The sequence below is a fragment of the Oryctolagus cuniculus genome, chromosome 6 (assembly GCF_964237555.1).
Source record: "Oryctolagus cuniculus chromosome 6, mOryCun1.1, whole genome shotgun sequence".
NCBI lineage: Eukaryota > Metazoa > Chordata > Mammalia > Lagomorpha > Leporidae > Oryctolagus > Oryctolagus cuniculus.
The window spans coordinates 59,741,732-59,884,517 of record NC_091437.1 but is presented as its reverse complement, the minus strand read 5'-3'; the positions used below and the strand labels follow the sequence as shown (position 1 = coordinate 59,884,517).

Sequence of the window (142,786 nt, the reverse complement as noted above, 5' to 3'; positions counted from 1 at the left end):
TATAGATATGCTAAGAGCTTAGTGTATCATAAAAATAGAAACTAGGGAAGAAAAGATTGATTGATGATTTAACTGCATTGAAAAACATCTGTTTATAAAAAAAAAAAAAAGAAATGACCTTAAGCTACATTAGGAGAGGAAATTATTTACAATGGAAATGATGATAAATATTTACTGTTCTTAACATACAAAAAGCATTTGGGGAAAAACCACGTTCCAACAAGAAAATGAGTAAAAGTTAAACAGTTCATGAAAGAAGACCTACAAAGGGACAGAAAACATAAAAATATACATTCTCACCAACAATTGAGGAGACACAGCTAAAAGTCAAATATCTCTGCTTATCTAGCAAGTGTTTTAATTTTTAATCAGATTTGATAAGAGACCAGACAGGTAAACATCCCAGATACCATTCATAGGAGGATAAATTGGCAAAACATTTTTGGAGGACACTATTATAAAAAAATCATTAATGATTTTAAAAATATGCATAAACTTTGACATAGTAATTCCATTGCTAAGCATTCATCCCTAAGGAAAATCATCATGGCTAAGATACATCCATCTGGACGCCTAGCAAAGCATTGTTTATAAAAGCAAAAAGTTGGAAGTAGCCCCACTGTCTAAACAATGAAGGACCAGTTTAATATATGATGGCATAATACACAGGGAAGAACTACACAGCTATTAAAATGATGATGGAGGAAAACATGAAATAACATGGAAATTTCATGATATATTGCTAAGTGAAAAGTCTGGTTACAAATGGTATGTAAGTGAACATAATTCACTCTCATAAACAAAGATAGGTGTACACAACATTTAATGTTTATGTTTGGGCTTAGCCAAAGAGCCCAGAGGCACTCTGCATTTAATTGTTAAACATCTAATTATAAGTAATGTTTACTTTCTCCTTGATGATTTTCTGCCTTTTATAATTAAAATGTCTTATTTTTTTTAATAAAATAACACCCAGTTGCTAAAACACATCCAAGAATCATTTTCAAGTAATCAGTCAGGAAACAAACATTTTAAATCACCAAGTTAAGAACCAAAGACACATCAAATAAGAAAAAGTAGTATCAATTGCTCCAAATGACCCCTCCAGCTAATCTTATGTGACTTGCTCGTAAGACCGCAGAATCTGAGTCCACACAGATGAAGTCATCGCGTTGCAACACTTGTTGGACCAGGACAACATTCTAAAATGGTAACCTACTCTTACCCGCAAGAAGGAAGAAAATAAACTTGCTCCCTTCTTTTTGTAGCAGAAGAACATGGCCTCTTCAAATCTCAAGGTGGAAAGGCTGGAGCAGTCCTCCTCAGGGCACGGGGAGCAGGAGGCATGGGCTCCGCACGGTCAGCACTCAATGCCAGTGTGAAATTCAGGGGTTCGCAAAAGGAAAAGGAATAAGCTTAGTGAGCACGTGCCACTTGCAAACTGCAAAACAGGATGTGCGATGCTAAGAAAAATGATAAAATGGCAACGAGGGAGAACCAGGGCCCCTCACTGCCCTTGCAGCTCTCCTGGGGCTAGAAACCTACACACACACACTTGCCTGGCACGTTGTAGGTTCTCAGTAAACCCTAGCTGGATGAAAGCCCTGAAAGTCCAACCCCAGTGGGACCACACATCCGTCACCTAAATATTGTCCCTCTCGGTGGAGTCCAGCACAGAACAGTTAGGTCACAGATGAATGCCTGTAGGACAATGCGCTTCAAGGGAGGAGAATGTTGGACACACGTGCACAGGAGAGGCTGATGGATTTTGCCACAGCACCTCTCCTCCTCTCGGTCTTGAGAGAGAGCCTTCCGGGTCAGGAGCACCTCCATAAATATTGAAGAGCCATCAGCAGGTCCATCCATTACTCTTTGTCAGACTCATTCATGTCCTGGAAACAAGGTCTGCTTGCTTTGTTCATTCAAGTCCCTCAGGCAAGTCAGGAAAACAATGTTTGCACCATTGTGTGAATGTCTGTTGTAATCCAGTGAATGAATTACAAATGGATCTCCTGTTGCAGTCCTCCGCCTTTATCCAGGCAAAATGTTCTAAGATCCCTAGTGAGTCCTGGAAGCTACAGATATACCAAACTCTCTAGATATAAGTAGGTGATGTCGATGTAGACAGATGGATTGTTTTTTCTATACAAACATACTTAGGATAAAGTTTAATCTACAAATTAGGCACACTAAGTGACTAACACTAACTCACCATGGCTCTTTGCAACCTCAGCATGGGGATGTTTTTGCTTTCCTTACTAAGTCAAGAACTTTCACTTAAGGGAAGGATTTCAGGACTTCTTGGCATGTCTGAATTGCCAGCCTCACAGCTCTCACACTTTGGGGCCATTATCAAGGGTTCCTGGAACACAAGCTTTGATACCAGACCATCGTTCCGGTAACCAGGACAGCTACTAAGCAACTGATGGGCAAACAGCGCATACGGCATGGATACGTGGGACAAAGGGATAATTCACCCCTTGGGCAGGACAGAGTGAGACGTCCTACCTGCTCATTATGCTACTCAGGACAACACACAACTCAAAATTTACAGATTGGTTATTATTTCTGGCATTTCCTATTTAATATTTGTGGACCACTGTTGACCACAGATAAAGGAAGCCATGATGAGGGAGCACTGTAGCGTAGTCATGGATCCTTCTCAGGAGCCACGCGGTAGCCCTTCTGGACTGTTCACCTAATGTATGGGGAGGATTTCAGTCTAACATATCACACTGTAATAAAATATGGAATTCTGAAAGAACTCTATCTCCACTGGCCTTTATCCACCCGGGAGGTTTCCCCACCATCTGTACATTTCCTGTTGACCCAACCGACAGGCGGCGCTGACGGCTACTGCGCACCTTCCTCTTGTCACTTGGAAACAGTCAGCCACCAGACCTTGCCTAACCACCATCCCCTAGGAAGGGAGTGTTCTGGCTTTTTGAGTGGCCTGTAGCCCAAGAACTAAATAGAAAACTTCCTGAGGGCATGTTTCCATACACAGTGTAGGTTCCAGAAGGCCTCTGAAGGGGGGCTGGTAAAAAGTTGTCCAGTGCAAAGATGCTGACCCCGGTGACGATACTGACACTGTGAGTAACTGATGTTTGTTGAATGACTACACCAGTGTATTCAATTTTTTCATTTTCTGGGATGACATAAAGGAAAGGCACAGTTGTATGGCCACAAGAAGGGGGAGAAGACAGAATATAAGACGGACATAAGAGAGATGAAAGTTCGTCCATACCACAGTCCAAAACCTAGATATCCACATTAAATTACCAGACTGGTTTGGAAAGCAACAATCATTGAGTGTAATTTGTATAAAAATCACTTTAGAAAAGGAACAGGATTAGTTGTATAAATGTTCTTTGTCAAAACATGATGCTTGCTATGTTTGGCTGGAAATGTAGTTTATACTATTTATACAGAGATTTATGTAACTTTTAAATGGCTTTTGTATGTATTTGTGTGTCCTGGCTCACTTCCTTTTTGCATATGGTCAGCACTGACTATATGTTTGCTGAAGAAAAAGATAAATGAATGGCTGCCTCTGGAAAGCAAACATTTCCAAACATTTGGCCACAGAACTGGGGAAATGTGGGAGATGTGATAGGCTGTGAACCTGATTCACTCGCCCACAACCTGAAGGATCCCATCTGGAAACCTCCCCTCCAGAAGACAAGAAAGAGCTGTGAACCAAGGAGCGAAAGAAGGGGACCCACTGGGGAGTTTAAGATGCTGGGGATGATGTTCCGTGTCTTCTGGCTCAAATCCAGTAGGGTCAAGCCGTATCAAGCTCCTTCCCTGAACTTCTTCCACTCTGTGCTCCGTGGAAGCCAGAGCGGATGGATCAGCCCCTTTCTGGGCACAAGGCTATGGTCTGAATGTGGTTTGTCCACCACAGTTGCACGCGTGGGAGATTTGATCCTCAGTGTATCGACGTTGGGAGGTGAGCCTCATGGGAGATACTTAGATCATGGAATGTGTGCTGTCTTTGGGAGGGATTAGTGGGACCATGGTTAGTTTCTGAAAGACTGGCTTGTTATAAAGTTCCAGCCTGGGGCCGGGATTATGGTACAGTAGGTTAAGTCACCACCAGCAGCACAAATTGGAGCACCAGTTCAAGTCCAGGCTGCCCTGCCCCTAATCCAGCTCTCTGTTAACGCACCTAGGAAAGCAGCAGAATATGGCCCAAGGATTCAGACCCCTGCCACACATGGAAAACTCCAGTGGGTTCCTGGCTCCTGTTTTCGGCCTGACCCAGCCTTGACTGCTGCAGACATTTGGGGAATAAACCAGCAGATGGAATCTCTCTCTCTCTCTTTCTCTCTCTCTCTCTCTCTCAGTGTGTGTGTGTGTGTGTCTCCCTCTCCGTAACTCTGCTTTTCAAATAAATAAAATAAATGCTTCAGAAAAAAGGGGGGGCATTATGGCGCAGCAGATTAAAGCCCTGGCCTGAAGCACCAGCATCCCATATGGGCACTGGTTCTAATCCTGGCTGCTCTACTTCTGATCCAGCTCTCTGCTATGACCTGAGAAAGCAGCAGAAGATGGTCCAAGTCCTTGGGCCCCTGCATCCACGTGGGAGACCCAGAAGAAGCTCCTGGCTCCTGGCTTCGGATCGGCGCAGCTCCAGCCATTGTGGCCATCTGGGAAGTGAACCAGTAGATGGAAGACCTCTCTGTGTCTCTACATCTCTCTGTAACTCTTTCAAATAAATAAAATCTAAAAAAAAAGAAGAAGAAGAAAAAAAAAAAAGAAAAGCATGCAGGTCTGGCTCCTCCCATCTCTGGCTGCCTAGTTTAACCACGTGATCTCACCCCTCACACATGCTTCCTACATGCACACCCCCACCGTGACAACCTCTGGCATGATGTGTAACGGCCAGAGAAGCCATCACCAGAGCCTACACCATGCCATCAGGACTTGCAAACTCCAAAACCAAGAGCTGTATAAACTTCTTCATAAATCACTCATCCTTGGGTCTTTTGTTATAGCAACTGAGAACTGAGGGACACTAATGCACTCACCAGGTCCAGAACGGCAGCGATCCAGAGTCCAGGCTGCGGGAGACAACCATGATGCCTCCCTGCGCGGTTCTCACCAAGTCTCAGGCACAAGCCCCAGAGTTCTCAGAGGACATGACTGCCAGGGCATGTGGAATCCGCACCTTCCTGCAGAGCCAGGCTCCCCAAGACGAGGAGGCAGGTTTATTGCCGGGCATGTGCCAGGGCATTTTAGGATGGGCTTAACTGAGCACTTATTTTTAAATTATTTACAAATGTATTGACTTATTCATGTGTACTAGGAAAGTACCAATATACAAAACTAGGCTTCGTAGGACCACTTCCCAAGGAGACACCCCACCATATCCTTTTCAAAAATGAGTTTGAGCCGTAAATAAAATCCCGTGCTTTGCAACAATATGGGTACAGCTGGAGGAGCCTGTGTAAAATGAAAGAAGCCAGGCACAGAAAGACAAACACTGCGTGATCTCACTCATGTATGGGATCTCAAAAGGGGGATCTCCGAGAAGTTGAGAGTGCAATTGTGGTTGCCAGAGGCCGGGGGGGGGGGGGGGCAGGGGGGAAAGCTTCTTCCGCGGGTACTGAAGCTACAGTTAGGGAAGAGGAAGGGCTTCCGGTACCTATCGCACAGCAGGCTGGGGACCACAGGTATGATAGTGCACTGTGTGTTTTTAAAAGCTGGAGGAAGGGACTCGGACTGCTTCCACCACCAAGAAATGATACGTGTTGGAGGAGCTAGACATGCTTACCCTGATTTGAGCATTACACGAGGTCTACATGCACTGGAACTATTTTGGGGTCAACTTAAAAGAAATTTAGGGGCGGGCACTTGGCAGCAGTGGTTAAGTCACCACATAGGACACTGGCATCCCATATCAGAGTGCCTGGGTTTGAGCCACAGTTTCCTGCAAATGCACACCCTCGGAGGAAGCAGGTGATGGCCCGAGTACTGGGGGCTCTGCATGGTGGCCCTACATGGGACACTGTGCCCACTGTTGCAGGCATCTGGGGAGTGAACCAGTCACACTCTGTTCTCTCTCTCTCTCTCTCCCTTTCTCTCTGTCTGTTTCTCTGTGTGTGTACACCCTTCAAACCAATACTGAAAATAGATTTAAATATTTTTAATCATAAAATAAATTCAATTCACACTCAGCCTGAGTCCTCTTGTGTTTCACCTCTCCTTTACCTTTGATCACCAGGAAGCTCAGGGCCAAATTTATAATCCACCTTTAGAAACCATGGCTCAGGGTGGGCGCTGTGGTGCAGAGGGTTAAGCCACCACTTGGGATACCCACATCCCATACCAGAGTGCCTGGATTCAAGTCCAGCCTCTCCTTCCAATTCAGCTCCCTGCTAATGCACCCTGGGAGGCAGCAGGTGATGGCCCAAGGACTTGGGCTCCTGCCACCCACATGACTTGGATAGAGTTCCTTTGCTCCTGGCTTCACCTTGCCCGGCCCTGGCTGTTGCAGGCATTTGGGGAGTAAACCAGCTCTCTCTCTCTCTCCCTTCCCCTGTCTGTGTATGTGTGTGTGCATGCGTGTGTGTGTGTGTGTGTGTCACTCTGCCTTCAAACCCACATCATAAAAACAAAGAAGCTGTGGCTCGCCCTTGTTTCTAATCCCCCCTGACATCCTGATGTGTGCACACTGCCCTGCTGGGCTCCATGTGGTCACTCCAGTGCACCCTGAGTGCGGGGATGGACCCATGCATGTTCCAGCCCTTCCTGCACTGCGTGGAGACGGCAGAGCCAGGAAGAGCATCTGGCCCAGAGTATGAGAAAGACCAGACTGAGCATAGGAAAGCAAACATCCTGTTGCTTCTTTGCATTTTCACATGGCTTGCTTTTTATACTTTTGGTAGATCGTGGCTTTCTGAAAATATTTGGGTGTAAATCATTGACATGTGGTGTTTGTATAGCACTTGCCTATTTTAGTCTAAAAAAATAAACTTCCTGTGTGCTTATAGCTTGGGTGTACATGAACCCCACCCACCTCTCAAATAAGAACTTCAGGCCACTTACCTGAGAAGCTCAGAAACCAACCCCCACTGCTTCCCCACTCACAGCTGCTGGCAACATTTGGAACAAGTGGATGGCAAGTCACAGGCCGAGGCCAGCACCCCCCTGGCCTCCCATCACTGCCACCTCCAGCTAGTGCGTCTTGCTTTCAGTACTGTTCCATACTAGGGGTGATGAGAAACACTCTAGATTTCATCTTTTATTTTTTGAAAGGCATGGACAGACAGACAGAGAGAGAAGTTGGAAGAGGTCACTCATATGCTGGTTCATAACCCAAATGCCTTCAGTGATCAATGAACCAGGCCCAAGCCAGGAGCTGGGAGCTCAATCCTAGCCTTGTACACGGGCGACACGGACTCAAGCACTTGAGCCATCACTCGCTGCCTCCTAGGAGATTCATGAACAGGAATCAGGAATCAGGCATGGAGCTGGGACTCAGCCCCAGGAATTCTGATAAGGGATGCGGTGTCCCAAGGGGGATCTTAACCACTGGGCCACACAACTGCCTGAGATGTCTTTTATGAGAAACTAGCACTGAGCCAGTGCCGTGGCTCAATAGGCTAATCCTATTGTGGCGCTGGCACACCAGGTTCTAGTCCCGATCGGGGCGCCGGATTCTGTCCCGGTTGCCCCTCTTCCAGCCAGCTCTCTGCTGTGGCCCGGGAGTGCAGTGGAGGATGGCCCAAGTCCTTGAGCCCTGCACCCGCATGGGAGACCAGGAAAAGCACCTGGCTCCTGGCTTCAGATCAGTGTGATGCACCGGCCGTGGTGGCCATTGGAGGGTGAGCCAACGGCAAAAAGGAAGACCTTTCTCTCTGTCCCTCTCTCACTGTCCACTCTGCCTGTCAAAAATTTAAAAAAAAAAAAAAAGAAAGAAAGAAAGAAACTAGCACTGTCAGCCCTCCACAGTGGAGGGGCCACCTCCGTGGACTCAAGCAACCTCTGATGGAAACTGTCCAGAAAAGGGAAACCTCTGTGTCCTGAACGCATGGAGACGTCTTCCTCCCCATGTTCCAGCAAGCACAACCGGGTGTCGAGCACTTACACGGGGTCACACTGCGTCGGGTCTCATAAGGTCTGAAGATCAAAGCAAACCGTAGGATGTGCATAGAAGCATTCTACTCTAGAATGTTCTGCAGAATGGACTTGGGCGTCTGCAGGTTCTGGTGTCCCCAAGGGGTCCTGGAGCCCACCCTGCCACCCCCACCACCACAGGCCAGGGGTCAACCATTTCCTTCCAGACACCAAGTTTGCTTCTCCCACTCACAACCTCGTCTGATGCTGGGTAGAGAGAGTTCTCTCCGTTTTTCCAGCAAGACCGTCAAGACCCAGAGGGTGAAGATGCTTAAGTCTGCCTTTTGATCGCCCTCCAAGCCCTCAGTAAGGGACCGGAAAGCTGGGCCACGACAGTCAGAATTCAAGGCGCTCTGGAGAAGCAGGTTAAGATCTAGGAGATTAGATTGCGGGGTGTCTCTGCAACCCTCAGCCCCTTCCTTCTCCATGCAGCTCCCCTCTTTCATTCTGAAGACGTTCCTTCTACTCACCACATCCTTGCCTCCCCACAGAAACCGTCCCCCGGCCTAGTCACCCCAGACCGCCAAGCACTTCCTCTCTCCCATGCCCAGACCACTCCACCCTGCCCCTCCTGACTTCCCTCACTCTGCATCCTTTATATCTTTTGCTGCAAGCTACAGGGCCCATTTCAGGGACACAGGTGTGACCACTGGGGTCCACTGGAGCCAGAGGTGTGTGATCAACCAATTAAAGGGAAAGGGCCCATGACAGCCCTCCTCTTGGAGACCTGCATCGTTAAGACAGACCCCAGGCAAGCCCAGGCAGGTCGGCCCACGTGAGTAAGTCACTCACCCCGGAAAGGGCAGCAAGCAGGAGGTAGGGGACACTCCGTGGTCCCCCTTTCCGCCTGCCTTAAGCCCAACTCTATGTCCTCCACCACGTCCCCACCCATCTTTAAATATCACCCGGCCCAGGACAGGAGACAGAGCTGTCACTTACGGAGCATGAGCCAAGGATGGGTTTGGAGGTCACAGCTGCCTGGGGGCCAACCCCAGAGTAACTGTCCTCCCTGTGCCACCTGGGGCCAAGCTGGCCCAGACCCAACAGCCGACCAGTCCCGCTTCCAACGGGGAATTCGGCCACTGGCCTCACCCCCACCCAAGCCCAGAGGCTCCACCAGTTGTCTGAGCCTCCTGGTTTCCTTGCCTGGTCCCCAGCAGGCTAGCAGTCAAACTCCCCCACCCCCTAGTGGAGAGAGGGCGGCCATGCGCCTTGCAGCCCAGCTCCCAGCCTCCACCAGCTGCAAGCCATCCTCAGGAGGGACCTCCAAGCAGAAGAAGGGGGGGGGTCCCCAAGCCCTCCTGAGCGGGTTACACATCCTTCACTCCAAGTTTGGCCGGCCCACTTATCCACACCAAGTCTTAGATTGTGAGGGGTCAAACAGGCGAATGAAAATGGGAAAACAGGCCGGCGCCGCGGCTCACTAGGCTAATCCTCCGCCTAGCGGCGCCGGCACACCGGGTTCTAGTCCCGGTCGGGGCGCCAGATTCTGTCCCGGTTGCCCCTCTTCCAGGCCAGCCCTCTGCTGTGGCCAGGGAGGGCAGTGGAGGATGGCCCAGGTGCTTGGGCCCTGCACCCCATGGGAGACCAGGAAAAGCACCTGGCTCCTGGCTCCTGCCATCGGATCAGTGCAGTGCGCCGGCCGCAGCGCGCCGGCTGCGGCGGCCATTGGAGGGTGAACCAACGACAAAGGAAGACCTTTCTCTCTGTCTCTCTCTCTCACTGTCCACTCTGCCTGTCAAAAAAAAAAAAAAAATGGGAAAACCGTGTGTGTGTGTGTGTGTGTGTGTGCACTTGTTCTGCCACAGTGAGCATGGGCAGTGCAGGAGACCAGACACCAGTTTATGGATTATCTTCCATTACCACGCAGGTGTGTGGCCTGGACTGCCTTGGACAAGCCAGCCAGCCAACCCCAGCATCTCCCACTGGAGTGAAAGCACCTGCTCCAAAGGCTGCTGTCACTCTGTTCTGCGGATGGAACAGCCCAAGGGCCCTGAGGAAGCAGGTGTCACAGGCCCAGCAGGGAGTTGACCAGCCACCCCCCACCCCATCGCTAAAGCTTAGCCTTGAACATTGCTCAACACATAAGGATCTGTGTCTTTGCTTCTTTGCTTGGGGGCATAGCATTGTTTCCAGCTTATTAATTGCTTTTTTGGTTGATTAAAACTAATAGGAGAAAATCTGTTCCCATGAATCCCCTAGCTGGATGGACCTCTATGCCCAGTGATATGCTCTGAAGTTTGATTTCCAGGAAAGGTGTCTGGGAAGGACTGTCCCGAGACGCAGCTGGCCTCAGGTCAGGGTGACAGAGAACCATCAGACAGGAAAAGATCACACTGGGTATTATCCAGGTCACCTGGGCCTTCAGCACACATCAGTCTGTGTGTGAGAATGGAAAAGTAAGTACGTTCCCCAGGCCTGCCTGTCTAGAAACCTGCCCAGCAGTGAGGGGGGAGGAGGGAGGACAGCAGAGGGGCAGGTGCACGGCTCACAGTGCATGGGCTCCATGCCCTGCATCCGGCTCCTGACTCCAGCTTCCTGCTAATGCAAGGCCTCAGAAACAGCAGTGACAGCTCAAGGAGTTGGATCCCTGCCACCTATGTGGCAGACCTGGACTGAGTTCCCAGCTCCCGGTGCCACTGGCCCAGTCCCCACTGTGATAGGCATTTGTGGCATAAACCAGCAGATGGGAGTTTCTCTCTCTCTCTCTCTCTCTCTCTCTCTCTCTCTCTGCCTTTCTCTCTCCAACAAATAAACTATATTAAACTAAAATTTAAAACAATTTTGAAGTATAGTACAGGTTGAGCATCCTTAATGTAGAAATCCAAAAACTAAATTGTCCCCAAATCCCAAACTTTTTGAGCACTGATATGCTACAAGTGGAAAATTTCCACACCTGACCTCACATGATGAGTCACAGTCAAAATGCAGGTGCACTGAAAATACTGGGTAAAATGACCTTCAGGCTACATGAAGAAGGTGCCACTGACACATAAACAAATTGTGTGTTTAAGCTTAGGCCTCATCCTGAAGAGATATCATTATGTACGTGCAAATACTCCCAAATCTGACACATTTCAAGTCCCAATTCTTTTGAATAAGGGATATTTCAACCTGTACTACTATTTGCCCTGATAGAGGAATAAATTACATAGTGGAGCAGCTCAGAGGAGGTGGTATTTGACTTGAGTCTTAAGCAATGAGTAGGGGGAAAAAAAATCTTCTCCTGAGAGATTTTTCTAGAAACACCTCTATCCCGCTACAGTAGTGCATCATCTGTGTGCACCCAGAGCTCCAACCAAGCCAAGCCAAGCTGAAGCCTTGGCTCCCACTCAGCTCTGAGCTAGGGATCTGCAGAGGGGGCTGCTGGCTCCCATGCTACCAACGTGTAGTCTGCCTGGGTCAGGGAGAGTGATGGGGGCCAGTACTAGGTCCAGTAGCAAGAGCAGAGATGGCCTGCAGGAGATATACGCAGCTCATGTATTTCTTTGGACTTCTAGAATATGTTTGACAATTTTAATTAGTACCATCCATGAAACACTGGAATACTCCCCCATAAAAATCATTCCAAGAGTTTTCTCTTCTTTTAAAAAATTAGAAGTTCTGGTGTTAGTGAGCCCTGACATGGTAACTCCAGGTGGAGCCTAGGTGCGAGCTGCCGCCACCAGATGCAGCACGTACCGTTAGCTTTGGCTGTGCACAAAATCACCCCAGCACTTAAAGGCTTAGAACAACAATCGTTGGCGATGGCATTTTTTAATTTACTTTATAATCATAGGCTTACTGCTCCACTAAATCAAAAGTGCCACAATTTCAGTGAGAAAGAGCACTGTTGGCTGGCACCGCGGCTCAATAGGCTAATCCTCTGCCTGAGGCACCGGCACCCCGGGTTCTAGTCCTGGTTGGGGCACCGGATTCTGTCCCAGTTGCTCCTCTTCCAGTCCAGCTCTCTGCTTTGGCCCGGGAGTGCAGTGGAGGATGGCCCAAGTCCTTGGGCCCTGTACCCACATGGGAGACCAGGAGAAGCACCTGGCTCCTGGCTTCGGATCAGCGCAGTGCGCCGGCTGCAGCTCGCCGGCCGCAGCGGCCATTGTGGGGTGAACCAACGGAAAAGGAAGACCTTTCTCTCTGTCTCTCTCTCACTGTCCACTCTGCCTGTCAAAAAAAAAAAAAAAAAAAAAAAAAAAAAGAAAGAAAGAAAGAGCACTGTCCAACAGCAACATAGACAAGGGCTAGAAACAAGAATCAAACCCCAAGATGGCAATTCCATTCATTTATATATGAAGGGGGAGTGGTCTCTGCACTCTAAATATTAGCAACCACAAGTCAGAGGAAACATGTGACATTTGTCTTTTGGGATCTGGCTTATTTCACAAAGCATGACGGTCTCCAGTTGCATCCATTAAGCCTATGACTATAAAACTCTGTTATCACAAAAGTTTAAAAAGAAAAAGAAAGGAAAGAGGAGAAAGGGAAGGATGGGGAAGAGAGAGGGGGAGGGACGGAAGCATCATTACTTTCTTAAAATTGGATCTGTGAACTACTTGAAATCTGTTCTCTTTATATTAATGAAAGATTTTAAAAACAACGATCATTGATGAGCTACAATTCCGGGTGTGAGCAGGTTGCCTGTTTTCCACCTCTCTCACCTCAGCTCCCTCACACGGCTACTGGAAGAGAAACCTCAATTCTCCTCCAAGCAGGCCAGCTCAGGCTGCTTCACCCGGCGCCCTCCATCCGCGCCGGATGGGACAACTTCTACCAGAACTAACTGGCAGCACCTGTTACAAGAACAAACGATGCCCCTCCCCCTCCGCCCATGAGAACTGCTGGGTTTTTATTCCCCGGGGTGCAAGATTGTCTGAAGCCAATAAATATCTTCAAAAAGGATAGAATAATCCATACACTAAAATATACATGGCAGCCAAGTGCAAGTCATCCCCTATAAAGCACAGCAGGAAAGCAGGAAGGCTCAACTTAGGAAATTTCGACTTTATCGTGGTGCAAAAGCAATACACGCCAGATTTTGATGTTTTCCCAGGCTAGCAATAATGCAGCAAGATACACTCTCGCCATGCTGGGCAGCAACAGTGCCCGTTCCCATGCAATCCTGAGGGTGAACAGCCCACATGCCACATTGTGCCAGGTTGCTAAGCTATAATTTTTCAGTGGGTTATGTGTGCTAAGTGCTTTTTCAACTAAGGATATTTTCAGTTTATGAAGGGCTCATTGAAATTTTGAACTTATGATGACAACACCTTCGTTATATAGAACAGTGTCTTTATCCTCAATAAAAAAATTAATCTACTAAGCCTACTTAAGACTTAATTTCTGGGGGCTGGCGCTGTGGTGTAGCGGGTAAAGCCACCGCTTGCAGTGCCGGCATCCCATATGGGCGCTGGTTCAAGACCCGGCTGCTCTACTTCCTATCCAGCTCTCTGCTATGGCCTGGGAAAGCAGTAGAAGATGGCCCAAGTCCTTGGGCCCCTGCACCTAATGGGAGACCTGGAAGAGGCTCCTGGATCCTGGCTTTGGATCAGCACAGCTCTGACTGTTGCAGCCAATTAGGGAGTAATCCAGTGTATGGACGATCTCTCTCTCTCTCTCTCTCTCTGCCTCTCCTCTCTCTCTCTACCTCTCCTTCTCTCTGTGTGTTACTTTGACTTTCAAATAAAATAAACAAATCTTTAAAAAAATTTTTCAAAAATTAAAAAAAGACTTAACTTCTAAGTTACCGGAAAATGCTGCGGATAAGGGAACAGCTAAGGCAACACCAGAAAGGAAGAAACACTCAAATGTACATCTCAGTTGGCCCAAGTCCCTTATCATAGTCATTTTCTAAAAAGCAGTAGACAGTTAGACGGTTCTAGAATAAGAGAGACTAAAACAGTATATCAAGTAAATGCAATGCAAGAAACATTCTAATCCATACAAAAATTAAAATCTCAGACTTAAAAAAAAATATTTGGAGGCGGGCCAGCATTGTGGCACAGCAGGTTAAGCCACTGCCTGTGACGCTGGCACCACATGTGAGCAATTGTTCGAGTCCCAGCTGTTCTGCTTCCAATCCAGTTTCCTGCTAGGAAAGCAATGGATGCTGGTCCAAGTGCTGGGGCCCCTGCACCAACGTGGGAGACCCAGCTGAAGTTCCAGCTTAAACCTGGCCCAGCCCTGGCTGTTGCAGCCATTAGGGAGAGTGAACCAAAAGGTAGAAGCGCGCTCTCTCTCTCTCTCCCCTCTCAAATAAATAAATAAATCTGTTTTTTAAATATTTTGGAGGATAATTAGGGAAACTATTACATGGATTGAGTATTGGATGATGTTAGGAAATCACTGTTTCTTGGGCATGATGATGATATGGTGCAGATATAGAAGATTCTTAATTTAGGATTCACTTGCTGAAGTATTTACAGCTTGTGCCAGTTATTAGAACAATGTTGTCCTGCACACCCTGTCACCCCTGCACACAGTCAACCCTTCAAATTGCAGGTCCCAAGTCCACAGATTCAACCAAACTCAGATCCAACTAACTGCAGTGTGAAAACATTTTTTGAGTCTGTACTGAACACGGACAGACTTTTTTCCTGTTGTTATTCCATGAACAACAATTTACACCGCACTAACACTAACAGGTATCATAAAGTCAACTAGAGATGATTCAAAGTCTACGGGAGGATGTACACAGGTTTTATGCAAACTCCATGTCATTCTGTATAAGGGACTGAGCGGCCATGAACTGCAGGATCTGCAGAGTGTCCTAGGCAACCAATGCCCAGCCCGCACATGAGGACAACTGTACTACGCTAGGTCACTCTGCAAATCGGATGCTAGGCTCTGCCAAACATGGGAGCTTGCAGGAAACTGCAAGGCTGGAGGGTGGGAGGAGAGGAAGTGACACGCTTCTTCCTGTCTACTTCCGGTTGTTACCCGGAAGTGCTTCTTCACCCTGGCAACAGACGATCTCTCTTGGAGCAGCCCCTGAATCTAGCCCCTTTCGCAGGGGTCTGGATCCCTGCCCTTCAGCTCGGAGACCAGCACCAGCTGAGCATCCTCTGAGCTCCTGGGAGTGAGAGTTCAGCACCGTGGGGGTCCTCCTCTAAGTTTCTTTTTTTTTTTTTTTTAGATTGATTTATTTATTTGAAAGTCAGAATTACACAGAGAGAGGAGAGGCAGAGAGAGAGAGAGAGAGAGAGAGAGAGAGAGAGAGGTCTTCCATCCAATGGTTCACTCCCCACGTGGCCGCAACGGCCAGAGCTGCGCCAATCCAAAGCCAGGAGCCAGGAGCTTCCTCCAGGTCTTCCATGTAGGTGCAGGGGCCCAAGGACCTGGGCCATCTTCTACTGCTTTCCCAGGCCATAGCAGAGAGCTGGATTGGAAGTGGAGCAGCCAGGACTCAAACCGGCGCCCATATGGGATGCCTGTGCTTTAGGCCAGGGCGTTAATCTACTACGCCAGAGCGCTGCCCCCCACCCCCCAAGTTTCTAGTGTTGGTAATTCTAACCTCTCACTTATTTCTCCCAGCCCTAGGACGGTAACTTTTTCCTAAAAACTGCTTCTGCCATGAATCCTTAGAGTTGTTTTTTTCACTCCTTCAGCTACCAAGTTAATAACTATACACCTGACTAACACACCGTTACATCCGGATTCTCGGTTTTGCTTTCTGACTTCTCAGTTACCTGCAGTCAATCACAATCCAAAAATATTAACATTTGCCTGACTCTTTCAAGAGAGAGACCACATTCACATAACCTTTTTTAAAAAAGATTTATTTTATTTATTTGAAAGTTACAGAGAGAGGGATCTTCTATCTGCTGGTTCACTCCCCAGATGGCTGCAACAGCCGGAGCTGTGCTGATCCAAAGCCAGGAGCCAGGAGCTTCTTCCAGGTCTCCCACGTGGGTGCAGGGGCCCAAGGACTTGGGCATCTTCTACTGCTTTCCCAGGCCACAGCAGAGAGCTGGACTGGAAGAGGAGCAGTCAGGACTAGAACTGGTGCCCATATGGGATGCTGGAGCCTCAGGCCAGGGCTTTAACCTGCTGTGCCACAGTGCCAGCCCCATTCACATAACTTTTTTACAGTCTATTGTTGTAACTGTTCTATTTTATTATTATTTATTGCTGTTCATCTCTTGTTGTGCCTAAGAAGTTAAAGTTCATCATAAGTGTGAATAGATAGCTTCTTCTACTTCCCCCAGAGAGAAGACACATGGAGAGATGCTCGGCTTCACTTACAATCAGGACAATGACATTAAGACAACATGACATCATTTTTCACCCCCTTGGGCTATGTAAAACCTAAATGTTTGATAATGTGAAGCGTCTAGAAGCAGGAGTGTTCTCAGGTCCTGTTTGTTGGCATCCAAGTAGGTGGAACCATCGCAGAGAATAAATTGGCAATGTCAAGTAGAATGTCAAGTAGAATTGTCATTGTCATGTCTCTTCTGTCTTCTGTTCTTATGGACCATCCCTATGGAACACCTTATGATCAAGAAATTCTTTTCATCAGTCACTCTGGGGGAAGATATTCCTTGCACAAATGCACAGAGAACGTATACCAGGATGTTCATTGACGGTTGCTTGAAACAGGGACAAACTGGAAGCAATCTAAATGTCCATCAACTGGACAACAGATAAATAAAGGACTAGAAGCCATTCTGTGAAATTCCAGGAAGTAATTAAAAATAATATAGAAGGTATAAGAAACAAGATCCAGGAGCAATGAGCATGCAGTTTTGGTCTTTGATGTTGGACTTGGTCCCTCATAAAAGAAACCAGTGCTCCTTGGAGAGGGGCTGGTTTCAGGACTGAAGCAAGGTAGGTGTAAGATGAGTCTGAACTGGATAAAGAAATTATGCAATATGTACTCTATAGAATACTATACAGCAGTAAAAAAGAAATTAAATCCGGTCATTTGCAACAAAATGGAGGAATCTGGAAAACATCATGCTGAATGAAATAAGCCAGTCCCAAAGGGAGAAATATCATATGTTCTCCCTGATTGGTGACATCTAACTGAGCACCTAAAGGGAAACCTATAGAAGTGAAACTCACACGATGAGAAACAATGACTTAATCAGCCCTTGTCCTGACTGTTGAGGAACAACTTACTATTTTATTATTTTTAGTATTTTCTTTTTCTACTTAATACCATTGGTTGAACTCTTTAATTAATACACAATTATTCTTAGGTGTTTAAATTTAACTCCTCCCTAAAGGGAGGAGATGTACAGTTTGGCACATGCTCACTCAGACTTACCCCTAATGGTAGAGCTAGAAACATGCCATGGGATTCCAAATCCCATTAAGTTGGCATGTACCAATGCCATCTTACTAGTTAGAGTGATCAGTTTAAGTTCATAATTGATCATAAAGATAGGATTAAGAGTCAAAGGGATCACATAAACAAGACCAGTGTCTGCTAATAATAACTGATAGAATTAAAAAGGAGAGAACAATCCAACATGGGAAGCAGGATACACAGCAGACTCATAGAATGGCAGATGCCCTAGACAGCACTCTGGCCTCAGAATGAACCCTTCAGGCATTTGGATCCGGCTAAAAAGCCCATGAGTGTATTTCAGGCATGGAAAGCCAAGACAGTGTGGCAAAAAAAAAAAAAAAAAAAAAAAAAATACCTAAATGAAAGATCTCTGTGAGTGAGATCCCAGCGGAAAGAATGGGCCATCAAAGAAAGAGGTACCTTTCTCTGGAGGGAGGAGAGAACTTCCACTTTGACTATGGCTTTGTCTAAATAAGATCGGAGTTGGCGAACTCAAGAGGCTTCCAGAGCATTGGCAGCTCATGACAAGAGCCTCGGGTGATTACTGATGTCATAAATAAGAGTGTCAATTGTTAAATCAACAACGGGAGTCACTGTGCACTTATTTCCCATGTAGGATCTCTGTCCTTAATGTGTTGTACTATGTGAATTAACGGTAAAACTACTACTAAAAGAGTACTCTAAACTTTGTGTGGGTTCAGTCTGTTGAAATCTTTACTTACTATATACTAAGTTGATCTTCTGTATATAAAGATAATTAAAAATGAATCTTAATGAAGAATGGGATGCGAAAGGGAGTAGGAGATGGGATGATTTGCGGGTGGGAGGGTGGTTATGGGGGGGAACCACTATAATCCAAAAGTTGTACTTTCGAAATTTATATTTATTAAATAAAAATTTATAAAAAAAAAAAAAACAAGATGAGCCTGAAATGTTTTGTAACATGAGAAAGTAAAGTTCTAAACAAATGATGGAGCTATATATCACAAGGACATAAGAAGGAGCTCCCATTGGCCAAAGAGTGGGCAAGTAACAAAAAAAATTAATAATAATAATAATAAAAGATGATACAACAACTGGTCCTTAGTATCCATGAGTTCCACATCTGCAGATTCAACCAGCTATAGATTGGAAATAGTCCCAGAACTTGTACCTGAGCTGAATATGCAGCCTTTTTTTCTGTCATTATTTCCCAAGAAATACAGAATAACAACAGGGCTTTTTTTTCAGTATATATCTTGTTATTATTTATCAGTTATTTATCTTGTTAGGTATTGTAAGTCACCTAGACATGACTTAAAGTACGTGGGAGGATACATGTATGTTCTATGCAACTACAACACCATTTCAGACTCGAGCATCCATGGAATTTTGGTATCTACAGAGGTTCCCAAAATCAATCCCCTACCAGGATACAGGGGGATAGCTGTAATAGCTTACAGACCACTGAAAAATTGGAATGCGTGAGCCCATAATAACCACATAAATACAAGGAGACTTCATTAAATTCTAGGAAAATGGAATTAAAAAGATAATGAGGGGGTTGGCATTTTGGCATAATTGGGTTAAGCCATTGCCTGTGACGCCAACATTCCCTATGGATGCAGGCTCTTCAAGTCTCAGCTGCTCCACTTTCCATCCAGCTCGCTGCTAATGTGCCTGGAAAAGCATCAGAAGGTAGCCTACATATGAGACCCAGATAAATCTCCTGGCTCCTGGCTTCAGCCTTGGTCATCGTGGCCATTTGGAGAGTGAACCAGCAGATGGAAGATCTCTCTCTGTCTCTCTCCCTCTCTTTCTCTCTGTAACTCTGCCTTTCAAATAATAATAATAATAATAATAATAATAATAAAGATAATGTGCCCTAGAGATAGGGGAGAAGGAAGAACTCCAACTTATAGCTGAATGCCAATCCCATGGTATACCTGGAGGAATTGTGACAACTGGGAAATCCTCATTTTGTAACCATCATGGTTAAGGTTGGTTCAGGCAAGAACCATCAATGGAAGCTAATTCTGGGTACAGATGTTAGTAAGGAGCAAGCTATTTTCAAGGCTTTTGTTTTCTTTCAACAGACTGTGTATTAGTTGCGAGAATCAAAAATAGTAACTATGTAGGAGATAAGTCAGCAACACCTTGACCAGGGCATCAAAATTAGCATAGCCAATGAAGAGCCCAGGGACAGGATGAGTGTGGGAACATGGTACCTGAGCTGGACACATTACCTCTGGAATATTCTAGCTGAATCCAATTGCCAATCTAATCATGAGAGAACATCAGAAAACTGCAAATCAGAGAATGTCAGCTACATTAAAAGTGACTATATGCTTTGAAATGTCAATGTCATAAAATACAAAAACTAAAAAATGTCCCATAGGAACAGAAGACATAAGAGACATGACAATGAAATGTGATATCTAATCTCAGAATCCTGATGAGAGACAGAAACACTAGGAAGGACATTTTTCATTTCATTGACAAAAACAAAACCTAGATGATAGATTAAAATCAAAGCAGCATATCAACATTAGATTTAGCAATCCTGATAACAATGGTGGTTACTTAAATATCCTTACTTTATTCTTTAGTGAAGGATTTCGGGGCAGTGGGACATGGTGCATGTCACTGATTCTCAAATGATTCAGAAAAGAAAATTAAAATGCACAGAATACATATTATACACAGTCATACCCTATATGCGGGTACTTCAAAATGTTCCTGGAAAATGGAATAAAAAGATAAGTTTATTTTGCTGCAAAAAGTTTTGAAATTCATGCATACTTTTCTCATTATGGCTATTTTCCCCTGAAGTCTTTGAAGACCTCTCATATGCATTGATTTCAAACATGTTTTGCATCAAAATAAACTTATATCTTCATTCAATTTTCCAGAAACTTCTCAGAATACCTTCATACAGCAATAGGGCAAAATACAAAGTCTGGAGAAAGGGTACTTGAAGACTCTTTTAACCATTCTTCTTGTAGCTTTTCTGCTGCAAAAGAAATTGCTTCAAAATAAAAAGTTGGGAACAAAAAGGAGATGTAGCTAAATGTGCCAGCATGGAGAGAGCTCCCAAACACAACACTGAATGAAGGAAAACACCAGCAAGGCAATTCATTCCTTGCGATGGCTCCCACTTGCACATAAGCAGTACACAGAGAAAGGTCTGGAGAAACACACACCGAATTGTGCTTATGTGGTTCAGGAGACCTGCACAGTAACTATCTAAGATATCTTTTCGTGTTTACAAGAAGAATGTATGATGAGTTGCTCATTCAATTAGAAACCAGTGACAAGGAACACAGCTCAGGTTTGTTTGCTGAGTCAGCACGCATTTGCCTAGGAGAGCCCACTCTAGTACCCGGCAGTCTCAGAAACCGCCGAGGATTGGGGGTTTGGGAAAAGGCAGCAATGTGGAATGTTTGGAAGGACCCCGGCTCCAGAGTTAGGCACACCAGGTTTGAACTCCGAAGCCAGAGGCGAATCTCGCTGCACCTCAGTCTCCTTATCTACACAGAGAGAGAGCAGTGAGCATTAGGCCTGCCGCCGGTCATTTGTGAGCACCTTGAGCAGCACACACATAAACCAACTGCTTAGCCCACCTTGGGGCTGACGTCGGTATCTAGGTGGGATCTTTAAAGAGCCCCTTGAGGGGGCCAGCGCCATGGCTCACTAGGTTAATCCTCCGCCTGCGGCACTGGCATCCCATATGGATGCCAGGTTCTAGTCCCGGTTGCTCCTCTTCCACTCCAGTTCTCTGCTGTGGCCTGGAAAGGCAGTGAAGGATGGCCCAGGTGCTTGGGCCCTGCACCTGCATGGGAGACCAAGAGGAGGCACCTGGCTCCTGGCTTCAGATCAGTACAGCGCCAGCCATAGCAGCCATTTGGGGGATGAACCAACGGAAGGAAGACCTTTCTCTCTGTCTCTCTCTCTCTCACTATCTATAACTCTACCTGTCAAGTAAATTAAAAAAAAAAAAAAAAGAGCTCCTGGAAACTGCCTACTATGAAACATGTTATAAATGAATTTTGAAATATTTTTGCAGCAACATACTTCATTTTTCCACACATCCTTTAAGTACTTTCATACTTAATACTATTCATTCTACCTCTTTTTGTTGACTTGCTTACACTGCACTCATTCCCTATATGTCCATGGTTTGTTTTTTTTTTTTTTTTTTTTTCTGCAAGGCAGAGAAAAGAGAGGTAGAAGGGGGACAGCACTTCCACCCTGCCTGCAACAGCCAGAGATGAGCTGGGCCGAAGCCAGGAGATGGAAATTCCATCCAAGTCTCTTGCGTGGGTGGCAGAAACCCAACTGCCAAAGCAGTCACTGCCACCTCCCAGGGTCTGCACAAGCAGGAAGCTGGAATCAGGAGCCAGAGGCGGGAATTGAACCCAGCTACTCCAGTGCAGGAGACGAGCATCTTCATTGCTAGGCCAAACGCCCACTCTCCTCCCACAGGCTTTTAAGGAAGCACCCTGGCCGGCGCCGCGGCTCACTAGGCTAATCCTCCGCCTTGCGGCGCTGGCACACCGGGTTCTAGTCCCGGTCGGGGTGCCAGATTCTGTCCCGGTTGCCCCTCTTCCAGGCCAGCTCTCTGCTGGGGCCCGGGAGTGCAGTGGAGGATGGCCCAAGTGCTTGGGCCCTGCACCCCATGGGAGACCAGGAGAAGTACCTGGCTCCTGCGATCGGATCAGTGCGGTGCGCCGGCCACAGCGCGCCGGCCGCGGCAGCCATTGGAGGGTGAACCAACGGCAAAGGAAGACCTTTCTCTCTGTCTCTCTCTCTCACTGTCCACTCTGCCTGTCAAAAAAAAAAAAAAAAAAAAAAAGGAAGCACCCATCCTTTATTTACCTCTTTGCCTCCAACTGTGCCTCACAGAACACTTTATACACCAGTGCCCAGCACACATGGGCTAGCAGAATCGAGAAATCTAGTTACAGAAAATCTGGGGCAACCAAGGCATGTGCTGCGAGGCCCAGGTTCACTCTGGAATTATGAATGCAGCTAAGCACGGTCTCTGTTATCGTCATGTAGAAATCCACAAGAGCCAAGATGACCAAGAGGTGACCGTGGCACCACACGTCCAGTGGAGGCACAGGAGAACCGTGAGCCAGCGTTCCTCTCACCAGCTCCTCTCTCACCCAGGAACATGGAAGCCTGAGGAGAGCGCTGCAAAGCCAAGAAAGGCAGGGTCTGGTGTCCTTATCGGTAAGCGCCCGCAGTCGGTAACGCCACTACCAAGCTCCTCTGAGCTCCCTCCTTCACCAAACTCAGGCACTCAGCTTTTCTTCTGACCCCGTGTTTGCCCCCAGTTTGCTACCAACAAATACCCAGAGAGAGTTTCCATTGCTTGCAGCCCTAGAACCTTGCCTAACTAACTGAGCAGAACAGTCTCGGCCGATCCCTTACTGGATTTATCAGGGAATACAGGACTGAAAAGCTGCCCTAGCAGCCTAACCTCATCATTTTAGGGGATTAGCGGACAGTGAGGTTAAGGACCTGCTATTTTGAAAAATTAAGCAACACAACTGATGTCCCTCAGCTTACAAGTGGCAGTCATGTGTCCCATCTGCCTCTGTTGACTTAGCTGCCCCCAACAACTTCCAGTGTCCAGTTTCCAGGTAGAATACAGGCAAAGTGCTCTGGCCAGAAGATCTCAACTGTGGCTATTTTTTCCTCCCTTCCCGTTGCCCAGACTGGCCCTCCACTGCCACTAGCCAAAGCTGCCCAAGGGTGCACGCATACTTTCAGCATTCCAACGGGCGTCTGCATCCCCAAAAATGCTCACAGCCTGACACTCATCCCACTCCTCCAGCTCTGTGGTCCCAAGGCTTCGGGGAGCTCCAAGTATGGTGTGCAGCGGTTCCCACTCCAGGGATCTCATCAGTGACTCACCGCGGATTGCCACACCAGGCCACGGACGTCCTACTTGTGAGTGTGGCCCCAGTGTGTTTCGTTTCCTCCCCAGAGCATGAGTTTATTCTGGGGAGAGATGCTTGGGGCACCTTCGCAGTAGCTAGCGAGCAGTACTTCCTTATATGCAGAACACAAAATCATCACATAAAAATCTGACCCAACTGCCAGTGTGGGCTTTAAAATAAACAAACTCACCCCTTAAGATGGCTTCTCTGAGCTGGCCAAGCCTGCACCTCGGAGTCCCGGGCTGCACTGGTGGTACAGAGCATAGAAAAATCAGACTCCAGTGATTTTGGATTCTTTGGGGAACAGCTGGGGACCAAAGCACCCATTTTGCCCTACTGAGCCAAAGGCCTTCAGGTCACCCTCCACACATTCCAGATCTGTGCCCTTGAGAAGGCAGTGACAAAGTTCTAGTTCTTCCAGGCGGGGCTACCCAGGGTGCTCAGGGCAGGGGCAGGAGAGGAACCCAGCCTTGCCTGCTCTGTCCAAGGGCAGGCCCCCCCAGACCTGTCCTCACGCTCTTCCCCAGTGCTCTAGACATAGCTGGGTTCCCTGCTCATTTCAGGAGTTGTCCTCCAAACCCCGTCCACCTCTCCACTCACCAGCCTGAGCAAGGGAAGCTCATCCCCACCTTACCACACTCCTGGGGGCCGCAGGCCTCCCTCTGAGACCCACCAGTGCCTATTTCCAGTGCCTCTCCCCCACTAGCTGACGGTGGGCTCCTTGAGAGTTAGGCCTGGGCCTATTTACCTCTAAGACCCCTGAGGCCAGCCCAGCATCATGCCTTCAGCAGCCGATTAACAAAAAGAAGACAGCCAAGGCAAGAGGAGGGCCACAGGCGCGAGAGCCACAGCTCCTGCCCAGGAAGGAGCAGCTCCACCAAGATGTCATCCAGCTCTGCTCTTGCCAGAGTCACCAGGCCCAGGAAAGAGACGGCCTGACCTCACTCTCTGTGCCGCTCCCACAGCCAGCCCTTGCTACCGGGTGGGGACAAACAGTACCTTCATGAGGCTGTAGAATTAAAAATAGCTACCATACGATCCAGCCTTCTCACTACTGGGTACATATCCAAAGGAAATGAAATCAACATGTTCGAGAGACATCTGCACGCCCATGTTCACTGCAGAAGTATTCACAGCAGCCCAGATACGGGATCCACGGGGCCGTCCATCGACGAGTGGACAGACGGAGAAAATGGGAGATAGATCCACACCAGAATACCGTTCAGCCAAACAGAATGGAATAATCCTGGCATTTGTGGCAGTGTGGCTAAATCAGGAGGACATTGTGTTAAGTGAAATCAGCCAGGCACAGAAAGACAAACAGCGCATGATGTCTCTTACATGTGGAATCTAGAGAAGTTGATCTCATAGAAGTGGAGGGTGGAGTCGAGGTTATCAGAGACTGGGGAGGGGATGTGGGGAGAGGGGCAAACGGAGAGAAAGCTACGGTTAGGAGGAATCAATGCTGGGTTCTTGCACAGTAGGCTGACCAGAGTTAACAACAATGTATTGTGTGTTTCAAAATAACAAGAGGGAGGAATTTGGTTGTTCTCATCCCAAAGAAATGATAACTGCTTAAGTCAGTAGATATGGTCATTACCTTGATTTGATTATTACATAATGTACACTTCTATCAAAACATCACACTCTATCCCACAAATATATACTAGGATGTGTCTATCAAACTTTTTTTTTAACAAAAATTGACTTAGAGAATAGCATTTCAGATCAAGGCATCCACATGCAAGTTCAAATTCTGCCTCCATGACTCACTAACTGGATACACATGGGCAAGTTCACTTCTCAATGCCGGAATTTAAGAATCTGAGAAATGGGGTTAATTACAACACGACATCACAGAGTTGTTATTAAGAGAAATGAGTGAGATAATGTAAGTAAAATACGGCCTGTGGGCCATGTTAGCTCTTAACAAGATCAAAGGTCTACATGGTACAGAGACATAGCCTTAAATAATGTGGAATCGAGAAATTATTTTGTTCTCAGTTTTCTCTCAAACCCTCTCTTTTTTTTTTTTTCTTTTTTTTTTTTTTTTTTTTGACAGGTAGAGTTCTAGACAGTGAGAGAGAGAGACAGAGAGAAAGGTCTTCTTTCTGTTGATTCACTCCCCAAAAGGCCGCTACGGCCGGCACTGCACCAATCCGAAGCCAGGAGCCAGGTGCTTTCTCCTGGTCTCCCATGTGGGTGCAGGGGCCCAAACACTTGGGCCATCCTCCACTGCCTTCCCGGGCCACAGCAGAGAGCTGGACTGGAAGAGGGGCAACCGGGACTAGAACCCGGTGCCCATATGGGATGCTGGCACTGCAGGGGGAGGATTAACCAAGTGAGCCATGGCGCCAGCCCCCTCAAACCCTCTCTTTTATGTCATGGGAAAGTCACAGACGAATGCCCGAGGAGGTGACATCTCTATTACCTGCTGCTCTTCCTCCTTAGCAAAGAAAAGGATGCCTTGGGCTCACATCCTCAGCAGATGGAAGCTACATGCTGAAAGTAGTTTCGCCTTTGTTTTATTTACTGTTACGGTTTAATGGCAATTGACACTGGCCTTCTATTTATGATCATGATAGAAATTTTCCACTTCAGAGAAATCTGTTGGTGTTAAACGGTGAGTAGGTTCCAAGAAAAGCATGAAGTTACAGTGTAAGGACAGTCAGTCTTTTCTCTGTATCTGCAGGTTTCACATCCAGGGACTCAACCGGCCACAGATGGAAAATATTTGGAGGAAAAAAAATACAGCATCTGGGGGTGACGTTTGGCCTATTGGTTAAGATCCTGCTTGGGATGCCCGCATCCCATGTGGGAGTGCTTGCATTCAAGTCCCAGCTGCACTCCCAATTCCAGACTCCTGCTAATGCATACCTGGGGGCCACAGGTGGCAGCTCAAGTGGTCAAGTCCCTGCCTTCCACAAGAAAGGTCTGGATGGAGTTCCTGGCTCCTGGCCTCTGCCTGCCTCAGCCCTGGCCATTGCAGGCATTTGAGAAGCCAGCCAGCAGGTAAGAGATCTCTGTCTCTCTCCCTCCCTGTCTCTCTGCCTCTCAAATACACAAAATATTTTTTAAAAAAACAGCATTAGTACTGAATTCTTTTTTCTTGCTGTTATTCCCTAAACAATACAGTATAATGACTATTTACATAGCCTTCACATTGTGTTAGGTGTTACTGATTGTTTAAAAGTACACAGATGTGTGTAGGTTCTATAAAAATACTACACCGTTTTATTTAGGGGACTTACCCGTACATGGATTTTAGTATGCAGAGAGGTGTCCTAGGACCTATCCCTCATGGATACCAAGAGATAGGGGTGCTTGCAGATGTACTAAGGCAAAAGCATAAAGATCAGACCCAAAGGCCTCAACTGTGAAGAATACTGGTGCATGCTGTGGGCGGGGAGCACCCAGGGAGAGGGCCAAAGGCCAAGTCCTGCCTCCCAAGAGAGCCAAGAACTAAAAGTACTCCCCAAATGGAGCAAAGTGCAAAATGCCAGACACTGCCATCCCCTCAAGGTAGGTCCCCTACACACGGGCTTGGGCCAAGATCAGCATAGGGTAGAGCACTCAGAGACACTCAGAGGAAGAGGACAGAGAGGTGAGGAGGTGAGGCTCGTAGCAGACAGCCACCAGCATTCAGGACAACGCCCAGAGCCTCTGAGAAGGAAGACTTCACCTGTCACCAAGCCCCGACGCAGCTCCCAGGGAGCCGGTGGCACCTGCCCGCTTTGTAGCGGGGGACAAGTGCTGGAAGGAAAGTGTTTCGGGCAGAAGAGAGGACAGCGGGACCCTTCCAAGCGGTGCTGCAACACAGCTGGGTGGAGAGTGCACACTCAGGTGACGCCTTGGCCCTGTGATTTTCTTCTCCTTGTCAGACTTGGGTATTGGTGATACTCACTGGAGGGGACATCGGTAAACAGGTCAAGGTCACCTTCAAGCCAGTTGCCACTCACAGGCTGGGCACAGCCACAGACGTGGGCAGCCTGCTGTGGCCTGGGGCCAGCCATCCAAGCCACACTCTGGGCATGCGCATGGGAAGCCTTGTGCTGAGAACTCCAGCCATGCCTGCTCCCTCAACCAGCGGGAAGCTCCCCGGAGCTCATGCATACTTGGGCAAGAGGACTTTATGGACACAGATCACTGGAAAATAATGAGCACTACTGTTTTCTTCTGGCCTGAATGTCTGCAAACCCCCCCCCCCGCCACCTCCCACCTCACCCCCCGCCAAATTCACAGATGGAAACGCTCACCTCCAATGTGACTGTCCTAGGACAGGGTGAGAGGGGGCAGGGCACGTTTGGAAGGGGATTAGGTTCCGAGGACGGAGCTCCCAGGGACCAGGAAGACTGCCATCATAACACAGGTCCCAGAGCACTCTCACCCTCCCTCCACCATGCGAGGCAGGCCCAGAAGGCGGCCGCCTGCGCTCCAGGAAGAGCGCCCTCGCTGGACCCTGACCCAGTGGGCACTCACACGTGCAGCCCCCAGCACGTTGAGAAACACAGGTCTGCTGTTCAGAAGCCACCCAGGCTGTGCACCGTATTTTGTTGTGGGAACCCAAACACACTACGATCCGCTTCCCAGAGGGTCTTCACAAAGCTGGTGGGGAAAACGGAATTAAAAGATACATTTACCAGGGCTGGCTGGTGCTGTGGCCTCTGCCTGCGGAGCCGGCATCCCATATGGGCACTGGTTCGAGTTCCGGCTGTTCCACTTCCAATCCAGCTCTGCCAATGTGCCTGGGAAAGCACGGGAAGACAGCCCAAGTGCTTGCGCCCCTGCGCCGTTGTGAGAGACCCGGAAGCAGCTCCTGGCTTCTGATAGGCTCAGCTCCAGGAGTGAGCCAGCAGATGGAAGACCTTTCTCTGTCTCTCCCTCTCTAACTCTATACCTCTGCCTCTCAAAATGAATAAACCAATCTTTTTTATCTTTTAAAGAATTATTTATTTTATTTGAAAGAGTTACATAGAGAGAGAAGGAGAGCCAGAAGTCCTCCATCCGCTGGTTCACTCCCCAGTTGGCTGCAATGGCCGGAGCTGCTGATCCGAAGCCAGGAGCCAGGAGCTTCTTCTGAGTCTCCCACACAGGTGTAGGGGCCCAAGGACTTGGGCCATCTTCCACTGCTTTCCCAGGCCATAGCAGAGACTGGGTCAGAAATGGAGCAGCCGGGACTAGAACTGGAGCCCATAAGGGATGTCTGCACTGCAGGCGGTGGTGTTACACGCTAGGCCACAGTGCCAGCCCCCAATAAATCTTTTTTTTTTTTAAAGGGGGGGGCGGTGCCATGGCTCACTTGGTTAATCCTCCGCCTGCGGCACCAGCAACCCATATGGGAAAAGGTTCTAGTCCCGGCTGCTCCTCTTCCAGTCCAGCTCTCTGCTGTGGCCCGGGAAGGCAGTGGAGGATGGCCCAAGTGCTTGGGCCCTGCACCCGCGTGGGAGACCAGGAGGAAGCACCTGGCTCCTGGCTTCGGACCAACATAGCTCCGGCTATTGCAGCCATTTGGGGAGTGAACCAACAGAAGGAAGATCTTTCTGTTTCGCTCTCTCGCTGTCTAACTCTATCTGTCAAATAAATTTAAAAAAAAAAAAGGATATTTTATCTCTGTACAAAAAAATTTTTTGAAATTCATTGATTTTTCTAATATGCATTTTCATGAACTTTTTGAATGTCATTTATGCACATAGAGTTCAGTTTTATAATTTTATGTGGCAAAATAAGCACAGGTTGGTTTTCATTCCATTTCCCACCAACTTTTGGAAGCACCCCCTTATAAAAGATACATTATCTCACATCTACATGAGACACTCCCCACCTTCACAAATTTCACAGAGTTTACACATCTGCCTACCCATTCTACAGAGAGGCAAGGTAATAAACACTGGGGAGAGCCAGAGGCTGCCCTGTGAGCCCAGGTCTCCGTGTCCCAAAGCCCACGTCTGGAGCAGGCATTTGGCCTGGTGGGTTAGAGACCCATGTGTCATAGTGGAGTGTCTGGGACCAGGTGCCAGCTCCACTGCTGACTCCAGCTTCCTGCAGTGCACACCCCGGGGAGCCACAGGTGATGGCTCCAGTGGTTGGGTCCCTGCCACGCACCTGGGACACCTGGAGTGAGTTCATGACCCCTGGCTTCAGCCCCAGCAGAGAGTGAGCACAAGCATCTGGGGAATGCACCAGCAAACAGAAGTGTGCTTGCTCTCTCTCTACCTATCTCTCTCTCTCTCTCTCTCTCTCTCTCTCTCTCATAAATGAATAGGGGCCAGTGCTGTGGTGTAGCAGGTAAAGCCACTGCCTGCAGTGCCAGTATCCCATATGGGTGCCAGTTCAAGTCCCGGATGCTCCATTTGCAATCCAGCTCTCTGCTGTGGCATGGGAGAGCAGGAGAAGATGACCCAAGCCCTTGAGTCCCTACACCCACTTGGGAGACCCAGAAGAAGCTCCTGGCTCCTGGCTTCCCATCCACACAGCTCCAGCCATTGCAGCCATCTGGGGAGTGAACCAGCAGATGGAAGACCTCTCTCTCTCTCTCTCTTTCTCTCTCTCTGCCTCTCCTTCTCTCAGTGTTTAACTCTGACTTTAAAATAAATAAATAACTCTTTTTAAAAGATAAATGAATAAACAAATGATTTTTTAAAACTCACACTCCTCCCAGCCTGTTGCACCCCTGTGTCATACGTCATTGTCGTGGCAGTGGCAGTGGGAGGGTGTTGGGAGAACGCGGATGTAATACTGCACTGGGGAGAGGAAAGGCACTTCAAACAAGATGACATTTGAACTAAGAACCTACGAATGGGAAGAACACTACTGGCAAAACAAAATAGACCAGGTTGCATTCATTCACTCATTCATTCATTTACACATTCTGTGCTGGACCTGGTCCATTCTACCATGGACCTGCAACACAGTGGTGAAGAGACACAGCCCTATTCCCAGAAGACCAAGGTCCTGGTGGGAGAGAGAGACACAAAGATTACCAAGTTATTACTAATTATTTGTGTTTGTTGAGACATACAAACTGGAGAATCCCAGGAAAACCTATTTCTTGATGGTCAAGGGGATTCTTTCTGAGGACGCAAGCTTAAATGATGAGGCAAAGATGCTACCCATGAGAAATAAGAGAGAATGAATTTCTAGACAGAGGGAACAGAGTGTGCTGAGGCCCTGGGGCTGGGCAGGAAGTGTTGTGTTCCTGGAACTGAAACTGAGATACGTGGAAGCCAGTGAGTCCCAGGAACACACTGCCAAAGGGGCCCTGGGGAGAGAGGTGGATGAAGACGAGACAAGAGCTTGCATCTAAGCACAGTGGGAGACTGTGCAAGGGTCCAACTTGGAAGGCGTAAGATCCAATCTGCCCTCTAAGGTCAGACCTCTCTTTCCTCTTCTGTAAAATGGGGGAAGGGAGCGAGCGCAGGGCCAGGCATTGCAGCACAGCGAGTTAAGCTGCTACTTAGGACACCCACATTCCACAGAGGAATCCCCCTGGAATTCCACCTGGAATCAAGTCCTGGTTCCTCTGCTCCCTGCTCATAGGCCTGGGAGGCGGCAGGTGTTGGTCCAAGTGTCTGAGTTCCTGACATCCAGCGGAGACCTGGTTGGAATTCCTGGCTGCTGGCTTCAGCCTAGCCCAATCCCAGATGCTGTGGGCATTTGGGGAGTGAGCCAGCGGATAGAAAGGGTGTGTGTGTGTGTGTGTGTGTGCATGTGTGTGGGAGAGAGAGAGAAGAGAAAGAAACTACTTTTCAAACACATAAATATTTTTACAAAGAGACAGAGAATGTGTGAAAGGTGCTGAGCACCCTGCCTGTGCAAAATGGACGGAGGAGGTCCTCACCTGGGCACACCCATCCACACTGTTGGAACCCGCACTGCTGGGCCCCCCGCCCAAGAACTCGGAGGAAGGAGCTCTGCGAGAGGCCCAAGGATTTGCACATCTTACAAGTTCCCAGGATGTTGGTCCAGAGATCCCACTGTCACACCCTTGGATTAGCAAGAACAATAAAGAAGTGGGAGGCAGCTTGGGGACGCTACTGGCAGCAGTTAGAAGTTGGTGGAGTAAAATGACACCAGTGAGATGGGGAATGGTGGCTCAGAATCAAAACACGGTCGTCTCTCCTCATCCACAAGAGACACATTCCAAGCCCCCTGATGGATGCCTAAAACCACGGAGTACCAAATCCTACATAAACTGTGGGTTTTTTCCTATAGATACATATACCATATAAAGTTTAATTTCTAAACTAGGCGCATTAAGAGATTAACAGTAATTGGGAACCCTGGCACTGTGACGCAGTGGGTAAAGCCACCGCCTGCAGTGCCGGCATCCCATATGGGCTCTGGTTAGTCCCGGCTGCTCCATTTCCAATCCAGCTCTCTGCTATGGCCTGGGAAAGCAGTGGAAGATGGCCCAAGTCCTTGGGCCCCTGCACCCACGTGAAAGACTCGGAAGAAGCTCCTGGCTCCTGGCTTCAGATCAGCCCAGCTCTGGCCGTTGTGGCCAATTGGGGAGTGAACCAGCAGATGGAAGACCACTCTCTCTGCCTCTCCTTCTCTCTCTGTGTAACTCTTTCAAATAAATAAATAAATCTAAAAAAAAAAAAAAAAAAAAACAGTAATTGGGGCAGCTGTTGTGGCTCAGATGAGTAAAGTCGCCACCTGCAACACCAGCAACCCACACACTAGTTTGTATCCCGGCTGCTCCACTTACAATCCAGCTCTCTGCCTGGGAAAGCAGGAGAGGATGGCCCAAGTGCTTGGGCCCCTATACTCACGTGGGGGACCCAGAGGAAATTCCTGGCTCCTGGCTTCAGCCTGGCTCAACCCTGACTGTTGCAGCCACTTGGGAAGTGAACCAGTGGTTGGAAGTGCGTGCCCTTTCTCTCTCTCTCTCTCTCTCTCTCTCCCTCCCTCCCTCCCTCTTCCTTTCTCTCTCTCTCTTTCAAATAAATAAATGATCTTAAAAAAAAAAAAAAAACTGTGAATAATACTGGCTGGCTGAGGTTCTATTTTGGAAGCAGAATGGACAGAACTGGGTGAGGGACTGGATATGGAGGATGAGGGAACAGGAAAATCCAGACAGGATATCTGGACTGAGCAACCTAAAGACAGCGATGGCGGCAGCCACAGAAATGGGGGACACGTTGAGAGGAGCAGGGGGATTGGAGGTTCGGGAGCCGCAGTACACACCCTGGGATCTCGCTGACAACAGCCAGACGGCCTTGGAACGTGGGCGCGCAGTGTCTTCACGGGGGCAGCGGCCACGTGCACCTCCCTTTCCACTGTAACCCCAGAGCCCAATCCAAGGCCTCCTGGCGACTAAATATGCAGAACACAGCTTAAAGAACAGATGGAGACGGAGGAAGCAGCGTGCTAAAGGCAAGGGACGTGACAGTCGCCATGTCACCGGAGGCCGCAGCGCTCAGTCCAAGGCTGGAGGCGCCCACCCACAGACGCTACTGGGCATGCGCAGGAGAATGGGGGGCTGGGGCGCGAAAGACAGACGGGAACCATCCAGGCCAGGGGTCTGCCTTTGGAAGCCGGAGATCTCAGCCTCTTGGGTGAGGGCTGGGTGGGAAAGGCTGGAGCAGTGAACGCAGTGAGTGCGAGGGCAGAGAAACCCGCTTCACTTGGGCTTTTCACAAAGCAAACCAGGGGGAAACCAAGCTGCACCACCCGGAGAAACGCGGAGGGAGGGAGGGGGAGAGAGGGCGAGAGGGCCCAGGGGACAGGACAGAAGCGCGATCCCCCGAGGCCACCTGCCCACCGAGGGCAGAGGGGGCTTCGCCTCCAAACCCCAACCTCTCACACCGCCCTGGAGCTCTGGGTGCTCGCCACACTCCGCGAGCAGGCGTGATGGACCCTCTGCCTCCCCACTTACCAACGTGTAAATTAACAGGCTGTAATTCCAGCCAGGGGTTCTGGTGACATCATAACCACAGAGCCACAAGCTCAGTTCACCAGAAGCCCAGGATGGAATTACACCCTTTTTTTCCTAATCCAGGGAGCTCTGGTCACTGCCATTTTTTCATGACATAATGGAAGCGAGCACTCCTTTAACCGTTTGTGTGTGGCCTCTCTCCTGCCCTCTCCGCCCACCCTGCCAAGACTTCCTGCAGGAGACCCCAGCCCTCCCAGGCTCCGCCTCCTGCAGCCCGTCTCCCCTTCCCTCTCATCTGTGCTGCGGCTTCTATCTTACAGTTTTGCTTTTTGGCACTAGCGCTGTGGCGTAGCGGGTAAAGACACTGCCTTCAGCACCGGCATCCCATATGGGCACTGGTTCGAGTCCCAGTTGCCCTGCTTCCCATCTGGCTCCCTGCTGATGGCCTGGGAAGGCAGTGGAAGACAGCCCAAGTCCTGAGGCCCCTGCACACAAGTAGGAGACCCGGAAGAAGCTCCTGGCTCGGATTATGACCCCAAAGTGGCAGGAAAACGAAGCCATGTTTGAAAGGAATCGGGAGAGTTTACGACTTTCTGAAGGCAAACGAGCGTCCCCAACCCGTGATTTGCTCTTGAGCCCTGATTTTCATCAGCCGCTCTGCTGAAGACAAAGTCTGCCCGGACATCACATGACCCGCTCCTCCGCTTCCCCATCTGAAGCCGGAAGCTGATACCTAAACTCCTGCGGGAGCCTCGCCCAGGGGAAAAAGCTGCCAGGGCGGGCGAGGAGAGAAAGAGCGTTCACCTGCTGACCCTTGGCCGGCTCTCAAGCCCTTTCCCAGAGATGTTTGCTTCCTCATTTTGTGGAGGGAGACGGGCGCTCAGAGACGTGCAGTGTTTTGCCCAGAGTGCCACGGCTGCCGACTACAGTGGTAGCTGCTCACTCGGAGTCTTCTCTGCTACATTCTCAATCCCCTACACTCAACCAGCGTCGGAAGATGTTAAATGAGAAATCCCAGGGAGAGACAATTCATGGGTTTTAAATTGCACGTCCCTCAGAGTCGGATGAAGACATCTCACGTGGCCCGGCTCCATCCCACCTGGCTGTGACGCATGCCCTTGTGCAGCGTGTCCACAGGGTGTATGCTGCCCTCCTGTTAGACTCCTGCTCACTGGCTCAGCCGTCGGATGGACTGTGGGGCTATCACAGAACCTGTGTCCAAGGACCCTTACGTAGTAGCCACCTGCTACATCACAGCACCTCTGTGACCCCCCACCGCACCTCAGCACACAGGCACTGTGCCATCTCGCATCCCCACAACAAGGGTGAGTCCAAGATTCTCTGGAAGATGGAGAGAAAAAAATGCATTCAAATAACTCATTACAGTGTATTATTATAATTCTACTTTATTTTTAGTTAGCGTTAAGCTCTTACTGGGTCTGGTTTATGAATGTTACTTTGCCATGGGTACATATGTATGCATAGAAAGAAACAGCACGTATGTAGGATTAGATCCTATCTGTGCTGTCACGCATCCACCGGGCATCTGGGAACGAGTGTAAAACCCCTGGACCTGAACCCACTCTGTCTGACTCGGAGGCTGAGAATGCTCTCTAATGGCCTTCTGCACAAAATATTTCAATAATAAATGTTGTACAGGGCTCCAAAAGGGCTTTTAATATCGGAAGGGATAAAAATTCTGTTATTTTAGGGTGCAATAAGAGACCAAAAAAAGATATTTAAATGTTCTCTGTGTGTGTTTTGTTTCAATAAAAAAGGAAATTATTTCAAAATTATTATGATGCCCCCCCCAAAAAAATGGCTTCACATCAATATCATACAGCAGAAATGAGGCAGATCAGCATTGCCGATGGTCACTTACAGGAGAGTGCGAGTTCATGGGTGCACCTGCCACGCCGGGTGTGCTGGGAGTGTTTCCTGAGGGCAAGAGGACCGTGAGTGGTAGGGGCCCAGTGACATCAGGGCTGGGTGAAACCTGATGACGTCACAGTTCCACAGACAGCTGCAGCTGGGGCATCTCACAGAGGGTCACAGGGCCACCTGCAAACATCGGAGAAGAGGACCTTGAGGGAAGTGGGGGTTACAACAGAAGAAGACTGAGCATCCAGGAAGCGCGTCTCTGCCCCTAAGGAAGCACAGGTTAGGCTGAGGAAGACGTGGAGCCCGCAGCCTGATTCCTCCAGCGTCAGGGACAGCGAGCAGCGTGCTCCCAGAGAATCCGACCGGGAAACGCCGCCAGCACACATCACACGGGCTGCAGAGCGGAAGCGGGAGCCACACCGCACAAGCAGGCGTCTTGCTCCTCCAGCTTCAACACGACTTGACAAAATCCCCTAGTGATGGAGAACAATCTATTCATTCCCAGCAGCAAACATTTAATTTCCGAATTAGTCCCATATCATTGTATTGCATGCTGGGAAACCATCATCATCTTCTAAATGTAGAAAGACAATTTGCAAACGTCTTGTGGGTTTTCCTCCCAGTTGAAATGTGCAGAATCCCACGGGCTGGCCTGACACATGGACCGGCAGGCAAAGCCAGTCTCGACCAGCTGCCTAGAAAGCTGCACCCAGGGCTTCTGCTGAGGCAGGCTACGAGGACCGGCTCTGGCGCCAGAACACCCAGCCCCAATGTGGCTTCTTGATCTCGACAAGCTTCTCAAACTTGATCTGCCTTGGTCTCCTTGTCTGTAGAATAAGGATCAGAGAGCCCCACGTGTTGTGCTTGTTCTGAGGATAAATGATGGAATACACAGAAACCATTTAAGACTGTAGAATAGATGCTCAATGAATGGTGGATGCAAGCCTTCTCTTCTCCATCACTACATTTGTGTTGACTGGAACGTTCGTCAGTGATGGAAAACCTGACTCAAACATAGCTCGCATAACTGAAGGAAGATCCAGCTTCAGGCATAGCTTGATTCAGGGGCTCCAGTGGTGTTGTCAGACTCCGCCTCTCTCTCTTTCCATCTCTTACCTTTCCCTACTCTGGCATAGCCCTATTCTCAGACAAGCTGTCTCTTCATGATGGCAAGAGGGCTGCAATATGCCAGCCACCTCCGGTTCAACTCCCATAGGAAAAACATACAAAATAGGTCTCAGTAAGTCCTGCTCAATTCAAAGATTCAGTCTACTAGGGACTGCATTTAGCCAAGTAGTTAAAATGCCCACATCGCACTCGAGGTACCTGGGCTCCATACCCAGCTCCAGCTCCTGACTCCAGCTTCTTGTACTGCAGACCCGGGAGGCAGTGATGACGGCTCAAGTCATTGTGTTTCTCTACTGGCTTGGGAGACCTGGGCTGAGCCTCTGGCTCCTGGCTTTGACCTGGTCCAGTCACAGCCATTGCCAATATTTGTGAATCAGCAGATGGGAGAGCTCTCTCTCTCTAACTCTGATTGTCAAAATAAATAAATAAATCCTTTTAAAAATTTAGTTACTATTTACTATTTTTAAGTTCCAGCTAATGCACATTAGGAATCTTTGCCCATCATTTCTGTCACTGCTGACAAGGTTCAGCATTTGTCATGTTTGCTGAATAAAGGGTGCTAACCTCATTATCTTATCCAAAAGATTTCATGTTCCTGGTGCACAAAATGATAGGACAGTGGGACTCAAGGACACGGGCTTCCTGCACGGGGGATTCCTGGGCCCACCAAGTCAGAGCTGCCTCTCCTTGGGCTCAAGCCCCATCTCCTGCCACCTGCCCCTGTGCTGCAGCCCACCGTGGAGACAGCACCCAGCGTGGCCATGCTCCACCCAACCCGACACCTGGCCACGCCCAAGCACCTTCCTCTCACACACGCTCCACCCCCAAGGCCCAGACAATACCCTCTTAGCTCCTGGGCTGCTTCCTCCCTCCAAGCAGCCTGCAGAATGCAGAGCTTTAGTAGCTTCCAGTTCTGATGACATCAGGCTTGATCAAGTTCCTATTCCTTGCTAAATACTTGGTGAAATGCACTCCCCCAGCTGCCCATACCCCCCGCTGTCAACACCATGGTGCTGGAAGAGAAAACCTGCCACCCGTGCACAGAGTCTGAACCCTGCGGTCCCAGGAGTTTGCCGCCTCTGCACCTGCAGAGCTGGGAGCCGGGCATCTCCCCACCGACAGGTGTGGTGCCCCGTGGTGGGCTCCCCAGGTTCAGACCCAGGTAAGGCCTGTTCTCTGTAAGGACCTGACAGAAATGCCACCCGACTCTCTGCTGTAGTGCAAGACCATAGACTATTGTATAAAGAAAAGGGATTCATTTCTTGTAATTCCTGATCCTGGCAAGCCCAAGGGCGCAGTGCCAGCATCTGGCCAGGGCCTCCTTGCTGCCTTATTTGGCCTAAGGATATCTTTCCATTTTGACGTTTTTATTACATTCTCTCTACATTTAGTAAGTGGTGCTATTTTTATTCACTTGTGGAAGTAATATGAGATAGAACTATTTGTTTCCTAAAAGTTTATGAAATACTAATTCCATACTAGTGCAGATAAGACACCCATGTGGGATTGATTGTCAAAACGGCCTATGAATGCTGGAAGTCTGGGAGCCACCGCCCTGTTGGAGACATCCCCATGTCCCACCTCCCACCAGGCCATCTGCCCTCCCTGAGTCATCTACGTGCAGCCTGCTACAGCCAGCAGGAGGGAGCACATAACATGGCCACGCACCTGTAGCCTGCACACAGGAAGGGAAGTGGCCATTCACGTTCAGACCTGAGGGGGTCGGAGGAGAGGGGGCCTCTCTGGGAGCATCAGTCCTGATAAGCATTATGGACCTGAGTGGTGCCGCTGGTCTCATGCTGCCAGGGGCTGTGTGCGCAGCCCCCCGAATCCCCTCTGTTGAAGGTTATCAAACTGAAAGCCCCAAATGAGCAAGATGATGCCCCACACACCCCTTCCCTGGTTTCCCTTTCGCGCAGTGCCTTCCTGAGTCCTCGGTGGTGGGTGATGATGGCTTCCCAGTGGCCACTGTGTTCACTGTCCTTCATGCCAGTCCTCAGAAAGATGCCCATGCCCTGACCCCCACAGCTGCTGTCACCTTATGACTTGCACCAAGGAGACTTGGCGGGAAGGATGAAGTTAAGAATCTGGAACGGGAAGGTTAGCCTGCATTACCAAGTGGGCCCCCATAAATGCAAGGTTCCTCATAAGCAGGCAGAGGATCAAGGCAGAGAGGACAGATGTGCCAACAGCAGCCGAGACTGAAGACGGAGGAGGGGGCCGCTGGCCAGGGAGTCCAGGTGACCTCTAGAAATGACAAAAGGCACCAAAATGGATTCTCTTCTGGCGCCTCCAGCAGACACCCAGCCTGGGCGACACCTCCCTGTAGCCCTTGAAGACTCATTTTGGACTTCGCCTCTGGAACTATAAAAAAGGCCATCTGCCTTGTTTCGGGCCACCAAGGTCATGGCCATATTTCTACAGCAGCTCAAGATACTAAGACACCCCAGCATGCACTGCCGAGGGAAGGAGCCGCAGATGCTGACCCTTGCAGCCTGCGGGGACCACCACAGGGCCATCTCTCGAGATAAGACAGCCCCTCCCCAGACCTGTTATTCCACAGGAGTCTCCCTGACTCCCACCCCCACCCAGACGTAATCACCTGTGCGGCTGGGTGCTCCTCCCAAGGCAAACAGATTGCAGCGCACATGGCAATGTCAGTGCTCCAGATGCCCACTGAATGACCAAAAGTTACCTACTAGCCAAAGTCCCTGTTAGCATAAAACCACCAGTTAGAGCAAGGGCTGACAGTGAGGAGCTCTCTGGTGGTGGGAAGGGGTCCCCACCTTCTTTGCCCAGCTCCAGGTAAGATTCTGTGTCTTCCAGCACAAAAGCATTGTAGCTTCCTACTCACTGCCATCCCAACTCTCCTGCTGCCATTTTTCACTTGCTTTTTAAGAAAAAAAAATTAAAGGTTCATTTTATTTGAAAGGCATTGTTACAGAGAGAAACAGAGAGACACACAGAGATCTTCCAACCACTGTTTCATTCCCCAATGGCTGCAGCAGCCAGGATGGGGCCAAGGCCAAAGTCAGAAGCATGGGACTCCATCTGGGACTCCCAACGTGGGTGGCAGGGGCCTGAGAACTTGGACCATTTCTGCTGCTTTCCTAGGAGCTTTAGCAGGGAGCTGGGTGGGGAGTGGAGCAGCCAAGACTCAAACCAGTGCTCATATGGGATGCTGGTGTTGCAGGCCCCAGCTTCACCTGCCGCATCACAACTCCAGGCTTAAATACATTTTTACTTGTATATTGTCATTTTATTTGAAAGAGAGAAAGAGAGAGAGGAATCTTCTACCCACTGGTTCACTTCCCAGTGCCCACAATAGCTGGGGCTGGAGCAGGCTGAAGCCAGGAGCCAGGACCTCCATCTGGATCTCTCACATGGGAGCCAGGAATCCAAGTAGCCAGACCATCCCCTGCTGCCTCTCAGGGTGCACACTGGCAGGCAGCTGGGATAGGAAACAGAGCCAGGACCCACACCCACACACACTGATCTGGAATATAGGTGTCCCGAGCCACATCTTAACAGCTGTACCAAATGCTACCCCTGACCTCAGTCTGAACATCTGAACAATGCTTTTCGTGCTTTTCCCATGGGTGCCCGGGCTGGAGGGCATGCATGTCTGACAGCAGTGAGAGACCCACATCAGACAAATGCACACATCCTACTTTTGCTTCTTTAAGTAAAACAAGCCAAATGTGGTGTTGAGGGGTCTTCCCTGTAGACACGTGAGCTTGATTTCCCACTGCGTCCTCAGCTGTGTGGCCTGCAGTAGGTCCGAGCGTAGCTCAGAGCCTGCTCCCTCGTCTGTGCAGGGTTGTTACAAGGGTGAAACTATGAAATGACAGGGTCTAGGGAAAGCACTCAGCTCAACAGCTGCTCAACAGTGGCCACTGTGGCGCTTTTCTCCTAAATGAAATGTGGCAGCCGCAATATTTCTATTAAAGTTTCCACCTAATGCATATCATATTTTATACATTCTTTCCCCTGAACTCCCAGGCAGGGATTAGCACAGTATTTTCTTACTTGGACATCGCTGCCCTCCCCATCCTGGGACACCAGAGTTGGCTGTGTCCCCAGCACCCACTCCCCTCTTTGAGAAGGCCCCTCCCCCAGGGATGGGCCTGATTGGCCAAAGGGATTCCTAGCAGCTGGTTCAAGAATATGGAAGTGAGCCAATCAGCACATAGCATTGCCTGAGCAACAATTATTGAGTCAGGGGGTGTGTGTGACCTCAGCAGGTCCAAGTGGAATGAAAGTACTGAGTGTGTGGTGCCTTCTCTCTCTCTCTCTCTTGATCTCTCTCTCTCCTCCCTCTCTCCTCCCACCTCTCTCTCCTCTCCTCTCCTCTTTCTCCCTCTCTCTTCCCTCTCTCCCTCTCCCTTCCTCCCTCCCTCTCCTCTCTCCCTCTCCTCTCTCCTTCTCCTCTCCCTCTCTCTCCTGCTCTCCCTCCCTCTCTTCTCCCTCTCTCTCCCTCTCTCTCCTTCTCTCCCTCTCCTTCTTTCCCTCTCTCTCCTTCTCTCTATCCCTCTCCTCTCTCCTTTCTCTCCTCTCTCTCTCCTCTCTCTCTCCCTCTCTCTCCTACTTTCCCCCTCTCCCTCTCTCTCTCCCTCCCTCTCTCTCTTCCTCCCTCCCTCTCTCCTCTCTCACCTCTCTCATCTCTCTCCTCTCCTCTTTCCCCCTCTTTCCTCCCTCTCTCCCTTCCTCCCTCTCCCTTCCTCTCTCCCTCTTTCTCCCTCTCTCTCCCTCTCTCTCCTTCTCTCTCTCCTCCTCTCTCCCTCTCCTCTCTCTCTCTCTTTCTCCCTCCCTCCCTCCCCCTCTTCTCTCTTTCTCTCTCTCTCTCTCCCTCTTGCTCCCTCCCTCTCATCTCTCTTTCTCTCTCTCTCTCCTTCTCTCTCTCCTTCTCTCTCTCTCCCTCTCCTCTCTCTCTCTTTCTCTTTCTCCCTCCCTCCCTCCCTCCTCTCTTTCTCTCTCTCTCTCCTTCTCTCTCTCCTTCTCCCTCCCTCTCTCTCCCTCTCTCTCCCCCCTTCTCTCCTCTCTCTCTCCATGGAGTCACAAACACAAAGGCCACAATGAAGACAGCCAGAAGTGCAGAGGCATCCTGTGGGAGAGGCCTGAGCCGGAGAGCTGCAGATGGCTCCCCGATGCTACCACAGGACCGTGTGCTGGCCCTGCCCCGAGAGCCCTGGCACTGATCTCATTCTGCTGGGAAGCCTGGTTCCTCTGTGTTCCCTACAGCTCTGCGAGCTCCCCGGGAGCCTCCTGCTACCACGCATCCTTACTTGTTGGGTAGAGCACATTTACGCTATGAACCTCCCAAGCGCCCTCACTAACTGATGGAAGAGCTTAGCACAAGAGCGTACCTGGTATCCAGGTACTTGAAACCAACGGCAGCTCTGATCCAGCACATCGAGTGAGTGACACACCCATGGGACCCTGACACCTGCTCTTTCCAGCCCCAGCTTAGCTCACCCCCTCCCTTCGTCCTGCCTCACATGATTGGTGCCACTTTTATTCCCCCCACACATCTTATTCCCCTCCCATCAAGGGCAAAGCCCAGAAGGTATCTACCATGAATCTCACAAGTGTTGCTCACCAGATATTTCCAACGCTCCCACTGCCAACACCTAGCAGCACTGTAGGTTCTGGTTCCCTGACGGCTGCCCCAGGAGTTGTTAATGAAGGTGGTGTGACTCATTTAATCGCAAGTGCATGAACCCCCCGAGTTCTTATGCCTTTGTGGATGCCGTGGCCACACTGGAGATGGTGTCTGTTCTGACGCCTGGGTACCCTGGTCAACCTGCCCTGGTCATGCAGCATGAGTGGGAAACAAACTTTTGTTGGCTGGGGGTTATTTTTTTTGAAACATTTTTTATTTACATTATGATCAAAGGTTTAATGTTCCACTAAGTGAAGAGTTCAACAAATAAAAAATAAAAATACCCTAATTCAGCAGAAATATAGGCCAGGGCTATAAACAGCTGAAAAGCCCTCAATTTCACTCATACACAGAAAATTTTTAAATAGTCACAGATCATTAAAACTACAGCAGTAGAAAACTCTTGGCAGTTTGGTTGACAAAGATTTAAAACCTAGGTTGACAAAACACTGTATTTGCAGCAAAACTGATTACAATGTAGGGACTGCTTGTTACCACAGCAAACCTAACCTGATCTGACTGATACATACAGCCTCTCTTCCCTTTAGCACTTGGAAAGTCCATGATAAATGCTCATTAAATTACTTACCCTTCTCACATCCATCATCTCCCTGCTAGCATTCTAACACCATTTTTGGCCATGTTTGATGGCTTAGTCTGTCTCCTGGCTTCTTACTGAGCCGTGTCTCGGTTCCTAAGTGGCACCCACTAGCAATTCTTTGAACCCTCTTCAAAGGCCTACACTTTGGGTGCAAACTCACCTCCTGCTAAGAAGTTTCACTGGGAAGGTCCTGCACAAGCCTGCTGGGGATGAGGGAAGCTTGGTGGCATTTCTCAGAGCACCTGCTTGGCTGATGCAGCCAGGGTTCCGTGAGTACAGGCGGTGGGTTCTCACATGTGTAAAAGCATCATCCCTCTCAAGACCACAAATCCGGAAGCAGGTTGACATTGAACACGTTGAACACGTGGCTGTGGGGAAGTGCCCCAGTGTGCTGGAGACTGCAGCGTGGGAGTAAGCCTGTGAGTACTAACCTCAATTTGGCCATCATATTAGTTCACTGGCCTCCTTTGAAGGCAAATGGGGGAAAAAAAACTCAAACAAAAAATAGAAAATAAAAATCTCTCAAAACATTAAAAAAAAAAGTCAGGATGAGGGGGCTGCCATTATGGTGTACTAGGTAAAGCTGCTACATGGGAGACCTGCATTGCATATCCGAATGCCTGGGATTAAATTCGCCTCCTCTTCCAATCCAGCTTCCTGTTAGTGCACACCCTGAGACATAGCGGATAATGGCCCAAGTACTTGGGGCCTGCCACTCACATGGGAGACCCAGAAGGGGTTCTTGACTCCTGGATTCAGCCTGGCCAAGCCCTGGCCATTGCAGGCATTAGGGGAGTAAACCAACAGACAGAAGATCTCTCCATATCTCTCTCTGTCTCTCTCTGTCTCTCTCTGTCTGTCTCTCTCTGTCTCTCTCTCTGCCACTCTGCCTCTTGAGTAAACTTTTTTAAAAATGTCAAGAAGAAACTACCCCCATCCATGACACCATGCTGCTGTCTCCAGCTCTCTGCCATTACCTGGGAAAGCAGTAGATGACAGACCAAGTCCTTGGGCCCCTGCACCCGTGTGGAAGACCCAGAAGAGACTCCTGGCTTCTGGCTTCGGATTGGCTCAGCTCCGGCTGTTGTGGCCACTTTGGGAGTGAACCAGTAGATGGAAGACCTCTCTCTGTCTCTCTCTCCCACTGTCTATAACTCTACCTGTCAAATAAATAAATGAAATCTTAAAAGAGAGAGAGAGAGAGAGAAACCAAATCAGAGAGCATAGTACGAGTGGGGGCAGCAGTCCTGACATTCCGTGATAGCCTATCAGATAAACAAGTTCTTAGGGCAGCACAAATGTTACCTCTTTAAATACAGATTTCTCAATGAACCAAAAATTCAAGCAAAGGAAAGTGGGTAGTGTTAAGCTACCATTTACATCAAGTTAGGATCAATTAACGAATTTCTGTGGTAGGCAGAAAAAGACCATCTCCTCTCCTCTCCCTCACCCCTGTCCCCAAAAGACACCCCTGCCTTAGTCCCCAGAACTTGTGGATGGGTGACCTTACATAGGTAATGAAAAGGTAATGAAAGCTTCTGGTGGGCTGATATTAAGATAGGGACATTATCCTGGATCATCTGAGTGGGTCCATTGTAAAAGCAGGAGTCCTGGAAAATGGGTAAGTTGGCAGAGCAGACCCAAGTGACACATGTGAAAGCCCCTGAGCCACCCTGGTCAGCTTTGACGATGGGAGGAGGGACCAGGAGGCCAGGGATGCAGGTGGTCTCCAGAAGCTGACAAATACAGCCTCACAAAGGAGCACAGTCCTTCCAAGACCTTGATTTGAGCCCAGTGAGACCGAGGTAGCATGTCTGCAGAGCTGTAAGATGATCTGTGTTGTTTTAGGCCATTGCTTGAGGTAAGTTGCCATAGCAGCCACAGGAAACATGTGCCGGCTTCCAGCAAGGACACATCTAGTAAACCAGTAGGGATCTCGGCTACCCAAGGACTATTTTGCCACTGTGGCTAGGAAGATGCAGGTGCTCTGTTTGACCAGGCCTGGGATACATGCCTCCCTCTGACTTGGATGTGGGAGCAGCCTCAGTCAAACCACATGGACTGGGAGTTGGGAAACAGGGTATCTCCCCAAGAAAGTCTGGGCGCCATTACTAAAAAGGAGGAAATGTGTGCCAGAGAGACAAAAGCAAGCATGAGCCATTCCCGAGGCTAATCTCTTCCCAACTCACTCCCCACCTCCACTAACCTCAGCAACTCCAGATCAAATTCGTTGTCAAACCCATCCAGGAGATGCAAATCCTCTACAGTGCAACATCACCTTAATGCACAGTGATACCAATAATCTTTCCAAAGATGCAAGTCATTAATTTCAGGACAGGGGCTGGCGCTGCGGTAGCGGGGAAAGCCGCTGCCTGAAATACTGCATCCCATATGGGCACTGGTTTGAGTCCCAGCTGCTCCACTTCAGATCCAGCTCTCTGCTGTGGCCTGGGAAAGCAGTAGAAGATGGCCCAAGTCCTTGGGCCCCTGCACCCACATAGGAGAGCCGGAAGAAGCTCCTGGTTCCTGGCTTCAGATCTGCCCAGCTCCAGCCATTGTGCCCATCTGGGGAGTGAACCAGCAGATGGAAGACCTCTCTCTCCCTCCCTCCTTCCCTCCTCTCTCTCTCTCTCTCTCTCTCTCTCTGGCTTTCAAATAAATAATAAATCTTTTTAAAATTTTTTTCAAGAGAATAATGGTGGAGGACAACTCAAATCCAGTGCAGGATCTGGTCAAACTATTTAAAAGGAAAAGAAAGTCTGCAGCAATGTTGCTAAAAGAAAAAAAAAAGGATTATTTGAACATTGGAATTTGAGGTCCTCAAATATTTTTGTCAACACTGATCTTTTCTATAAGTCTGTGGATATCAGGTAGTGCTATATTATGACTTGGTAATTTTTTTTAAATATTACACACACAAAATCAACATTTGATTCTTAGTTCATATGTTCCAAGAGTTAGTACACAGCCACAATTATAACCTAAATCTGATTATGTTATAGTCCATTTCTCATAGCTAAGTGAACATGTTTATCTCGTGGGAACCTTGACCTGAATTTTCTTGACCCTGAATACTCTGAACAAGAGTGCCTATGCTGATTAGCTTCTTGTGGTTTCTCTTCTGAGAAATAGCTGTTCATGTCTTTGCCCATTTTTCTACATATTTTCATGTTGATTTATAACTGTCCTTGATTCTAATCCTTTGTTGTTGTGTGTACTGCAAATGCCTTCTCTGGGCAAGTTATCATTTCAACTTTTTGGACATAGCTTTTAATTAACAAAGTACCAGTCAGTGCTGTTTTTGTTTGTGTGTGTGCTTGTTTTAGATCTGATAAGGAAGAAGCGTTAGCCCCTAGTTCAAGAGGATTTACTGTAAGGGTTTGCTATACCTATCATGGTCAGATAACCTGGAACTGCTGAAATTCAAGGTCAACACAGCACAAGATGCTGACCAATTCTTTACTCAGACTTTCTGCGGTCAACGTTCCCACTCAGTGCCAGAAAAGAACTCAGTATCTTTCCTCGGGATGTGCCAGATCAGATAACGGTCGTGGGCCACAGAAAGACGGTTCCATTAACAATGTGTGACAGTGGTTCCATCAGATTCTAATGGAGCTGAAAAATTCCTATCACCTTGTATTTTCACTGTGCCTTTTCTATAGGCAAACATGCTCACATACACAGATGCCTACCACAGTGTCGCAATAACCTACAACATTTGGTACAGTAACATGCTAGAGGTTTGTGGCATAGGAGCTATAGGCTACACCACAAGGCCTACATGCAGTATTCTAGGCCATCTAAGCTTCTGTAAGTGCACCTGCAGAGAGCTGGATTGGAAGCAGAGCAGCTTTAAACCTGAATGAGTTCACTGTGACTTTTGCACAGTGATGAAATCTGTGCGATGCCTTTCTCAGAATGTGTCCCCGTAAGCAACAAGTGATTGTACTGAACAAGGTCAGTGTCTCCCTCAAGTTGTGTTCTTATCTCAAAATCGGTGCCCCTGACAAAGTTGCTTTCCGGTCTTTTTGGAAATCTTAAAATACTCTGTTTGCATCACTATTGCACTTAATCATCAATTGGGTAATTCACGCTCTAAGAAGACAGCTGGCCGGTGCCGCGGCTCACTAGGCTAATCCTCCGCCTTGCGGCGCCGGCACACCGGGTTCTAGTCCCGGTCGGGGCGCCGGGTTCTGTCCCGGTTGCCCCTCTTCCAGGCCAGCTCTCTGCTGTGGCCAGGGAGTGCAGTGGAGGATGGCCCAAGTTCTTAGGCCCTGCACCCCATGGGAGACCAGGAGAAGCACCTGGCTCCTGGCTTCGGCGGCAGCGGCAGCGGCTGAACCAATGAAAAAGGAAGACCTTTCTCTCTGTCTATCTCTCTTTCACTGTCCACTCTGCCTGTCAAAAAAATTTAAAAAAAAAAAAAAAAAGATAGCTACAAGAAACCAATCTTGTATTAGAAAAGAGCTTCTTTATGAAAATTCTGTAAATGCATTGGATTCATTCACCCTTGCCAACTAAGAACACATATTATTACATCTGGTAGAAAAACAAAGTTAGACCTCCATCTCACACCATTTAAAAAATGTCCTGGGGCCCGGCATTATGGCATAGCAGGTAAAACCGCCACCTCTGATGCCGACATCCCATATGGACGCCAGCTGCTCCACTTCCAATCCACTCCCTGCTAATGGTCTGGGGAAAGCAGTAGAAGATGGCCCACATGCTTGGGCCCCTGCACCCACATGAAAGACCTGGAAGAAGCTCCCAGCTTCCAGCTTTGGCCTGACCCAGCACTGGCTGTTCTGGCCATCTGGGGAGTGAGCCATTGGATGGATGATTCTCTCTCTCTCTCTCTCTCTTTCTCTCTCTCTCTCGTGTGTGTGTGTGTGTGTGTGTGTCTTCTCTCTCTGTAACTCTTTCAAATAAATATTACTTTAAAAATTTCTAATGCGTAGTTCTAAATGGAAAAACAAAACACATAAGAAAAATATTTTCATACTATAGGAGATCTTCCAATAAATATGTATGAAAGAAAATCCAAAGGCAAGAGTAAACAGATTCAACACCACAGCACTTTTAATTTTTAGGGTGCAAGCTTTTTAGTCCACTTAAAAGTAGAATAAGTAAAAAGGACATTTAATCATCAAAAAAATGTAGGATAGTTCCTGGATTGGTTCACTGGGTTTGCATTTTATCAGTGAGGACCAAGGTTCTATCTTGTGACTTGGCCATTCTCAGCTCTTTGGCTTTTGGCCTTGGACTTGTCCCAACACTTCATATCTTCTCCCTCAACGATGACCAGAGGCTGAAACAGGAAAGATAGGGCTCCTTTTGGGTTCCTTTTGAAGAGTGTGAAACTGTCCCATAAGCTTCCCTTCCCTGAACCCCCAGTGAACTCCCCTCACACCTCATGGACCATCGCAGCATCACAAGCCTGCGCCTGAACCCCAGAACTAGGAAGAGGAAGAAGATAATGGGGGTTGACGTAAGCTGATCAGAATTCCCCGCTGGGGCTCCCTGCCCCATCCTCCCACACCCTGAGGCTCCCTGCTGACTCTGAATGAATGGCTGGTGGGTAATCAACCCCCAGCACCTACCGTGGATAAGAGAAAATCCCCTCCTCGATAGAAATAATTACTGAGCTCAGAGCACGCGTCAAGCTGCCCTCGCAGTCTGGTAAAGAGTCACTAAATGGTTCCGGAAAAGGCCAGAGGATGGATGTTAGCCTTTGAGGGTCATCTGCTGTCTTGCACAACTACCCAACTCTGCCTGTGTAGCTCAAAAGCAGCCGGAGACAGGAAGTAAATAAACAGGTGGATTTGTGCTCCAATAAGGCTTTATACAACAGACTACAGTTTGTGACTTCCAAGTCTAGTGGAGAGATAAGCATGTGTGCAAAACCAAGACCTCACATAGGCTGCACACAGTTTGTTTGGCAAGACCTGCAGTTTCCTATAGACCACAGTCCCCTCTAATCCCTATTGTCTTACTCCTTACCACTTTTCACAGTTACTGTCATGATTCCTGGGGAAAAGCAAAAGCTATTTCACCCAGAGTTCTAGGAAGCACCCATTTGAGAGATGGCTTTTTTGTACATAAATTTCATTAACAAATACCACGTAATGAAACTATTCCAAAGTCATCCTTGGACTTGGACTACACACCACACATACACACATACACGCGCGCGTGCACACACACACACATTTAACCAAGTCCTTTAAGCACTGATTTTCTAGCCACGCAGTCCAAAGCAGCCCTGTGCTAACCCTTTCTCAGAGGGATCACCAGCAGCCCAGGCTGACAAGCTCCGTGGCAGCCCCAGGCCTGCATTCTGCTGACGAGCCGCACGCCCGTGGTTTATGAGCTCAGTGGAATCCCTCGATAGAATTATAGCCTTTTATTGAGTCCTGAACCATATATTATCATGAATACTAAGCCAGTTCAAATGGTCCATCTCCTCCGCCTTCACATTAGACAGTCTTTAGCAATTACCCTCCTCATCAAAGAATGTGTTTTCTTTGGCACCGAGTCCTGCTGAAACCTAACGTGCCCAGGCCCTCTGCACCTCACCTCCAGGCTCTGAGCTACACTGCCCCAGACTCACAGCTGTGAGTCTGGGGTCATTTTGACAAAGACCATGGGGAAGTTCAATGTCTCCATAAAAAAAATAATAAGCAAAGAAATGTAAGAAATGTCAAAGGGTGAGCTGACTCCAGAAAGACTGGTTATGCACAGAACAGCAATCTTTAGGGATGTCAAGGGCTGGGGAGCACCCTGCCCATGCCCCCTCGTGCACTGAAGACACGCTACCAACTCTCATTCATTCTACAAATATTTGTGTGGCATCTGCTTTGGGCCAGATATTGTGCTGGGTGCAGCGGATACAGCAGAGAATGGAAAAGGCCCCGGGCCTGACAGTGACTCAGCACAGAAGGGAGGGCTGGGGACATTCAGTAGCCAGGTCCCCAAGGCCATGCTGTGCAAGTGGGTAGTCAGCGAAAGAGCGGCAGGCTACATGTTCGTGACAAATCATCACAAACGCCAGGGCACCAGGGTGGGCTTAAGCCAACAGAGACGTCTTCATTCACAGTTCTGGAAGCCGGGAGTCTGGAGTCCAGCGTGGTGTGCGCGGGGCCACACTCCCTCCAGACAGTCTAAGACAGAACCTTCCTGGCCGCTTCAACTTCCAAGGGCACAAGGTGCCCCCTCTCTCTGCCTCTGTCTCCACTCAGCCTTTTATTTTTTATTTTATTTTTTTTATTTTTTTGACAGGCAGAGTGAACAGAGAGAGAGAGACAGAGAGAAAGGTCTTCCTTTGCCGTTGGATCACCCTCCAATGGCCACCGTGGCCAGCGCACTGCGGCCGGCGCACCGCGCTGATCCGATGGCAGGAGCCAGGAGCCAGGTGCTTCTCCTGGTCTCCCATGGGGTGCAGGGCCCAAGCACTTGGGCCATCCTCCACTGCACTCCCGGGCCACAGTAGAGAGCTGGCCTGGAAGAGGGGCAACCGGGACAGAATCCGGCGCCCCGACCGGGACTAGAACCCGGTGTGCCGGCGCCACAAGGCGGAGGATTAGCCTAGTGAGCCGCGGCGCCGGCCTCCACTCGGCCTTTTCTTCTCCCCCACTCCCAAGCCGGGCTCCCGTTTGTCTCTCACAAGGCCACAGCTGAGCGACCCAGGATGATCATCTCTCAGCATGCACAATGCAATGAAATCGACAAGGGCCCTTTCTCCAAGCGAGGTCACATTCACCAGTTCCTGGCCAGGGACACACGTTTTGGGAAGTCACTCTGTGAGAGACAATGACGGGGTACATCACTGTAGCCCAGGGGGTCAGAAAAGGCCTCTAGTGTGGGTATTAGGCCTAGCAGTTATGATGCTTGTCCCATGTTGGAGTGCCTGGGTTCAAATCCTACTCCAGCTCTGGGCTCCAGCTTCCTCCTAATGCAGACCCTGGGAGGCAGGAGTGATGGCCCAAGTCACTGGGATCCAAGGGAGACCTGGATTGAGTTCCCGGCTCCCGGCTTTGGCCCCAACCCAGCCCCAACTATTGCAGATATTTGGGGAGTAAATCGGTGGATGGGCGTGCTGTCTCTGTTGCTCTTCCCTTCAGAGAAATCTTCTTAAATGTAAACTGTTTAAAAAGTCAAGGCCTCTTAGAAGGTGAGATATAAGCCATGACCAGGGTGAGGAGGATCATGCCATACAGGGTAGGGGAGAACTAAGTGTAGCGGGAAAAAGCACTGCTGACCAAGGCACAGCCTGTGCAAAGGCCCTGAGAGCAATCAAGTTAATAATACTCCATAAACTGGAAGAAGACCAGCATGACCAGAGGGACTAAAATGACCTGAAATGTGCCCACCGAGGGGGTGGAGAAGAGTTATTCGGAAAGCCTGGGAAGTCTTCCGAGGAGCTGAGATTTTACTTCAAGTGAAAGGAGAAGCTGCTGAAGCATTTTTTTTTAAAGATTTTTATTTATTTGAGAGGTAGAGTTACAGACAGAGAAAGGTCTTCTATCTGCTGGTTCACTGTCCAAATGGATGCAATGGCAGAAGCTGAGCCAATCCAAAGCCAGGAGCCAGGAGCTTCTTCTGGGTCTACCAACTGGGTGTAGGGGCCCAAGCACTTGGGCCATCTTCCATTGCCTTCCCAGGCCATTAGCAAAGACTGGATAGGAAGAGGGGCAGCCAGGATTTGAACTGATGCCCATATGGGATGCCAGCACTGCAGGTGGAGGCTTTGCCTACTATGCCACAGCGCCAGCCCCCTGCTGAAGGTTTTTAAGCATAAGAAGTATATGAGGCCAGCGCCACGGCTCACTAGGCTAATCCTCCACCATGTGGCGCCGCACACCGGGTTCTAGTCCCGGTCGGGGCGCCAGATTCTGTCCCAGTTGCCCCTCTTCCAGGCCAGCTCTCTGCTGTGGCCAGGGAGTGCAGTGGAGGATGGCCCAAGTTCTTGGGCCCTGCACTCCATGGGAGACCAGGAGAAGCACCTGGCTCCTGCCTTTGGATAGGCGTGGTGCGCCAGCTGCAGCGCGCCGGCTGCGCCGGCCATTGGAGGGTGAACCAATGGCAAAGGAAGACCTTTCTCTCTGTCTCTCTCTCACTGTCCACTCTGCCTGTCAAAAAAAAAAAAAAAAAAAAAAAAAAAAAAAAAAAAAAAAAAGAAGAAGAAGAAGAAGTATATGAATAGGGCCGACGCTATGGCGCAGTGGGTTAGAGCCCTGGCCTGAGGCGCCGGTGTCCCATATGGGTGCCAGTTCGAGTCCCAGCTGCTCCTCTTCCTATTCCAGCTCTCTGCTATGGCCTGGGAAGCAGTAGAAGATGGCCCAAGTGCTTGGGCCCCTGCACCTATGTGGAAGACCCAGAAGAAGCTCCTGGCTCCTGGCTTTGGATTGGTGCAGCTCTGGCCGTTGTGGCCAACTGGGGAGTAAACCAGAGGATGGAAGACCTCTCTCTCTCTGCCTCTCCTCTCTCTGTGTAACTCTTTCAAATAAATAAAAATAAATCTTTAAAAAAATTAAGAGAAAAAAATAAAAAGAAAAAACAGAAATATATGAATAAATAAATCTACATTACATTTTGAAGACTTTTCACATAACAGATCTAGCCTTAAACTGGGAGCTGTAAGTTGATTATAGTTGAAAAAATGCGTTGTTTTTTATCATTTATTCTGTTATATGAGTTAACTCATTTGATTTAAAAAATCCATATAACCCAAATACAAGCCAGGGCATCATCTGCATTATGGGCTGGACTGAATAAAATTTCAAAGGTTGATGTCCTAACCCCAGGACCTGAGACATGACTTTATCTGAGGACTACTGCAGACGGAAGTATTTGGGTTAAAATGAGATCCCGGCAGAGTAGGACGGGCGTCCTCATAAAAGGGGAGATGTGGGCACGCGTGAGCACACAAAGCAATGCTCTAGGAGAGTGACGATGGCCACAGAGCTGCTGAGCCGGGAGGCCTGGGACGCAGCTTCCATGTGGCCCTCAGAAGGAACCGGGCCCGCCACCCCGCCTCTCAGGCCTGCCTGCGGCCTCCAGAACAAGGACGAGGTCCACTTGGCTGCAGCAGCCTCAGCAAACGCACGCCACCTGAGGCCGGACGTGAGGAAGTGAGGCCAGGAGACCCAGAGGAACTAGGGGCACTGGCGATCTTCACCAGCGCCCCTCCTAGGAGGGGAAGGGATGAGATGCACAGCCCACAGGGCGCTCTGACCCACAGCCTCGCCTAACAAACTCCTCTTCAAACCTAAGAAAAAACAAAATAGAAGAAGTGTTTTAATTAAAAAAAAAAAAAAAAAACTCCCCAAGGGGTGGGCAGTTAGCTTATAAGTTGAGGCTGCCACAGCCCCCATGGAGGGGCCTGAGGTGGACTCCTGCCTCCAGCTTCCTGCCAGCACCCGTCCTGAGAGGCAGCAGGTGTGCATCGTCATTGCGTTCTCACTGCTCAGGTGGGACGGAGTTCCCAGCTTCAGCCCAGCTGTTAGGGGCTTGTGGGAAGTGAACAGGCAGATGGGAGCTCACTCACTCGCTCGCTCTCAACACCTCTCTTTCTCTTTCCCTCTCTCTGCCTTTCCAATAAATATTTTTTTAAAACTCTCCCCCCAGTCCTTGCACAAGATTCCGGATGCCTTCATCCCCCACGCCCACTCCCTGGCTCCTCCCCGTGCGTCTTCATCTCTCAAGCGCTCACCACCATCCCCTCTGCCCCGTTCTGACCCCATCAGCACATGAGGCCCAGGAACCTGCAGGAAAAGAGGTAGAACCTCTCCTAGCCCCTCCCCTGCCCTATAGCTACCGAGAGGAGTGGGATGGGGCAGGAGTGTAGACACAGTTTTATATCTTACTCCTTGTCATGCACATCTTTGTAATAATACAGCCTCCATGCAGGCAGAAACTACATCTTTTCATTCCTGCATCCCCTACGTCGGATAGCAGATCACCCTCCACAAAGGTAAGCCAGACTGACCATAATAACTCGTGCCAGAGCCCCGATCCTTGCTCCGGGAGGAAGCATTCTTTCTGCACCATGTACCCAAGTTGCTGAGCTAGAACTCTCTGCTCTTAATTAGTGCTGGCAGCCTCTGTCATGAGTGACTGGTGATATTTTTCCATCTACTCATCACTCCTACAAATGGACTCCCTCCTGCTAACAGGCAATCAACAACCCAACATGGCCCTGATCACACGTGAGGGAGGGAGCAGGAGCCATCCGGGGCTCCCACCAGGAACACGGATCCCAAGAGCCACAGGGTTGGGCAGCAAATCCTCTTCCACCACCAGAGTAGGTCCGATCAGTCAGACTCAATCCTGAAAGGGACAGCGGGCGGCTGGGGCGGGGTGGGGTGGTGTGTGTGAATCTCCACCGCTCCTCCGGGAAAGGAACTGTGCTCCGTTTCACTCGCGCTTCCCGTCTCCTAGCCTTGGACCGAGCACTCTGAGAAGCTGATTAGGCGGTTGGTCGGTTGGTTCATGGCTTGGCTGGATGTTGGTGGATTGACTGCTTGGTTCACTGAGAGGATGAATGAGCACACAACATCTCTGTTCGCTTCCGGAGAACTCTTCTTCAGGGACTGGCCAAGCCCGGAAAGTCACTTTTGCTCCTATGCCTTAAAGAGCCCCAGCTTCTCGGGCTGAGAAAGGAGCCTGATTTGGTAGAGCCCCAGCATCCCTACAGAGGCTCACGAGCCGTAAACAGGATTACTTCCAAGGCACTCGGTAGAGAATTTTATTTATGCAAACTTTCTAACTTTGGGCTCTTTTTTTAAGATGTACTTATTTATTTGAAAGTCAGAATTAGAAAGGGGGAGAGACATAGAGAGAGACAGAGGTCTTCCATCCACTGATACACTCTTCAAATGACCACAATAGTAGGAGCTGGGCTGATCTGAAGCTAGGAGCCAGGAGCTTCTTCCAGGTCTCCCACACAGGTGCAGGGGCCCAAGGACTCGGGCCATCTTCCACCACTTTCCCAGGCCATAGCAGAGAGCTGGATGGGAGGTGGAGCAGCCAGGTCTCAAACTGGTGCCCATTGCAGTCAGCAGTTTTACCTACTACGCAGAATCCTTTAATTTTATCCTTCTAATGGTTTACAGTCCCCTCTTGAGATCCGGACATTGTTGAGCACCTACTGTGTGTCCAATCCCACAGGAGAGGCAGGGTTCAAAATTTTACTGTCCCCAAATGGTTTTGATTTACTATACAGGCTCTTGCACATTGGTGATTGACATCTAAAATTTTATGAGTTTAAATTGTACAAAGGATGTAATTCCCACTACACTGTAAATATTGACATTTTATAAATAAAACTTACATCACTCTTTTAAACGTTTCCAATGGAATCTAAATACCATAGCAATTTGATACTCACCATGAGCTATTTTGAAAAAAACACACAAACTTCTTTATGAGTCAGAAATTTTTACATTTTTTTCTTTTCCCTCCTTGAAATCCAATGCACTCATTTGTTCTAATATAATTGTCATACTAGAAATTGCTTCATTATCATCTTATTATGAGTCTATGCAAGAAAAAAGTCTATAAATTAAAATTTTAATTTACTTTCATTTCCCATTACCGTTAAGCTCTGGGTGTAAAACAATTTTCCTCTGGATTGAGCAGTCATTGCAATTCTTATTTATACACATTTTATGAGGGCAATATAAGTTTAACACACTTTAAATGCAGGTATGCAATACACACATACAATTTATTGAAAATATATGTCTTACTCAGAACAAAAACACCAGTATTTCCAATGTCACTGTTTCACACTTCATTATTTATTTATTTATTTGAAAGGCAGAGTTACAGAGAGAAGAAGAGATGGCGAGATCTTTCATCTACTGGGTTCATTCCCCAAGGGGACACAAAGGCCAGGGCTGGGTCAGGCCAAAGTCAGGAGCCAGGAGCTCCATCTGGGTCTCCCATGCGGGTGCAGGGGTCCATCTTCCCTGTTTTTCCAGGCCATTAGCAGGGAGCTGGATCAGACATGGAGCAGCTGGAACTCAAACTGGTGCCCATAAGGGATGCTAGCACTGCAGGCTGCAGCTTAACCTGCTAAGCCACAATGTCATCCCATGGGTCTTTCTTTTTTAAGGTAGGAGGAAAACATTTGAAAAGAGTTCTCTCTGATTGGCGACAACTAACTGAGCACCAAAGGGGAAACCTGTTGAAGTGAAATGGACACTATGAGAAACAGTGACTTGACCAGCCCTTGTCCTGACTATTGATGTACAATGTAATACTTTATCCCTTTTAGTATTTTTTTTGTTCTAGTACTATTGGTTGAACTCTGTAATTAACACACAATTATTCTTAGGTGTTTAAATTTTAACTGAAAAGTGATCCCTGTTAAATATAAGAGTGGGAATAAGAGAGGGAGGAGATGTACAATTTGGGACATGCTCAATCAGACTTGCCCCAAATGGTGGAGTTAGAAACGTGCCAGGGGATTCCAATACAATCCCATCAAGGTGGCATGTACCAATGCCATCTCACTAGTCCAAGTGATCAATTTCAGTTCACAATTGATCACACTGATAGGTCTAAGAGTCAAAGGGATCACACAAACAAGACTAGTGTCTTCAAATACTAACTGATAGAATCAAAAAGGGAGAGAACGATCCAACATGGGAAGCGGGATACACAGCAGACTCATAGAATGGCAGATGTCCTAAACAGCACTCTGGCCTCAGAATCAGCCCTTAAGGCATTCAGATATGGCCGAAGAGCCCATGAGAGTATTTTAGGCATGGAAAGCCAAGACACTCTGAAAAAAAAAAAAAGAAGAAGAAGAAGACCTAAATGAAAGATCTCTGCGAGTGAGATCCCAGTAGAAAGAACGGGGCCATCAAAGAAGGAGGTACCTTTCTCTGAAGGGAGGAGAGAACTTCCACTTTGACTATGACCCTGTTTGAATAAGATGGAAGTCGGAGAACTCAAAAGGCTTCCATAGCCTTGGCAACTCATGACAAGAGCCTAGGGAGATTACTGACGCCATAAACAAAAGTGTCAAATTGTTAAGTCAACAACAGAAGTCACTGTGTACTTACTTCTCATGTGGGATCTGTCCTTAATGTGTTGTCCAATGTGAAGTAATGCTATAACTAGTACTGAAACAGTATTTTACACTTTGTGTTTCTGTGTGGGTGCAAACTGATTAAATCTTTACTTAATATATACTAAATCGGTCTTCTGTATATAAAGATAATTGAAAATGAATCTTGATGTGAATGGAATGGGAAAGGGAACAGGAGATGGGAGGGGTGCGAGTGGGAGGGAAGTTATGGGGGGGAGCCATTGTAATCCATAAACTGTGCTTTGGAAATTTATATTTACTAAATAAAAGTTAAAAAAAAAAAAAAGGAAAGAGCAGGAAGAGAAAGAGAACAAACCCCCCTTGCAGGCGCATTCCCAGGCAGATGTGTGTTAGCAAAAAGACCTGTGGATTCCCTTGAAACTACCTTTGTCCTTAGAAGCTTTTGCAAAGGTTGCCTGTACTTCCAGGAGTACAGTTGTTCTGATTTGAGGCTCACCTCATGGACAGTTCAGGTAAAAACAAGACATGACCTCAATCTTACCAGACACACCTGAGAATCAGAGCCTAGGAAAAGATCTAAAGAATCGTCCCAGACAACACACGCAGTGGGCAGAACAACGGCCCCCAACCACGTCCCGTGAACCTGTTAATATGTGACCTGGTATGGCAAAGGGGAATCAAGGTGGCCACCCAGCAGTAAAACAGGGGCCGCATCCTGGACTACCCAGGCAGGACCAGTGGAATCCCAAGCGTCCCTAGAAGTGGCAGATCTGAGAGATTTGATGTAAGAACTCAGCCTGCTGGCTGGCTTTGAGGAGGACTGTGGCCCCGTGCCAAGGAACACAGGGGCTCTGGGCGCTGGGGAACACGCGGAAATGCTGGGGAACACACGGAAACGCTGGGGAACACACGGAAACGCACTGGCCTTCAGAGCCCGCGGAAAGGAAGCAGCCGTGGAGCCCGGGCTCGTGCTGCATGAAGCCCCTGCGGCTGTAGTCACTTGTTGACAGCAGCAACAGGAAACACGTGCGATAGAGAAATGCTCCCCAGGCAGGACAGAAGGAGGTGCCCACCCTGCTGGGAGTGTCACAGAAAAGCACCAGCCAGCTGGGGACAGCCCAGCGCCCTGCGGCTGGGCCCCGAGGCGCACTGCCCAGGAGCACACGCGTGAGGTCCATGCTGCCACCTGTGTGACTGCGCTGTGTCCTCCCTGTCAGCCACGGAGTGGAGCCCGGGGGTGGGGGGGGGACGGACTCAAGCCAGGCCGAGCCCTCCAGCCTTCCCAGGAGCAGGCCACACCATGACTCCCATTGTCCAGCCGGGCCACGTGAGGCTCTGACAAGTGGATAAACTTGCACCTGGCCAAGGATGTGCCTTCTTCCACTCTCCTGGGAGCTTTCCAAAAATCTAGATTTCTTGTTTTTTTGACAGGCAGAGTTAGACAGTGAGAGAGAGAGAGAGAGAGAGAGAGAGAGAAAGGTCTTCCTTTTTCTGTTGGTTCACCCCCAAAGTGGCCACTACGGCCAGCGTGCTGCACCAATCCGAAGCCAGGAGCCAGATGCTTCCTCCTGGTCTCCCATGTGGGTGCAGGGCCCAAGCACTTGGGCCATCCTCCACTGCCTTCCTGGGCCACAGCAGAGAGCAGGACTGGAAGAGGAGCAACCGGGACAGAATCCGGTGCCCCAACCGGGCCTAGAACCCGGGGTGCCGGCGCCACAGGCAGAGGATTAGCCTAGTGAGCCATGGCACTGGCCCAAAAATCTAGATTTCTAAACTCCAGTCATTTGCGGCAGCACGGGTGGCTTTGTAGTCCACGATAAGAAGTGAAATAAGTCGGCTGGTGCCATTAGGAGAGTGAACCAAGGGAAGGAAGACTTTTCTCTCTGTCTCTCTGTCTCTCTCTCTCTCACTGTCTAACTCTGCCTGGCAAAAAAAAAAAAAAAGAGTGAAGCAAGTCAAGGCCAGAGAGACACATGCCACATGATCTCCCTTGTGTGCGGGAGCTTCCAGAGCTGATCTCACAGTAACAAAGTAGAACCGTGGTCCCCCACGCCTGGAATGGGGTGGGGAAAGCAGGGGTAATGGGGGCCGGGGCACAGTTGGGCAGGAAGAACACGTCTCGTGTGCTGAAGCACAGGAGGGCACATACCTGGGGTTGACACTGAATCGTGTATTTCAAAATACTAGCAGGGCATGCTTTGAATGTTCATAGCACAGAGAAATGCCAACTGTCTGGGGTGATGGCTACACCACTTCCCCTGATCAGATCATCACACGCTGTCTTACACATGTGGAAACATCACACCGTACCCCAGAAATAGGTACACTCATGATCAATTTTCACTCTTAACAATTCACAAAATAAAAGTCTACATGCCTGAACCCCACTGCAGAGCGACTGAATTAAAGTCTCCAGGAATTGTTCCCAGAAGTCCTCATTTTTCTCAAGTTCCCCAGGTGAGTCCAACACCCACACAGGTCTGGGGGGTCCCTGCATGGAGCAGCTCTGAGCTGCCAGGTTAAATCCTCTTCACAGGTAACTGTCACCTGTCCCCACTGAGTGACAGATGAGAGGGCTTAGATGTTTGTAGAAAATAGAATTAAAAGCTTATTTTGATGCCAAAAAAAAAAAAAAAACCTTTTGAAATCCATGAATAGTTTTTTTCATGATGTACATTTTCCGTGGACTTTTTTGAAGATGACTCACACACACACACACACACACACACACACACTGCTGTCAATCAAATGCTGGGTTAAGGAGCTGGGCTCCCCCTCCACAGGATAGGAGTGGTTCTCAGCCCCCGCCACACTGGAATTCCCAGCAGGCAAGCATTGTCAAACAGTGGATTAAGCCCCCACTTGGGGGCCAGCATTGTGGCACAGCTGGTTAGGCTGCCACCTGTGACATCAGTATCTTATATCAGAGCTCAGTTTCAAGTCCTGGCTGCTCCACTCCCGACCCAGCACCCTGCTAATGCACTGGGAAAGTGGCAGATGATGGCCCAAGTGCTTGGGTCCCCTGCCACCCACATAGGAGACCCTGAAGGAGTTCTAGGCTGCACAGCCATTATGGTCATTTGGGAGAGTGCACCAACAGATGAAAGATCTCTCTCTCACACACACACAAACACACACACTCTCCCCCCCCCCCCACTGTGAGTTTCAAATAAAATAAATGTTTTTAAAATTTTTTTATTTTATTTATTTGAAAGGCAGAGTTACAGAGAGAAGTAGAGACAGAGAAAGAGATCTTTCATCTGCTGGTTCACTCCCTAAATGACTACAACAACCAGGGCTGGGCTAGGCCAAAGCCAGGAGCCGGGAGCCAGGAGCCGGGAACTAGGAGCTTCTTCCAGGTCTCCCACATGGGCGCAGGGGCCCAGGGATTATGCCATCCTCTACTGTTTTCCCAGGCCATAGCAGAGACCTGGACTGGAAGTAGAGCAGCTGGAATTTGAACTGACGCCCATATGGGATGCAGGCAGGCCAGGGCTTTAACCCACTTCACCACAGTGCCAGCACCAAATAAAATAAATCTTTAAACAAACAAACAAAAAAAAAAAAAGAGAGAGAGAGAGAGAAAAGGAAAGAAAGAAAGAGAAAGAAATAAAGACAAGGCCATCACTTCATCACTTGGGACACCCATATCCCACATCAGGGTGCCTGGGATCAAGTCCTGGCTCCTCTGTTTCTGCTCGAACTTCCTGCTAACAGTCTGGGAGGCAGCAGACAATGGCCCAAGTACTTGGGTTCCTGCCACCTACGTGGTAGACCCAGATGGAGTTCCTGGTTCCTGGCTTCAACCTGGCCCAGACCAGCCAGTTGAGGAGAGAACCAGTGATTGGAAGATCTCTCTCTCTCTCCCTCTCTTCCCCTCCCTCTCTCTCTCTCTCTCTCTCTCTCTCTCACACACACACACACACACACACACACACACATCTATCTATCTCACTTTCAAATCAGTAAAAATAAATAAACTGAAAAAAAAAAATACATAAAAAGAGTTCCTGGGCCAACCACGGCCAAGGACCTGATCTCACGGCTCAGGGGCGGGGCCGGCCACCGCTGGTATTTAAGACTGTCCCAGGTGATTCTGATGTGTAACCAAGGTTGGCAATTGCTGACCCACAGCAGTCACAAGTGCAATTAAGGCTCATGCCGTGGTTATCGCAAACCAGACACTGCCGTCAGTGTTCTGTGTAGGTGTGTCAGGTTGACCCACACAAGTCCACTGCAAGACAGGCGTCATGTTTATCCCCATGCTGCAACCAGAAAACTGAGGCACGGGGAGAGAGTAGAGAACTTGGCCGCATCGCTGTCTCACTTCATCAGTGGAGCTGAGATACGTAATTTATAGAGAGGAGAAACTGATGTCTCGTGGAGGCAATGAGGTCCCGGGCCAAGGAGCAGGCATCTGGCAAAGGCGCACTCACCGTGGCGCATCACGGCCAAGGGGCGGGCATCCCACAATGACAGCGAAGCGAGCGAGTGTGGCAGCTCGGGCCTCTCTCCCTCATCTTAGGAAGCCACCAGCGCCACGATGGGGGTCCTGCCCTCATGACCTCCCAGAAGCCCCACCTCCAAACACCGCAAAATCCGAATCTGAGGACTGGGTTTCCAGCACAGGAGCTTTGGGGGACACATTTGAAACCATGGCCGCCACAAAGCTAGCGTGCAGCAGCGGTGCTGTGCAGCTGAAGCTGGGCTCCAAGCGCCTGTGTGCTCGACCACCTCCCACCCCTCCGGGAGGAGGTCCCCGTCTCTCTGTAACCATCTTGGAGTGAGTAGAGCAGGCTGTCCATCCGCCCCCTTGCACCTACAGCCAGCTCTGGGCACAAGAAAAGCGAGCACAGGGAGATGCTCTCCCATCTACCTGCATCCTTGCTGCCCTCTGCACCCAGCTCTCCACCCTCACCTCTCCACATCCTGTCCTCTGCACACGCCTTGAGCCGGATGCCACATATTTCCTGGAGAAGCTGCATTTCACCTGATTCGAAGCATTATGTTCTTTTAAAATATTCTGGGCAATCGGACATCACGAAATGGGAGGAAAGTTGTTTACAAAAGGATACGTAGAACAGCTCCTATTTTGGACCTCTATATGGAAATGCTTTTTCTGAGAGAGAGAGAAAGACCTTCCATTCACTGATTCACTCCCCCCCGCCCCACCACCAAAGATCCACAATGGCCAAGGCTGGGCTGAGCCAAAGTCAGAAGCCAGAAGCTCAACCCAGGTCTCCCCTGTGGGTGGCAGAGACCGAAGCACCAGAGCCATCACCTGCCGCCTCCCAGGGTGCACGTTAGCAGGAAGCTGGACTCAGGAGCAGAGCCGGACCTCCAACCCAGGCCCTCCAGTATGTGACGCAAATGTCCCAAGTGGTGCCTCACCTCTGTGCCAAATGCTCACCCCCTTTACCTTTTCAAAACTGGAAGAACACGCACCGTGGTGCCGACACGAGGCTGGTTTTTATTCCTCCTGATCATTTGGGTGTTCTAAATACTTTACAATGAGTTTGCATGACTTTTGAAATAAAGTGGTGGCGGAAATACAAGTAATTTTTTAAAAAGCAATGGTCTATAATAAAGATCACTGAAATTCTAACCAAAAGTATTTTTGTCCCTAATCCTGTATTAGAGAGGGTTGCTAAGGAGCCCTGTACTGCAAATCAGGAACATGGTCTACCGTGGCTGGGAAGGGTGAAGGGCAGAGCAGACAGAAGCCTGTGGAGGGGAGGAGAGACACCCGGGGAGTGGCTCCTCCCCCGCACCCCAGCCCACGGTCAATTCCAATAACGAACGAGACTCTGGCATGCTAACTAGTTATGCGACTCCCGAGTAGTTGGCGTCCCCCAACTTCTTAGAGGGACAAGTGGCGTTCACCCACCCGAGATTGAGCAGTAACAGGTCTGTGATGCCCTTAGATGTCCGGGGCTGCACGCACGCTACACTGGCTCAGTGTGTGCCTACCCTACGCTGGCAGGCACGGGTAACCCATTGAACACCATTTGTGATGGGGATCGGGGATTGCAATTATTCCCCATGAACGAGGAATTCCCAGTAAGTGCAGGTCATAAGCTTGCATTGATTAAGTCCCTGCCCTTTGTACACACCACCTGTCGCTATTGGATGGTTTAGTGAGGCCCTTGGATAGGCCCCACCGGGGTCGGCCCATGGCCCTGGAGGAACGCTGAAAAGATGGTTGAACTTGACTTCTGGCGCCCGATGTGGAGCTCGAACCCACGACCCTGAGATTAAGGGTCTCATGCTCTACTGACTGAGCTAGCCCAGCAAGCCGAGAAGTGGCGCATGCTTCTGGGCGGTGTGTGCCTAACCTGGGGTCACTTAGACCGAGGACAAGGACAAGGAAAGGGGCGTAGGAGGGGGTTCTGTGCTCACCCTCACAGAACCGAACAGCACACAAAACACCGAGGGGCCTACTTACCGAAATCCAGGGGGACCTTGCCGAGTCCGACACGCAGTCTCTCTCTCAGTCATATTGGCACGCCAGATGTTGCAGTGGATTCATTTCTGAGAGGAGGAGCGTGGTGGGGGCAAGAGGCGCAGAGTCACCACACAGACCCCGGGAGTCGGGTTAAAACGGGCCAGAGGCAAGCAGCCTACAGACTCGTTTATTTCAGTTGGTACAATAGCTTATATAGCCAAGGCAGTCAATCCAGTCAAGGGGTGGTCTATGCCCTAACCAATCACAGCCTGTTGCCAGGCAGTTTCCAAAGCCATCCAATGACAGCCTGTTGCCAGTCAGGCGCTATTGCCAGGCAGTTTCTGAAACCATCCAATCACAGCCTGTTGTCAGTCAGGCTCTGTTGTCATGTGGTTTCCGAAGCCATCCAATCACGATCTGTTGTCAGTCAGGCTCTGTTGTCATGTGGTTTCCGAAGCCATCCAATCATGGTCTGTTGCCAGGCAGTTTCTGTTGTCAGCAGCCATCTTGGCATGACCTTCTCACCTTATCATTCCACCACACTTCCCCAAGTACAAAAGTACAAAAGGAGGAAGGCCCCAGGGCAGCCATAAGTGTGTCTCCAGGGAAGCAAATGCAAAGGGACTTTGAAAAGCTCAGAGAAACTTCAAAATGCTTTTTATTCCAGTTCGCAACAAGTTTCTGAAGCCCCCAAATGATTACCAGTTACCACTATTTATCTGATACTACACACCAAGCACTGGGCCCCACGTTCACTTAATTCTCACAGCACTTCAAAAAGGCACTGCTGTTATTATCCCCATGCTACAGATAAGGAAACTGAGGCACAAAGAGCTAGACGATTTAGCCAAGGTCCCATCGCCAGCTCCTCCCTGCTCTTCCTCCTCGCCAGCTGGCACATTTTCAATTGGCACCTGGTAATGGCCAGGTCTGGGGCCCAGATGTCTGGGGCCCAGTGCACTCTGTCGGTGCAGGGAGACAAGATGTAGTAGCCCAGCCAGGATGACGAGCCTAGGTGTCACCCAGCAGAGCTAGCTTTTCTTCTAGCTATTTTGAAATGCCCGTTGAGCTATTAACTATAGCCAGTCACCCTGCTTGCTGCAAAGCGTTACAGCCTATTTCTCCTTTCTAACTGTAACCTTGCACCTGTTACATGACCTCTCCATATGCCCCCTCTCTCCTACCCTTTCCAGTCTCTGGCAATCACAATTTTGCTTTCCACTTTTTTTTTATTTTAAAAGGTTTATTTATTTATTTGAAAGAGTTACACAGAGACAGGAGGAGAGGTAGAGAGAGAGAAAGAGAGGTCTTTCATCTGCTGGTCCACTCCCCCGTTGGCCACAACAGCCAGAGCCATGCCGATACAAAGCCAGGAGCCAGGAGCTTTTTCTGGGTCTCCCATACAGGTACAGGGGCTCAAGGATTTGGGCCATCTTCCACTGCTGCTTTCCCAGACCGTAGTAGAGAGCTGGATCGGAAGTGGAGCAGCCGGGTCTCAAACCGGCGTTGATATGGGATGCCAGCGCTTCAGGCCAGGGCATTAACCTGCTGCGCCACAGCTCTGACCCCTTGGGCTCTTGTACCTGCGTGGGAGATCCCGGAAGAAGCTCCTGGCTTCAGATAGGCTCAGATCCAGTCATTGTAGCCATTTGGGGAGTGAACCAGCAGATGGAAGATCGATCTCTCTCTCTCTGCCACTGTCGGTCTGTAACTCTGCCTTTTAAATAAATAAATAAATCTTTAGGGGCCGGCGCTGTGGCACAGCGGGTTAATGCCTTGGTCTGAAGCGCTGGCATCCCATATCAACGCCGGTTTGAGACCCGGCTGCTCCACTTTCCATCCAACTCTCTGCTATGGCCTGGAAAAAAGCAGTAGAAAATGGCCCGAGTCCTTGGGCCCCTGCACCCACGTGGGAGACCCAGAAGAAACTCCTGGCTCCTGGCTTCAGATCAGTGCAGCTCTGGCCATTGTGGCTAATTGGGGAGTGAACCATCGGATGGAAGACCTTTCTCTCTCTCTGCCTCTCCTCTCTCTCTGGTAACTCTGACTTTCAAATAAATAAATAAATCTTTAGAATTAAACTAAAATAAAAGTGCCTCCGTGAGTCACAATCATTCCCAAGAACACTTCTTTGGTGTCTGCTCTGCACCCAGGCCCCAGCTGCACATTTTCGGAATGTGAGCAGGTGACAGGAGCCAGCCACTCAGCCACCAAAGCACACATGCAAAGACCCATCTCGCTTCTCCCCCAACTTCTCTCCACACTTCAGAGGGAAGCCAGCACCCGCTGCCTCCCAGGCCACAGCATAGCCTGCCCATTACAGAGACGAAGGACGGAAGCCCATGAGGGTCAGGCCCTCCCCACACCAGACACAGGTCTCCATCAGCCTGACTCCCTGGTGGCTCCATTTCTGGTGCAGGGATGACCCCAAGCATGTGTTTGGAAGGAGGGAACGCTGCCTGGAACCTGGTGTTGACTCTATAAAGCACGCAGTCAGAAGTGGGAGGCCCTGCAGCCTGGAGCTGACACATCTACCCATCTGTAAATTGGGTGGGATCGCTTTACCCCACAGCCACTGCATATTCAAAGACCCCCCCCACCAAACACTCTAGAGGCCTGTGTGGCGAGCCCTGAGCTGCTGAGGCCACACTTTCCCCATGGGGACAGTGCAGCAGATGGGGCTGGAAGGACACCAGGGCTAACGGGAACCAGGTTTGCATTTCAGGACAGATCCCAAAAGGACAGAACTAGAGCAACAATGTAGATCCAAGGAGCAAAAATCCTGCCTCCAAAGTGACTCAGGGGAGGGGATGAGGCCAGCCGGGGACCAGGGACAGCCAGCCATGGACCCCAGAGATGTTTTTACATTAAAAATAAACTCTTCAGCGACATGGATGGTGGCAACGGTCGCACAGCAATGCAAGTATACTTAAAGCCACAAAAATGGCTCAAATGATAAATTTTATATCTATAATTTTTTTGTAATTTTTGCCATGATAAAAACTTAAATCTCTCCCTCACCAAGTAACCCTCTCAGTTGCCAACAGGGTACAAATGGAAGGACCAGCCTGCCCTAGGTCTCAAATGCTAGGAAGAATGGAGATGAAAAAACACCGCCTGAAGGCATTTACCTGGTGCCGGTAGCACACTGAGGGCTTCCATCAACTCACACAACCCTCACACCAATCCTTCAGAGTAGATGCGGTCATGGTACCCATGCTGCAGATGAGAAAACTGAGCCCAGGTAGCTTAAGTAACTACCCCCACACAGCCGTCTGCAGCAAAGCTGGGATCTGAACCCAGGCCGTCTGGCCTCAGCGCCTGCAGGCTGGACACACTGCACGACGCTGAGTTGGAAGCTGAACGTCTAAGCCAGCACAAGGCAATGCTGTCCACGCGCCGATGGTCCGCCTCCGTGAAGAGCAGCCGTCCAGACTGCCAACAACATTCCATTTTCTTCCAGAAAAGACGATGTGCCTGTGAGAGCAGTCACTCAGACGTCATGACCCTGTCACCAGCAGAAACGCTGTCTTAATTCAAGGTTGTGCTGTGAATTCCCATCCTTCCCAACAATGTTTGCTGGGTCCTTTCTAAGGATCTTTACCCTACAGCCTTTGAGTGACCCGGGGTCACAAGTGAGTGACCAAATTCATGCCCAGCCTAACCGCTTCTCATTCTCCATCCTGTAGCAGTTGAAGTCACACTGGAATTTTTTTTTTCCTTGCATCCCAAATAACAAAAGCCATGCATACTTTAACTTCATCTCTGCGATTAAAGTAAATCCATAATTTTGGCAAATTCCTCAGAATTACGGGCTAGCAGCATCTGGTTCGGATATTCCCAAGGAAATTATTGGCACGGTCCCAGCCACATTTTTAATTTCAACTCAAATATTCACAGAAACATGTGTCTGCCATCCTGTTTGCGTGTCATCGTTGTAGAGGGCCTCGGAGTTTCAACCCGGGGCTTCAGAAATTAGCTGTGACACCTGGGCACTGCCCGCAGGCCCCTTAGGACCTGGCTGCCTCCTTCCCCGGTGCCAGGGGAGGCGGCCGAGCTGGGCCAGCGGTCAGTGTCCTTGCCCCTGGCTCCTCGGAAAGACGGGCCTGCAGGTACTGTGTGTCCATGTTCCTAGCTCTTCGTTCTGCTCCCAAATTACATACCTCGCTTTTATGTCAGCTCCAATATAGCTTCCTGAGCAGTTTGTTTTTCCCCTCCTTATTCCACATCAAAGGGACCCAATTACTTTTATAAATACTTGTTTTAAAAATATCGCCGTGGTTTCCTGCTGCTTCGAATTCTGAAGGGCTCTGCAGGATTTTAGACGCTTATAAATCTTTCAAACAGTTCATATTTTATCAACAAAGTGCGCTTTTCTGTAAGCCCGAAGTATAACTCCTCATCGAGGACGCCTTTCAATTATTTGACCTTTCCATAAAAACGACAAGCTAGAAGGAATTTTTGCCTCTGAAGTTATTTGCACTGCCTGCTTGTGTTCATTAACTCTGCCTCGCCTCGCCCACCAACAAGGGTGGTGGCTTTGGTGAAGAGAGCAGAGGGGTTGTCGGTTCCAAAAACCTCCCTGCAGAGGTAGAGCAGGGTGATGTGCTGGGTCTTTGAAAGAAAAAGAAAATTCCAGGAAGGTCTTGGCTTTTGTTGAAACCGAAAAGTTCCCTAGCTCACGACAAAGACTTCTTCTTTTTTTTTTTTTTTTTTTTAGATGCATTTATTTATTTGAGAGGCAGAGTTACAGAGAGAGGGAGAGAGAGAGAGAGAAAGGTCTCCTATCTGCTGGTTCACTCTCCAAATGGCCACAACAGCCGGAGCTGAGCCAATCTGAAGCCAGGAGCCAGGAATTTCTTCCAGGTCTCCCACATGGGTGCAGGGGCTCAAGGACTTGGGCCATCTTGTACTGCTTTCCCAGGCCAGAGCAGAGAGCTGGATCGGAAGTGAGCAGCCAGGATTTGAACCAGCACACCCATGTGGGATGCCAGTGCCGCAGGCAGAGGCTTAGCCCACTGTAACACAGAGACTTGTTAAGTGAATTTTTCCGTGTGCTCACTGGGTCATGTGCTGAAGCATCACCAGGGATGCAGAGGAGGCCAGTGTGCGCTGTGCGGGTGCCTCTGAGTCCCCAGCTTGGCACTGTCCTGCCCAGTCCACTCAGAGGCTTGCAATCACAAGGGCACATCTGTGGCTTTGCACCAGGGACTCCTTGGAGAAGCCCGAGGGACCGCCACTTGACTCTCTCCCCTCAGAAAATCCAGGAGAGTGTCCCTGATGAGCCTGGAGTCGCTGCCACCCCCTGTATACCACCTGGTCTCACCACATGCATTCTTTCAGAAGATATTTGGTGACCACCTACTGTGTCCTCGGTACTCCTAGGAACTGAGGAAGATCTGAACAAGTACAAAACAGGCACCTATCCCAAGAATCAGAAGGGATGCCCAGTCCAGGAGTTATGTAACCCCACAGGCACAGCAGGAGCCAAGCCTACAGGAGGCATCCAGCCCATCTGTGCAATAGGCAGAGTCACAGCTCCTGGAGGCTGGATTCTCAGCGAAGGCATCCAGAGAGTAAGACTTGAGACAAGCGTCAGAGGGGCTTTCCAAAGCAACAGAACCAGTGAGGTGTGTGTATACATGCAGGTGTGTCTATCTATGTGTGCATGTGTGTTCGTATCTCTGCAGGTATCTACATGTGTGTGCACGTTTGGATGTGTCATGTGTGCATGTGTGTCTGAGCATGTGTGTGTATAACAGTCATCCCTCAGTATGAGAGAGGATTAATTGCAGGACCCCCCCAACACACACACACACACATACACACAGACAACAAAATCCACAGATGCACAAGTCCCGTATCTAAAATGCTGCAGTCTTTGCATAGAACCTACTCATGTCCTTCTATAAACTTTAAATCAGCTCTAGAGTTTATATTTTATATTTATACATATTTTAGACATTTACATAAAGTGGTGCAATATTTGTATATGATCTACTCATGTCCTCCTGTATACTTTTTTTTTAATTTTTTGACAGGCAGAGTGGACAGTGAAAGAGAGAGACAGACAGAGAGAAAGGTCTTCCTTTGCCGTTGGTTCACCCTCCAATGGCCGCCGCGGCTGGCGCGCTGCGGCCGGCGCACCGCGCTGATCCGATGGCAGGAGCCAGGTACTTCTCCTGGTCTCCCATGGGGTGCAGGGCCCAAGTACTTGGGCCATCCTCCACTGCACTCCTTGGCCACAGCAGAGAGCTGGCCTTGAAGAGGGGCAACCGGGACAGAATCCGGCGCCCCGACCGAGACTAGAACCCGGTGTGCCAGCACCGCAAGGCAGAGGATTAGCCTAGTGAGCCGCGGCACTGGCCCCTCCTGTATACTTTAAATCATCTCTAGATCACTTACGATAGCTAACACAATGTAAATACCATGTAAATAGTTGTTCTGCGGTATTGTTGAGGGAATGATGAAGACACAAATGTCCTCACCTTCAGGACAGACACAATTTTTCCAAAAACATTGTCAGTTGGCTGCATCTGCAAATGCAGAACGCTCAGGCGGGGTGTGCTGCCTGTGTATACGCACGGAGGCAGACAGAGCGTTCTTATAATAACTGGCTCACAACCATGGGGCCTGCACGTTGGAACTGTACAGGACAGGGAACCCCAGCAGATGCAACAGAGACCACAGTCCTGAGGCAGAGCGGATGGAGCCCACCTACGTCTCCAAGGGTCACCAGCTTCACTGAAAGTCAGCTGGTGGCAGATGCTGACCACATCCAAGAAACGCCTTCGCAGCCACATCGAGGCTGGTGTGCAGGCGAGCAAGCTAGCCAAGTCAGCACAAAGGTCTAATCATCAGAGGTGGGTCTTCAGCACAGCGGTAACCACAGATGCCTGGGCTCAAAACCCAGCTCTGGTTCCCAACCCCAGCTTCCTACTAATGCACACCCTGGGAGACAGCCGTGATGGCTCAGGTACTTGGGTTCCTGCCAGCCACATGGATGGAGTTCCTGGCTCCTGGCTTCAGTCTCAACCCAGCCCCGGCTGTTGCAGGCATTTGCAGAGTGAACCGGCAGATGGGAGGTTCTCTCTCTCTCTCTCTCTCTCAATTTTTCCAGAAGCTAACAATTACAGGATCCATCACAAAAGGAGCAAGAAAGGCGCTGGCTAAGCCGATCTAGGCATGGATGGGAGTGCTGAGGGCAGGGACCGCTGTGTGCGGGTCAGCATGGGGAGGACGCGAGCTCCCTGCAGAGAGGGCTGCCGCCCGTGCTCCGCCCTAGGAGTCATGAAGGTTTGCAGGAGACGGGTAATGCCACACCTGCCAGTCTTTGCGACCTGGAAAGAACAGACCATGGAGGCAGCTGCTGAACAAGCAGAGCTGCACGGGCAGGAGGAGAGCAGGGTGGAAGGGAAGGATGATTGGCTGTAGGGGGTGAGGAGAGGGCCAGGAGCAGGCAGAGTTGGCGCTGAGGGACACAGCAGGGACATCAGGAAGAGGAGCCGAGTTGGGAGCAGCCTGAGGAGTCAGGTCCTTGATGTTTTGAGAGTGTGCCAACTGAGACCGCCAGAGACACATGGCCAGGCTCAGAGCAGAGGTAGAGACCAGGCAGATGAGCTGGCCATCGGCAGGGGGAAGCCAGGGACACTGGAAGTGAGATTGACTATGAGCCTGGGAGTAAGCCCAGGAATGAAAATGAGCAGCCCTCATGGCTTCTGCCACCTGTGAGAGAGAAGTCAATGATGGTCAAGGGCACAGGGCCACATGGTCCAGGAGAGGGATCGAAGCAGAGGCCCAACCTGGAGGAGAGCATCCCACGCGCCGTCAGCCCCTCTGGAGCCGGGGGCTGCTCCCGGCATCCCTGGGAGAGTGTGAGTGGATCGGAGCCAGACTTAAGTGTGAGGCCCTTGTCTCAACCCGTTTGCTGTTGCTGTCACAGAGCACCTGAGACTGGCAAGATCCCAAAGGCCGACAGCTCTGGAGGCTGGGAGTCTAAGACCAGGTGGCCGCACCTGCTTGGCCTTTGGGGAGGGCACTGGGCTGTGCCATGCAGGGCAGGGAAGCAGAAGCGCACAGCTGTGAGGGGAGAGGGAGGACACAGGGCAGCCTGGCTTCCCAACAAACCACTCTGGAGGGAACCAGCTAGTCCAGGCCCACAGGGATGAGAACTCACTCCTAGCTCTACCCTCTGACCTCCCAACTCTGCTTCCATCTGTGTTGGCAGGGATGAACCAGATTCAAAACACACAGCCCTGAGTCCTGGGAGAAGGGAGGGGGAAGTGAGAGCCCAGGGACCGCTGACAGCAGAAGAGTCGATGGCAGGGATGAAGACAAAAACCTGGGAGAAATGGTGACTGAGCTGGCAAAGCCTTTAGTTCAGGAGGTTGAAGTGGGTCAGGAGGGTCGGGGTTCTGGTACAATGGGTTAAACCTCTGCCTGCAACACTAGCATCCCATACAGGTGCTGATTCAAGCCCCAGCTGCTCCACTTCCATTCCAGCTCCCTGCTAATGCACACAGGAAAGCAGTGAGATGGCCAAAGTATATGGATCCCTGCCATCCACATGAGAGACCTGCATGGTATTCCAGACTCCTGACTTTGGACTGGCCCAGATTCATCCATTGCAGCCATTTGGAGATTTGGGGAGTGAACCAGCAGAGGAAAGATCTGTGTGTGTGTGTGTGTGTGTGTGTGTGTGTGTGTGTGTCCCTCCTTCTCTGTCACTCTGCCTTTCAAATAAATTTTTAAAAAATAAATCTTGGGGGGCCGGTGCTGTGGCTCACTAGGTTAATCCTCTGCTTGCGGCGCCAGCATCCCATATGGGCGCCAGGTTCTAGTCCCGGTTGCTCCTCTTCCAGTCCAGCTCTCTGCTATGGCCCTGGAGTGCAGTGGAGGATGGCCCACTTTGGCTCCTGCACCCACATGGGAGACTGGGAGGAAGCACCTGGCTCCTGGCTTTGGATCGGCACAGCGCCAGCCGTAGCGGCCATTTGGGGAGTGAACCAACTGAAGGAAGACCTTTCTCTCTGTCTCTCTCTCTCTCTCACTGTCTGTAACTCTACCTGTCAAATAAATAAAAATCTTTTTAAATAAATAAATCTTGGGGCCAGTGCTGTGCGTCTTGGGTAAAGCCACCATCTGCAGTGCCAGCATCCCATATGGGCACCGGTTCGAGCCCTGGCTGCTCCATTTCCGATCCAGCTCTCTGCTACAGCCTGGGAAAGCAGTGGAAGATGGCCCAAGAGCTTGGGTCTCTGCACCCACGTGGGAGACCCGGAAGAAGCTCCTGGCTCCTGGCTCCAGATCAGGCCAGCTCCGGCTGTTGTGGACAATTGGGAAGTGAACCAGCAGATAGAAGATTTCTCTCTCTCATTCGCTCTCTCTCTCTCTGCCTCTCCTTCTCTCTGTGTGTAAATCAGACTTTCAAATAAATAAATAAATCTTAAAAAAATGAATAAATAAATCTTTAGGGGCCGGAACTATGGCATAGCTGGTTAAACCACCGCCTGCAATGCCGGCATATCATATGGGCACTGGTTCATATCCCAGGTGTTTCACTTCTGATCCAGCTCCCTGCTGATGGCTTGGGAAAAGCGGTGGAAGATGGCCCAAATATCTGGACCCCTGCCACCCATGTGGGAGACTGGGAAGAAGGTCCTGGCTCCTGGCTGTGGCCTGGCCTAGCCCTGGCTGTTGCAGTCATCTGGTGAATGAACCAGTGAATGGAAGATCTCTCTCTCTCTCTCTCTCTCTCTCAAATAAGTAACTAAATTTTTTAAAAATAAATAAATAAGTATTTAAAAAAAAAAAACAGAGTGACTCATTGTAAAAAGAGCAAGCCTGACCCTCAAATCTCCCTGCTTCCTGTTTCACTGTGTGTCTCTCTCACACACAATCCCACCACGACACCAACACTGTGTGGTGATGAAGCCCCTTGGCCCTCACCACCAGAGGCGAGCAGAGCTGGCGCCGTGCTCTTGAGCCTCCTATGCTGTGAGCTACAGCAATCTCCCTTCTTTATAAAGTCGCCAGCTGCAGGTATGTTGTTATAGTAGCAGAAAATGCACTAAGACAGTGTTCTCCCAAGTCCCCTGGCAGTTCAGTGTAGACTCTGTAGCCTCACTGGGCCATGACACAACAGATCTGGAATTGGGAGGTTTATTCCCAGCCCATTGTGTGATCTGATTTCTTAACTTGCTGAAATCCAAGCTAGTAATTAAGCCAAGTCCAAACAGACAAGAAATCTGAAGAGAGACTCTACCTTAGTAAGAATCCTATCACTTCTCCGGTGATACCTTGCCTTCCACTCTGAAACTCTGCCACCACACAGAAGGGTCTCCCGTCGCAACCTCAGAGCTGAGACATTGCTCTCGTGCTTTTCTGCCCAGTCTGCACTTCAAGGCTCAATGGCCAAACATCCACTTTGCTGTCTTCTTCCTAGCAGCCTAAACCGCGTTCTCTGCTACAAGGTCAACCCTACAGCCTCTCAGCCCCTCCCTTCCATTTTCCTCACCCCTTATTCCACTGGCTCCTCCCCCAGCCAATAGCTCCACCTTTGTTCCAGTGGCTAGGCTCCCCTTCCAGTCCCTTCCTCACAGCCTCCTCCTCCCCGGCTGTCCTCAGAGCGAGCAGAAGGAGGAACCTGGAGTGGGCAGGAGGGAAGAAGCAGGCCCTGATGGGAGCCAGCACTGTGGCACAGGGGGCTAAGTCTCCTCCTGCCGCACCAGCATCTCATATGGGCTCCAGTTCTAATCCTGGATGCTCCTCTTCCAACCCAGCTCTCTGCCATGGCCTGGGATAGCAGTAGAAGATGACCCAAGTCCTTGGGCCCCTACACCCATCTGGGATACCTGGAAGAAGCTCCTGGCTCCTGGCTTCGGATCAGCCCAGCTATGGACATTGCAGCCATTTGGGGTGCGAATCAACAGATGGGAGCCCTCCCTTTCTCTCTGTAACTCTATCTCTCAAATAAATTTTAAAAAGAAGAAGTAGGGCCTGGGCCGGCGCCATGGCTCACTAGGCTAATCCTCCACCTGCGGCGTCGGCACCCTGGGTTCTAATCCCGGCTGGGGCACCGGCTTCTGTCCCGGTTGCCCCTCTTCCAGTCCAGCTCTCTGCTGTGGCCCGGGAAGGCAGTGGAGGATGGCCCAGGTGCTTGGGCCCTGCATCCGCATGGGAGACCAGGAGGAAGCACCTGGCTCCTGGCTTCAGATCAGCGCAGTGTGCCGGCCGCAACACACCAGCCATAGAGGCCACTTGGGGGGTGAACCAATGGAAAAAGGAAGACCTTTCTCTCTCTCTCTCTCTCTCTAACTCTGCCTGTCAAAAAAAAAGGAAGTAGGGCCTGATGGCCACGTCCCAGTCACCCACATGACCTGGGCACTGTAATCCATGATAGGTGGCTGACCCCGGCCTCAGTTTACAGAATGGAAGGTTGCCCAAGAGACAGACATTGTCAAGGATGGTTATGCCTTTCCTAAAATGCATGCTGACCCATGATACAAACCAGCATTCCCTAGGGCAGAGTGTGCCTTTTATTGGAGCCCTCAAGCTGATTCAGGGGCTATGGACAAATGCTTTTTTTTTTTTAAGATTTATTTATTTGAAAGTCAGAGTTACACAGAGAGGGAAAGAGAGGTAGAGAGAGAGAGAGGTCTTCCATCTGCTGGTTCACTCCCCAGATGGCCGCAACAGCCGGAGCTGAGTCAATCCAAAGCCAGGAGCCAGGAGCCAGGAGCTTCCTCCAGATCTCCCACATGGGTTCAGGGACCCAAGGACTTGGGCCATCCTCCACTGCTTTCCCAGGCCACAGAGCAGAGAGCTGGATCAGAACTCGAACCAGCCCCCATATGGGATGCCAGCACCGCAGACTGGGGCTTTAACCCACTACACCTCAGTGCCGGCCCTGACAAATGCTTTTTATTTAAGGGAAATGCATGTAAATTTTACAATCACTTCCTGTTTTCAGGGCATGACATGGATGCCATGTGCCACAGTGGTATCAAGTTTCCTGCTAAAGTAAATTTTTTAATGTATGTAATTTCTAAGTGAAGTATTTAAAAATTTTTTCTAAGTGAAAAAAAAAAAGGAAGCAATCTGCGAAAAAGTAGGAGGTCCTTGTCCCAGTGGAATGCGGGCCTGGTAAAAACCACATGGAGGTAAATAAACAAGTGGTGACTGTGGATTCTGACACCAAGCGCACAGGCACAGACACACCCTGTGGATGCACCTTGATCCTCTCTTGGTGGAGAACAGATCAGAATCACAAGCCAGTTCAAGTCAATGGGCAGATGTCGGCCAAGGGTCTTTGCTGGGCTCGGGACAGGGGAGCTGCAGAGAAAGGGAATTTGCTGGAAAGAAAAGGGCTACGCTCACAGAAACTCCCAGAGACGGGGCCAGGAGGGTATGTGAGAGCGGGAGCAGACTCGGAACAGTGGGCTGCGGGAGAAAGGGAAGCCCAGGAACTCCAGATGAGTCTGGTAGAGCCCAGAAACACTCCTATGTCAAGAACCTCTGCTTTGAATTCTTTTTATTTATTTGAAAAAGACAGAGAGAGTGACAGCACAAACAGAGAGAAACTCCCCCTAAATGTCTGCAGCCACAGGAAAGCAGAAGCTGGGAGCCAGGGACACAACCCAGGTCTCCCACGTGGGCAGCAGGAACTCGGTGCCTTGAGCCATCACCACTGCCTCCCAGGGTCTGCACTAGCAGGAAGCTGGAGCCGGAGCCGGAGCCGGAGCCAGGCATCGGCCCGGGCACTCTGACCTGAGACGCGGGCATCTTAACCCAAAGACCAAACGCTGGCCCTGGGGCCTGGCTGGTGAGGGCGTGAGAGCCTTGTGGGGGACAGGCTCCAGCAAGCCACCTCCTGTGCCACCTGCAGGAGTCCACCAGGCCAGGTGTCCGAGGTGGCCCCGAGGCGCTCACTGGGCCTGACCAGCCTGACTGAGGGTCACTCTCCAGCCAGGCTCCCGTCCGCCCATGGCTGTTCCTTGTGCTGGTCTCTCGCTCTAACTCCCCCAGCCGGAGGACAGCAGGGTGGCAGAGACAGACACACCCAGAGGCCGCACCCCCCTCTAGATCTTCGCATTCACACTGTTGGGGGCCATCTGAGGTCCCATCACAGGGCATGACTCTCCCCGGCCTGCCCCAGGTACCAGGGTGGGCACCGCCGGCCAGGCCACGGCACATAGCCCCGACCCCCTTGACTCCCCAGGCAGCAGAACTGGGATGCTCAGCCGGCCAGACCCTGCCTCTGGAATTCAGCTGGTCTCAGCACTCAGAGGTGCCAACCTGCAGAGCCAGGAGAGTCGCAGAAACAGCATCCAAAAGGATCAGAGCGTGAGGCAAAGCCACGTCCAGGCCACACCCAGGCCACCTGGCCCACAGGCCCTAACAAACTACACCCTTGCTTGTTCTCCCTCCCCTCCCTCCTCTCCAGGAACACCTCCACAGTGCCCAAGAGTCCCGTTCCATCTGACAAAATCCACACTCCATACCCTAGCCATTGGCCCTAAATCACTCTCATGTCCCACACTCCCTGTGCCACTCATTAGGCTCCAGCCACTCCAATCATCTTTCAGCACTTCAACAGCAAGCCAAACTTATTCCAACCACAGGGCCTTTGCACTTGCACTGTGCCTGCTGGCTGATTTTTTATGACACTGGTTCAGGGATGTCTTCCCTGAGCACTCCCCCACCCCCCAGCTAGGCCAGGCCTTGGTCACTGTCCCCTTTCTCATGACTTGATTTGCTGTGTAAGAGCAGCTGCCTTGCCGGCGCCATGGCTCACTAGGCTAATCCTCCGCCTAGCGGCGCTGGCACACCAGGTTCTAGTCCCGGTCGGGGCACCGGTTGCCCCTCTTCCAGTCCAGCTCTCTGCTGTGGCCCGGGAGTGCAGTGGAGGATGGCCCAAGTGCTTGGGCCCTGCACCCACACTGGAGACCAGGAGAGGCACCAGGCTCCTGGCCTCAGATCAGCGCAGTGCGCCGGCTGTAGCAGCCATTGGAGGGTGAACCAACGGCAAAGGAAGACCTCTCTCTCTCACTGTCCACTCTGACTGTCAAAAATAAAATAAATAAAAAAATTTTAAAAAAAAAAGAGCAGCTGCCTTGCCCGTCTTGCTCCCCACCATGCCCCCCCCCAAAGCTCAGCACAGCCCCTAGCACCTGGAGTCACCCATCAAATCCATGTGGAATAAAGGACTGAGATGTGAGGGTCCGGCTTCCATTGTACAGTTAGAGAGCCAAGCAGTCTCAAGCAACGGGGAAGGGGTGATACCCAGCAAGGGCACCCCCGTGAGCTTGGCCCATGTTCAAAAGCCTCCAAGCCAGCCCAAGCAAGCTTCCTCCTAAGGAAACCCCAGCTCGGAAGAAGTTGGCAAACGGACGCCAAGGCTGGGGAAAAGACAATCAGACCATAAAATATGCAGGAGCAGATTTTGTGCACTGTGCGCCTGTTATCTTTGACCGTCCTTATGGAAACATTATTCAAGAACATCGCGAACACACAAAAATACATCTTTAAAAATACACTTGGACGACACACCCGCGTAGGAACGAAAGATTTTCTCTTTTCTACTATGGAGGCCCATGAAGGCTTTTTTTAAAAAGCGAATATGGCGAGTTACTGCATACGGTAACCTGCAAATAAAATCGTACCCAGGTGCAACCCACACAGCTCCCTCATAAGTGAAGTCTACCCAGCCTCACCTGGAGCCAGGGCCGCCCACCTCTGCTGCCTACCTCTGAGAGCCTGACAATGCCCGGAGCACAGAAAGTCACGGCTTTCAGACCCTGGCGCGGGTCACGGCATGACCACAGCCCCCGGCCCCTGCTGTGATCACTGGGGAATGCAACAGCTCTCCCTGCACTGTGCAAGACATTTGGGCACACGATCACATTCAACGCTCCAACCGCCTCGCGGAGTCCGTGGTGTTACTCCTGTGCTTATGTTGAACGGACTAAAGCTCAGAGGCTAGGTAACCTGGCCAAGGTCACACAGCTCATCACTGTCAGGCTGGGACATAAACTCCCAGGCATCTACGTGCAGAACTCCCGCCTGCTCCACCCCACCCTCCGGAGATGGCCCTCCAATCTCCTGCTGTGGCTGCCTTCAGTGTAATGCCACCCGGGACCCCACACCTCCCTCGCTTCCGTGGCCTGGGAACGCTCCCCTCCTGCTGGCCTGCAGTGCCCACCGCACAGCCAATGACGCCATCCCTGTGCTGCTCACAGCGCCCCCTCTGGCCAGCCTCTCTTTCCTCTGCCTTCCCCTCAAGGAGCTGCTTGCTTTTTTTTTTTTTTCTTTTCCTTTAGCATGCTTTATCCTTCTTGCTTTAGTTTTGTGTGCCTAATTTATCTTGTTGTCAATTCTTTGTGTGTGGTAGTGTTGCCAAAAACAAGAAGAGAGGATAGCATTGCGGCATAGTGGGTAAAGCCACCGTCTGCAGTGCCAGCATCCTATATGGGCACTGGTTGGTGTTCCAGCTGCTCCACTCCCAATCCAGCTCCCTGCTAAGGCACCTGAGAAAGCAGAAGATGGCCCAAGTGTTTGGGCCCCTGCACCCATGTGGGAGACCCGGATGAAGCTCCTGGCTCCTGGCTTCAGCCTGGCCCAGCCCTGGCCACTGTGGCCATCTGGGGAGCATCATAAAAGTGATTTGCCACACGACCCACCATCATTATTAGTGTAAGGATGGAGACATGGATTAGGACTTCTAGAACCATCAGAAAATATAAGATCTAGGGATTTGAACCCCCAGCTTCAAATCTGGGCTTGGGCCCTTCCAGCTGTGTGAACCTCAGAAAAGAATCTCTGAGCTTGGGACTGGCATTGTGGTATAGTGGGTTAACCCACTGCTTGGGACATGGGCATCCCCCATCAGAGCGCTGGTTCCAGTTCCGGCTGCAGCTGCTTCCCTTCCAATCCAGCTTCCTGCTAATGAGCCTAGAAAAGCATGGGATGGTGGCACAAGTATTTGGGCCCCTGAATCCACATGAGAGACACAGATGGAGTTCCTCATTCCTGGCATCAGCCTGGCCCAGACCTGGCTGTTGCAGGCATTAGGCAAGTGATCCAGTAGATGGGAGATCTCTCTGTCTGTCTCTATCACTGGTTCAATTCTCAGCTGCTCCACTTCTGATCCAGCTCTCTGCTATGGCCTGGGAAAGCAGTAGAGAAAATGGCCAAGTCCTTAGGCCCCTACACCCACATGGGAGACCCAGAAAAATCTCCTGGCTCCTGACTTCAGCCTGGCCCAGGCCTGGTTGTTACAGCCATCTGGAGAGTGAACTAGCAGAGAGAAGATCTCTCTCTCTCTCTCCCTCCCTCTCTCTCTTTCCCTGCCCCCATCTTGATCTCTCCCTCTCTCTGCAACTCTTTCAAATAAATACATTTTTTTAAAAAATCCTACAAACCACCCATGGCAACACAGTCAGGATCCGTGTTCGTGTTGTGTATGCAGCCCTGCGCAGGGATCCTTATCCCCACAGGAGTTGGAGAAGCACTGAGTTGCAATGAAGGGAAGGATAAACAAAGAAGTTAAAATAACCATCCGTCCTCACTGGCAGGCACATGTGGGGAAAGGGTTGGGAATGGACGCAGACCTCCACAGGGACCCACACCTGCTGAGACGGTTTTCTTCATTCGTGCATTAGCATTTTGCCTCCGGAGGGAGGGCCATGTGGCACAGGGGACACCTTCATCCCACACCAGATGCCAGCACAGGTCTTAGCTGCTCCGCTTCCCATTCAGCTTCCTGCTGAGGCGCCGGGGAGGCAGCAGATGATATCTGAAGTCCTTGGGCCCCTACCACCCACACGGGAGACCTGGATGGAGTTCTGGGATCCTGGCTTCAGCCTGGCCAACCCCTGGCTGTTGGAGGCATTTGAGGAGTAAACCATTCTGCCTTTCAAGCAGATGAAAATAAATATTTAAAAACAGAGATAGGCATTTTTTTAAAAAGGTGGGGTTTTTTTCCTCTAGAACTTTAACCCTCAATGCACCAGGAAATGATGATGGTTTATCCTCAGGGTCTAATGAGCCCTTCCTATTTTTATGAATAGTCTACAGAAGACTGAATGTTTGACATTTTAATTAGAAAATTTAATAATGTAAGATTTTAATTAGAGAAATTAACAGTAATTTTAACAAAGCAGATTTTCACTGCACATTTTCCTGGTTTTGAGGGGATAAGCACCCAAAACAGGCACAGTCCTCTGATTGTGAGTGACAGCTCAATGGGGCTGACCCAACCTACAAATACTGGTTCCAGTCAATCTCTAGTAAGTTCTAGCACAGCATGACTTGAGGTTCTTCTTACACTTCCATCAGAAAACTCCTCACCTTTGAAACACAAAACAGCTCACAGTTTTGTGTTTCTTTTCCCTGTAGTTACAAAGCAGTCTTATGTTTAAATTTATCAACATCAATGAGAACAGTTCCTCCAATGAAATTTCTTTTGTTTTCATGTCACCTGTTTCTTTTTGATCAGCTTTATGATCACCTTTCATTTGTCCCCCTTCAAATTGTATCCAGGGCCCAGCGCTGTGGCCTAGTGGGTAAAGCTGCCACCTGCAGTGCCAACATCCCATATGGGCACTGGTTCGAGTCCTGGCTGCTCCTCTTCTGATCCAGCTCTCTGCTATGGCCTGGGAAAGCAGTGGAAGATGGCCCAAGTCCTTGGGTCCCTGTACTCACGTGAGAGACCCGGAATAAGCTCCTGGCTCCTGGCTTTGGATCAGCGCAACTCTGGCCATTGCACCCATTTGGGGAGTGAACCAACGGATAGAAGACCTCTCTCTCTCTCTGCCTCTCCTTCCCTCTCTGTGTAACTCTTTCAAATAAATAAATAAATCTTTTTTTTTATTTCATTTTTTTTTTTGACAGGCAGAGTGGACAGTGAGAGAGAGAGAGAGAGAGAGAGAGAGAAAGGTCTTCCTTTGCTGCTGGTTCATCCTCCAATGGCTGCCGCGGCCAGCGCATTGCGGCCGGCGCACCGCGCTGAGCCGATGGCAGGAGCCAGGTACTTCTCCTGATCTCCAATGGGGTGCAGGGCCCAAGGACTTGGGCCATCCTCCACTGCACTCCCTGGCCACAGCAGAGAGCTGGCCTGGAAGAGGGGCAACTGGGACAGAATCCGGCACCCCGACCGGGACTAGAACCCGGTGTGCCAGCGCCGCAAGGCGGAGGATTAGCCTAGTGAGCCACGACGCCGGCCATAAATAAATCTTTTAAAAAAATCATTCTGTCAAATAACTGACTGGATGAGAATACCAGATCTTCTTTGCGTCCTTAGAAATCAGTTGCTTATGCACCGATTCTTAAGTTTGAGAAATTCATCCAGCTTATTGTCTTGAGAGAGTCCCAGTCTGCCTTTGTTTATTGGGTCAGTTTCGCTGTTATCACCAGGGTTGATGGTGTCATTGTCACTTCGCAATCATCTTCTGATCTGTCGAGTGGTTGGACATTTCCTTTCCTCTGTCAATTTCTTCTCTTTACCACTTCGTGCAGAAAATGAAAAATCCTGTAATCACAACTGTATTCAATGAAAGCAAACACAGTAAAGTGAAACTACAACAATGGTGTGCTCTGTCTTGCTTTCCACCTTCCTGGGAGATGACGTAACTCTTCGGGCAGTGCACCAGAGAGCACTGAAGGATGATGCAATAGTGGTGATTCGTTTCCCCATTGCACCTTACCTCCAGGTGAGTCCGTCACTCTTCCACATCCCTATCATTTTAGTGCTTCTTATCATAACTGGCAGGAGTTGGTGCGTAATGGTGAAATAACCCCAAGAATGATAAAAAAAAAAAAAAAACAGAAAAATTTGAAGAGATAAGAAAATCAAGGCCACTAAGACCCATGGTATGGATTTGGAAAGGGTTCCAATGGGCCTATACTGTAACTTCAAGTCAGCATGAGTTTTCCTACTTTTGTTTAAAAGTCGGTGTTCTCTTTTATCTTTTAAAGACTTTGAAAAATTGATAAAAGTCATAAAATAAGTTAGAACTGCTCAAACTTAAAATCTAAACTTCGGTCCAATGGACCCTGATGGTATACACTGAGGATTAAATCCTGTTCATAAATGGGTCATTTCCTGAAGACTTCCAAAATCTGGATCAGTGGAAAATAAAAAATTCACACACACACACACACACACACACACAAAAGCAGGCAAGACATCTGGGATGTTACTCAGAATTCACAGCAAGGCACTAACAAAAAATCAGACACTCGATTGTTACTGCTTTGTATTCTTCCCAGTAAACAGATTTATTTTGAGGGACACATTTCTGTTCTCTTGGGATTTTTTTAAGGTCTTTATCAGGGACAACTGGTGCTGTAGCACAATAGGCTAAGCCTCCGCCTGTTGCACCCGCATCCCATATGGGCTCCAGTTCTAGTCCTGGCTGCTCCACTTCCAACCCAGCTCTCTGCTATGGCCTGGGAAAGCAGCAGAAGATGGCCCAAGTCCTTGGGCCCCTGCACCCACATGGGAGACCCAGAAGAAGCTCCTGGCTCCTGGCTTCGGATTGGCCCAGCTCTGGCTGTTGCAGCCATCTGGGGAGTGAAGCAGCAGATGGAAGACCTTTGTCTGTGTGTCTTCCTCTGTCTGTAACTCTACCTCTAAAAAATATAAATAAAATCTTTTTAAAAAAAAAAAAAGGGAAGATATGTCCTTTGTATTTCCAGGCAATCCATGATCGGTTTGCCTATTGATCTACGACACAGAGGAAATACCCAGTTCACCAAGGTGTTGTGTTGCAACTCTTATAGAGAGCTGGTGGTTTGGGGAACTCAGAATCTATTTTCCTCCAATAAACAGTAATATAAATGAGTTAGGATTCTAGGCTAGCCCTACAAAAGCTTTCTTAACTTATAACACCGTTGAAGTGTGTACTATTATGGTAAAAATTAATAGCAATTTTGGTGTAGTCCCAATAAGCCCAAATATGCGTAGTAAAGACACAGTCTTTTTTATCCTGAATCTATATGATGAAACAACCAGCATAAGATAAGACAAGACGGAGGCTTCTTTAGGGAGAGGTCTCTGCTTGCACGAATGCAGGCAGTTCAACAGCAGCAATTTGTCGTTCCGTCTGCCCAGTTTCATATCAATGCCTTTTTCCAAGTTGCTTCGTAAAAGCTGGATGCACAGAAGGCATGATTAGGGTAGAGTTAGGTTCACCAAGGAAAACAGCAACGGATGGAAGGAGAAGAGAGAAAATAAAAAGAGGTTCTTCTTGGGGGAATTAAAGCATTGAGAGAGAGATTGCCTAACCCAGCATTAGCTGATTTTCCTAAAGAAAAGGTAAGGAAATTGGAGAGAAGGCAGGAGACCCAGTATTTAGTGCCCCAGCCCTCGAGTCAGGTCAAGTTGAGGAGACTGACTATTGGGTTAGACAGTTCCCTCTCTGACCATAAGGTGGTGCCAGCAGCCCAGACAGTCTTTCCCAAGGGGGAGGTGCATGCAGTGGGCAGAGCTCCCCGTGGGTGAGCCATGTTGTCCACCCAGACTCCCACATTCACAGAAAGCCTAGACTGGACAACGTATGTCAACCTCGTTACTGCTTTAGCAGCCAAGAACTGACCCCATCCTCCAAGGCCTCAACTGCTCGCATCTGACCAAGGACAACTTCCCATCCCTCTGGGCATCAAGATCCTGGCTTACTGCTTCCTGTTCCTCCCCTCGCGTTCCACAATGTCAGCACTGGGCCCCAGCTTCTCCTAATTCCTAAACAGACTCTAGTCGAAGAGTCTCATCCTTAAATACCATCAGGATGACAGGCCAAGATCTTTTAGGATGAGTACAGATGGGTCACAATGCTCCCAGCCTCGACAACGTGCCCTAGTTAACCCCACCAGCTTGACACCTAAGTGCACAACTCCCATTGCTAACACCAACCCCACCTCGCCAGGTCCGTGCATGCTCCCGGGGCTGGTCCTCCCACCTGCAATACCCGCCCTCTTTCCCTTGCTTCTGCTTAGCACTACGCTCCCCTAGAAAAACCTGTGTCCTGCATGTTGATGGAATGCAACCCACAAAGTGGATTCAGGGAGGAAAGCATGGGTATCAGCTACAGAAGCTGTTGGATGTTACCCGCGGCCACGTCTGCCTCTCCACGGAGACACGGGTGAAGACTCGTGCGTGTCCAGCCAGCCAGACTCCCCGCTGAGGCTCAGGGCAGCACCGGCTGCTCTGTCCTTACTTTTCCCAACTCTAATTCCCATCCAAGGCAGAACTTTGGGCCTGGAGGGCCTCCAAAGCCGCAAGCTTGGTGGGTGACCCAGTGTCTGTTCTCAATTTCTATCAGCCTTCTATCAGTTATCATCGCAACAGGACCTATGTCATGGAGCTAAAACAGAATCACCAGGCAGGAGTGGGGGTCATTACAAAGTCATCAGCCTGAGCCTTGCACCCCACTTCCACCAGGGGCCTGCACGGTCCCCACACACTGCCCAGTGATTCTGCAGAATTTTCACAGCCCTGGTGGAAGCCGCTGGGATGGGCTTCCTTCTCTGACTGCTGTGCCATTGGCGGAGTGTCCTAGAGACAAACCTTTAAGAACCAGGGCCTTTGCTTCCTGCTACCATGGCCTTTTGGTTCTAAAGGGGCAACTGGCTGGGGAGAATTTTGAGTGGCTCTTAGCAGGCTGGAGCAAACAGCCTCAAGATGAAATTTTAAATTCAGTAGGACCGCTGGGGGACAGACCCAGGGCCTGGCAGTGACAAGACAGTGCATAAGGCGTGGGGAGGCAGGAGGCCCAAGAGCTTCACCTGCCTGGCCCTGTCTGCACCCAGCAATGGTGAGCTCCCTGGGTCTCCCTCCTCAGCACACCAAGTACCCAGATGCTTTTTTGATGCCAACGTCGCTCATGTTCTCACCTACAAGACAGCACCGAGAAAGAAAATCCACTGGGCTTCTAAGCCAGACTAGGAGATCAAATGGCTCCAAGGCCCTAGGGAATTCAGGGCCTCCAGGAGTCAGGTGGGAGGCCAGAATGCTGTGTTGTTTGTTTGATTTGTTTTCAGGGATCTACTGGCTGTAGTCTTTCATAAGCTAATAAAGGAAGTTGGGTTTAACCAGTGCAAACAAAAGGGAGTGGGCAATGCAGATGGCCCTATTATCGTACTTTAATATACTGGGACCCCCACCTCCTCCCACAGCTGGTATTAGGGGTTCCACTGATCAGTGTCTCAGCACCCATGCAGACTCGGACCTTAGGCCGGTGGACAGCAGCTGGTAGCGATCCAGGCCAGGGACAGCCCATGCAAAGCGATCCTCCCATCTCCCTCCTTCCTCCTGACTCCAGACAGCTCCACAAGTGGGACAGCTGTAGTCAGTAGCGGTCATCCCAGCCCCCTCGCCTTTCCCAGGTGCGAGTGCAGCCAGGTCCCAGGGAAGGGACGCTTCTTCACAAGCCCAGTGGCAGCCGAAGGATGACCCACCCTCGCGTCTCCGCACCCCCTCCCCAAGCAGGGCGCCCCGCCGCGGAGATCCGGGGCCGCGTCACCCTGCGCAGCGGGTGACGAAACCTAGCCAGTGCATTACTGCAGAGGGCGCGGGCGGGGTGGAGGTAAGAGCTGGTACCCAGCTCACCTGTTCTCCAGCAGGAGGATGGCGCCGGCGGGGGAGGGGCAAGGGCGTGCTGAACGGCTAGGGTGTCCCGGGGCGCTGGGCCGCCACGCTCGCATGCCCGCCCTCCCCCACCCCAGCCCTGCTTGCCCCTCCGGCTGCGCCGTCGGGTTGCGGAGGCCAGGAGCAGTTCCTGTCCCCGGCCCGGCGCGAGGGAGACGTGAGCGTGCACACGTACGCACACAGCGGGGGGAAGAGCGCTCTGAGCGCGCCCAACTTTCTCCCGGCAGCCGCGGGGCCGCGGGGCAGAGCTGCTGGGGACCGACCCGACCCGGGCCGCGACTAGGGAGGGGGCTGCAACAGAGAATGTCCTCGGACCTTGCCCCCTAGTTCCTGGTTTTGTTCGCATCACTTCCATCCGCTGGCTGGAGTGCAAAGGGAATCCAGAGCCGGGCGGCGAGCCGCGCTTTGGGAACGTGGGACAGTGTGTTTGGAGACGCGGGAAGTTGCCTTTCAAGCTGCAGCCTCCGGGGCACGCGATGCTCCGCGGTGGGCTGACTCAGGGCGGCCTGGGCCTCCCCGCCACCCACCTGGAAATGATGCAAGTCCAGATTGTCACCTGGATCCCTGCAGCCCAGCCTGGAAGCCGTCTGGGATGGAGGAGGGGCGAGAAAGGACACCTTAGGTGTTGCAGGGACCAGCAAAGCGGAGCCACAAGGTGGTGGGAAGGTGGGGGCGTTGCTCAGGCCAAATACTTTGGGGCTCCTGTTCCCATCCTCAGGAGTGGGTTTGTGGGTTGTTTTGTCTTTAATGCCAAGCGTCACAGCTCCAGGAATCCTGACATGTGCTCAGTTTGCCCACACAGCATCAGTGTGCCCAATCGATCAAGGATCAGGGCTGGGGCTCCCACTCGTTTCCAAACTGAGGAAATAGGAAAGTGACCCGGCCTGATGCTGCACTGAGTCGAGCCAGGGACTGGAAGGTCGTTGTCCCAGCGCGGACGGTCCCCTCTCGCCTTGCGTAGCTACAACGCGAGCCGCGATTCGCTCTGACTTTTTGAAGTCCGTTCGGCCATTGCCCTGGCGCCCCTGCACACGCGCACGCCCCTCCGGACGCGCTCGCTTGGTCGCGCGCTCTCTCTCTCTTTCTCTCTCTCGCGCGCACACACACACACACACACATATGCACACACGCGCACGCACACACGAGCACGCAAACGCCCGGCTGCCGCCAGGTCGGCAACTTTGTGGGGCGCTCCCAGCGGCGCTCGGCTTCCTCCTGGAGTAGTTGGACGCAGGCCCCGCCTCCCGGCTGTGTTGTCAAACGGGCCGGGGTCTCGGATTGGTCCAGCCGCCGGGACAACACCTGCTCGACTCCTTCATTCAAGTGACACCAGAGCTTCCAGGGATATTTGAGGCACCATCCGCGCCGTTGCCCGGCACTCGCGGCGCTGCTAACGGCCTGGTCACATGCTCTCCTGGGAGCTACGGGAGGGCGCTGGGTAACCTCTACTCCGGCCGCGGCCGCCACCAGGAGGGAAAGGCGAGCGAGGAGGAAGAGTGGGAGGAGGGGGGGAAGCGGCGGAGGAGGAAGAGGAGGAGGAGGGGCGCACAAAGAATCCAGGTCTCCCGGCAGGAGGTTTGCACGGAGAAGCATGTGTGCCGAGCGGCTGGGCCGGTTCGTGACCCTGACTTTGGTGTTCGCCACCTTCGACCTGGCGCGGGGGACCGACGCCACCCACCCGCCCGAGGGGCTCCCAGACAGGGGCTCCCAGCAGAAAGGCCGCCTGTCCCTGCAGAACACAGGTAAATGCGTGCGCCTCGGCGGCCGGGACTTAACTCGGAGGGGACGCCGTGCACCCACGCAGCGCGCCCACCTCGGACCGTGCAAAAACTCTCGGGGTGGCGCGGGCCGCGCAGAGGGAAGCGCCAGGCGAGGCGAGGTCCGCGCGGAGCTCCGAGCGCCCGGAATCCGCACGTGCTAGCCGGATGATGAAATGGCTGGGGCACGACTTGTTGCTGTACTCCGGGGCGAGGGGAATGAGGCAGCGCCTGACGTTGCTGGGGCCAGCCCCTCAAGTCCCGGACCCCATGCAAAGCGCACTTCTCCATCCTGGCCGGCCGGCGGCAAGCCCTCAAGTCCCGAGAGCTGGGCTGCGCCGTGCACCCGGAAAACTTCTTTTCCCGGCCGGCTAGCCTCGCCAGGACTGCTAAGCCCCCACCCCCACTCCCACCCCAAGATGCCCCCAATCCCAGAACTTCGCGGACGAGACTAATGGCATCGCGAACTTCGCCCCTGGGGGCATTGCTTTCCGGAGGGGGGAACCGGGTGGCGCAAGGCGTACCTTTGCCGTGGCGCCGCCGGCCCCCGGGCTCTCGGCTCACGGGCAAGCTGCGGAGCCGAGCTGGGCGTGCAGAGCACGGGGCTGGCCCTTTTCCCAGCCCTGGGGAGAGAAAGGAAATCTGCCTCCGGTCCTGTCGCTCTGCACCCGCCTCCCACTGCTGCCTCTCGGGGGCCGTGCGAACGCGGCGGCGGCGGCGTGCGTGCGCTCACCGCGCCAGCAGGAAGGCACCAGTGCTCATTAGAGACTCCCTGAGTGAGTGTGTCGCGGCCCCGTGCGTCCAGCCCTCGCGCCCCGGCCGGGCGCAGGGTGGCCCGGAGCCCGGTACCTCCACAGGCCGGGGCCGGCACCCCAGGCCCGAGCCCCCCAACGCCCTCTCCGAGCTGTCCCTGAGAAAGGAACGCGATTCTCGGTCGTGGGTGACCCACCGCACGATACACGCCCCTCATTCTCTCACTAGATTTCATCCGAATGCGGATTTTCTACTCCGACCCCGCCCTTCTGCGAAAATCTACTTTTCTGATGTAATTTTGTGGTTGGTTGAAATCAGAGAATTGGGGAGAGGGGAGGAGGCGAGAGGTTCCGCACACTGCAGCCTGACAGTCATTTTCCCCCGTTTGGTCCTTTCAGAGGAGGGTGACATCCGCGTTCCGTGGAGGAGGGCGCGGGCTACGGGGCCGCAGGGACTGGGGGGGGGGGGGTGTTAAGTGATCGCTCGTCCTGGATCCTGATCAAAAGGAGCTTCCAGCTGCGGGGGCGGGGGCGGGGGTGGGGTGATGAGCCTCGGAAGGCTGCCCCTCTGCCTAGCTCCCCGAGCCTGCAGGCAAACCGCAGCTTCCCCAGCCTGGTATTTTTAATGCGGAGGGTTTGGAGGCGCTGCCTTAATAGGAATTTTGTTTTGATTTTTAGGTGTTGAATCATAAAGCTGAATTGAAACTGCTTTTTGGACGCTCTCATTTGGGAATCGGGGAGGCAATGGCTGTGACCTCGGCGCAGCAGCCTCTGCAGATCCAAGTAGAGAGGGGCGTTTCATTGATAAAGCACAGCTTTCAATCAACCTCTGATTGTTGGCCGTGGGTTTAAAACACTGAAATAGGGGCTGCTCTCCAGCTAGTCCCACAAATACTTGAATGAAATGGTAAAGATAGATTTTTTAAAAAGAACGCTCAGACCTAAGAACTTCTGGTTGTAATGTTTGCACTTTTGGCAAATTTTTACAAGTATTTTCAAATAACCATATTTTTCATGAGTCCACTCCGTGATGAGATTCTGCCTCCTGGCTTTTCAATTCCTAAAATAGTCTGTCTGTCTGTCTCTCTCTCCTTTTTTTTTTTATTTTAAGTTTTCCTTCGACGGTCAATAATTGGTATTCCAACTGACCTGTCTGCGTTCCCCAGTGGGGCTGAGAGTTTTGTATACATCTGTGTGTCATTTTCATTTTAGCCGAGATCCAGCACTGTTTGGTCAACGCTGGTGACGTGGGGTGTGGCGTGTTTGAATGCTTCGAGAACAATTCTTGTGAGATTCGAGGCTTACATGGGATCTGCATGACTTTCCTGCACAACGCTGGAAAATTTGATGCCCAGGTAAAAGCTAACTAGAGTGGGAAGAATGTTTGGGGTTAGCGCGGTGTGATTGAAAAGGTGGCTGGGACGTGAATAGATTTCCTTAGCTGTTCTCTGTGGTGTGTTTTCAGCACTGGCCAGAGGCATGCTAGGCTTACAACAGGGTGCCAGTGTCCCCCAGCTGCACCCACAGTCTGACCTCTGTAGCCATCATCAGGTTAGAACCTTCTACACCCTTTGGTAGTGTCTACACAAGCAAAGTGGATTGGCTGTCAAAGTCATAACAAATGATGAACACTTTGCGTCTGGCCACAGGGAACCCAGTCCTGAGAGCTGGCTTCTCCTACTCTGGGGTGTGTGTGGAGAATCCAGGCCACCTGGATAATTCCAAGGCCTCCAAGGGAGCAGACTTTCATTCCCCGCTAAGTCACAGCCTCTTCTCTCCAGACCTGAAAAGCCAAACCCTGAATGACTGTCGTGGTTGCACACTCCTCTTCGTGGTTGCACACTCCTCTTTGGCTCCATGTAGCATCATCAGGGCCTGAGCCACTTCAGTCATCCTCGGGTCCCCAGGGGAAAGCCTCGGTGCTGCTGGGAGCAGGGCAGGAAGACAACAAGCAATGCAGGGCTGCAGGGTTGAGGACTCCAGTAATACAGTTAGGTGGCAGGTGGCCCAAGGCTCATTGTCTGCATTCTCCTCCTTGGCCTCCATGCCCTGTTGAAACACCTGCTATTATAGCTCCCGTGCCTGGTCCTCCACGTCACAGTGTCTGGAGGGGGCCGACCATGTAGGTGCAATTAGTGCACGCTGCCGCCAGTCACCATCCGCTACATCTTGGACAAAGCCGGACCTCACGGAGGACTGCCTGGGCACCAACAGAGGGGGGTGGCAGGGCTGGCAGCCCAAACTCAGGAGGATATGAGGTGTCCAGAGCAGGAAACAGAAACCAGGGAAGGAACTCCTGGCGGCTCCTTAATAAAGCATCTTAACTGGCATTAGGAAACAGAGTAGGAATTCCGGAGGAAGGAGGTGCATTGCAGGGCAACCCCACCGTGTGTCGGAGCAGAACGCCCAAGCAGAGCCCACAGACTCAGCCTGCCTGGGTGAGCTTCCCAAGCTCTGCGGTGAGAGGCACCGCTTTCAAGTGCACACACAGCTCCTCCATACGTCGCCACACCGTGCCCTCTATCCCATTTGGCTCCTACTGGGAAGGTGGGGGGTGGGGGTGGGGGAACATGGTTCCTCGGCAATCAGACACTATCTGCAGACATTTCGGCTGCTTCTAAAGAGAGAACCAAAATAAACGTGCTGGCTGCCTTCCCACTTCCAACCTAAACCGGTTTACTTTCCCAACTCAGTGACTTCCGGGCCTGTCTAAAAACAGAGGGGTGACCTCGTGGACGACAGCTCGTTTCTATAGTAATGGGGGGTCCTGGGATTCCTGTGGGTATCCCACAATGCCTCTGGGCCCCCGGAGATTGATAAGGGAGCCGCCGCCCGGGCTCGCCTGCACACCCCCAGCAGCTGTCTCCTTTCTAGGATAAGCACAATGTAAGGGGGTTGCCAGGAAAGCGGACCGAAGGCCAGATGCATGCCTGGCGGCCTCAGCGGCTCAGAAGCAGGGAGCGTGGGGGAGGGCCCGTCGGTTGGGCAGTTCAGACTCCAGATGCTGCCAGGCAGGGCGCCAGGCCGGCCTCTCCGAGGCAGCCATCCCAGCCGTTTAAAGGAATAGAACCGCTTTCAAGAAGGACAAGAACGTTGCTCCCGGAGGGATCAGAGGCCACGAGAGTGCAGGTCTCGGGTGGCAGAGGGAGGGCAGTTAGTCACGCTGAGGATGTGAGAAATGGGAAAGGGTGAGATTTGGACAGAAGGGTACCTTCCGCTTAAGAAAAACTCATGCTGAGAGCCACGAAGGAGTTGTGGATTTGCGTCTGGCCAAACTCCCCTATGTGTTCCCAAAAAATTGCCACCCTTCAGCCACCCCGGGCTGCCCCAGTGCGAGGGAAGCTGAAGGTGCGGCCGGGGAGGAAGGAGGCAGATGGGTGAGCTGACAGAACGAGTGTCCTTTCTGGCCCACTGCCTGAGGGGTCAAGTCCCTCACCGGGGAGGGCGTCAGTCGGGGGCGGGACTTTGGGGCCCCATTGTTGGCACCTGTGGATGCTTAAACCTGGACCAAAGCCTCTTCTGCCCCCTCTCCCTTTCTCCATGCTGTGCTCCCAGGGCAAGTCCTTCATCAAGGATGCCTTGAAGTGCAAGGCCCACGCTCTGCGCCACAGGTTCGGCTGCATAAGCCGCAAGTGCCCGGCCATTAAGGAGATGGTGTTCCAGCTGCAGCGGGAATGCTACCTCAAACACGACCTGTGCTCAGCCGCCCAGGACAACATCCGGGTCATCGTGGAGATGATACACTTCAAGGACTTACTGCTGCACGAGTGAGTTCTGCCCCACCGGGGCCTGACCTAGGGCAGAGCAGGGGGGTTGGGCTGCACTCTGGGTGAGGGGCTGTGCTTTTGGCGGCTGCACTCTGGTCCAGCAGAAAGCTGCACTGCCGGCCCTAGGAGCCCTCTTGGCTGCTGGCTTTCAGGAAAAGTGATACTTGCATCCTCGCTTTCAAAATCACAAGCAGCAGAAACATGAAGATTTCTTTATTTTTTGACTAAGCATGAAATGTGCCCACTCACAAGCACTCCTCCCCTTAGCCAAGAAGGCAATGGTTCTCCCAGTGATCAGAGTAGCCGCCAGAGTGTCCTCACAGCTGGTGGCCAAGGACATTTGTTGAACACTTGCTAAGTCCAGGCACTGTGCTGGGGCCTTTATAGGAATGTTTTGCTCGGACCCTATAACACACCTATAAGCTGAATTCCCATAGCCCTTCCATTATACAGATGAGAAAACTGAGTCCCGAGGCAAAGGTCACACAGCTAGGGAGAGGCATGGCAAGGACTGGGATTTAGGCACTACAGCTCCAGAACCTACACTCTTAAAAGCCCAAAAGGGGAGAGCAAAAGCTCTTTTTCCTTCCCTCCACACCTCCCTTCCCTCTTAGATGGCCCAACTCATCTTTCCTAACACATTAATGCCCTCAGAGAGAAAATGCAAAACAAACATCAAAGACTCTCACTGAGCTGCTAAGCACTTCCGTGCCAGAGCCGGGAAACGTGAACTTACGTAAAGTAAGTTTAAACGTTTAGTAAGTTCACGTAAAGACCTGCAGTTCCGTGATGAACTTGGGACATCTCCTCCCTTCCCTGTATCCCAGCTGCAGGTAAATGCTACAGAGAGCTAAACACACATGGTTGTTCCCAAGCGTGGTCAGTGACCTGGGGAGGCGACAGTGGCCCCTTCCTTGGAGGTGCAGGGCAGGAAGAAAGCCAGCAGCTGTGCAGTCCAGTCTATGTCACTGCCAGTTTGATGGTGCCATGGGTCCTCCCTCAGGGACTCATAGGGCCAAATCAGTACAATCGTATAAACTCTGGGCAATGGGCTCCCCCCAGCAGTGTCACTAACCAAGCTGCCCCAGGCCCCACCAACACCACTGGCTATCTCTTGTCACTTTGCACTTGACAGAAGGTCCCAGGTAGCTCGCAGAACCCTTTTGCTGCAGTGCTAGAATAAGGTTCAAGTGACACTCTGCAGGCAGCAAAATAATGCTGCCTTCTCCTCGAATTACGCCAATGCTTTATGCAGTATCTTTCATTCTTCCAGACACCGGTAAAGGAAGAGTAACAACGGCAGTAAGAGCTGTCAGTTCTTAATGTGCCAGGCGCTTGGCCGGAGCTTCTGCGTGGATTAGCCCATTCACCTTTCCCAGGGGTGCTGGAGACAGAAGTGACTGTTGTTATTTAACAGACAGGAAAGTGCAGCAGAGAGGTTACCAAACTCGCTCTAAGATCTGATTCCTACTTTGCAGCTTGGGAGTTGGTGATACAAGGGATCTTCAAAAAATTCATGCAAAATGTACACATGATGAAATAACTATATGTGGGTCCCCCCAGAAAAGTTTGCAACCCAAATAATGTCACCTTTTAATTCCACTTCTGCATGAACTTTCTGAAGTAACTCTTTGTTTATGCCCAAAGCCAGCTGTGATACCTCGTACCTCCCAGCCTCCCTGCTGCTGGCCTGGCCTGGGTTCCTCGGTCCCCAGATACGGCAGCATTCTCCTTTTCTCAAATGTATCCCCGTCACACACAGAGAGCGCTGTGATGCCGCTCTCCTTCAAAGTGCCCTGGGAGAGGCAAGTGCCCACGGCTGAGGAACCCCAGGAAGCGTCTCTGTCCTCACATGCCAGTCATTTGAGACAGCTGATTGGCGTCAGGTGCGAGTGAGAGGCACTGGTTTCTAAGTCTGTAGCACACGCCCAGAGCCCCTCCAAGAAGCCAGGAAGAACGCTCCCTGTGGTCACCTGGCAGTCCCCTTGTCTCCTTCTAAGCCAGCACCTCCAGGCACCGGGTCTCGCCTAACTCCAGCCCCCCAGCAGCCCCCATGACCTCCCGTTCTGACGCCACCAGCACACGGTATACGTCAGCGCACTCCTCGAGCTGAATTGCCCGAGTTCTTTGGCGGTTTTCTCTCCACCCGTCTTAACAGGTTAAAGAAATCGGTCCCTCCCCAGCTATCAAGAGGGCCGGTTCCAAAGGGGTGGCATCCATTGTCACAAGCAAGAAAATTAGGACAGAATTTGCTTTTCCCTTTAGAGAGGGGGAAATCAAGTCACCCCAGAATCCACAACACTCCTCTTCCTCAGCCCAACCCTACGCAGCCCAAAGCTTGCCCATGCAGTTAAAGCAGCTTCTCTCCCCAGCTCCCCGACCCCACTCTGCTCCCTGCCCCACGTTTCGCCTTCTCGTCTGCCTCTCCCTAGCTGCCGCCAGCCTGCCAGGCCGGCCACCACACTCATCCAGACACACCCCCCTCCAACTAGGCTTTCAAATCTCTCAGCCTCTGCAGACACCCAGCCGAGCAAGTCGTCCGTAGATACGGGCTGAGCTTGCAGCCTGAGGAGGTGCCAGCTTCAAACACGGCTTAGATATGCGAGGTTACACACACACACACACACACACACACCCGTCCCCAGGGTTCACAGCTTCCTCCTTGGGTGAGGGCCAAGGGCAGAGGGGAGCGTGGGCTGATCTGGCCTTGGGGGTTCCAAGAGCTCACCTGGCAGGCAGCCTGCCCTGCACAAGGAGACTGAGGGCGCCCTCCTGTTGCTTCAGAGGGGCCTAAGGAGGAACATCAGCTTGACAGCCCAGCACGACTGCTCCTGATCCCCAGAGGGGGGCACACCTACACTTGCCCGGGGGTGGCCCCAACAGTGAGGCGCTTAAGTCCTGCAGCTGTTTTAGCACTGGACTTGAGCTCCCTGACACAGTGGCTTTAGTTTTCAAAAGATGAAGGAAACCCACATGCTCTGAGCGTGTCCCTGGGTTGGCCACCTGCCTGATCACCGTCTTGGTCAGCAGCAGCCACCTGCCTTAGAGAGTCAGTTCTCAGCCCATCCAACTCCAAGGACATCAGATGGGCCTCAAAAAGCAGCCTGTTCTCTGTCAGCCAGAGCATTCCTCCGCTCTACCCCAACCTGGAAGGTTCCAGAAGCCACCTCGCTGTTTACATCCGGGAAGCAAGAGGACTGGGATGGCGGGTAACAGTCTGCTCCTTCTGCATAGCAACAAGGGCCAGCCCACAAGGCAAAGATGACCCAGGCTGTGACACGGCCTCCCAAGTGGACAGGGCTCCCACAGAAGAGCACGTGTGCTCCTTGTCCCCAAGGACCTCACATTCCAGAGGGATCTCCCTCAGCGGGGTGACGGCCCAGGGCCGCGAGGCTCGTGGTCAGACGTGTCCAGACCCTCTGCTAGCCGAGGGCTACCAAGAGAGCAGGTTATACACATGACACATCCCATGCTCCCTAGGGATCCTAAAAGGCCAGGGAGGCAGGTGAGAGAGGCTCAGTGGGTGGGCCATGGGAGCCCATGGCTGGGAACACCACATATCAAGGGGTGAACAAATGCAAAAGCTTCCACCCCACAGTGCACTCCGGAAGTTTTCCCAAAGAACAACCCAAGGGTCTGAGCCACTGTCTCTGCCCTCCAGAATTGAGCGTGCTTCGCAGGAGCTTGCTTTCATTCTGCACGTGGACCCCCGCCCCCCAGGCTGAAAGAATAAAGATGGTTGGACAGCCACGTCCACTGCCCAGCCCCATCACCCGGGATACAAAGCTCCACGGGAAAGGACAGCTCCACCCTAGCTAGGTGCAGAGGGAGGGGCATCCAGTGGCTTCCAGAAAGCCCCTCCTCTGTCACAAGTTTAAGCCAGGGGTAATCATAGACGTGAGGACCGTGGCTTCCTGGGCGCCTCGCTCTGGGGAGACTCACCCAGTACCAAACCAGCCAACCTCTCCAATACCACAAGTGAGGGATGGGAACAATAAGGGGCTCACAAGACGGTCAGTGGCCGCTCCCCTCGCCCTGAACCTGCACGGCTTCTGCCCTACCCAAGACTCCTCTGCTCGCCGCTGTGTGCTGAAGACCCAACTCCTCACCTGTGCTAACCCGCCCGGCTGGTGCAGCCTGGGCACAGCCCAGGACCCCCGCCTCCTCTCATCATTGACATGGGTGCCCCAACCATAGGCTCCTGTCCTGTGCACCTGGGAGTTGTCCCTTTGTCCTGCATGTGCCCTGCCTCTACAATGACTCCCAAGAGTGGGAGCCTTCTAGGGCCCCAAAAGTCCCCCAGGAAGAGTGAGGGACCAGTACTCACTGGAATGCGGGTCAAGGCTGGAAGCCATCCTAGAGAATTCCAAACCCAGGCCGGCGCTAGCCCCAGCTCTCTTTCCCAGCATGGTCCATAGCCTCTTCGGCACCTGTCCCATTCTCATCACGTCTCTGTTCTCACCCTAGGCCCTACGTAGACCTTGTGAACCTGCTTCTGACCTGTGGGGAGGAGGTGAAGGAGGCCGTCACCCACAGCGTCCAGGCCCAGTGTGAGCAGAACTGGGGCGGCCTCTGCTCCATCCTGAGCTTCTGCACCCCCACCATCCAGAGGCCCCCCACAGCACTTCCAGAGCGCCAGCTCCAAGTGGACAGGACCAAGCTCCCCAGGGCCCACCACGGCGAAGCTGGTCCCCACCACGCAGAGCCCAGCAGTAAGGAGACCAGCCGTGGAGCCAAGGGAGAGCGAGGAAGCAGGAGCCACCCAAATGCCCATGCCCGGGGCCGGGCCGGCAGCCCCGGGGCCCAGGGACCTTCCGGAAGCAGCGAGTGGGAAGACGAGCAGTCCGAGTATTCCGACATCCGGAGGTGAAATGACAGCGCGGCAGGTCACGAGCCTTTTTTCCTCCATGCCGTCCATTTTCTTATCTATGGACATTCCAGAACATTTACCATTAAAGAGGGGGGATGCCACACGCAGGATTTTGTGGGGATTGTGGACTTCGTGCAGGTGCACGCTAGCGGGATGCGCAGGTGAGGTGGAGACTCCAGGGGCAGCGAGGTCTCAGTGGTGCCTGGCCAGCGGGCACCACGCACACTTCCTCCTGCACCCTTGTCATCTTCCTTGGGCAGAGCACTCCGTGGCAGGGCAGGTGAGGCAGGAAGGGGCAGGATGAAGCAGCCCACCCAGGCTAGGCCACACGCTGGGTGCTGTCTTTGTGGAGGGCACAGGGGCAGGAGAGAACAGTGAAATGTCCCTGGCGCTGCAGAGCAAGGGCAGAGAGCAGCCAGGAGCCCAGGGCGTGCTTGGCGCCACAGTGAAATCCAGTTTCTTGCATGGGACCTTGTGGGTCGGAGCTGCTTGGGAGGGTGGGGCATGTCATTTCCATGTGCCGTTTCTGAGCCATTGTTCTGTTTGGGGGACACCGTCCAAGGGAGTGGCCCTGTGTGTTTATATTTTAACCACTGCTTCCAATCTCGACTTCACTTTTTTATTTATCCGGTTCCATCTACATTATCTGTCGTCTAAATAAATGGCTTTTAAACACAGCAACTCGGTCTTTAAAACCAGCTCAAAGGGGGAAAAAAAAAACGGCCCATCCTTGGAGGCTGGTGTTTTCTTTAAGTGCTGTTGAAAAAGGAATCCAGCGTGGCTGCACCTGGGACTGCCTCACGTGGGCTCGTCCCCACTGGAGACAAACTACACCTGCTGGCGTGTGAGCACAGGAGGTGCCTGCTGGAGGGAGATTCCCTTAGGATCTGGTTATCTCACCCCGACCCTCAGCCAAGAGCCGGAAAACACCTTCCTGGCCATTCCGGGAGGCCAGGCTGGAACCCTGGCTTTTCCCAAAGTTGAAGAGATTGAAAGAATTAATCGGTCACTCCCAGCAAGGAATGCTGACCTTTCACATAAATGGAGGAGCTTGCCCAAAATCTCTAAGGGCCAGGATTTTCCAGATCCTAATTTATTTGAAATTTAGCAACAAGGAGCTGAAGTGGAAGAAAGGAGAGCAGGCAGAGAAGAGAGACAGATCTAAAAATACAAGGAAGGGGAGACTGATAGGAAGACAGCAGTGGGGTTCTTGCAGCAATTTAAACCGTCTCGCAGCCCAGCCTTTTCTCCCTCCAAGGCAATCAAATGAAGGCTTATCCTTTCCCACTGCCGGTGCAGGAACGGGAGTCGCTATTGCCAGGAGTGCACGGGTGAGCTGGGCCAGGTCCATCCAGAGCCAGGGTCTGCAGGCTTGCCCCCATCAAGAGCCAGATGGTGGATGAGGGTCTTTTCAGCTTGGCGGGCCACGGAGTCTCTGCAGCCGCTCCTCAACCGTGCTGTGAGGGCACACAGACAGCCACAGACACATGAACCCAAAGTCCTGGCTCTGTGCCGGCCAAATTGTATTGAGCAGGCACCCAGCTGGATTTGAGAGGCCACGGTTTGCTAATCCTTGTTCTAGTGACTGGGCCAGAAAGAATGCATCCACCGTTATCTATCAACTTAGCAGCTCTCCCTGGAGGCCACAGGAGGCCACGGACGCAGAAGATGCTGCCTTTAGCTATTCTCACATAACTTCTGGAGAACAACTTCACCTGAAAGACAGCTAATGCTTAAGTGCCCAAAACCCAACCCCACGTCGGAAACACATCATCGGGTGGGGCCGAGGGGGCAGTGTGCCCGAAGAAGCACCCAGAAAGATCTACAGGTGCAGACAGCAAAGGAGTCGGGGCGCGTCGTCCAGCTCTGCTCTCGTGGGCAGGAGGAGGGGCAAGCCCGAGCCTGCCATGGGAACCGCACACCCCCCACAGCCCGTGACTCTCCGAACACTGCTCCGGGCTAAAGCAGTGGCCTTCTCTTTCGTAGCTGGGCCGGCTCCTGGCGTCTCCTGGCCTGGAGGTGTGAGAGGCATCACTTTGTAGTTTCCTCCATGTCCATGTCACACATGTTTGTGCCTACCGATGTGCCACTTGCTGCTTCGGGTGTAAATATTTGTCATTTGTATTGATTATCCCCTAAAGCATAAAACTGCTTAATCTCTTCTTTTGAACGCCTTGGCTCATGTCTCTTGTGCATTTTTTATGCCATTTGTTTATTGGGTTTTTTTGTTTTGTTTTCTCAAAAGTCAGAAGGATACCATTCCATTCTGGTTCCTAGTGTTATGTACAAAAATCATTTACCACCCAGCTTCTTCCGCTCAAAACCAAGGAAAGTCCAGATTCCCATGAGCGTTGGTCTAGGCACTTGCACAGTGTAAAATGTAAGCAAAGCAGTCATTAAAAATAGCTCCTCGGCTTGGGCTTCGGACTCCGTACAAATTTAAGCACGGGCCTTCCTTTGAGGAAGGGTGTGGGTCTCCAAAGAAAGCTCTGATGTTTATTTTGAGCTCTGCATCTTAACAGGATGCTCTGAACACCTCTCCTTTGTATCAATAAATAGCTCTGTTCTTCTGAAATGAGAGGGCGAGGAGAGTAACATGCTGACACCCAAAACTAAATAAATAGAAGACACCAGAACGGCAGTCATATTTTCACACACACAGACAAAGGGAGAAATTTTAACTCGAACCGAGTCAAAGGCGTCGCTGACACAATCTGGAAAAACAATGCTTCCAGTGGCCATTTCCTAAGGAAAGACAGCCCCGTCTGGTCCCGGAGCCCATGCGGGCTTGCCAGGCCGCAGTGCCTGCTCCTGCTGGGGGTCTGGGCAGCAGGACTAACACACGGTCACGGTGCATATGTTTTGTTCAAGCATCAACAAAGGTGTTAAGTAATGGCTGCCAGTGCCACAGCCTCATTGTCCCAGAGGGTGTTTGACATCCCCGGGGGGACCCTGTACTCCAGGGGCTCTTCTGCTTCTGGATAAGGGGAAACCAGAGGAAGACCACCCAGGCTTCTCCTCCACTGTGGCTTTACCCAAGCTGGAGCGACCCAAAGAGAAGGGATCGCATGCACCCAGTCTGGGCTCCTCACAGCACACTGGTGTCACAATGGCAACTCCTCCTATGGCCTGGCCACCCTGTCTTTCAGACTGAGCCTGCAGTAAATGCCACCGACCGTACAGCTCTGAGGCTGGCACAGGCCAGGGAGCTCACCGCCTCTTCCCCAGCACTTCATCACCACAAAACTCAGCTGAAGTCCTGGCTCACAAATGGCCTGCATTCTGCATGCGAGATTTCATCCTGACTACATCCCCAGAGGTTGTAGGTATCATTCCCATTTTACAGTGGAAAAAACTGAGGTAGAGTCTTGTCCCAAGTCATGGTACTTGTGAATGGGATTTTGAGCTCAAACCCAGATTGGGGACTGGGAAGCCCACACTTCAGGTCTTCGATCTATTTTTAATTTAAACCGATGAGTGCAGGCCTGTCCCTTAAGCGGGTTGGGGAAAGGACAAGTCCATGCTTTTATGGAAGCACTGGGCCCCCGATGAGTTCCCCTTTGCAATGGAAAGGAGCAGTGACGCCATCACCTCTCCCCTCTGCAAAGACCCAGATTCTGGTCCAGGAGAGGGAGCAGGAAAACTGTGAAATTTTATCACTTTGCTTGCCTGGCAGGCGATTTTTCCAAAGGGTCCACTCACATACCACCAAGGAAAACAGAGAAGCCAGGCTCTCCAGAGCTCTTCCTAATGGTCATCCTCCTCCTCGTGACTATTTCAGACTCTTGGGGATCCGTGATGTGCCCCCTACTTTGTCTGGTGCTGCACAGATACCGTTTCTGAATTCCACTTTACAGATGATAAGACTGAGGCTCAAAGACATCTTAACACGCCTAGAGCCAGTCACAAGGTAGCAAGTGCTGGAGCCTGCATGCAAACCTACTCCCAGGCTCCCTCTGCTCCCCTGACTTGCCCTCTCTCACCCTAGATGTGAACGCATGGGTTAAATGCACCTGGATAAGTTCTGAAACACAGCTGCCCTCCTCTCCCTGACACCCCCCCCCCCCCCGGATTACTCCAGTCCAACAGTTCAGCAATTTTTAGGCTGTGGGAGAAAAATGGCAGAGGGGTTTCCAAATAGGCTGGTGTTTAAGTGAGTTGCAAGGAAGCCAGAGCAGCGAGCCTCAAAATCTGGAGACAGAAAGCCAAATTTGTTCTAAAGTCAACAAAAAAAAAAAAAAAAAAAGGAAAAAAAAAAGGAAAAAAAGAAAGCCCCCTGCTAAGCAGGGGACAAGCCTTGGCCAGAGGACAGGTTTTATGTGAATTATTTTTTTGTGGGCGGAGAAGAAAAGAAAAGAGCAATAGAAGCCTTGGACTAGGAGTCACGCGTTGCTGCTTGCATAAGCAGTTCAGTTTTTATCACTCCCCGAAAAGCACACACACACACACACACACACAAAAGTCACTCCCTAAAGGGAACAGACAAAAAAGTCACAAAGCCAACCTAACCATATGCATGAAATGGATTCCTCCACCATGAGCCCAAATCTCCCAACACCCACTCTACTAACATGTACAAACTTTCTTCATGGAGTCCACATGGTGGGTCTACAGCCACCATGTGGCATCAGGCTGCCTGGGCTAGCTGAGCCTTGGGACACACAAGGAAAGCTTCCCCCAGCGACTCTCAGGGCAGGCCCATTGTTCACAAGGTGCTGAAGAGAGTCAGCTGGTGCTATTTTCCATTAGATGGTTTCCAGGATGTGTGGTGGTTCTGAAGGGGAAGGGGGAGTGCTCACTGCCCATGAGCCCTCGGGTTAGGAAGGGGGATTGCTGCCTCCATGGAGGACGTCTTCAGGAAGAGCCATCAGCCCCTAGGCATCTACCCCAATGGCCCATTGCTATGCAACAAAGCTACCACCTGAGCATGGTGAAGATAAAACAACTATTTAGCTCTTAAGTTTGTGGGTCAGAAATGTGGAAGGGCTCAGCTGGGCGGTTAGACCCTTTCCAGGGTGTTATCTGGGGCAACAGGGATTGGAAAATTCAATTCCAAGATGGCTTTCTCAAGATGGTGCCTCGGAGCTCGCTGCTCCTGTCTGCTTCCCTCTCTCTCCACCAGCACCTGTCAGAACATGGCTATCTTGGGGTAGCCTCTCTCATTCCACAGTGACTGCCTTCCCAAGGCTAATCGGAGGACGTTACAGCATGTTCTCCAAATCTGCTGACACTTTCGATTTTGCCTTTGGTCCTGTCAGCCCCAGGATCGAAATAAACTCCCTGAGGGCAGAGATTAGGTCGCTTTCGCACACAGTTACAGGGATCCCTGCTACCGCACAGTGGAATGAGTGAGTGAACGAATGAAACCTGTTGTCTACCAGGGTGCCCAAGCAGGAAATCAGATAAGCTTCAATTCACTCTGACTTCTATGCAAATACAGCTGCCCCTGGGTATCCAGAACCCACACAGATACCAAACTCCACGAATGCTCGAGTCCCTTATATATCAGATGGCAAGGAGCTTGCATATGACCTGTTGCATCCTCCTGCACACCTTAAACCGTCCCTACAGTACTTGCGATACCTGATAGGACGTAAGGGCTATGCAGATCACTGTTACACGTGGTGCTCATGAAATAACGAAAAGGAGAGAAGTCTGTACATGTTCAGTAGAGATGCGGATTTTTTCCAAAATAGTCTCAATGTGTGATTGGTTTAATCCACAACCAGGAAGGGGTGACTTTTCATCCTTGCCTATGCATGAGACACATCAAATCACTCAAGGTGTCAACACAGCAAGCCCTGTCGTCCCGCAGTCAGGAGACTCCCAACCAACCACACGCTTGTCTCATACAAGGCAAACTGCTTTGGGGAAAAGATAGAAAAAAGTAATGACTGAAAAAAACAAAGCCCGCTGGATCCAGAGACCTTGGCGAGCCAGGTAAAGTTTCCACACCTGCTTCCGCAGCCTCCAAATGAGGGAACTGACTGCTTATCCTGCGGATGTGAGGCCAGACATGGTACCCACTCCAAAAAGTCACATCGGTCACATCCCAGGGCACTTCCAAAAGTCCATGGGAAAAGGATTAAAAGATAAGCTGCTTTGGTACAAAAGTTCTTGAAATCCCTGCATACAAGAGGTCTTCAAAAAGTTTGTGAAAAAATGTACATTATGAAAAAACTATACCTGGGGGCTGGTGCTATGGCATAGCCGGTAAAGCTGCTGCCTGCCATGCTGGCATCCCATATGGACATTGGTTCGAGTCCCAGCTGCTCCACTTCCAATCCACTCTCTGCTGGTGGCCTGGGAAAGCAGTAGAAGATGACTTGGACCCCTGGACCCGCATGGGAGACCTGGAAGAAGCTCCTGGCTCCTGGCTTTGGATCGGCCTAGCTCTGGCCATCGCAGCCATTTGCAGAGTAAACCAGCAGATGGAAGACTCCTCTCCTCCCGCGCCCACCTCTGCCTCTCTGTAACTCTGCCTTTTGAATAAATAAATAAATCTTTAAAATATATATATGTGTGTGTATATATATATATGTGTGTGTATATATATATATATACACACACACCTGGAATTTCAAGATTTTCTGCTCCAAAATAAACTTTGCTTGCAGTTCCATTTTTCCGTGAACATTTCGAATAAACCTCATACACAGGAAAAGTTATGAGGACCATCAAGTTCCATGTGGATGATGGCTTTTGTTCCTTCTGGAAGGCTGCAGCTAAAGCCAAGGGCGCAGGCAGGCTGGCTGCCCGGTTCTTGCCACGGATTAGTTGGCAGGTACAAAATCTTTATGGGACAGGGCAGAGGGGCCAGCGCCATGCAGTGGGACTTGGCCTGAACTAGACAGGAAGGGATGCGAGTTTACTAGGGGGGACCCTGAGCGAGTCCCAGCCCCCTCTCTAAGAGCAGCTATGCGGGAGGCTGCCGCTGTGGGCCGGTGTGAGTTTCAGACAAGCTCCCCAAGGCCGAGGCACGTTCCGCCTCCCAGCAAGGAGACTCTGGCTGGGGAGCCCAGGCCCTTCCTGCAGGCTGGCTGTGCATACCTCAAGGCAAGGCCCCACATACAAAGCCATAACCACCCCTCTAACGCAAATGGCAAGCAGGGACTGCCCAAGACAAGGCAGGAAAGGAACTCGGGGCCAGGGCCCGCACTGCTCTGTGCCAAGGTTCCTTAGCATTTGACATTTGGAAAAGATCTGGCCTTGGAGGAGCCGAGGTTTTGGGACAGGGCTCCTTCCGGCTCCCGGGAGTGTCAAGAAGAGGAGGAGGAGGAAAATGACTCAGCTGAAATGAAGAAAAATGTATTTTTTTTTTTAAATGAGACGATGAAAGGCACAAAAGAATGAAGCAGAGCCCAGGGACAGCGCCAAATGCCTCCTCACAGTAAGTGAGCTGTTTTTGAAAAAAAAAAAAAAAGAGCAAGAGACTGGTTAAACCAGGAAAATGATGATGGTCTTCGGGGGACCCTGGGTTCTTGGTCCCCAAGGGCTTCTGCCCGCCTCTGCAAGAGAAACACCAGGAGTCGCCTGGCGGGACTGTAGCCCCTCCATGCTGCTGGAAACGCAAGAGAGCTCCAGCACAGAGGAGCGGGGCTCACACCCGCCTAGCAGGGCAAGGACGAGAGGAGGGCTCCCCCTGCTCCCTTCAACCCACAGAAGCAGCAGGGGCAGGAGAGAAGAAAGAGGCTCTGACACCACTCCATCCCCTTTCAACAGCCAAGGTCAGCTGATCCTGATCGTCACTTTGAAATATGCAGTGGAGAGGAGGGCGACCACAGAGCGAGGTGGACACAGAGGTGTGGCTGCCGGCACAGCTCAGCTGCTCCTCCACCAGGGTCACTCAGGAAGCACCGGCTTCTACCTGTGCCCTGGCAGGACTTCCATGGACTCAGCGCCCCGTGCTGAGGAAGGGGCTTCAGGGAGGGGGTCGGTGCAAAGCTCCTGCCCCAGCTGTCCTCACGTAGGAGCACGGAGGGCCTCCCGCGATCAGTCTCCCCAATTACTGCTTACTTCCAAACAGAAAACAGGGAATGGACAGAGACCCCGGGGGCATCCCAGCACCTCCAGGGAGGACAGCCTCCCCTGAGACCCTCCTGCCTCCTACTGAATGCAGTTGTGCAGAGGAATGCCCCCACCCCCAACTGGGGCATCCTGAGAGTCCCTTCCCAGCCACAGCCTCTCCACCAGGGACATCCTTAGGCAGAGAAGGAAGGAACCAGGCCTGGGCCTTCAAAGCCATGGCAGTGAGGGTCCCCTGGGAAGCAGAGAGAAATCAAAGGGCCAGCGACTTGTTGGGGGCAGGGTTGTGCAGGACCACATAGAGAACAGGGGTAGGGGCGGGGAGCCTTGGACGGCAGTGCCAGATGACACCTGTGAAGGGAGAGTGGGAGGGAAGGAAACTGGGGCAGGACCGCAGTAGAGCGCAGAGAAAGGCCAGCCAGGACGCTGGGCTGCCCCGAGGCTCAGGGTGGACACTGCAATGGCCCCCAGGGTGGGTCACCTTCCATTGCTTAATGATTGAAATGGCATGCCCGGGGGCTGGGTAACTTACAAAGAAAACAGATGATTTCACTCGGTTTTAGAGGCTGAACATCCAAAAAGCATGGTGCAGGCTCTTGCAGGGGCCCCAGAGGCTGCGTGCATCCTCAGCAGGGAGGCAGGAATCACAAGGCGGAACAGGAAGTGAGGGAGAGGGGCGTGGCCAGTAGCGACCTCCTGCAGGCCCCGCCTCTTAAAGGCCCCACCACACCTTAACACACTGGGGAAACAGCTTCCAGCACGTGATCCCCAGGGGGAGACAAGCCACATCCAACCATAGCAGACCCTGAAGCAGGGAGGGAACCCAGGGAGGCATTGATCTAACTCCCTTCTTCCCAGCGACGGCGTGTGAGCAGCCCTCACCCAGGACTGCCGGACAGTCGACACCCTTACACAGAGCTCCAGGCTTGGAGACAGGCTCTCCCCACGCCCAGCCCTTTGGCCAGATTGGGAGAAAGTGGTGAGGGAGCAAATGCAGCTGCTCCCAGGGAATGTAGCTTCAGAACCCACACCGCAGGGCCACCAAGTGCTGGCTCACAGGTCCAATGGCAGCCAACAGTTTGGACTTGGGTTGATGCACATGTTGACTTTTTTATTCACAGAAGTCTGGATTTCCAGCTTCTCTGCAAGAATGAAAAGCCCACCGATACTGAGCCCACATTCCAGCTCCCCAGTCCCCCCACCCCCTGTTATCTCCCACCCTGCGCGCTCTACCCTACTTGACCAGCCCAGCTGCCCCAGGCCTCCTGCCTTCTCCCGGGAATGCAGCACAGCCATCCATGGCCATTCCATTTCTTAAGGAGACATAAAATAGGAATGTTTTCCAACCCCCGTGAGACTCCTGGAAATTAAGCTATGAGAGGAATCAAATGAAAAATTCAAAAAGTCAGGGGAAACTGCATTTGAGAAAATCAAGCAGAAACAGACTATGGAAGGAAAAGATGGGAAAATCAGAGGGTCAGCCTGGGAGATCTGACATACAAGCAGCAAGAGTTCCAGAATGAGGGGACAGAGAAATTAGTAGGGAGAACATTCGATGACACACAGCAGAGACCAGAAGCACACCGGGTCCCAGACTGAAAGGCTGCAGGGTCAGGTGTGGGGGAAGCACTGGCACAGCAGTTAGAACCCCACATAGGTGCAACAGAGCTCAGGTCCCTTCTCTGATCCAAATTCCGACTTCCTGCTAGTGGGCACCCTGGGGTGCAGCAGGGGATGGCTCCAGGAGTTGGGTCCCTACCACCCACACAGGAGACCAGAGTGAGCTCCCAGCTCCGTGGGTCATCCTGGCCCAGCCCAGGCTGTTGCAGGCATTTGGAGAGTGAACCAGCAGGTGAGAGATGTCTCTCTCTGTGTCTCCTAGTCTCTCTGCCTTTCAAATAAATATTATGTTTTATAAGATTTATTTTTATTTATTTGAAAGAGTTACAGAGAGAGGAAGAGACAGAGAGAGAGAGAGGTCTTCCATCTGCTGGTTCATTCCCCAAATGGCTACAACAGCCAGAGCTGCATCAATCCAAAGGCAGGAGCCAGGAGCTTCTTCTGGGTCTTCCACATAGGTGCAGGGGCCCCAAGGACTTGGGCCATCTTCCACTGCCTTCCATCTTTCTCTGCCTTCCAGCAGAGAGCTGGATTGGAAGAGGATCAGCCAGGACTAGAACCAGCGCCCATATGTAGTGCCGGTGTTTCAGGCCAGGACTTTAACCTGTCGCACCATGGTGCTGGCCCCCCTCAAATAAATATTTTTAAAGGTTTATTTATTTATTTATTCATTTTACTTGAAAGGCAGAGTTACAGAGAGGCAGAGGCAGAGAGAGAGAAAAAGAAAGAGAGGAGGGGGGAGAGAGAGAGAGAGAGGTCTTCCATCTGCTGGTTCATTCCCCAGATGGCCACAACAGCCAGAGCTACGACAATCCGAAGCCAGGAGCCTGGAGCTTCTTCCGGGTCTCCCACGTAAGTGCAGGGGTCCAGGGACTTGAGCCATCTTCTACTGCTTTCCCAGGCCATAGCAGAGAGCTGGATCGGAAGTGGAGCAGCTGGGACTCGAACCAGCGCTCCATATGGGATGCTGGTAAGCCACAGTGCCGCTCCTCCCTCAAATAAATTTTAAAAATATATGTTTAAAGGCTACAGTGCACTCAAAATAGTCCATGACAAATTCCCCAAGATACATTCTTTTGAAAGTTTACAGATGTCAACCCGTATGAGGATACACAGACTAATTAAACGTGTAATCAACAAAACCTGGAGTCAGCTCAAATGTCCACCAAATAGGGGATGGATCAACAGAACGTGGTATTTCCATCCAGGAGTACTACTCAGCAATGAAAAGGAATGAGTGGCGGAGTGCATGTGAGAAGCCAGGCAGAAAAGAATATGTGCCGTGTGAGTGTGTTAGCATAAAATCCACATGGCTAGATGTCAAAATAGTGCAGCTGTCTCGCGAGACAAGGACAGGCAGGCTTCGGCTGGACAAAGACATAAGGGAGCCTTCTGGAGTTACCAAAATGTTCTCCCTCTTGACCTTGGTGGCAGTGTCCCAGGCATATCACATGCAAAAGTCATTAAGCGGCCTGCGTCAGATTTCTACGTTTTGCTCTATGTAATTTGTTCCTTCACAAAGTGCTGGGAGGAAGTACAAAGCCAAAAAGGGCTCATTAATAATTCCACGAAAAGGAAAGAGTTACATTTCAAAGGAAAATGTAACCCAAAGATTTTGCTCCAATCTGAACAGTACTCAAACAAGCTGTGAAAAATGACGTGCACCAGGTGTGGTTCCAACCAGAAATCAGCATTGGCAAGACGGAGAAGAGGACCACATCACGTCTGTGTGTAGCAGGAGGTTGAGGATGAGCAAAGAGAGCTGACTCCTAATGTTTCATAGGAAGAAGTCACCGTCTCAAATAAAATACGTAACTGAACCAGAAATCACAGCAGAGTGTGTTGTTCAGACGCCTGGAGGGAAACATCAGAAGAAACAGCGATCGCCTCTGGGGGTCGAATTCAGCACCAGTGAGTCATGAGAAATGATGCTGGGACTTGTAATTGGGGACTGTTAGAATTAATCTGTGCAAAAAAGTAGAAACACAAAACAAAATGCTTGAATTAAAACAGAAATGTGGTGCCGGCGCTGTGGCATAGTGGGTAAAGCCACCGCCTGCAGTGCCGGCATCCTATATGAGCGCCGGTTCTAGTCCCGGCTGCTCCTCTTCCGATCCAGCTTTCTGCTGTGGCCTGGGAAAGCAGTAGAAGATGGCCCAAGTCCTTGGGGCCCTGCACCCACGTGGGAGACCGGGAGAAAGCTCCTGGCTCCTGGCTTCAGAATGGCCCAGCTCCAGCCGTTGCAGCCAACTGGGGAGTGAACCAGTGGATGGAAGACCTCTCTCTCTCTGCCTCTCCTTCTCTCTGTGTAACTCTTTCAAATAAATAAATAAATCTTTAAATTAAAAAGAAAAAAACAGAAATGTGCTTCCATCATAGGTAAAATTCTGGAAGGAGGAAATTCGGGGCTGCCCCACAAAGTTCTCCAAGGCTCAGGCTCCGTTTTCTCACTACAACATCATGCACAGCCTCCAGTGCCAAGATCTTCTTATGCACCAATAGGGCTGCTCCAGCTCCAGCCATCAAACCCACATTCTAGCCAGCAGAACGTAAGATGTTAAAGGAGACAAAGATGAGGATGGGTGCACACCAGCTGTCTTTTTTAAGATGTTTGCCCCAAAGCTACCATGTAATACTTCTGCTTAAATCTACCTGGCCAGAACCAAGCCCTGGGGTCACTTGTATGTACAAGTGAGCTTAGGGGGAAAAAAAATTCTGGAGAGCTGCAAATCAACTATGGAAAAAGGAAGTCTCTGCCATTCAAACCTGTATTTAAAATTTTTAACTATATACAGAGAGAATTTTGATAAAGATCAAAATACAAACAAAAAGAAATAGGCCGTGCAGCCAGCAGACGAAGGACAGTTCTGCAGGTAAGAGACCCCTGAAGCGAGCTGTCATCCTCCCACCACAGCCCCAAAACCAGGTGAGCCCCCACCCACCCAGGAACCTGAGAAGCTGCCATTATGGGCTGGAGGTATTACATGACAGCCTCTCAGGGGCGGGCACTGTGGCGTAGTAGGCTACACTTCTGCCTGTGGCGCCAGCATCCCATACAGGTTGTGGCTCATGTCCCAGCTGCTCCACTTTCAATCCAGCTCCCTGCTGATGGCCTAGGAAAGCTTGGGCCCCTGCACCTGCGTGGGAGACCCAGAAGCAGCTCCTAGCTTCTGGCTTCTGGCTTCCAGCAGTTGCGGCCATTTGGGGAGTGAACCAGCAAATGGAAGATCTTTCTGTCCGTCCGTCCGTCCGTCTGTCTGTCTCTCTCTCTCTCTCTCTCTCTCTCTCTCTGTGTGTCTCTAATTTTGCCTCTCAAAGAAATAAATAAATCTTTAAGAAAAAAAAAAATGACAGCCTCTCACTCCAGGGCCAAGTGACTTCACACCCACCTTGCAGATGGCCTTCCACACTGAGACCAGTGTTTAGAGAAAAAAAATCAAGTCTGGCAGTTCCCCCCACCCCAGCAAGGTGGAAATTGTTCCTACTCTACAGCTGCGGAAACAGATTCTCCAAGGTTACGAGACATTCCCCCAGCCTGTGCCGGAGGAAGCTGGACTTGACCTCAGCAATCAAGACCAAGTCCAGGTCTCTCTCCTCCCAGGGGTCTGGGTGACCACCTGCCACTCTGGGGTTCTCGGCAGGTCTGCCGCAGGCCTGTCAGTAGGTCACCAGATGCAATGAGGCACTGGAAGACAAGATGCACAGCAGGGAAGCGGGGGTGGGAGGCAGGTGGGGTGCTTGGCAGCCCTGGTTCCTGGGAAGTGAGCCTTCCGCGGGGCTGAAGGAGCACGAGGTTTGCAGCGAGGAGCTCCTTTTGCCAGCACCAGCGCAGCAGTTTCCACACAAAGAGCCAGTGCCGCTGGTAGTAGAAACGGGTGGCCCAGCTGAGAACTGCAGTTATTTCAGTCCTCAAAGGGCTTTTGTCAAGGCTAGGCCGTGAGCCGAGCATATAGAATTCCAAGCCTTTCCCTTCCAAAGCCTCCAAAGCCAGGACAAGTTGCTCTCTGCTCCTCCACTAACATCTGAGGATCTCAAGGTGCAGCACCCGCATTTCTGAATAAAACCGCAGCCCCTGTGGGTGACCTGGACGCAGTCACTGCCTCCCCCTGCACCCCACGGCCCAGGGAGGCGCTGGAATGCACCATGTGGTTCTAGATCAGACACAGCTTACTGTGCCCGGAACCCAGCCTAGCCAGGCCTGCCTGGATGCAGTGGGTTCTCAGCCACCGGCCAAAGCCTGGAGCCCAGATGGCCCAACAGAGAGGGGCAGGCAGGCCAGGGAGAACCAGGTCAACAGCAAGAGCGGGAGGGAGGAGAACAGAGAGAGCTGGAGCCGGGGCAGGTCCCCAGCTTGGGGTTTCGCAGACGGAGCTGTTTCTAGGAAGACATCACCAGGGCAGGAGCCCCCCCCCCCCAATGGAATCTTCATCCAAGGCCGGCGCTGCGGCTTACTAGGCTAATCCTCCGCCTGAGGCACCGGCAGCCCGGGTTCTAGCCCTGGTTGGGGAGCCGGATTCTGTCCCGGTTGCCCCTCTTCCAGGCCAGCTCTCTGCTGTGGCCCGGGAAGGCAGAGGAGGATGGCCCAAGTGCTTGGGCCCTGCACCCGCATGGGAGACCAGGAGGAAGCTCCTGGCTCCTGGCTTCAGATCAGCATGGTGTGCCGGCCACAGCGGCCATTCAGGGGGTGAACCAACGGAAGGAAGACCTTTCTCTCTGTCTCTCTCTCTCTCTCTCTCTCACTGTCTAACTCTGCCTGTCAAAAAAAAAAAAGGAATCTTCATCCGGGTGCCACCTGGGCAAGGCTGGGTCCTCAGGAGCACAGGCTGCCGGGGCTGCGGACCTCAGGGAGGTGGCGGCACCTCCAGCCCCAAGGCACCCACCCAGGCCCCAGCCCAGGCTGCCACCACTCAACTCCTAAAACTCCTAAACTGTCTTTGTACTTCATATAAATGACGACTTCTGGTCTGTGTTCTTTTGTGGGTTTCTCTTTTGTTTAACGTTATCTTTATGGGGTTGATCTACATTGTGGCGTACGGTTGCTTTATTAGTTTTGTGTGACTTTTTTTTTTTTATTTGACAGGTAGAGTTATAGACAGTGAGAGACAGAGAGAAAGGTCTTTGTTCCGTTGATTCACTCCCCTAATGGCCGCTACGGCCTTGCGCTGAGCCAGTCTGAAGCCAGGTGCTTCCTCCCGGTCTCCCACGCAGGTGCAAGGATCCAAGCACTTGAGCCATCCTCCACTGCCCTCCTGGGCCACAGCAGAGAGCGGGCCTGGAAGAAGAGCAACCGGGACTAGTACCCAGCGCCCCAACTGGGACTAGATCATGGGATGCCAGCACCACAGGCGGAGGATTAGCCAAGTGAGCCACGGTGCCGGCCTTTGTGTGACTTTTCAAAACTTTTGTTTTTCATTTATTTGAAAGGCAGACAGAGACAGAGATCTCCCATCTGCTGGTTCATTCCCCAACTGCACTCAACACCAGGGCTGGGTCAGGCCAATACCAGGAGCCTAGAACTCTCTCTTGGTCTCCCACGTGTGCAGCAGGGACCCTACAACCATCACCTGCTGCCTCCCAGGGTGTGCATTAACAGGAAGCTGGAATCTGAAGCGGAGCCAGGATTTGAACTCAAGCACTCTGGTGTGGGATGTGAGCATCCCAAGAGGCATCTTAGCCACTGCACCAAACGCACGCTCCAGCTTCCCACTAACTCGCAGCCGGGAGGGCAGCTTCCCGGAAAACAAGGTTCACTTTGGCCTACAGTTTGGAAGTCCACAGTCCGAGACCAGGCAGCCCCTTGAGCTTGGTGTCTGCTGAGAACGGTGGGTGGAAGAACCGAGCAGAAGAAAGTTCCCATTGTGCACCGGACCCAGAGGAACACTCTGCTCTCTCGAGAGCTGCCTGCCCCAGGGCAAGCCCCCCACCTCCCAGACTCCACGATTAGACCAAGTCTCCACCCGCAATCCATCAACGTTAACCTGAATCCGTTAAACATTAGCACCAGACTTTGATGTTTAAATGGCTGCCTGGAGTTGGGGAGCCAAATCGGTTCAAACCATTAACAGTGGAAGACTGTTCACTCACACTGCCCTGAAGCAGGGGTCCCCTGGCTGCATCACAATATATCAGGTCATTCTCCCAAGAAGAGGCAGAGCTGTGGCTTCCAGGTTAGTGCTATTTTGAAGAGTGCTGCAAGGAACATTCTAGAATGTCACCTTGGGGGCACATAGGCATGTGCTTCTGTTGCACAGACAGCGATCCCTAAGTATCCACGGGTGCCCCCAGGCCCCGGCTCGGATGCCAACGTCAGAATGCTCGGGTCCTCAACAGCACTGTGTTTGCATAGACCCTTCATGCATGGAGCGATGGTCACACTCCCTGGCTGCTCCCAGATCTGAGGCCAGGCGCTCCCGGGTAAGGAGTTACTGGAGGCAATTCTGGAAGCAGCGTGTGCTTGGCCACACCCCTGCTGCCCTCCACCTGGGACCCTGACCCACCCAGGCCTGAGCCCCGCTCCCCCGCCATCCCATCCCGAAGGCTCTCAGCTCGGATGCACCTTCCCAGCGCAGGAGTTGTGTCTCTGGCCGCAGTGAAATCTTCCACCATTGTTCTGCAGTGACTTATTCCTACTCCAGCCCAGCTCCCAGCACAGCGCCACGCACCCAGAGCACTTGGTAAGTATCTTCGGCACTTTTACTTGACTTTACAAAAATCAATATGCTAAAATGACAGTATACAGACAATCACAAAACAACCAAATGAAAATAAAAGTTATAAAGTCTAAAGGAGCATCGAAGAGAACTGGTGAATCCGAGAAAGGAGGCATTAATCTCAGAAGGCTGCTTGAAGGAGGTGAGTTTTGAACCAGCTACTGGGAGGACACAGAATTTGACTTTATATATTAGGATTCTTTATAAGCAAAGTGATCTAATTCAAAGCAGATTCACCCAACGAAAACAAGAAAGAGGGCAGGAGGGGGAGGAAAGGGAGAAGAGAGCTCAGGAGGAATGGATGAAGAGGAAAATGTGAGGGGGCACTATGCACTCAGGGCACGGGAAGCAAGCAGGCATGGCTGGATCCAGGTGCTCAGGGATGCCGTCGGGAATCCACCTCTGTCCGCTCTGCTTTCCTCCGTGACAGCCTCACTCCCAGGCGGCCCCAGACCCAGATCCCACAGCTTTGCATCCCCAGGAAGAAGACAGCACCTCTCTTCCAATGGTGGACAGAGGATTCAAACCCAACAAAACAAAGAAACCACTTCTGTTGTAAAGACAACAGGGGGTTAATCTGGTCCTGCAGCTGAAGCCGGCCTATCCTGAGGTCTAGCCTGGGGCATGTGTTCGCCCCTGCAGCCTGACGGAGTCCAGGGACCTGAGGCTGGCCCCAGAAGTCTAAGAGTTCCCCAAGACGCAGTGGCTAACCACAAATGGGAAATTAGGCAGCAGGCAGCAACACCCGCAGAACTCAACAAGAGGACCAAGAGATTCTGGATCCAGGGCCGGCCACATCCCAGGCAAGGGCTCCCCTCCCTCTAAGACCCGGTACAAAGGCAGCGAGTTCCCTGCCGCCCCTCGGGGCTCCGGGAGCAGACAAGGGGTCCTGGCCGCCCCTCCCCGCCGCCCTCCACCTGCTGCAGTCCTGACTCCCAGCTGCGAAGCCCTCGTGGCTCTGCAGGAAGGCCTGCGGGTGTCTGGGGTGACCTGGAGGCCACGCAGCTGCACCTGCAGCCTCCGAGGGCCCCTAAATCCCGCGGATGCTCACACATCACCCCAGCCGCCCAAGGGCCTGGGGAGCGGGGGGAGCCGTCCTAGCACAGCCGTTCCGCCACATATTTTTAACCTCTTGAGCTAAAGAATTCAACCCAGCTTGCGTGCTTCTCCCACAGGCCTCCAAACGCAGCCGCAGCCGCAGCCAGAGTCCTTACGTCACACTTCCTGCCGCAGGCCTGCAGGTCAGGAGTTCAGCCCATTGAGCCCTCGCTGGGGGGCGGGGGTCCTAAGAAATTGAGATCCTCCCCAAGCCCCCGCAGCTGTGTTTCCGGCTCGCTGGGAAGGGAAGAGACAAACTCCGCAGCCCAAGCGGCTGCTCCAAGCACTAATGCACAGCGCAGGACTCAGAAGCAAAAGGCCAGGCCCCTCGCTGCGGTCTCCGGCCGGTCAGGTTGCTGGGGCATGCCTCAATTTTCCCATTGGCAGAAGGGGGCGATTTTAGGCCAGTCTTTGAGTACAAGCTTTTCTGTGCAAAATCTGTCGCGCTGTAGAGAACTTGCTAGACTGGCAGGCCCACCTTAGGGAAGAGAACTGCCCTCTAGCCCAGCCCCTGGCTTCAGTCCTCTGTCTAAAGTGACCACTGGGTAGAGCGGAGAGCAGGAGGCTGAGCCGTCCTCGCGGGCTGAGTCGCCAAAGCCTCTGCTGGAGGCGACCAGGACCTGACCCCGGGGCAGAAGCAGAGCAGGCCAACACATCCCAGAGCCCTGGGCCCTGCCCCTCCCTGAGCTCCCACCTGCCACTCCCAGCAACACAGGGATGACAAAGGCAGTGGGAACAGTGGGAGGAGGATCTTCTACTTCCTGGAAGGTTTTGAAGAGCACCTAACATGGGAGGACTTCAGAAGCTCACACAAAGGGAACATTAAGAGTTTATTCGGGGGCTGGCACTGTGGCGTAGCGGGTAAAGCCACCGCCATATGGGTGCAGGTTCGAGTCCCAGCTGCTCCACTTCCAATCCAGCTCTCTGCCGTGGCCTGGGAAAGCAGTGGAAGGTGGCCCAAGTCTTGGGAGACTCGGAAGAAGCTCCTGGCTCCTGACTCCTGACTCCGTTGGGGCCATTTGGGGAGTGAACCAGTGGACAGAGACCTCTCTCTCTCTCTCTCTCTCTCTGCCTGTCCTTCTCGCTCTGTGTGTAACTGTGGCTTTCAAATAAATAAATTAATAAATCTTTTTTTTCTTTTTTTTTTCTTTTTTTTTAACTTTTATTTAATGAATATAAATTTCCAAAGTACGGCTTATGGATTACAATGGCTTCCCCCCCATAACATCCCTCCCACCCGCAACCCTCCCCTTTCCCACTCCCTCTCCCCTTCCATTCACATGAGGATTCATTTTCGATTCTCTTTATATACAGAAGATCAGTTTAGCATACATTAAGTAAAGATTTCAACAGTTTGCTCCCACACAGAAACATAAAGTGAAATATAATAGATGATTTTTTAAATGATGATGAAATCAGATCAGACCTATTGTCATGTTTAATCCCAGTGAGAGTCAAGTTGGGAATTGATAATTTCTTCTTTTTTTTTTTTTTTACAGAAGATCAGTTTAGTATACATTAAGTAAAGATTTCAACAGTTTGCACCCCCATAGAAACACAAAGTGAAATATACTGTTTGAGTACTCGTTATAGCATTAAGTCTCAATGTACAGCACATTAAGGACAGAGATCCTACATGAGGAGTAAGTGCACAGTGACTCCTGTTGTTGACTTTACCAATTGACACTCCTGTCTATGGCATCAGTAATCTCCCTATACTCCAGTCATGAGTTTCCAAGGCTATGGAAGCCCCTTGAGTTCTCCGACTCTTATCTTGTTTAGACAAGGTCATAGTCAAAGTGGAGGTTCTCTCCTCCCTTCAGAGAAAGGTACCTCCTTCTTTGAAGACCTGTTCTTTCCACTGGGATCTCACTCACAGAGTTCTTTCATTTAGGTTTTTTTTTTTTTTTTTTTTTTTTTTTTTTTTTTGCCAGAGTGTCTTGGCTTTCCATGCCTGAAATACTCTCATGGAATAAATCTTTTTTTTAAAAAAAGGTTTATTCGGGGGCAAAATTTTTTCAAGCCCTCACATAGAATGACTCTTCAGAAAGTTCACAGAGAATGCACATTCCAAAGAAACTATGCTCAGATTACAAAATTTTTGCAAGAAAATCACGCATCTCTTTTTTAAAGATTTATTTTTATTTATTTGAAAGAGTTACAGAGAGAGGTAGAGACAGACATAGAGAGAAAGGTCTTCCACCCACTGGTTCACTCCCTAAATGGCCACAATGGCCAGAGCTGGGCCAAGCCAAAGCTAGGAGCCAGGAACTTCTTCTGGGTCTCCCACACAAGTGCAGGGGCCCGAGGACTTGAACCATCTTTGCTGCTTTCCCAGGCATATTAGCAGGGGGCTGGATCAGCAACCGGGACTCGAACCGGCGCCCATATGGGATGCTGGCGTCGTAGGCAAGGGCTTTAACCCACTGCACCACAGCACCAGCCCCACACATATCTTTTAATTCCGTTTCCCCATGCATCTGTCGAAGCAGCCTCATGTGTGCCAAGGTCAGAAGAGGCTAGACAGAGTCTAGAACTTGTAAGTGACTTACACATTGGGAAAACAGGAAACAGCAGGAAAGAGAAAGAGAAAGCCATGGGCAACACACCGACACACCAGGCTGGGGAGACAACACCCACACAGCTGCCCTCCACACCCACTGCCCCTAGACACCAAAACCCACCGGAGCTCAAGTCCCTTTACACGATGTCGTGGTATTTGCACAGAACCCACACACCACTCCTGAATACCTTAGATCATCTCCAGATGATGTGTAATATCTCATACAGCACACTCCTCATTCAGATAGCTGCTAACCTTCATTGTTTAACGACAAGGAAAACAGTCCGTGCATGTCCAGTGGAGCTGCAATTTTTTGTAATATTTTCCATCAGTAATTGATGTGGAAGGGGTTGAGCTTATTCTGGGGCGAGACTGACTGTACAGTATTAGTGTAGAAGGTGCCCCAAACTGACAGATCTAACAGAACAGAGTACCTGGCAATGAGAACAACCCTTGACGTTTGTATCAGATGGCTCCAGTTGTTCAAGCCAGTGAGTGGAAAGTATTGGCTCACTCAGCTACAAAGATCTGGGGTTCCAGCCTCAGGCTTAGCTGGATCCAGGCTCAGAGAGCGCCATGAGTTCTCAGCCCTCGCCTCTTCTCCACGACTCTGCTCGGCTTCCCTCCACGCCAGCTACAGCTGCAGGCTGGCAGCCTCTCTCCTGCTGGCAGTCACAGGGGAGAGAGCGCTTCCCCTCCCAAGGGTTCTCACAGTCGCGTGGCCAGGGAGAAGGAATACACCGACTGGGCAGCCTCCAACCTCGGGGTCTCTGCGCGAGTGCTCTAACGGCCTGGACCTCCAGGGGGCCTGAGCTGGAAACAAAGAGGGGAGTCAGCGAAGCTCGGGGTTACCCAGCTCTGCCAGTGCCCGGAGGTGGGAGGCGCTGATGCGGCCGCTGTGGACGGCTGCCGGCTTCAGGCAGGGAGGTGATGTGGGAAGAACCCGGCGCAGAGCACACCGCACGCGGGAGCTGCTGCTCTTCTCTCCATTGCTTCTCACCCCCGTTCCTCCTAAGGCTGCCAGTGGAGGTGGGCCTCATGGCACAGTGGGCTAAGGCACCACTTGGTGTCCCTGCATCCCACACTACAGTCCCAGCTACTTCACTTCCTGTCCAGCTCCATGGAAATGCATGCTGGGAGATGGGTGATGGCTCAAGTGCTGGAGCCCCTGCCCCCTCCGTGGGAGACTCAGATGGGGTTTTAGGCTCCTGGCTTCTGCCTGGCCCAGCCCTGGCTGCTGTAGGCATGTGGGGAGTGAAGCAGTGGACGGGTGATCTCTCTTCTGTCTGTCTATCCCTTCCTCTCTGTCTGTCATTCTGCCTTTTAATTAGATGAAAAACTAATGAGATACACTGTTTTCTAATTTTTTTAAAAGACTGCCACAGCCCAGCGTCCATCATTACAGAAGTCCCCCTTGTTTGCAGGCAAGTTTTATTACGGCTCAGTTATTCTCAGCTAACTTCAGTCCAAAATTATGCAATGGAAAATTCCAGAAATAAGTAATTCACTAAGTTTCATATTTCATACCATTCTGAGTAGCATGATGAAATACTATACTGTATATACCTATGAAACACATGTAGTCTATTCACTTTATATTAATAAAAATTTTTTAAAAAAAAAGAAATACCAGACTGCTTAGCTCCATCCCATCTGGGAAATGAATCAGCCCCTTTGTCCAGCGTATCCACACTGTATATGCTGCCCACCCACCGGTCCCTCAGTAGCGATGTGAGTTATCAGGTCCACTGCCATGGTATCAGTGACCCTGACTTTACTTAATCATAGCCCCAAAGCACAAGGAGCGTGCTGCTGCCAATGCAGATATGCTGAAGAGAAGTTTTATGTGCCCCCTTTAAAAGGTGAAAGTCTCTTATGAATAGGAAAATATGGTCTGAGGGTACTTCAAAAAGTTTGTGAAATATAACATAAATTTTTTAAACAATTTATTTATTTATTTGAGAGGTAGAGTTACAGAGAGAGAGCGTGAAAGACAAAGAGAGAGGTCTTCCATCTGCTGGTTCACTCCCCAGTTGGCCACAACAGCCGGAGCTGGGTCAATCCAAAACCAGGAGCCAGGAGCTTCTTCCGGGTCTCCCACGTGAGTGCAGGGGCCCAAGGACTTGAGCCATCCTCTACTGCTTTCCCAGGCCATAGCAGAATTAGAACGAGAGAGGACTTGAGGTTGGGGGTTGCTAAGGGGCAGCAAAGCACATGTCCTGGGGTTGATCCCCGAAGAGTGAGGAGGCCCAGGTGTGTTTGTCACTGGCTCAGGGCTCTCAGCTCCTGGCTCCTCTACTGCCCTGTGCATGGGCCATGACAGGGCCCCCAGGGGAAGAGGTGCAGGTACTCACCCTGGGCTGGATGGAGCTGGAGAGGGAAGTGTGGGGCATGGCCGTCTCTGTACAGAGAGATTGTGGGTGCTGGGAGGGGTGGGAACTGGCTCCTGTATGTGCTAATTCTAGCATCAGCATAGAAACTAGCCTTTAAGAGGGCTGGCAATGTGGTGCAGTGGGTGCAGCCAGTATGTGTGACGTCTGCATCCCAGATGAGTGCTAGTTTAAGACCCAGCTACTTGGCTTCCCAACCAGCTCCCTGCTGCGCCCAGGAAGGCAGCAGAGGACGGCCAAGTGCTCGGGGCCTTGCAGACTCGAGTGGAGTTCTCAGGGGGAGAGAATCCGCCACAGCAGATTAAGCTGCTGCCTGCAACACCAGCATCCCATATCAAAGCACCAGTTCAAGTCCCAGCTGCTGCACTTCCAATCCAGCTCCCTGCTAGTGAACCTGGGAAGGCAGCAGAAGAAGGCCCAAGTGCTTGGACCCCTGTACCCATGTGGGAGTTCCAGCTTCTAGCTTCAGCCTAGCCCAGCCCAAACATCCCAGCCATTTAAAAAGTAAACTGGCAGATGGAAGATCTCTCTCTCTCTCTCTCTCTCTCTCTCTCTTGCTCTGCCTTTCAAAATAAATAAATCTTTAAAAAAAAAAAAAAACTACTTGATTTCCCTCCACGACACCCCAACACAGGTCCCTTCCCGACCTGAGCTGCCGTCCCTTCTGCAGACAGCTGTGACTGCCAGATGGGACTTCATCCCCTGTGTCAACACTGTCTAAAGGGCATTACCAACCCCCTTCTCCTGCCTCTTCACTCTAGGAATACACAGCGCAAGCATCAGGCACATTGGCTTAATTCTTGCTAAAGTGTGAATGACTCATTCCAGAACCCTGCCTTTAAAAAGCAGATCTTACCATCCTCAAGGCTGGCGGTCCCCGAGCCTCTGAAATGTGGGGCGAGTGTAGAAGGAAAGAAGCCGAGGATGGGGAGGCTGAGGCCTGGGAAGCTGGGGCAGTAGGCAGGGAGAAGCAGATCCACTAGTGGCGCCCCTCACAGGTGTGCTGAAGGCATCGGGAGCCAACAGGCTGGGAGGTGAGCGCTGGCCTTGGGTGAGGGGTGACCTTGGGTAAGATGCTGCCTGAGTCTATGGGTGATTCCCGCGCTGGTGGCTGTGGACAGGTGCACGCCCCCACGTAGGGCGGGAGATGTACGTGCCACATATGTCACAGAGGACAGCCTCAGAAGAAACCCAGGAGAGGCATGGGCAGGGCAGACGCAGGGCCAAGCGCTGCCCACCTGTGCGAGCCCCAGGCCCCCCATTTGGCCCCGAGGGCAGGCAGCTGAGGGCCCGCTTTGGTGTGAGCCACCCGCCCGGTGTTGGCTCCTGTTACTGTAACGGAAGTGGTCCCTGCTGTGGTCTGGGTGCCCCGCCCCAAAGGCTCGCATATCCGGGCTGTGATCCCCCTATGCAGCAGTGCCGGGGGTGGGAGGGACGGACAGGGCCTCATGGCAGGGGCTTGGGCCACGGCGACAGAGCTCGGGGCGGGGGGGGGGGGGGGGGACTCAAGCCTTTCTTGTCCCCGCTCTAGCTCTCAGGGGGAGCCAGCTGAGTCGTGGCGAGAGTCGGGGAGTCACAGAGGCTTCCCCTCGCCAAGTCAGCCCTGTGCTTGCAGCAGCACGAGGCCCCACCACCACCCAGGCCACGCAGCCTCGGTCGGCCCGGCCTCCAGGAGCCAAAGTCCACCTCTGTCCCCAGCAAATGACCCCATCTCCCCGCTCTGCGGCGACGGCTCCAGAAGACCCACGAACACGGCCCCCTCCCAGGCCTCCCACACCTGCCAAAGCAGCCTCCAGCCAAGGCCCCTGTCGGGAGGAAAGCTGCCCCCCCCCCCGCCAGAGCCCAGAAGAAGCCAAGCAGATCCAGGCCCTCCCCCGCCTCGGGGCCCTCCCCCATGACCTCAGGCCCACTGGCCAGCGCTGGGGAGCAGCACAGAGCCTGCACACATCCTCTGTACACTCCAAGTCATTTCTACAGTACTTAGAATACCGAACCCAGTACGGACGTTTTTTACATAGCTGCTGTGCTGTGTTCCTCAGAGAACAACAACTTGAAACATTTCTCCACATTCGGTGCAGGTGTGATTTTATTTTTCAAATACTTTCAGGGCTGGGCACTTGGCACAGTGGTTAAGATGCTGCTTGTGGGGCTGGCACTGTGGCGCAGAGGCTGATGCTATGGCCTGTGGTGCCGGCATCCCATATAGATGCCAGTTCAAGTCCCAGCTCCTCCACTTCTGATCCAGCTTCCAGCTAATGCACCTGGGAAGCATCAGAGGATGACCCAAGTGCTTGGGCCCCTGCACCTGTGTGGGAGACCTGGATGAAGCTCCTGGCTCCTGGCTTTGGCCTGGCCCAGCCCTGGGCCTTTTGGGAAGTTAACTAACAGATTCAATTTCTCTCTCTCTCTCTCTCTCTCTCTCTCTCTCTCTTACTTCCTCCTTCTCTCTCTGTAACTCTGCCTTTCAAATAAATAATCTTTAAGAAATAAATAAATAAGTAGGGGCCCGGCGCCGTGGCTCACTTGGTTAGTCCTCCACCTACGGCGCCATCATCCCATATGGGCGCCGGATTCTAGTCCCGGTTGCTCCTCTTCCAGTCCAGTTCTCTCCTATGGCCCGGGAAGGCAGTGGAGAATGGCCCAAGTGCTTGGACCCCTGTACCCACATGGGAGACCAGGAAGAATCACCTGGCTCCTGGCTTCAGATTGGCCCAGCTCCGGCCGTAGTGGCCATTTGGGGGGTGAACCAGCGGAAGGAAGACCTTTCTCTCGTTTCTCTCACTAACTCTATCTGTCAAATAAATAAATTAAAAAAGAAAGAAAGAAAGAAAGAAAACCATACCTGCCAGGTGCATTTATGAAAGAAGAGAAAGAAAGAAAGAAAGAAAGAAAGAAAGAAAGAAAGAAAGAAAGAAAGAAAGAAAGAAAGAAAGAAAGAAAGAAAGAAAGAAAGAAAGAAAGAAAGAGGAAAGGAAAGGAAAGGAAAGGAAAGGAAAGGAAAGGAAAGGAAAGGAAAGGAAAGGAAAGGAAAGGAAAGGAAAGGAAAGGAAAGGAAAGGAAAGGAAAGGAAAAGAGAAAAGAAAGAAAAAGAAGGAAGGAAGGAAGGAAGGAAGGAAGGAAGGAAGGAAGGAAGGAAGGAAGGAAGGAAGGAGCGAGCTGCTTGGGATCCTGGCCTCCCATATGGGAGTGTCTGGAGTTGGCCTCCCAGCTCCACTCTGACCCCGGCTTCCTGCTAAGGTGCACCCTGGGTGGCAGACGGCTCACGTGGCTGGATCTCTGCCACCCACGTGGGAGACCTGGATGGAGTTCCTGGCTCCAGCTTCAGCCTGGCCCAGCCCTGGCTGCTCCGGCCACTTAGGAGATGAATTAGCAGATGGAAGATCTCTCCTCTCTCTCTCTCTCTCTCTCTCTCTCTCTCTCGTAATGAAAATATTGTCACATTTCCTCTCCACAGTTGGTTGCACCTGTAGCTGTGGAGCCCACAGGCCTGGAGCACCGACGGCACTGGATTCGACTCTTACCATCGATGAAACTCTGGGCACGACCTCTCCCCTCGCTGAGCCTCAGCTTTGCCAGCTGTAGAATGGAGCTCCTGGTCTCTACATCGCAGCACCAGGGAGAGGATTCCACGGACTCCGGGCCGAGCCCATGCAAACGCCCCAACAGCCAGCCGTGGTTCCTCTACGGTGCTGGGGCTGTCACTCTAGTCCTCGTTGGCACTGGGCTGAGCGGGTGAAACCATCTCCAGCAAAGCCTTCCAGAACCCACGATTCACAAGCGTGGCCACCACCTAAAACTCGGCTTTGCTGCTCCTCTCTCCTCCCACCTGCCTGTCTCCCCCGGGGGCACCTGAGACAGGTGGGGGTCAGAATTCCCCCTCTGCCACTCACGAGCCGGGCGACTGCACCCAAGACACTTGACCTCTCTCAGCTTCAGTTCAGCTATAAAACAGGGAAGTCTTGCCCACTCCCAGGGTTTGCACGGGGTCTGCTCCGCAGCTCATCAAGGCAGGAGCACCTGGAACCACGACAGGCTTGGTCTGGAGGCTGCTCCAGGGCAGGCACCTCCGGCTTCGCTGCACCTGCCACAGGCAAGTCCAGATCCTGCTGGGCTCTCAAGGCCTCGCCCGGGGCGCCCTCCTCCCCAGCAGCACATCCATCCCCACCTCAGGCCTCGGCCTCGGCTATCCTCTGAGTCCAGGAATCCAAAATCTGATCTCCCGCTCCATCGCCACCTGTGTTCGAAGGCCTGGCCCAAGCCCGCCCAGTTGCAGGAAGCCTGCCTGTGCCCTTATCTCCCAGTTGCAGTGTTTGCTGTCTGTCTCCCAACCTGAGCCCCTTGAGCATGCTCTGGAATGAACATTCGCTCATCTGATTCCATGCAACCAATGCCCCAGGCCTGGTACACAGACAGCAGCGTGCCCCTGGTAGCCCAAGGAGAACCAGGCAGCCGCACAGGGTCTTGACCTTGCTATCCCTTCCCCCATCATCCTGCGTGAGCCACTCAGACCAGAGCCCTTACCCTCCTCTTCTCATCTGTCCTGCGGCCCACAGGGATCACCCATTCTGCAGACAGGAGAACTGAGGCTCCAAAACAAGGCCACTTGCTACCATCCTACCACTAAAATGTGCCTGGACCTGGACCAAGCTTGGTCCATAGAACCCAGAACCTCAGGAATTCCCTCTGCATAGAGAACTCATCACCGCTTTGCCCTTCTTCGCCAGAGCGGTTCTACTTCTGCCCAGGCTCTCCTTGCCCTGCACTGGGCACACACCCTCCACTGTGGGTTGGCACCTGGCTGCCTTCGTTCTGCACCGTGACAGCCAGTTCATTTCCTACTCCACAGCACCACCTGGTGGCCCCAGAGAGCACAGCATGTTCTTGATCCAGGGCAAGCGGCAGTCTGACGCCCCAGCACAGCCCACTGCCCCCTGTGTGAGGCTCACACTGATATTCACTCTCCAGCCCGCTCTGCCAGTGTAGGAGTGGGCGCCCAAGGCCTCCGTTCCTCCCAGCGGGTCCCCATCCCATACAAACCAGGGCCACCCACCTTGCGGGGGAGCCTTGCTGGTCTGTACGCCCCAGGTGGGGAAGCCCCCCAACCTCAGCAGCAGAGGAGCCCCCCACAGCCCTAAAGTGGAGGCCAGGCCTTCGTTTGCCCCAAAGCCTCGGCCGGTTGCCTCCTTCCTCTCACTCCGGGAACACAACGTGGAAAACAGTCCTCATGTTTTTGGCTTCGTTTTCCATGCTACATACGGAGTGTGAAATGGTGCTTGCCAGATGATCTGTGTTCCTTTTTGCGTAAACTCTCATATATTACAAGATTGTGCCCACAGCTCGGGAACACGGCACACGGAGAACGCGGGTCATTGTGAGTGGGGAGATTGCATGTACTTTTCCATCTCTCCCGACTTTTCCAGCTGTCCTGGAGTACTTTGATCAGGAGAGAAACACGATATGTTCATGCCCTTTGGAAAGTTGAAAACGCTTCCCACAGTGGCCCGGGGATCTGGGGCACAGGACCTAGCCTTGAACTTGAGGGTGAGAACTCAGGAGGTCGTTATTGTCTGGTTAGAATTAATAAGAGCTTCCTGCTGCACAGTGCTGCTGTGAGCGCTCAGTGAGACCATGTGTAACACTCTGGGAGCCAATGACGAGTCAGTCTGTTTTCTTGGAGCAGTAGTGTGTTATAAACCATGTAAGATTGAGCAGTTCAGTGCTACTAGAAAAAAACTCAATCGTTTAAGAAAAAGGGGAGAGGCACTATGGCATAGCAGGTAAAGCCGCCGCATGCAGTGCCGGCATCCCTTATAGGCACTGGTTTGAGTCCCGGCTGCTCCACTTCTGATCCAGCTCTCTGCTGTGGCCTGGGAAAGCAGTAGAAGATGGCCCAAGTCCTTTTGCCCCTTCAGCTACGTGGGAGACCTGGAGGAAGCTCCTGGCTCCTGGCTTCGGAACAGTGCAGCTCTGGCTGTGTGGCCAACTAGGGAGTGAACCAGCAGATGGAAGACCTCTCTCTCTCTCTCTCTCTCTCTCTCTCTGCCTCTTCTTCTCTTGCTGTGTAACTCTGACTTTCAAGTAAATAAATAAATCTTAAAAAAAAAAAGAGGGGGGAGAGTAGAATGCACAATACCCCCCTAACACTGGATGTGTTCCAAGACCCCCCCCAGGGGTGCCAATACTGCACATCCGTCCTTGAGGCGTTTCCTCCTGTGGGTGCACACGGACGACAGCGTGTGCTTCAGACATGAGGCACCCAGCTCCCTGCTGACGAGCCTCAGGCACAGCAGATGACGGCTCCAGCACTCGGCTTCCCCCACCCACCTGGGGAACCAGGATGTCCTTAGCTCCTGGATTCCACCTGGCCCAGCACAGCCCCAACTGCTGTGGCCATCTGGGGAGTGGAACAGCAGATAGAAGATCAGTGTGTGCCTGTTTCTGTATGTGTATGTGTGTGTATCTTCTTGTGTGTGTCTGTGTGTCTGTATGTGTGTCTGTTTGTGTGTGTGTATCTGCCTGTGTATATGTGCATGTGTCTGTATGCATGTGTGTGTGTGCATATCTATTTCTCTGTGTGTGTGTGTGTGTGTGTCCCTCTCACTGTCCGTCACTGCAGAGAAGGAAGCCTGGGGAGGAAGTGCTTCATGGGCGGGCAGCTCCATGGTGCTGACGGGTCCATTATTGTGTGTGCCCACGGATCTCAGAACTGCACCCTTGAATGTTCAGTTGGTTTCTTTGTTCATCTGAAAGGCAGGGAGACAGACAGACACACAGACAGAGCTCCCATCGCTGGTTCACTCCCCAAATGCCCACAACAGCCAGAGCTGAGCCGCGCAGGAGCAGGAACTCAGTGAGGGTCTCCCACATTGGTGGCACGGACTCCAGCACTTGAGCCGTCACTGCTGCCTCCCAGGGTGCGCGTTAGCAGGAAGCTGGGTGCGGAGCTGGGACTCGAACCCAGGTACTCCAATACGGGAGGCAGGCGGCCCTATTATCCTAAGCACTGCACCAAACACCCTCCTTCAAAGCAAGGGATCTCCAATCTGTTTTCAAATATTCTGACAAATAAAATACACACTTGGGCTGAACCAGGCTCAGTTTTTTGTTTTTGTTTTGTTTTGTTTTTTAATAAGAGAGAGAAGAGGGAGAGCTCTCCCATCTGCTGGTTCACTATCCAAATGATTGCAATGGCCAGGGCTGCACCAGGCTGAAGCCAGGAGCCAGGAGCTTCATCCAGGTCTCCCATGTGGGTGCAGGGGCCCAAGTACATAGGCCATCTTCCGCTGCTTTTCCCAGGTGCATTAGCAGGGAGCTGGATGAGAAGTGGAGCAGCCAAGACTTGAACCGGCGCCCATATGGGATGCTGGTGCCACAGGCAGCATCCCAACCTTCTACGCCACAGCACCGGTTCCTGGGCCCAGTTTTTAACTGCAGCCAAGCAGTCGCTACAGTCCCTTTAACATCCTCACCTCCCATACTTCCAGGGAGCAAAATGTGGCCTCCTGCCCGGGGCAGGGGGACCAGCTGACCACAGCTGAGCACAGCCAAGAGGAAAGAGCCCTCGGTCAGCTCAAGGCAGAGCCTCCCCAGGATAATCTGAGGCCGGAGAAATCAGAGCCCAGAGAGCTGGAAGCGAGCCAGGCTGCTCCCTTCTCCCACCACCCTCGGCCCCACAGAGGGCAAAGAGTCCCGAGAGTCAGGAGCCCGGGAGCCGCCCGTGGGTTTTGTTGACACAGCCCAAGTTCAAGTTTTGTGAAGTTAATAATGAGGCTGTCATCCGCCCGCCCGGAGCAATTAGGGCCCTGGGGAGGGGGTGAATGGGGGTGAATGGGCCTTATTATCACAGGAAGTTATAAATAGCAGAGCCCAGGCCGGCCCCCACTCTCTGGGGCCTGCGCTGATCCCAGCTGCCAGCCCTCTGCCCTGTGCCTCTGTCAGCAGAGCCTGACTTTTTATGCTGTCCAGAGCAGGGGCAGGCGGCCCAGCTGGGCGGCGGGGGAGCGGGGCCAAGATAACCGCCTCTCTGTCAGCTGCCTCCTCGCTCCAGGGTCTCGGAGGTGTCTGGTGCTGGGCCGAAGGAACTCAGCTCAACCTGACAGGCCAGGGTGTCGGGGACACTGGGTGACAGGCGGCACAGCAGTCCCCCAGGTCAGAGCAGGTTCCCAGGCAGAAGCAGTGGCACCATCCACCCACCCCCACCCACCACCAAAAGCAAAGGCTTGGCTCCGGGAGAAGGCAGCCCAGGCTCTGGGGGAAGAGGAGGGGCCCTGTCCACAGCACTTCCTTCTGTCACATCACATGGAAACAGGGTTTGGTAGCTCAGGAGGGAAAAGCAGGGCCCAGCATTGTGGTGCAGCGGGTTAAACCGGAGTCCTCCCCACCCCACCTCCACTTCCGACCCAGCTCCCTGCTAATGTGCAGCAGATGATGGCCCAAGTGCTTGTCCCTGCACCCACGGGGGTGAACTGGATGGAGTTCGTAGCCCCTGGCTGTTCAGGAACTTGGGGAGTGAACTAGCGACTGAGAGCTCGCTCACTCTCTGTCACTCTGCCCTTCAAATACGTAAGCAAATAGGTGGATAGAGACATGAGAGATTTGTAAAGGGGGCGAGGGGAGAAAACAAGAGCTGAAAAATGCAAATACAAACAGAAAACAGTAATAGCAACACCAATATAGATGGGGCAGTCCGAATCTGAAAATCCAAAGCTCAAACTTTGAGCACCAGCGTGGTGCCTCGTGTGGGAAAGTCCACACCACGGAACTGTGGTTTTTCTAAAAAGTTTTATTTATTTATTTGAAAGGTAAAGTTTCTGAGAGAGACAGAGACAGAGACAGAGAAATCTTCCACCCACTGGTTCATTCCCAACAGCCACACAGCTGGGGCTGGGCCAGGATGAAGCCAGGATCCAAGAAACTCCATCTGGATCACCAACTTGGGTGGCAGGGGCCCAACACTCGGGCCATCTTCTGCTGCTTTCCCAGGCCACAGCAGGGAGCTGGATTGGAAATGGGGCAGCCCGGATTCAAACAGGTGCTCGTATGGGATGCAGGCAGAAGTTTAACCTGCTAAGCCACAAAACTATTAGAAATATTTGGAGCCAGCGCTGCAGCTCACTAGGCTAATCCTCTGCCTTGCAGCGCCGGCACACCGGGTTCTAGTCCCGGTCGGGGTGCCGGATTCTGTCCCGGTTGCCCCTCTTCCAGGCCAGTTCTCTGCTGTGGCCAGGGAGTGCAGTGGAGGATGGCCCAAGTGCTTGGGCCCTGCACCCCATGGGAGACCAGGAGAAGTACCTGGCTCCTGCCATCGGATCAGCGCGTTGCGCCGGCCACAGCGTGCCAGCCGCGGCGGCCATTGGAGGATGAACCAACAGCAAAGGAAGACCTTTCTCTCTGTCTCTCTCTCTCTCACTGTCCACTCTGCCTGTCAAAAAAAAAATTTGTCTATGTATGACAGATGATGGATAGACGGATAGACAGATGGATAACAGGTAAGATGTATGCTTAGATGTGAGAGCCATCCCCATGATATGTCAACACATCATGCAAATATTCCAAAATCTAACAGCTGAAATCCAAAATGCAAGCGCTTGTGTTGTCAAGTATTTAGATGAGGAATATTCAACTTGTAGTTAAGGTTTATATGATGTTCTGTATGCAGCAGTTACTTTTTCTAGATTGATTCAGTGAAACTCTCAAACACCTATGAGATGGATAATATTCTTGTCCCCATTTCACAGATTTTTAAACCGAGGCAACAATCTGTCCCAGGTTACATGGCCGGGAGGTAAGGCTTCCACAGCCCTTGCTCTGATCTCTCTGCACAGCTTACACTTCATTGGCAATGACATGGATGAGAGGTGGGAGACAAGAGGGAGCAGTGGGGACTGCGGAGCCTAGACCCTGCACACCCAGAGTGAGCAGGGTGGCTGCAAGCTGGTGGGTTCTTTAACAGAGACAAGGATCCCAAGCTGGAAATCAGAATTTCATGTGTGTCTTGGTCAGTTTCCTATTGTCGTAGCTGAATGCCAGTGACTAGATAATTCAGCAAGAAAAGAGGTTTACTTTCTTGGCTCCTGGTTCCGAGGCTGGGAAACCCAAGGGCACGGCCCCGACATCTGGTGGGTGGGGGCTTCTTCCTGCGTCATGGAAGAGCCAGAGCCGGAGCTGGACAGCGATGGCTTCCAGAGCAAAGCCACGGGTGCAGGAACCCACAGGTGTAGGAACCCACGGCTCCACTACTTCACGAAGGGAATCGCCACTTGAGAGGCCAGCCAGATAGACAGCAGAAGAGCCAAGACTCCTCCCAGGCACTCCCACATCTTAACCACTGCTGCAAACGCCACCCCTTTTAGGGAAAAAGAAACTCCCTGGGGTTTCTGAGTGCCTCCCACAACCACTCCAGATGAGGAGGGGCCGCCCCATGCTCCCTGCTCCCTGGTGGGGGAGGGGGGATCCCAGACCCTCAAGCCAACAACAAGGAAAACCCAGTGACATGGAAATAGACCTTGCCTGGAGCTAACCATGACAGAACATGAAGAAGACAGGGTAGAAAGGGGGGAGGGTCATCAAGGCACTTGGGTGGGACTCCCGACTGTAGACCTATTAGTTGTGTGGTGCTGGGCGCATCATCTTTCCCCTCTGACCCTCTGTCTCCTCTTCTGAAATGGGCGGAATGATCCCACCTCACGGGTACCTGGAGAAGCCAGCACAATGCTTCGTGGCAGGTGTCTAATCATTGGTTGAGTCAGAATTATTGAATCTTCCCTGCATGAAATCTGGACAATTCTGCCAGGGTTCCCATTGGACTCCCAGATCAACTGCATTAACTGAATTTAGCATCAGTGGCTGATTTAATCTCAAGTAGACTGGCTGCTTCCTGCCGCAGGGAACAGGCTGTCTTGACAGGGCCCTGCGTCGCTTCTTTGGCAGGTGTCATGGCTGATAGGTACATTTATTTATATAAGAGGTAGAGTTACAGACAGGAAGAGGGAAAGACACAGAGAGAGGTCTTCCATCCCCTGGTTCACTCCCCAGATGGCCACAATGGCCAGAGCTGGACCAATCCAAAATCAGGAGACAGGAGTTTCTTCCAGATCTTCCATGTGGGGTGCGGGGGGCCCAAGCCATCTTGTACTGCTTTCCCAGCCATTAGCAGAGAGCTGGATCAGAAGAGGAGCAGCCGGGACTAGAACCGGTGCCCACGTGGGACGCCAGCACCACAGGCAGAGGCTTAGCCTACCAGGCCACAATGCCGGCCCCCGCTGATGGGCACTTTTGAGGAAGGAAGTTTCCACCCGAGTGAGCCTGTCTCCTGACCCGCCCCTTCATCTTCTCTCAGTTCCTGCAAATCAGACTGAAGACTTCACTCCCAGGAAGTCCAGCACCATGGACCTTCACTTTACACAGCTTCAGCCCACAGACCGTGCACGACAGCCTCACCACATCTGGTGCTTGTTAAACTCTCCCATCTGGGGCCAGCGCTATGACGCAGTGGGTAAAGCCGATGCCTGCGGCGCCGGCATCCCATATGGATGCCGGTTCTGGTCCCAGCTGCTCCTCTTCCAGTCCAGCTCTCTGCTATGGCCTGGGAAAGCAGCAGAAGATGGCCCAAATCATTGGGCCCCTGCACCCACGTGGGAGACCTGGAAGAAGCTCCTGGCTCCTGGCTTCAGATCGGCTCAGCTCCAGCCATTGCAGCCAATTGGGGAGTGAACCAGCAGGTGGAAGACCTCTCTCTCTCTGCCTCTCCTTCTCTCTCTGTGTAACTCTTTCAAATATATAAATAAATATTTTTTTAAAAACTCTCCCATTGCTTTATGTACCCACACCAGGTCTCCCCAACTACAGCATAAGCTTACAGAAGATTCGGTATCTTCTAAACCTCAGATATAATAAATGCAACTTAAAAAAGAACCTACTATCCACCAAGCAGTTCACCTACATTGCTTCATTGAATCTTCCCAACAACTCGGTGAGATTTTAGATTTACAGACATGGAAACTGAGGCTCAGAGAGGTAAGGTAACTCACCCAAGATCACAGAGCTTAAAACTCACGATGCACAGGCTGACACTCTACAAGTAATTCTGAATGACCGGAAGGATGGATGGATGAATAGATGGGTGGGTGGCCGGGCAGTCGGATGGGTGAGTGAATGAATGAGCTGATGGGTGGGTGGGCAGAGGATGAATGAGTGAAGGGACGAGTACCTGGATGGCTAGATGGGCAGTTGGGTGGGTGGTGGATGGATGGACAGATGGACGGGCGGTTGAATGGGTGGGTCACTGGATGGGGAGGATGGATGGGTGGGTGGGTGGGTGGGTGGACTGAGGTGGCAATGGGGTGTGGGAGGATGAACAGATGAAAAAGACACTGCAGTAAATGTAGAGCCAGGTTTCCCGGATCCCAACAGGTCTTTGCATTTCAGGGCAAGGCAGAAGCTGCCTCCTAGCTCCCAGCAGGCACCCAGTCACTGTCAAGCACAGGGTGTTTGAAGCACGGCCAAGGCAGGCCGGGAGCTGGATTCAGTCACTGAGCGAGGCCCAAAGATGCTTCTCCCGCGTGACACGGAGAAGGGGCTGCAGTCGGTAGAGCCAAAGACTGGCTGGGACTCACACGGGGGGAGCCAGAAGGCGCCTCCAGGCCGGGCCGCAAGAGGGCAGCAGCTCAGCATCTCCAGGCCTCCGCACACCTGCCCGGTGGACCCGGCTGGACCAGGACGTTGCTAGGAGACCGAGCTCCAGCCGGTGCCCGGACCTCGCCTCGCTGGGGCTGGTTCCCGCTCCCGCGGTGGCTGCGGGGGAACGGCGGCCCGGGGTGGGACCACCCAGCATCCGCTCCGCCGTTAGGAGGCGTCTTGAAGCTATCGCAGCGGAAACCCAGCAACCTGCGCAGCCCGTGCCAAGAGGGAGGTCGCTCTGGACGCACACAGACCCCAGCAGGAGGCCCACAAGAAAGGGAGAAGCAAGCCGGCGCCGCGGCTCACTAGGCTAATCCTCCGCCTTGCGGCGTCGGCACACCGGGTTCTAGTCCCGGTTGGGGCGCCGGATTCTGTCCCGGTTGCCCCTCTTCCAGGCCAGCTCTCTGCTGTGGCTCAGGAGTGTAGTGGAGGATGGCCCAGGTGCTTGGGCCCTGCACCCCATGGGAGAGCAGGATAAGTACCTGGCTCCTGCCATGGGATCAACGCGGTGCGCCGGCTGCAGCACGCTGGCCGTGGCGGCCATTGGAGAGTGAACCAACAGCAAAAAGGAAGACCTTTCTCTCTGTCTCTCTCTCTCACTGTCCACTCTGCCTGTCAAAAAAAAAAAAAAAAAAAAAAAAGGAGAAGGGCTGGACGCGGGTCGAGCGCGCCCCCGTTGTTTATTTTGTTGTTGTTGTTGTTGTTATATTTTTTTAACTTTTATTTAATGAATATAAATTTCCAAAGTACAGAATATTGATTACAATGGCTTCCCCCCCATAACGTCCCTCCAACCCACAACCCTCCCCTGTTGTGTTTAAATATGTCTAAGTAACCACGGGTATGATTTGTCTGCCGGTCTATGCTAAAGAACATTCTCGAAGAAAACCTAGGCGCTTTTAATTATTTGCCTTTCTATGCTGCTGGAATTACTTTTCTGCTGATGGAATGTATTGATTTTTTTTAATTACCAACATTTATCTAAAAATCAGGCTTGTGACCTTTTTGGGTTTGCTTCTCCTTTTCTTTCACTCCTGTTTCTTAACGCTAATGAACGCAGGTTTTGGAGCAGGGCAGTTTCGGGCTTGCCGCGGGCCCCGCCTCCGTAGTGCAGGGGGCGGGGCTGCACCGGCCCCCTCCCCATCCAGGGCAAGGGGGCACACCCGACCCCGGAGCTAGGGGACCAGGACGCCCTGCGACACAGGGAGGCAGGCAGAGCCTGGTTTCCCAGGGCTGGGAGCCACGGAGTCGGCGGGCTTGTGGAAGGTGGAGCTTCCCCGGGAGCCTGAGCAGGGGTCTTGAGAGGGCAGTGGGGTCCTGGGGTGGGGGAAGCACCGCCAGGGCCCTGGGGATCTGCCAATCAACCTGTGCTTTAGAATCCTGCAGAAACTGGCTCCTGCAGCCAGTAGGACTCGGTCTCTCTGAGCCTCGGGTTCCCGGCTTGTTAAATAGCCCTCGTAAGAGCTTTGCTATAAAATTCAGCATGGACCGATGTAAGCCATCCACAGCAAAAACATTGGTACACAGTAAGCGTTTAATAGAGGCTGTACTCATCGCCTCCCTCCCCCTTCCCCTGTCCCCTTCTAAACCTCTCCCCTGCCCAGCTTCCTACCCCTGCTACTAGAAAGGAAATCAACCGCGCACCTGAACAGAAGGAGAAAGAGAAAGTCTGTGCGGCCATCTCATTGCCCGGTGAACCTGTGCCTGCCCCACGTTGGAGAGGAGGGGCGGCTAGGCTCCGCCACCTGGGGCTCCAGCTTCCTGCGGCAGAGTCCAGGCCTGGCTGCTCTGCTTCCCAGCCCCCTGCTCCCTTCTAATGCCTCCCCGGAGGCAGCAGCTAACAGCAGAAAGTGCTTGGGCCCCTGCCGCCCACACGGGAGACCAGGATGGAGGTCTGGGTTCCTGGCTTGGGCCTGGCCCAGCCCTAGCTGCTGTGGGCATGTAGGGAGTCAACCACCAGATGGAAGCACTTGTGTTTCTCTAAACCCCTCTTTCTCTCCTTTTCCCCTCACCTTTCTTTCCTCCCTCCCTCCCCCTCTGCCTTTTGAGTAAATGAAAATAAACATTTTTTTGAAAAAAAATTGAAGGGGGTCCTGCTCCTCTCCCAACCCTACATCTGAAACACAAGTATGTGTGCATGCACGCATACACACGTATGCACACACGCACACGCTTACACACATGCATGCATGCACACGCTTACGCAGGCATGCCCAAACACCATGCATGTGCGCACAGAAGGCTGAGCCAGGCTCCCAGCCCTGCAGTTCCATGAGTCCTCACTTGAAGGCAACCTTGAGCTTCAGATTTCAGCCTGGCCAGGCGCACTCGCCCGTCGTCCACCTCCGGCCTGCACGGTCAGACCACAGACGAAGGAGACCAGGCTGCCTGGGACACTGAAGGAGCAGTTGTGGAAACCAGTGCGGAGGAACAGGAGGAAGCCTGCGCTGGCCCTGAGAGTGAACCGGCTTCCAGGAGATGAAGAAGGCGAGGGGGTGGGGAGCTGTGTGCCTCTTGGCGGACTTATGGACAAATAGTAAAGACTATCGAGCCAGCGCCATGGCTCACTTGGTTAATCCTCCGCTGTGGCGCCGGCATCCCATATGGGCTCCGGGTTCTCCTCTTCCAGGCCAGCTCTCTGCTGTGGCCCGGGGAGGGCAGTGGAGGATGGCTCAAATGCTTGGGCTCCTGCACTCGCATGGGAGACCAAGAAGAAGTACCCGGCTCCTGGCTGCAGAGTGGCGCAGCGTCAGCCATAGCGGCCATTTGGGGAGTGAACCAATGGAAGGAAGGCCTTTCTCTCTGTCTCTCTATAACTACCTGTCAAATAATAATTAAAAAAAAATAGTAAAGATGTTAAAAGCAGCATAAAGACCACGATACTAAGTAAATTGTGATGCAGCCATATGATGAGCATTTAAAGCTACAAGGCTGAAGATTATACAGATCATATACATGGGAGGAAGAATGCAAAACTCATTCTAAAAATTACATACACCTGTAGAGAGAAAGCAATTGGGAAACAGAAATAAGTAAAAATTGGATGCATAAGGGGATGGACCAAGAGTAACTTATTTCCTACATTCTGTTTTGCATTCATGTTGTTTATTCTTCTTTATGATGTATTTATTTGTTTGAAAGAGCATCAAAGAAAAGAGACGGGGTGAGAGATTTTCCATCCGCTGGTTCATTCCCCAAATGGCCACAACAGCCAGGGCTGGGCCAGGCTAAAGCCAAGAACCAGAAACTCCACCCAGGTCTCTCACATGGGTGGCAGGAACCCAAGCATTTGGGTCATCTTCCGCTGCCTTCCCAGGATTGCATTAGCAGAGACCAGAAACGGAGTAACCAAGGCTCGAACCGGCGCTCCGACATGGGACGCTAGCTTTGAAGGTGGAGGCTTACTCCACTGCACCACAGCGCAGGTCTGTGTACTCACTTTTTTAACATGGGAACTGTTGACCGGCAGCACATTGCAGAAAACACAGATTCTGTAATGACACAGTCCTGGTGCTTCAGGCCCACTGAAGTCCCTGTGTGTCCCAAGTAGAGACACTCCTGTGGGTGAAGATGCAAATGGCCTCCAGGGAGCTCCTCAGAAACCGTTGGCTCCTTAAAGCACATTAGAAAAGAAGTGTACGGGGCCAGCGCTATGGCATAGTGAGTAAAGCTGCCACCCGCAGTGCCAGCATCTCATATGGGCACCAGTTCAAGTCCCAGCTGCTCCACTTCCGCTCCAGCTCTCTGTTATGGCCTGGGAAAGCAGTAGAAGATGGCCCAAAGTCCTTGGGCCCCTGCACCTGTGTGGGAGACTCGGAAGAAGCTTCTGGCTCCTGGCTTCGGATCGGCGCAGCTCTGGTCGTTGTGGCCAATTGGGGAGTGAGCCAGCAGATGTAAGACCTCTCTGTCTCTCTCTCTCTCTCTGTCTCTCTCTCTCTCTGTAACTCTACCTCTCAAATAAATAAATAAATCTTTTAAAAAATAAGTTAATTTTTAAAAAGAAGAAGCATAAGTGCATTTAATAGGTGAGCTCTCTTCTCTAGAGAAAAGCAGAATGTTCGTGAGGGCAGGGGGGAGAATAGAAGAAACCGACAGGCGATGCTGTTGCTGATCCAGCTGGGATTTAAACAGCTCAGGTTTATCTGTCGCTGGGTGGTAACAGCTATGAAGCATCGCCATTTAGGGTGCCCAGCCTTCACGCCCTCGCACGTCACCCCACTGAATGCACTCCCACCTCCTGAGGTCGTGGGTGCCACTTTCTGCCTTTTATAGATGAAAAACTAAGGCTGCAAGAGGTCATTTGCCTGAGATGGCATGGCCTATTAGTGTCCAGGCCAGGACTGGGGTCCGAGAGTGTCTCCTCCCAATGCCAGAACAGCTAGAGGGGCGGGCAGAGGGGACCAGGCCGGGCCCCCTGGTGGGCAGGACCTGGGTTTGGCCTTAAACACCAAACAAGGGGCAAAACCTTCCCTGGAGATCTTTGCATCACAGTGGGGACGGTCCGATCACTGCATCAGCATGTCCCCCTGGGACACTTCTGCCGGCACTGCTAAAGCATGCAGTTGGCAGGGGCTCAGGAGGGTCCAGGAGAGGCTGCACCCAGTGGTCACCTGCTTCCCCAGCTAGCTATCTGAGGATCAGAGCCGCCTCCCTCACCTGCATGACTCAACCCATCTAACTCAACCTTTGGCTGGGAGTCCTCGGCTCTGGATGCAAGAAGGAAGACACAGTAGCCGGCTACAGAGCCCCTCCTGCTTCTGTTCTACAATCAAGCGGCAATTTGTCTTTTATGTTTCCTTAGCTGATAAGAGAGACTCGTGCTTCAGACCCCACCGTAAGCAAAGTGCCTTCTGTGAGAAGTCTCCCTTTAAATCCACACGGCCAGGTCTGACCCAGCCTCAGTCCATGGCCAGATACTTTCACGAGGAGTCTTCAATGACTTCTTTACGTAAGTACAAACATACACACTTGTGTTTCCCTCTGATTCACACAGAACATGGTTTCTACATCCTAAATCCAACACCACACAGTCAGGAGTCCCGTTTATGGACTACTCTGGAAGTTTTGTTGCATGACCAAATTATTAAATGCAATATTATTTACAACAATAAAACAAAATGGAACCCTAAATGCACAAAACCAGGAAACTTAGCTACCAAGATTAACATCCTAGAGCATTTAATGGCATAGGATAAGGTTATAATAAGTGTAAGAATCGACTCTGAGGGGCCAGCTCTGTGTGTCGTAACAGGCTTAGCCGATGCCTGCAGTGCTGGCGTCCCATATGGGCACTGGTTCGAGCCACAGCACCCACGTGGGAGACCAAAAGAAGCTCCTAGCTCCTGGCTTCGGATTAGCCCAGCCCCAACCATTTCGGTCATTTGGGGAGTGGATCAGTGGATGGAAGACCTCTCTGTCTCTCCCCAACCCCTGTAATTCTACCTTTCAAAAATGAATAAATCTTTAAAAAAAAATCCCAACAAGCCTCAGATTTAAAAAAAAAATCAGATCAGAAATGGCAAGTAATACGTCCCCTGTGAGAGGGAGAGAGAGAGAGAGAGAGAGGCAAATGGAGAGCACCAGGCCTAAGGATGGCCAGTGCTTTCCACCAATTGCTGAAGTTTTTGTTGTTGTTGTGTTTTTGTTTTTGTTTTTGTTTTTGTTTTTGTTTTTGTTTTTGTTTTGTCCCCTTCTCTGACTTGGGAGCCTGCGGCAGAACAGGGAAGGGAGCAGGCTGAGCTCTGGCTCTGGTAGAGGGTGCCTGGGGATGGGGGCGGTGGGGGGAGGCACTAACTAAACCCCTTTCCTTTCTTCTGCTTTGGAAACGGACGCTCCCGGCCCCAGGCCTTGTTGCTGCCATCTCTTTTGTCCACCCCGGCTAGTGCACATTCCCTCTCTGTGTCCAAGTCTGGCAGCAGGCAGGGGTGCCCAGATGTTAGGTCACACTCAGGACAGGAGGCCGGAGCCGCTATGGTCCACTCTGTCCACCTTGTCCTTGGAAGATGCTTCAGTGCCAGTACTGGGGGAGGGGGAAGGAAGACAGCAAAATCAGGGGGCCGGCGCTGTGGCTCACTTGGCTAATCCTCCGCCGGTGGAGCTGGCATCCCATATGGGCACCGGGTTCTAGTCCTGGTTGCTCCTCTTCCAGTCCAGCTCTCTGCTGTGGCCAGGGAGTGCAGTGGAGGATGGCCCAAGTGCTTGGGCCCTGCACCCACATGGGAGACCAGGAGGAAGCACCTGGCTCCTGGCTTCGGATCAGCGTAGCTCCGGCCGTGGCGGCCATTTGGGGAGTGAACCAATGGAAGGAAGACCTTTCTCTCTGTCTCTCTCTCTCTCACTGTCTAACTCTATCTGTTAAAATCAAAAGGTCCAGGCTTGGGGCCGGTGTTGTGGCTCAGAGCCCTAAGCTGCTTCTGCCCCAGTTCCAATCCACAATTAGAAAGCTCTTGGGGAAGTACTGGTGCTGTGGCGCAGTATATTAATCCTTTGCCTGCAGCACCAGCATCCTATATGGACACCAGTTCTAGTCCTAGCTGTTCCTCTTCCAATCCAGCTCTCTAGCCTGGGAAAGCAGTGGAGGATAGCCCAAGTGCTTGGGCCCCTACACCTCTGAGGAAGTTCCATGGTCATTTGGGGAGTGAGTCTGTGGAAGAAAGACCTCACTCTCTGTCTCTCCGATTCACTGTCTGTAGCTCTACCTCTCAAATAAATAAATAAAATATTAAAAAAAAAAAAAGGAAAGAACTGTCTTCCTGGGCCAGCACTGTGGTGTAGCAGGTAAAGCCCCCACTTGTAGTGCCAGAATCCCACATGGATGCCAGTTCAAGTCCCAGCTGCTCCACTTCCAATCTAGCTTTCTGTTATGGCCTAGGAAAGCAGTAGAAGATGGCCCAGGTCCTTGGACCCCTGCACCTGCGTGGGAGACCTGGAAGAAGCTCCAGGCTCCTGGCTTCTGATCAGCACAGCTCTGGCCATTATGGCCATTTGGTGAGTGGACCAACGGATAGAAGACTTCTCTCTCACTCTCCTCTGCCTCTCTGTAACTCTGCCTTTCAAATAAATAAATAAATATTTTTTTAAAAAAATGAATTCTCCATGCCAGCATTGTGGCAAAGCAGATAAAGCCGCTGCCTGCAGTGCCGGCATCCCATATGGGTGCCAGTTCAAGTCCCGGCTGTTCCACTTCCAAACCAGCTCTCTGCTATGACTTGGGAAAGCAGTAGAAGATGGCCCAAGTCCTTGGGCCCCTGCACGCACGTGGGAGAAGCTCTTGGCTCCTATCTTGATTGGCGCAGCTCCTGCCATTGCGGCCAATTGAGGAATGAACCAGTGGATGGAAGACCTCTCTCTCTCTCTCTGCCTCTACTTCTCTCTCCTCTTTCAAAACAATAAATAAATCTTAAAAAAAAAAAAAAAGAAAAAAAAGAGTGTGCACCTGGGAGGCTTGCTACCCTGAGAGATGGGCCCTGGAGAGAAAAGTCCCACAGGCCAAGGCCTAGGGAAAGCCAGGGGTCCCTCTGCACACGGCAACACTGAGTGCAGGGTCTCAGTGGGTCAATCTGGGAGGATGGGCTTCCTGGGGCTCTAGCTGGAGCTTCTCTCTGACTTGGTGTCTCCATGCTCCCGAGCCAGGCTCAGCCAAGGCCTGGCATTGTCCATTTTTTCCCAGAAGGACCAAATGAGTCTGCAAGCAGCCTTGCGGGCACCGTGGGAAGGTCCGCATGTAGACACACATGCACACACAGATAAACGCATCCCCCACATATCACCGCGGTGCCGCGAGCAAGTCCACTTACCGAGCCCGGACTGCACTTCAGGCGCTCGCTGAGGTCATCTGGCTCAACCCCCGCGAGACAGGTCACGCCTCTGAGAAGCCTCAGTATTCCCGGAAGGACAGCCGACAAGCCGGGAGGGCCCCACGGCCAGCCACGGGGGTGCAGAACCTTGTAATGCCTTTGAATTTACATTTGGGACTTTCGGGTGCTTTTCTGGGCTGCCCAAAATGAGACCCCCTTCGCACCCTTCACGGGCACCCTGGACAGATACCAGGGGTCAGGGAGGAGCAGGCAGGCTAGGGGGCTGCAGGACTGGAAGACTTCTGGGGTTAGGGAGGTGACGGGCGCCCTCTGCAGGGCGCACAGCCAGCCCTCCGCCCCCTCAGCTGCCAAGGCGGGCTCCAGGCTCCGCCCGCCCCTGCGACTCGGCTCACCCCTCTGAACACAGCGGCTGGCAGATCTGGTCCCCACCCCTGCCACCTTGCCGGGTGTTAGCAGAACAGCAGGTGGGTGCGGAGGAAGAAGCAGTTTGCCCACGCTGGCATCTGGCCGCATCACGCTGCAGCTTCCATGATATAAATACAGGGAGCGAAAATAGCTAATCCCAGATAACAGCGGTGTAATCACCCAGCACCCGGCCTTGAGTCCCAGGGAATTCGGAGAGAGCAGCTGCCGGGGCTGCCCCCATCCACGGCCCACTGCCCCTGGGTGGCCTGGGCTGAGTCAGAGCCAGAACGACACTGGGGCAGAGAAGAGCAACTGGGAGAGAGAGCCCTGATGAAAACACCTCTAATCCCAGTCCTGCCTGGAAAGAGATGGTTTTTCTGGAAGCTCCGTGGAAATTCTGAGCTTCCAGCCACGGGGGCCTGCTTCCCTGGCTTGTCCCGGAGATGTGAGATATAGGACACGGAGCCACCAAGGTTGGGTACAATCATCACCAGGGGTTCGTTGTCATCCTCCAGGTCCGGAGGCTCAGTGCTTCTCCCAGGCCCCGCCCACATTCTGGGGCCCAGAGCACCGGGGTGGCCTCTGAGCACTGGAGTCCCCCCAGGGTGGCTGGCCGCCCTGCACTGTCTGGAGAACTGGGTGTGCTGTCTTCAGCCATTTCTCCCTGACATGTCACTGCGGCAAACACCTCTCCACCCCAGGAGAAAGCAGAAGGCCGGGCTGTGCTGGGGTGGGCTCAGGCTGAGCCGCTGTGTAAGGACACGAACACGGGGAGGCCACACAGATGCTCCCAAGCGAGGAGCCTCAGGAGCGAGCCTCAGAAACCCTCCTGTCGGGAGCACCTAGGACACGGAGCCCTCCCTCCCCTCCGTGGGGACAGACAGGAGGAAGCGCCCAGAGCTGCCTCCTCCTGACTGGTTTCCGAGAGAGGCTTCTCCCTGACTCTCAGCATAGGAGAACCCGGCGTGCCACGGATGAGGACACGGATGAGGACACGTTGATTTGTGGTTTCGTGCCGCTGTGTCGAACAAGAGCTTTGCACGGCCAATCACTGGTGAGCCGCTTTGTGTGCCCGAAGCTCGTGGGAGGATCAAGCAGGTATTTCAGGGCAAAGCATGTCTGGAGCCCCATACACATCAGGGCCTCGCACTCCTGGTGGCAAACGGAGCTGGTGGACAGTGTGGCCTACTCAGGTCCACAGCAGATCGAGGAGTCACAGAGGGCCCCAAGAAGCTGTGATGTCACAGAGAGATCAGCCCCCCCCCAACCCTGATCAAATTTACAGAGTATTTGATGACATAGGGGAAATATTTATAACTATATATTAAGTGGAAAAATCAGGACCCAAATTGCATATTAATGTGCGGTAGGCATGGCACAGCTGGTTAAGCTGCCCACTTGGATTGCCACCATCCTGTATCAGAGTGCCGGTTCGAGTCCTGGCTGCTCCACTTCTGATCCAGCTCCCTGCTAATGCACCTAGGAAAGCAGAGGAAGATGATTCAAGTGCTTGGGCCCCTGCACCCACCCAGGAAGAAGCTCCTGGCTCCTGACCTCAGATCAGCTCTGTTATATATATAACTGTGCCTTTCAAATAAATCTTAAAAAAAAAATAAAAAGAATAACAGGTCAGTGCCTGACTATGGTGAACAATAAAATTTTGGAAACTTTACATTAGGGAATTCATTTTTAAAAGTGATGCAAAGGCCGGCGCCGTGGCTCAGTAGGCTAATCCTCCGCCTGAATTCCTCCTATGTTACACCTCCGTGAAGGCTGTGAGGCTCTGTCTGGAGCCTCCTCCTGGTCCTGTCTTCTCCCTCCGTGATCTGGATGCAGTTCACCCACTAGAGGTCTTTGGTAGAAGCCATGGGAAGACTGACACCAAGGAGGACAGCATAGTAAGATGCTAACTCTACAGCAGCCTGCCTGTGTCTAAATGTCTTACTCCTCATTAAAGAGATGTTCCTGGGGAAGGTCTTTGATGCAATGGCTAAGATATCACTTATGGGGGCGGGGGAGGAGCTGGCATTTGTGGCGTAGCTAGTTAAGCTTCTGCCTGCAATGCCAGCATCCTGTATGGGTGCTGGTTCAAGACCCGGCTGCTCTACTTGCGATCCAGGTCCGTGTTGATATGCCTGGGAGAACAGTGGAAGATGGTTCAAGTCCTTAGACCCCTGCACCCACATGGGAGACACAGATGAAGCTCCCAGCTCATGGCTTCTGCCTGGCTCAATCCCAACTATTGTCATTTGGAGAGTGAGCCAGTGGATGAAGCATCTCTCTCTCTCTCTCTCTTTTTCCTCCTCCTCTTCCTCTCTCTGTAATTCTGCCTTTCAAATGATTCCTTTCAAATACTTAAAAAAAAAAAAAAGAAAGACACCACTTGGGACACCCACATCTCATATCGAGTGTCTAGGTTCAAGTGCAGCTCCACTTTTCTTTTTTTTAACAGGCAGAGTAGACAATGAGAGAGAGAGACAGAGAGAAAGGTCTTCCTTTTGCCGTCGGTTCACCCTCCAATGGCCACCGCGGCCAGCGGTGCGGCCGGCGCAACACACTGATCCGATGGCAGGAGCCAGGTACTTATCCTGGTCTCCCATGGGGTACAGGGCCCAAGCACTTGGGCCATCCTCCACTGCACACCTGGCCACAGCAGAGAGCTGGCCTGGAAGAGGGGCAACGGGACAGAATCCAGTGCCCAG

General features: G+C 51.6%; 1 protein-coding gene and 1 long non-coding RNA gene across 2 annotated transcripts; one reads left to right on the top strand and one right to left on the bottom strand.

The window, feature by feature from the left end:
* Positions 1-33,500: 33,500 nt before the first annotated feature.
* On the bottom strand, positions 33,501-140,106 carry LOC127490554 (uncharacterized). The gene is made up of 3 exons (XR_011389905.1): positions 139,659-140,106; positions 35,094-35,272; positions 33,501-34,552 (listed from the first exon to the last, which is right to left on the bottom strand). It is a non-coding gene; the product is annotated as an uncharacterized lncRNA (long non-coding RNA).
* Positions 86,815-98,948, top strand: STC2 (stanniocalcin 2). Its single transcript, XM_002710386.5, has 4 exons — positions 86,815-87,374; positions 89,354-89,496; positions 91,697-91,908; positions 96,376-98,948. The coding sequence occupies exons 1-4, from the start codon at positions 87,224-87,226 to the stop codon at positions 96,776-96,778; spliced, it is 909 nt and encodes a 302-aa protein (XP_002710432.1). The 5' UTR covers positions 86,815-87,223; the 3' UTR covers positions 96,779-98,948.
* Positions 140,107-142,786: the final 2,680 nt, after the last annotated feature.

Coding starts and splice junctions, on each gene's coding strand:
- STC2 (XM_002710386.5), top strand. CDS start 87,224: ATGTGTGCCGAGCGGCTGGGCCGGTTCGTGACCCTGACTTTGGTGTTC. Junction 87,375..89,353: donor CCTGTCCCTGCAGAACACAG/GTAAATGCGTGC, acceptor TTTTCATTTTAG/CCGAGATCCAGCACTGTTTG. Junction 89,497..91,696: donor CTGGAAAATTTGATGCCCAG/GTAAAAGCTAAC, acceptor CTGTGCTCCCAG/GGCAAGTCCTTCATCAAGGA.